At 52.8% G+C, this 127,413-nt stretch overlaps 8 protein-coding genes across 17 annotated transcripts; 3 read left to right on the forward strand and 5 right to left on the reverse strand.

Moving 5' to 3' along the window:
• The first annotated feature begins 11,805 nt into the window (after window positions 1-11,805).
• CA9 (carbonic anhydrase 9) lies at window positions 11,806-21,698 on the forward strand. Of its 2 annotated transcripts, none has more exons than XM_065740033.1 (12): window positions 11,806-12,144; window positions 16,210-16,239; window positions 17,036-17,206; window positions 18,800-18,942; window positions 19,245-19,337; window positions 19,460-19,526; window positions 19,622-19,779; window positions 19,861-20,002; window positions 20,990-21,013; window positions 21,176-21,202; window positions 21,293-21,386; window positions 21,508-21,698. In XM_065740033.1, exons 1-12 carry the CDS (start codon window positions 11,964-11,966, stop codon window positions 21,569-21,571), a joined length of 1,194 nt encoding a protein of 397 aa, XP_065596105.1. In that variant the 5' UTR covers window positions 11,806-11,963; the 3' UTR covers window positions 21,572-21,698. The 2 variants fall into 2 exon arrangements, with proteins under 2 accessions (XP_065596105.1, XP_065596106.1); XM_065740034.1 differs by having other exon boundaries at window positions 11,807-12,144; window positions 21,179-21,202.
• Window positions 21,699-22,078: 380 nt separating this feature from the next.
• LOC136050860 (gamma-secretase subunit Aph-1b-like) lies at window positions 22,079-26,667 on the reverse strand. The gene is made up of 7 exons (XM_065740013.1): window positions 26,529-26,667; window positions 25,487-25,657; window positions 24,092-24,165; window positions 23,860-23,982; window positions 23,562-23,689; window positions 23,095-23,218; window positions 22,079-22,911 (listed from the first exon to the last, which is right to left on the reverse strand). The coding sequence occupies exons 1-7, from the start codon at window positions 26,639-26,641 to the stop codon at window positions 22,874-22,876; spliced, it is 771 nt and encodes a 256-aa protein (XP_065596085.1). The 5' UTR covers window positions 26,642-26,667; the 3' UTR covers window positions 22,079-22,873.
• A 3,655-nt stretch (window positions 26,668-30,322) lies between these two features.
• Window positions 30,323-41,270, reverse strand: TPM2 (tropomyosin 2). 7 transcript variants are annotated; one of them, XM_065740015.1, is made up of 9 exons: window positions 41,079-41,267; window positions 40,305-40,430; window positions 35,966-36,099; window positions 34,843-34,960; window positions 34,459-34,529; window positions 33,729-33,804; window positions 33,540-33,602; window positions 33,247-33,316; window positions 30,323-30,627 (listed from the first exon to the last, which is right to left on the reverse strand). In XM_065740015.1, exons 1-9 carry the CDS (start codon window positions 41,190-41,192, stop codon window positions 30,545-30,547), a joined length of 855 nt encoding a protein of 284 aa, XP_065596087.1. In that variant the 5' UTR covers window positions 41,193-41,267; the 3' UTR covers window positions 30,323-30,544. The 7 variants fall into 7 exon arrangements, with proteins under 7 accessions (XP_065596087.1, XP_065596086.1, XP_065596090.1 ...); XM_065740014.1 differs by lacking the exon at window positions 33,729-33,804 and adding an exon at window positions 34,168-34,243 and having other exon boundaries at window positions 41,079-41,266; XM_065740017.1 differs by lacking the exon at window positions 30,323-30,627 and adding an exon at window positions 32,228-32,961 and having other exon boundaries at window positions 41,079-41,270.
• A 3,049-nt stretch (window positions 41,271-44,319) lies between these two features.
• TLN1 (talin 1) lies at window positions 44,320-75,110 on the reverse strand. 3 transcript variants are annotated; one of them, XM_065740029.1, is made up of 58 exons: window positions 75,048-75,110; window positions 71,721-71,884; window positions 68,889-68,986; window positions 68,637-68,766; window positions 68,398-68,550; window positions 68,127-68,269; window positions 67,834-67,961; window positions 67,515-67,575; window positions 67,190-67,294; window positions 66,492-66,647; window positions 66,213-66,314; window positions 65,957-66,033; window positions 65,615-65,795; window positions 65,353-65,466; window positions 64,971-65,079; window positions 64,016-64,224; window positions 63,813-63,911; window positions 63,575-63,625; window positions 61,955-62,122; window positions 61,504-61,798; window positions 61,143-61,309; window positions 60,898-61,026; window positions 60,638-60,751; window positions 60,172-60,285; window positions 59,954-60,088; window positions 59,735-59,863; window positions 59,538-59,640; window positions 59,252-59,460; window positions 59,046-59,165; window positions 58,709-58,906; window positions 58,345-58,484; window positions 57,917-58,010; window positions 57,679-57,768; window positions 57,358-57,480; window positions 57,111-57,254; window positions 56,842-57,003; window positions 56,603-56,743; window positions 56,317-56,498; window positions 55,846-55,978; window positions 55,385-55,486; window positions 55,087-55,257; window positions 54,786-54,935; window positions 54,363-54,464; window positions 54,097-54,216; window positions 53,832-53,978; window positions 52,768-52,934; window positions 52,329-52,512; window positions 51,948-52,073; window positions 51,566-51,682; window positions 51,301-51,486; window positions 51,085-51,192; window positions 47,757-47,862; window positions 47,508-47,632; window positions 47,284-47,409; window positions 47,091-47,153; window positions 46,697-46,879; window positions 45,904-46,029; window positions 44,320-45,442 (listed from the first exon to the last, which is right to left on the reverse strand). In XM_065740029.1, the coding sequence occupies exons 2-58, from the start codon at window positions 71,848-71,850 to the stop codon at window positions 45,311-45,313; spliced, it is 7,677 nt and encodes a 2,558-aa protein (XP_065596101.1). In that variant the 5' UTR covers window positions 71,851-71,884; window positions 75,048-75,110; the 3' UTR covers window positions 44,320-45,310. The 3 variants fall into 3 exon arrangements, with proteins under 3 accessions (XP_065596101.1, XP_065596100.1, XP_065596103.1); XM_065740028.1 differs by lacking the exon at window positions 75,048-75,110 and adding an exon at window positions 71,954-72,155; XM_065740031.1 differs by lacking the exons at window positions 63,575-63,625; window positions 75,048-75,110 and adding an exon at window positions 71,954-72,155.
• Window positions 75,111-75,665: 555 nt separating this feature from the next.
• Window positions 75,666-79,372, forward strand: CREB3 (cAMP responsive element binding protein 3). Its single transcript, XM_065740032.1, has 9 exons — window positions 75,666-75,871; window positions 75,950-76,223; window positions 76,440-76,552; window positions 76,780-76,872; window positions 77,399-77,505; window positions 78,013-78,081; window positions 78,231-78,315; window positions 78,452-78,533; window positions 78,933-79,372. Exons 1-9 carry the CDS (start codon window positions 75,734-75,736, stop codon window positions 79,304-79,306), a joined length of 1,335 nt encoding a protein of 444 aa, XP_065596104.1. The 5' UTR covers window positions 75,666-75,733; the 3' UTR covers window positions 79,307-79,372.
• A 2,738-nt stretch (window positions 79,373-82,110) lies between these two features.
• On the reverse strand, window positions 82,111-83,266 carry LOC136050863 (avidin-like). The gene is made up of 4 exons (XM_065740021.1): window positions 83,187-83,266; window positions 82,888-83,098; window positions 82,327-82,447; window positions 82,111-82,241 (listed from the first exon to the last, which is right to left on the reverse strand). The coding sequence occupies exons 1-4, from the start codon at window positions 83,259-83,261 to the stop codon at window positions 82,196-82,198; spliced, it is 453 nt and encodes a 150-aa protein (XP_065596093.1). The 5' UTR covers window positions 83,262-83,266; the 3' UTR covers window positions 82,111-82,195.
• A 12,645-nt stretch (window positions 83,267-95,911) lies between these two features.
• On the reverse strand, window positions 95,912-97,163 carry LOC136050864 (avidin-like). Its single transcript, XM_065740023.1, has 4 exons — window positions 96,867-97,163; window positions 96,574-96,778; window positions 96,137-96,257; window positions 95,912-96,049 (listed from the first exon to the last, which is right to left on the reverse strand). The coding sequence occupies exons 1-4, from the start codon at window positions 96,939-96,941 to the stop codon at window positions 96,016-96,018; spliced, it is 435 nt and encodes a 144-aa protein (XP_065596095.1). The 5' UTR covers window positions 96,942-97,163; the 3' UTR covers window positions 95,912-96,015.
• A 1,942-nt stretch (window positions 97,164-99,105) lies between these two features.
• Window positions 99,106-100,160, forward strand: LOC136050684 (avidin-like). Its single transcript, XM_065739720.1, has 4 exons — window positions 99,106-99,210; window positions 99,299-99,503; window positions 99,820-99,940; window positions 100,028-100,160. Exons 1-4 carry the CDS (start codon window positions 99,136-99,138, stop codon window positions 100,059-100,061), a joined length of 435 nt encoding a protein of 144 aa, XP_065595792.1. The 5' UTR covers window positions 99,106-99,135; the 3' UTR covers window positions 100,062-100,160.
• The last annotated feature ends 27,253 nt before the right edge of the window (window positions 100,161-127,413 follow it).

Consider the following 127,413-nt stretch of genomic DNA (forward strand, 5'->3'; position numbering starts at 1 on the left):
GGTCTCCAACTTAATAACCAATGGCCCAGTTTAAGCTGCAGTGCTTCTTGAAAAACAGCAACCTTAATCCATGACCTTGCAGTTTTGCAGGTTTTGTATTTAACACCTAGTGCATTCTGCCCACATTGGCCAAACTCGGTGTGATATGTTTTGTAGATCTTTTTTACTTCCTCTTCCCGTATGTATTTTATATATATAGGAAATACTGATGTTTCTCTTTGTTCTTTCCAAGTTTCAGTGATGAATGACTTCGCTGAATTTTATCTTTTCACTCTGTTCACACAGGTTTACTTCACTGTGTGCAAGAGCAATTAGCACTTGGATGAGTCTCTCCTCTGCCTCTACTGGATTCAGAGCAGTTGAGCAGATCTTCCTTGGCTCCATACCTGTAAAATATATTCTGTTTTGTAGAGATCGCTGCCCACAAAGACTGTTGATTTCATTGGATGTGACTAGGGGAGGAGCATGTGCTGTTTGCAGATGGCTTTCCTTCGGCACTTGGAGTCTGTTTTGGATTGCAGTGTGCTTCCCAAAGTTTTGGCTTTGCCTAGTCCCATGCCTGCCAACCTGGTAGGAGCTGGAAGGTTTCTACCTCCTTGCAACAGACAGTGTTAGGTTGGATCAAATACAAAGGGTCCCAATTTCTCTGAGTGCTGAATGCATATGTCCATCAGGTGGAGTGGCTGGATATTGCTCCGAGGAATTCTCCATAGGGAAGAGCTGGATAAATGAAGATCTGTGATTGCCCACCTTAATAGCAGTTTATTTGTTGTTGCAAAGAAAATGGGATCTGACGTGCCAGACAAATGACATACTGGAAGACTGACTGGGAGGAGGGAATTATCAGCACCTAATGTAGGCAAACCCACGTTCTCTGCATTCCTGATGTAATTACACCTAATAGAGAAGAGTCTCTGTGTAACATAAAGCTCTGAGTTACCACCAGGAAAGAAGTTATCAGTTCATAGAATCATAGAACATCCTGAGTTGGAAGGGACCCAGGAGGATAACCAAGTCCAACTCCTGGCACCACACAGAACCACCCAAAAATTAAATTATAAGACTGAGAGTTGTGTCCAAATGCTCTGTGAGCTCTGGCAGCTCAGGGCTGTGCCCACTGCCCTGGGCAGCGTGTCCCATGCCCACTGCCCTCTGGGACAGAGTCTTTCCCTAACCCCCTGCCCTCCCCTGGCACAGCTCCATGCCGTGCCCTCGGGCCCTGTGTCTGTCACACAGAGCAGAGCTCAGCGCTGCCCTCCGCTCCCTGTGAGAGCTGCAGCCGCCATCAGGCCTCCGCTCAGCTCCGCTGCTTTGGGCTGTCCAGATGATTAAGCAAAACTTTCAAGATAAAATCCAACTTGTTTAATGGGGACCTGCTGTACACGGTGCCAGAAACACAGGAGAGAATAGAAAATCCTTTGTCCAGCCCTGGGAAGGCTGAGGGGACAGTTTGCGTCCTTGCAGACACTGAGCAAGGACACCCTGTCCTTGAGGCCAGGCCGTACTTGTCAGCTCTGCTACTGCCTGGTGGCTCATGGCAGCTGAGTTTTCTGGCTTCTTAGGCTGTCTATGACTGCTTCTTGGGCCACCGGCAGAGCCCTCTGGAGCAAACAGGTGCTAAAGACTTGTCGCTCTCGAGCATTTGTGGGTTGGTTTGCTTGTTCACAGAAGCTGTATTTATGGGGGACTTCTGTTCCTGCTGTCTTTCTCTATGCAGCACCATCCAGGCCTTGGTAGTGCTGCAGCCCATGTAAGGTGATGTGGATGACCAGTTTGCTGCCTTAGTGGCTATGGGCTTTCTGTTGATCCTATGAGAACTGTGCAGAGCATTTGCCTTAGCTCTGCTCCCCTGAACAGCTGTGTTCCTCTCATCCATACACCTCTCTTCCCATTGAGCACATTGCTATAACACCTGCACAGATCTGTAGTCCCATTTCGAAGCTTTTCGGTTTGCCTGGCAGATCAGGATGGATGGATGCTGATGTCATGCAGGGCTATGCAGTTTCTCTTTATGCCCCTTGATGCTCCTGCCCAGGGCAGTGGCATTGGTACACTTACCATGGTGTACTGCAGCACGGTCTGAGCATCAACCCACACCTTGCGTGAGCTGCTGTCATCTTTGTCCACACAGAGATTCAGTGACAAATTCCCGGGGGATCCTGGGGCCTTCTGTTATCTTTCAAAGCAAGGGATGCCTGGTCTGGAGCATGCTGGCAGCAGAACTCATGTTAAAAAAAGTCATGAGAGGTTCTACAAGGTTTCAGGTAAGAAAGTTGTGGGAGAATAGAGTACAAGGTGCTGTATTGGGTCAGGTCACCAGGTCCTATCTGAACATCCAAAGAGTTCTCATAGTGCATTCTGCTGGCAGCATCAACTTCCTCAGACATCACTTGTTCAAGAAGTAGTATGAATGGAGATGTAGGCAAGACCACAAAGACCAGCCTGGTTAGTAGTGATGGTTTGGTAAACAAATGGGTTATAGGAGTGTTTGTTAGGGAGTTCTCTGACTCTGCAGGAGAGAGTGACATGCTGGCTGGTCTCTAGCACAGTAGTGATGTGTAGGTAGGTGTCCCCATACTTAGCTATGAAGAGACCTTCATGTTGGGGCTTTCAGTCCCAAATCAAACTCTGGGACAACCTAAGACCTTGTGTTCAGGGCACACTTCCTAGAGCTTATGGTCAGTGCTGCTGAACACCATACATTCAGCCTTGTGCTTGCTGACAACCAGAAGGCATGGATTAGGGTAGTGAAGGAACCTAGTGCATGGCATAACGAGGCTCTGCCAAGAAACCTGGGAAACAAAATGTTTTTGCCAGACCCTCATGGTAGGGCAGTGCTTGCCTTGTATGACAAGGAGCAAATCTTAAGCTCATGAAAAGCAAAAGGAGAGCAGGAAGGGGCAGAACCAGCTTGGGAAAAACAGAAATGCATAGATGCTTTGGTTAACTGAGACATCCACACTGCTTAAGGAGGAGCTCTGCTCCTGGAAGTCATCAACACCATCAGCATTCTGTGACATGAGTAGGAGTGGGACAAGGAGTAACAGCTCACATGCTTTCCTTCTGCCCTGAACTTCATGTCCTGCATCCCAAGCCAAGCACTGAGCTGTGCTCAAGTTGCTTACCCACATTCTGCTCTGGCTCCTCCACCCTTCTCTTTCAGGAAGATGCTCCTCAGAGGTTGTGCAAGGGTAGCTGCAGCACATACTGTGCAGTCTGTGCTACTAGCAGCATGTTTCTATGAAGCTTTTCCCCCTGTTCTTTGCCATTTCAGCTCCTGCTGTGCTGCTGATCACGTCCACCCCAACAGACTGCTGGCATGGTTATCTGTGGGTTTTATCGCCCAACAATGCATGCAATGTTATTGAGCTAGAAAGAAAACAAAGCCTAATCCATTTTAAATTAAAACAGTGCCCCAGTGTCGTGCAACAGATACAAACATGGTCTGGCCACACAGACATGCATGCATGTCAAGGGGTTCGAGGGGTTCACCCTGGAGGTACAAGAAACCCTGCTCTGCTCCCAGCAGACGTCAACCTTCAGGCTGGGGGCTGGTTTGTGCAGGACACTCTGGTCCAAACCCTAAGAGAGCTACACTGCTTTGAGTGAGAGGTGAACTACTGCCATGTGCCAATAATTACCAGCGGATAGAAAACAGAGAAGATGGAAATGTCTGGGATACTTCTGTTGTGGAATGTTTCTGCTGTAGAGCTTTAGCCAAGTCTTTATGAAGTTTTCAATGGTTTGAAGAGTTGGGGAGCAAGGGGACAGCATCTTCAGAGCAGGCTACTTTTGGCTCAAGTTATCTTTCTTTTAGTTAAACTACTTGTGCTATAAAAATTTTGTTTCCATTGAGGGCCCTCCGAGCAGCACTGGCCCTTCAGCAACATCCTAGAGCCACACATCAGGCCATTCTGATCCCAGAAGCTGCTGCCTTCTAAAGCTCCTGCCTAGTCCTTCTCCTGGGCAATGTTTCCAGCTGATGTGTGTGTGGATGCTGACTGCAGGTATCAAACAGGGCAGAGCCACGGTGCCTTCACTGGGGAGGATTTGATAAGCAGGCTTGCTTCCTCTTCTCTCTCAAGTCTGGGAAATGAGAAAAGCTGCATCCCATTACAAAAAGGGGTACACTTTGCTCCAGCCAGCCCACTGTGCTGGGCAGAGCTGCTCAGCTTGTTTGATCTCCAAATATTTTCTCTTTGCAGTATTGTCCAGCCATCATTGGCTAAGGGCTTCAGCCAGCAACAGCCATGTTGCAGCAAGTCTTGCCAGGGTACCTTTGCCTGCACATCCCTCCTGATATCAACGCCTGTCTGCTTTTCCACTGCTTGTCATGGCATGAAGGAGAGCCTGACACTCCTCAATCTGCCAAAGATCAAGGATAGTTGATGTGACTTGAGACCTAATAGGTTTTTGTAAACCTGATTCAGGCAAGTAAGCTGGGCGACAATGAATAAGAGTTGGTTAATTTGAATCACCTTGTCTCTCTGCATCTGAGCCTGCAGCAGAACATGTGGTGTCTGTCCAAAGGCTGCGTGTCTGCAGCTGGCACTATTCTCAGGGTAGGCAATGGGCGGCCGGCTGGTACCAAGCAGCCTGAGGCATGCACTGGGCTGTGCTCAAGCTGCCTCAGGGCAGCCTGTTCAGCACATGGCACAGCCTCATGACTTCTGTGCTGCTTGCTGGATGTGCTCCTGGTCTCTTCCTGTGTCACAACACTGCACTCATCATTTGTGAGTTTAACTTCCTTTTACCCAGCCCGTTTTGCCAGCTTATCTCTGGAAGTGATGATTAAGAACAGAGATGAAGCAGAGCTGGACCTCCCCTGCCCCTGCAGCATCTTGCTACGTGATAGAGAATCTTCCTATTTGCTGCCTGTGGGTTTCCACCTAAGCAGCACTGAGAATGGTTCAGTCAGACTTTGGATGATGGGAGGGCTGAGCATGTACTTCTCCATGGGAAAGACAATTCTGGGCTGACTGCTGGGAGCTGCTGCTGGCTGTTCTGCAGAGACCCGTATGGGCTGGGGGCAGGCTCTTTTCTGAAAGTTAATACACAGGACCTCTGGTTCTCAAAAACTGGCAAAGTGAAAGTGAACCAAAAGAACTGAGTGACCTGGACTTCTTTGAAAGCATGGCCCAGGAAAGCAACACATGTGGCATGCTGAAGGCTGAGGGAATGAGGGAGTATTTCTTGAAAATCCATGTGCTAAAAAGTGTTTTTGGATCCTCAGAGCAGAATGGTACGAATTCCTGACAGGATGATGTGTGAGGAGGAGCTGATGGTTTTCCAGCTGAGAATCCTGCACTGGTGATTGGGTCAGGGCAGAGACATTTCTTTTGTGTGCAATTCTGGTGATGCTGAGGCTAACATAAAGATCTGCTTCTGGTATACACATTTAGAAGTAACTTTGGTGGAAAATTGGAGAGTGCACAGGAAAAAATTACTGATTGCTCTAAGGCAGAGAAAGTGCCCTCTAGAGAGAAATTTAAAGGGCTTTAGGTGATGAAATTTTTAAGGTGGCTGCTAGGACATTCCTGGCTAGGATATGGGAAAATACACTGGGGTTGAACTTACAGCAAGGTGGATGGAACCAATAGCTTGGTTAAAGAAAAATGGATCCAAAGCATGACATTCCAACACTGAGAGAGACTGCGCATGAGAGGAGATTCCTATGGGAAACCTTACGCCTCTTTGAGTTTTTGGAGCTCTGTCATTTGGAGTTTCCTCATCCCACAAGCAACTTAGTCACACAGGCTGCTGGGCATTGTAGCAGGATCTGCGTGCAGTGATGCACAACCAGGCAGAATACTTCAGAGACTATTGATCCTTGCAGCTGCGAGTCCACAGCCACAAACTTCTCCATTTGTTCTGCCACAGGGGCATCCTGCATTTCATCCCAGATGCTTTCAATTTTGTTTAAGCTGGTTTAGGTAAAAAAGTCTCTGTTGAGTGAATTCAGAGTTGGTGTTTTTAACTTACAATCCCACAAATTTCCCTTCCTTTAGATGTTTGGCTTCTGGATACATGGTCCTAAGGAGGGTTAAGTTAGTGTGTCTCCCTTTTTGGAGGAGTTCTTTAGGAGGAGTAGTTCATCATGCAGGACAAAGTACCCTGATCACCACCAATACCACTCATCTCCAAATAAGTGAATCATGTTTGGTTTGCTTTGCCAATCTGGGAAATGTTCAGAAGGAAGCATTTCACAACTTTCTGTAAATTAGAGGCAAGATTCAACTCAACTGTGCTCATTTCTTATTAATTGAGACATAGTTTCTTTTTCCCTAATGCCAGTTGACGCTGAGGCAGCAGAAGTGAGTGTAATGTCACAGTTTCCTGTGACTATACACACTACAGAAGCTGCTGGTGGCTTTTGACAACATACCTACTTGCACCAGGCACTGTTTGCTCAACTTAAACACCGAAGACACCAGCCAGAGCTGATTGACATAGTTTCTTAGATGGGACGTAATGGGAAAATACTGCATAATAGTTGGTTACTGAAAATTACCTTCTATCAGGTGATAAAATGATTCAAGATTCTTAATTTCAAGGACAGCAGTTAAAGACAGGAAATCTAAAGACAACACCTGGATTGAAGCACAAGAGGACTCAGCATTATAAAGACTGGCATGGAAATTTTGTGTTCACTTTGGTACAGGAGATGTCTGAAACTTGTATCCCAAATAATGTGTAAAGTTTTTAGAGAGTGACTCCATCCCTCAGTGGTTGTGTAACTACAGTGAATGGTACTGACAATGAACAAAGAATTTGCTAGCAGCAGTAAAAGCTGAGAAAGGAGGTTGTGGCTTGGTGGTGAGTACATGTGTGGAAAACTTGAGAACTGTTCCCAGTCAAGACCCTACAGAGGAAACTCTAATACTCTACAGAAGGGTCTTCAGTAGTTTTAGGAGTCTGATGGAACAACAGAGGGGAGATGGCTAACATGTAAAGATTAAAAAATAAACTTCAGCTGCGATTCCAGAAATGAATGATGTTTCCCTCCACATTGCTGGATGCAGGAACAGAAGCAGAGTCTTTGTTGAGTCCAATAAAAAGCAAGTTTAAGAACAAACCACCCACTCAAAATAAAGCAAAGTAAAAAACAATGCTACTGAAATTCCCCAAAGGTTGGTTTTTGGACCCACCTTCATGAAAATTATCATTAGGGCTGTTTATGAAGTGCAAGAATGAAGCCGGGAAATTCTGCCATTGCAGCTGAAAATATGGCAATCACAGAAGGGCTGGGAAAGCTGAAGGAGCAAAAAACCTCATAATTCTGAGTGCTGATGAGCTGCTAATAAGAACTCAGAGTACACAAGAAGGACAAACATGCAAAGCATTTGATCATGTGTTTACTATGAGCAGTTTCACATGTAACTGGAAAAGTATTATCCTTATAAAGAAAAAGTATAATTTAAGGGGTCTATGTTCAGGGCAGGTTGATTAAAACTTGAGGTGCAGAGGGTTAATGTGGTCAGAAAAAGCAGAGACATTTATTTTCTGATAGCTAAGCTGGTGTGGACTTCTGTTTAACCTTTCAAAACATGGTTTGTGGAAGGATTGAATTGCCATCTATAAATAAATGAGCGAATAAATGCTACCGAAAGGGCAGCCCTACTTAGAAATAAATAAATACATTTTAATGGAAAAATCAAAGAAACACACTGAAGCTACATAACAGACTCAGAGAAGAACAGAGGAGGAGGCAGACTCCTGCTCCCCACATACAGCTCAGTCAAGTCAGAGCTGCTTTTCCACAAGTAGGATTGGACTTGGTGCACAGGCAAGTTATGTCAGCCCTATTTTGCACAAAGCTATAGGTAAAATCTTGTTCTACTTGCTGTAATTAAAGTGATTGACCTATTCACTGCTTGAAAGAGATACTGCAGCTTCAGTGCTCTTGGAAGTGCTTGCCAGCTGTAAGTCTCCACATTTTTGTCCTGCTGGGACCACGCAATGGCTGCTGTTTGACAACAAGTTCTGGGATGCTTGCCTGCCTGGAACACACTGACAGAGTGTCCAAGTCTCATATCTTGCCCAAAGCCATACTTCATAGTTCCCAGAAGTTTGGCTATTTTGAAGCTCAGATTTGGGAGTGAATCTTTTAAAATCAAAAACAAATTTGGTTTGTCCTTACTTCAGAATTTTTAGGCTTGTCCAGCAGTTAGCAATAGACATGTAACTATTTTGTAGAGAAATGTAGTCAAAGTTAGATAACCAATCCCCACTGGAGCTGCTGGAATTCGTAGTTCCAAAGCTGCTACACGGCAGGTGTAGTCCTGGTTCAGGAACTGCGAGGGAAACCAGTTTCACTGGTACCTGCTTCCTACCATCCGATGACAGAGGAGCAGACTGCTCCAGGGGCTGGCCAGACCAGGTCCATAGCCCTATAACAAGGGTGTGCTGGGATTTGTCTGAAATTAAGAAGCGTTGTCTTAGAAAATTAGAGGATGTCAGCAAGCTAATTATCACTCTCATCTCAAAGCGTTCTTCACCATTTTACCCCTAGGCACTGCAGGTTACTTGCTGGAGATAAGCCATACACTGCAGCAGTAGAGGGCTTGGGTGGTAATGTAGGTCCTTGGAGCATCTCTTCAGGTAGCTTTGTTTTAACAGCGTACACAATAAGAGGATCACCAAGTCATTACCATTATGACGGTGGTTCTGAATGTTCCCATTTCCGGCGACCTCGTTTCTCAAATGCCAGTAATGGAATAAATACTGTGTATGGGATTCACCCAGACAGGTAGGTTTCATGCAGAAGTCATCCATCGAGCCCATCAGTCACGAATGGGCACAACAGCACTGATGAACTGATGCCTACTGCTGTTATATTAAAAGTTAGCCTGCACAGGAGCTCAGAAATTCACTTGTATGTCCTGTGGGAAAGGATTACTGCTCCAATTTTAATAAGGAACAGAATCACAGAGTTCTCCCAGGCATCCAAGTCTTTCCTTAGCTGAGCTAATTTTCTTAGGAATTACATCTTTCCTTTAGGATAAATCCTTTTACAGACATTTAGAGGCCATCCGTCCCCAGAGGACTATGGCCAAACCAAGACCAGACAGCATTTCCTAAGGCATGTTCACTGGAGCACAGCCTGTCTTGTGCTGATGAGGATGAGACAAGCTCCCTGTGGAGCTGGAGTTTTGTGCCTTAAACTGGAGGCATGCCAAACTGAGCAGAAGTTTGGTGCTGTGCGTCTCAAGAGGCCCCATCTCAACAAAGGGCACATGTTGGTGTAAGCCTTCCAAAGGAGGACACCGCTGTGTTCTTCCACCTTGCCTGCCAGGCTTGCGGGATGAGGCCATAATCAACAACCCACTGCACTCCCCGAGGACACATCCACATAATGTATCCTGTCCACGAAGTCACCTTTTGTCCTCCAGTTTCTGTGACTGACAGTTATCTTCATCTCTACAAAAAGCTGACAAGGCACAGGAGGTGAAAAGGAGATGTGTGCAATTACAGCCTCTGTGATAGGATACACACAGCCTCGAAGAGTAATGAAGACAGAGGACAGTGAAACCTAAGGCAGGGCAGCAAGGTGGACGGCCTCACAGTGACTCCAGCTGTGCAGAGTGGAAACAACAAATGCAAGGCGACCTACCTGATGAGTGAACAGAAGAAGTATGCCCAGGTGTAAGCTGAGAACTGTACGGGGCTTGGCCAGAAAAGGGATAGATTGAGCCTGTCCTTCCTAGATAACCAGACTTTCTCTTCTTCCTTTCCGTTCATAAAAAGGACTGATAACAGGGTCTCCTACAGGAATGTGAGAAGGAAAGGGTGTCTTGAGTTGCATTTTACGGTTTCTTTCCCCCCTCCCCCTACAGTCTTGTTTCCTTGAGCCTTGACAAATATATGTCTTCCTATCTGATGGTTCGGCTTATCTGGTGTTGGGAGGAACAAGGTGAATCAGGATAAAACCTGCATTGTTGGGAGTGCACTGATCCCACCTTCAGGTCATCTCTAGAGACCCCAGGTAAGGCACCTGGTACAGGGGAGAGCAGGAACCCAGCAATGTCAGATTGCAAGGGATCAACGCAGAGACTTGTGTAATAGCTCTCCATTTTTTGGGAAATCTTTCTTATGCTTAGCATAAAATCCAGACTGCACAAGAGCTCCCTCACTCTGCGGCGGGTCTTGAGCCCTGTCATGATGACAGACCAATAGGTCTGCATGCACTGGCTAGGGCTATGAGCATGTTCATATAGGAAGGTGTGGGCTAGGTAATAGCTGGGTGTGAGGCTATGGGGACAAGGCACAGAGCTGGGATGCTGGTAGTAAGGAGCCCAGCAACTTGTCTGGTGTTCTTGTACAGGCACAAATTATACTTTTGGCTGAAGGAGTTCCCCCATTCCCTTCTGCTGTGTATGAAGATACTTTGTTGGTTTGTCTCAAACTTCTTGCCAGACAATGCAGGTTGACTGTGCTGTAAATCCACTACCTAAGGGGTAAATGCTTCACTGGTCCTGTATAACCTGGGATGCCAAGACCACAGACTTGACCTCATTTTGCTTTTGCTCTTTCCTTGTGCAGAACTCCTGCTCCCAGCCAACCCCTGCACAAGCTGTTTCTGCTTCTGTACCTTTTGTGATGGGAGAAACAAAACCATGGGCAATAACTGAGGGGAGGATTCACCAAAGGTTTATACAACAGCAGAATGTGCTTTTTTGTTGCTTTTTTTTTTTTTTTTCTGTTGTTCTGTTCTTTGTTTCCTTCTTGATAATACCTAATGTTTGCTTCACTTTCTTGGCAAGCAGTCAGCTGCCATCTCCGTGACTTGGATCTCTTCTGCAAGCTGTAATATCTGATTTAAATCCACCCTTGCTTACACTGCCTGTGCGTTTCTTTCAACAGTCCTACAACACGGATTGCAACGTGCTACGGATCTGCCCAAGCACCGCCCATCACAGCCCCTTGAACTCTTCTGGACCACTTCAGCCTTTTCCTGACCCAAATTACCATCATAGCTAATTCCATCCTTTCACTGCCCACATATTTTTTTCAGTGAAAACGCTGAAAGCACGAGCCCTGACACAGCACACAGGCAGCCACCACCAGCACATAGGGGGACACCCAGTGCTGGTGGGGTCCCTCAAACCCCTGCTGATGGGGGACACCCTGAGATGAAGCTGGCTCTCACCCCATCATCAAGGGGTCTCAGCCTGGAGACAAGGATGTTCCTCACTGAGGAGGTCCCTCACTGGAGATACCAGTCACTGGAGGTGTCCATCACTGGAGATACCAGTCACTGGAGGTGTCCATCACTGGAGATGTCCATCACTGGAGGTATCAATTGCTGGATGTGTCTATCTCTGGACGTGTCCATCACTAGGGGCAGGGTTCTTTCAGCTCAGCTCTGTGAGAGGACACCCAAAGCTGAGGAAGTCCCTTATGTGGTTGCTGAGGGGGTCCCTCAGTCCAGCACTGATGATATCCCTAATTTCTTCACTGACAACTACCCTATTGTTGGGGCAAAACCTGAGCAAGTCTCTCACCCCATCACTGAGGAAATCCCTTAGCTGACCATGTCCCAGCCCCTCATTGAGGGGGTCCCTCAGTCCAGCACTGAGGGAAACCCATAGCTGAACTGTCCCTCACGCCATCACTGAGGGGCTCTCTCCCCCCATAGCTACAGCCGTCCCTCAGTCCCCCACGAGGGGCCCCTCACGCCCTCACCAGAGGCGCCAGAGGGGCGTACGGGGTCTCCCCCCCTCCGCGCAGGGGCCGGGCCGCGCGCCCCACTCAGGTGCCCGCGGGGCCTGGGGGCGGAGGCAGCCCCCCCCACGTCAGTCCCGGGCAGCGTCACGGGTTCGAGTCCCGGTGCGGGGGGCGGCGGAGACGTCGGCGGCGCGGCTCACCTGTCCGGGCCGGGCGGCGGCAGACTTTGCCTCCAGCCTCTATAAAAGGTAACGGCGGCGTTGAGTCAGGGCTGCCTCCTCCCCCCTCCTACTCCCATGTATGTGCGGCAGTCCCGACCGGCAGGCAGCCTCGGGCCGTCCCGCACGCCGCACATGCTAGAGATGAACCGCACCGCGCTGGGGGTCTGCGTCCTGCTGCTGGCCGGGCTGGGCCGAGCCGCCGCCGGGCAGGAGCTCGACCACGACGACGAGAACGCTCAGCACTCGCAGGACAGAGGTGAGCGGGAGCGACCGGGCTGCCTGCACCGCTCTGGCTGTGGGGTCCGCGGGGCACCGCGACGCACGGGACCCCCGATGGCGGCTTTGGGGTCGCCGAGGCGCTGCAGTGCACCGGGTGCCCCGGCGCCGGCTTCGGGTTAATCGCGATGCACGGTGCTCAGGTGCACAGTTTTGGGGCTGCGGTTCCCGCGCCCCCCGCCCCCCCTTTCCGGGACGGAGCCCCTCGCAGCCCCGCACGCCGCTGCCTTTGTCCCCGCTCCCGCCAACTCCTCGACCCCCGCGGGGTCTGTGTCCCCGCCCCGCTCCCACGGACAGCTCGCACTGCGCCGGGGCTCGGGGCTCTCGGCCGCGAGGCCAGGTGTGGGGCCGCCCCACGGTGGGCGGTGGGATGGGGGGAGCGTGGGAAGCGCGGGGCTGGGGGCTGTTGTGTGCTTCCTCCCGCCCTATGCAAGGGACTTTCGAGTTTTGGGGTCACTTTTGGGGAATAATGCTCAGTCCCTGTGGACTCGGTTCCTTCTCTCACTCCGGCGCAGGGTTTGGGGGTAGTGCTGTGCTTTGTTCGCCTGCGGCTGAGTGCAGAGCAGGGATGTCCCCGACCCAGCTTTGCTTTGCCCATGGGTTTGCCTTTCCGGGCTCACAGCGCATCATTACTTTTGCCTGTGGCAAAGAGTTGCCCCGACCTGAGTTGCAGGTACGGCTGCTGTGCAGCACGGATCGGCACTACGGGATGCTGCAAGCTGCTGCCGTTACTGCAGTGATTCATTCTTCTTACCAAGTCTTTGTTGGGCTGTGCGTGAGGCTTTGGGGATGCACTACTCCTTGCCGCAGAGATGGAGAAACTCCGTGGAGGAGGGTGAGAGGGAGCCGGGTGACACAGTCTCCGTGCAGCAGTGAGCGTGGTATGGGGCTGGGTGCGATGTGGATAGGAAGAGGATGTGTGCGAGGAGCCAGCCCTGAGTAAGGGTCTGGTTAGAGCTCTTGGGTTAGGGCCACATCCCATACACATTCCTGTCTCTTTTCCCATCTCTTGGGTCCTGCACGGGGCCGGGCTGGTAGCACCCAGCACATGCTGCAGTCTTCTGTGAGGCTTTCTCTGAGGTTTCTCAGCATGGGAGCCTGAGGAGCCTTGAGTGCCTCTAAAAGTGCAGCCTCTCTGTTTTCTCCCTCTTATTCCGACCCATCCTGCTTTGTGTCTCCCTTTGCTCATCCCCTGATGTTCTCTTCCTCCAATTGAGATTCTTCCTCTGTTGCAATTCCCCAGGATTTCCCCATTTTTATCCCGTCCTTTCCTCTCTAGTGCCCTGTAGATGTTTTCCCATTCCTCTGGCACTCTTCAGGGCTGTTTGGGTTCACAAGCAGCAGGAACATACCAGGGGCCATTCCTGCCCTCTGCCTCCCTCCATAAACTCTCGCTGCTCCATGGGATGCTGCCTGCCTCGTGAGGCCCCTCTGTTCCCCAGCAGCACAAAGAACAATCCCTGCGGCGACCTGAGCTCCGGTGCGGATTATAGGCTGATCCCCATGGCTCGCGGTTGGCCGAAGTTTATAAACACAAAAGGGCTTTAGTGTGGCCAGGATCAGTGCCCCATGGGCAACAGGCACAGCGATGGCTGGGGTTGAGGTTGTGTGGCTGTGGGTCTGGCTGGACAAAAAGGGGCTGTGCCTGTAGGATCAGGCTGGGGGCTGCTGCCTTCCTGTCCTTGGGGTGTAGAGGATCTTTGTAGGGTTTGGCAGGGGTTGTTGGCCATTCTTTGGACCTAGTGCCAGCCCTGTGCTTGAAGAACTGGCTGCGGGCAGCATGAGTGTACCTTGGTCAGGTTATTACTTGCAGGGGGCAAGGTACCTGGATGTGTGGTAGGCTGGGACTGGCTGCTGTGCTGCTCACTACTTTGAGACATGGTGTATCTATATGTCCTGATTCCTCCTGGTATGCTTCACGTTGCTCTGCTCTGTGCAGACCCTCTGCTTTCTCTGGTATTTGCTCTTGCTCTGTACAAACAGCTTTGGGTCTGTAGTCCCTGCAGCCATGGGGATGTTTCTGGGAGCAGCCTGCAGCTTGCTGCTTTTCTTCACTACTAGCAGCAGCTGCACTGCTCTCAGGCTGCAGGACATGCAGAACAGTGCACTGCTAATGGCAGCGCCTGCCCCGACTCAGCAGGGAGGTGTTGTTGGATGGTGTTGGACATCCGGAAGAAAGCGAGCTGGCGGCAGCACTGGGATCCCAAGATGGAAAGGAAAGGAGGAGAGGGAGCAAATACGGGGGGGAGGGGGATGGGGAGAAAGCATGTGAAGCACCACCTGCTCATGAGAGGGGTGGGTTTGGAGCAAGTTGAGACCAAAGGGACTCCACGTGGCCAAGCACAGTGCCTTTGTGCTGTCTGCAGTGGCAGTCAGCTCCTGCTGCTGTCCCTCTGTGCCTCACAGTTTTTTCCTGGTGTGTCTCCTTGTTCACACTTCCCAGCATCTTCATAGAAGCCCAATTGCAGCACATTTTCCCCTACATGCACATTTTTGGGATTACTTTGCATCCCCCGCCAGGGCTGAGAGCGCCCAGAGGCAGGGCAAGGCGTGCAGGGAGCTGCAGCAGCGGCACCATCACTTCTATTGCGGTGCATGGCAGCAGTTCAGCAGCAATCAGAGGGAGAAGACGTGCTGCAGCAGGGAGCTGGGATGGAGGTCGGGATTGCATTTGGGCTGGGCAGGGCAGGGCAGGGGGTTAATGTGCATGCCGAAGGACTTTGGGATTGTGGATGCCCCCGTGTGGAAGGGACCTGAGTATTGCAGGGGTCAGAGCTGGATCACAATGCCAGGGGATGCCACCCTGCAGCACCGGGGCATACACCAAGGGACCCAGCTCCATGAGGTGGGAGATGTGGCCCCAGTGCTTGGGGGTGCATGCGTGGGAGGTCTATGCTCTCTTCATAGGCTGAGCCCCAGAGGGAACCAGTGGGGTGCTAGGGCAGGCTGTGCCAGCTGAGACTTATGCAGTGTATGCAGGCACCACGTGGCAGCTCCAGGTTGCCAGTGTTACCTGTGCCAGACCATGAGCCCTGTGCTGCAGTGGAGGAGTCAGGCCTGGGAAAGCTGCTGGAGTATCTCCTAGGGTCTCAGCCCTGGAGCGAGTATCATACCCTTATGCCCCTCTTCATCTTTCTCATTGTTGCCTTGCTGTTCCCTTTACATACACCTCTGGGAGTGTCCCACACCTCAGTGAGTGCCACTCCCACCCCCCCCAAACACACCACTTCTAAGCTTCTGAGGTACCACAGAGATTGTACAACAGCTTGGGTTGGAAGCAACCTTAAAGCCCACATGCTGCTGTGGTCTGGTTGCCCTCCACCAGCTCAGGCTGCCCAGGGCCCCTCCAACCTCGCCTTGAGTGCCTCTGGAGATGGGACGCCCACAGCTTGTCTGGACTTTTCTGAGATGCCACCCATGGTGCTGGAGGAGCTTTGAATGCTGTCCCCAAGTGTCCTTCAGACATGGCCACCCGCTGCCTGGGGCTGTGAGGAGGGCAGGATCCTGCTGGTCCTGGGGCCATGCATCAGCAGCCTGGGCCTGGGAAAGTGTGCCTTTTGCTTTCTCACCATGAGATGGAATCTGCTTCTATTAATAGCAAGTGGCTGTCAATGGCTGTTGTCAGAGGGGGCTGTGGGAACCAACATGGTGGCCCTCCTGGCCACCTTGGCAAGCACTCACCCTAATGAGGGATACAGGTATATGGGGCTGGATGGTGCTTACAGGTGCTGATGAGAGCAGAGTGGGAGTAGCATGGCTGTTGCTACTCAGTGATGGGAGCGATATCTGTGGTTTATTTTCCATTATAATTATGATAACCAAGCAACAAGTTCTGGAGTTTTCTCTCTGCATGGAGGAGGCAGTGCCCTTTGGGAGCATCCCCAGCTCTGGGGCAGGAGGAGGATGAGGAGTCAAAGACTGGGAGAGCACTGAGGCAGAGGGTGCATGGCTGCCCCAGGTCCAGGAGTTCTGCATGGCAGAGATGTGTTCGCAGCCAACCATTCCCTTCCATTAATTCTTTTTTTTTTTTTTTCTCCTTCTCAAGGTCCCAGTGGCAGCCATTGGAGCTATGAAGGTAAATACCCTGCAGTTACTCCTGCTTTCCCCACCACCCATCAGACCTTGGGCTCCAGCCAGCCCTGGTTAATGATTACCTGGCTGCTGCATGCACTCAGTGTCTCACCCTTCCCTCCCCTCACCTTGCAGATTCAGTGGTGTCTGAGCCTGGGCACCCCAGTTTGTGAGGAAGCAGTGGAATCTCCTATATCCCAGTGTGGGGGTCCCTGGGGCTGTGCCTCCCCAGGCAGGCACGGGCCCATCCTATGCCATGCTCACTGACAGGCTGTGCAGGGACTTTGATCTGCCTAAGAATCAGCTTGTGTCCTTGCCACATCTCCTGGAGCAGGGTGAGAAGGGGGTCAGCCCAGGCTTGCAGTGGCCTAAGGCAAAAACTGCAGATGGTGGCACCGTGCTTACAGGGGGCTGTGCCCGCCAGCAGTGAGTGTGATGAACTACAGAGCTCCCCTGCCTGCCAAGTTCATTTGTAAATGATATTCTCGCACTCTTCCCAAACACCCCTAAAATAGACTTTCCTGGCAGCTCACCATGCTCAGAGCCCTTTTGTGGCGCAGCTGCAAGCAGTCATGCAGCAGCATAGAATCATAGAATCAGTAACAGTTGGAAAAGACCTCAAAGATCATCAAGTCCAACCACTAACCCATCACCACTATGCCCACAGTGCTGCTCATGAGCTGACTTGGTAGAAACCAACCCTACGTGCATAGTGCACAGCCCATTCCTTCCCCTGCATCCACCGGACCCCCAGGGCCCTGTCCCTGCCTATTCTCACTGCTGCTCTTTCCCTCTGCCAGACATAGGGCAGTGGGCCAAGCACTTCCCAGTGTGTGCAGGCACCATGCAGTCACCCATCAACATCAACACAGAGACAACCATCTTCAGCCCTCAGCTGAGGCCCATCCAACTCTCTGGCTACAGCCTGCCTGCGAGCCAGATGCTCAAGCTGAAGAACAACGGGCACACAGGTAGGTGAGGAGCTTGCTATTCACTGCTTTTGGGTGTTGGCTCTAGGAATTTATTGCAATTCTTGTTTCCTTTAGAAATATGTCCCTAATGCAGGTTTGCAGCCATTGGTTCCTCTCCTACATTTTACTTTTTTCAAAGGAGAAATCTGTTGCTGGTGTAAAACAGCCTCTAAGGTACCCACCTCTCTTTAAGGACACACTTCTTGAAGTCTGTGCTCTGAGATGCTATCTGAGGGTCTCAATACACTTTTGAAAGTCTTATGTGGTTTTAGAAGAGCTTTTTTTCTCTCTATCTGGTATGATGAGACTGACAGTAAAATATTGTGAACAGATTTTGTCACAACTTTCCAGAAACCCCATCACCTCCTCTCTGCAGCAGTGGCTCCTGGCTGCCACCAGCTCCTTCTAGGAGCACCTCCACATGCTGCCCAGGCTGGGATGTGCTGGTAGTGATAGCAGCTGAGGAACTCACAGAGGGTGCAGCAGGACAGCCCCATGCCCTTGTCCCTGGGAGCTGATCCCTGCACGCATCAAACTCAACAGGTCAGACTTGCTGTGCAGGGCATGCCCAGCACTCTATTTTATATCCTCCTGCCCTAGTGTGCCTGCATAACTCAACGGGCTGAGGTCAGTGGTTGCTATTTTAGACACCCTGGCATTTGGTGCTGCTTGGTGTTTGCAGAAGCGCTTGTAGCATTTTCACCCAGAGAAGCCAGGGCTGAGATAGTTTTTCATGTGCTGGTGACCTCTGTGATCATTCTGAAAAGCTAGAGCAGAGTGAAAAGTTGCAAGTCAGCTAGGACAACTCTAGTTACTCCTTCTTATACAATATATACGTTGAAAATGACTCATGAATACTAGGAATGCAACAATTTAGATATACAAAAGAAACATAGGAGTGTATAAATGCGCTGGGAGGGAGCAGTGTTCCACTTCCTGTATTTGAGCTCTGTACCTCTGTGCCCTGTGGCACAGGATAGGACAGATGACTCATCACAAATCTGCGCCCTGGCAATTTGATTGGAACACTTCACCTCTAAGGAGAGGAGGAGAGGGACTGACCTTTTAAAGTAAGCGAAACGTACTCAGTGGGATGGGACAGCCTCTCCCAGGGTCCAGGGATGGTGCTTGTCCCCATAGTTCAGCCCTTAGGTTATCCACACCAGGATATCCACACTGCTCTGCTTGCTGGGTATCTGAGGCTCAACCTTGCCCAAACCACACCTCAAGGTAAAGGAGAAACCAAGTATGTGTGTCCAGTGCCCAAACAGGCACTGCTGTAACTCTGCAGATTTGATGTGACACCAGCCCCAGTGCTGGTCAGGCCCAGAGCTGCTCTGTTTGATGCAGCAATATGCTCCCACTGGTGTACATTGCTCTGCCAATCTTCTTATCCTCTATCCACATCCTCTTTGTGTTATTCCTACACAGCAAATACGTTTATTCATAGCACACTGCCTTACCTTCTACCTCATTTAAGATCCAGAGTGACTTTGTTTGTTGTCACGAACGTCCCCCAGCCCAAGGTGACTCCTTCCCTTCAGCCATTCTGCAGACTCTGCTTTACTGACCACTCTCTCCCTCCCTCTGCAGTGGTCCTGAAGCTGCCTGAGTCCCTGGCCATCGCGGGTGGCTACGCACAGCAGTACCGTGCCGTGCAGCTGCACCTGCACTGGGGCTCACCTTCAAAACCCGGCTCTGAGCACACAGTTGACCGCAAGCGCTTTGCTGGGGAGGTGAGGAGTGTTCTGTCCTGGTGTTGGGCTGGTGGCAGAGGACCGTGAGTTGCACACAGCTGGCTCTGTCTGATTTCATCCATTCTAGTACAGCTGCTGTCCTCCAGGGCTGGGTGTCTGCCCTTGTCCAGGGGAGTTCTTGGTGCTCACTGCTGTGGCAGCTTTTTCCCACTTGACCAGCAGTGTGCCCCTAGCAGGGATGCTTGGCACAGCTGCAGGCCTCCCCAAGAACTTTCTCTGTCCAAGGGAGTGCGCACCATCTAGGGGTGCGTGTCCTGCATCAAGGCTGTGTTTCCTTTCAGCTCCACGTGGTCCACTACAACACCAAGTACGAGAACTTTGAGGCAGCCTTGACCCAACCAGATGGGCTAGCAGTGCTGGGGGCCTTCCTGGAGGTAAGCAGCCCTTGAGCAAGGAGGGGTAGGAAGAACAACATGGTTTGGGGGATGGAGAAGGGGATGGCAGGACATGGGGCCCTTTGCTGGCGGCTATTTTTCTCATCATTGCTATGTTGCAGGTCGGGCCAAGGGAGAACCCATACTACCAGCAGATACTTGAGCACCTGTACAAAATCCAAGGGGAAGGTAATGCCCTGCAGAGGAAGGCTGTAGCAGTTGGCTCTGTGCACAGGGGAAGCTTGCACAGCAGCAGTACATCACTGCCCCATTTCTCCTCCCAGATGATGAAGTCTTTGTGCCCGGTTTCAACATTGCTGGCCTGCTGCCTGACAACCTGCACCTTTACTTCCACTACAATGGGTCCCTGACCACCCCGCCCTGCCTTGAGTCTGTCAAGTGGACAGTCTTCAACCAGACTGTGATGCTGTCCAAGGAACAGGTCTGTTAGCAGTGTGTGTGCTGGGGCTTGGCTCCTCAGCGCATCTCGCATCCCACCCTGCTCACACTGCTCTCCTCCCAGATGTCCGTACTGGTGAGCAGCCTGCAGACAGACAACAACCAGCCTCTCATGAACAACTTTCGGCAGGACCAGAGCCTGCACAGGAGATGGGTGCTGGCAAGCTTTGAGCCCAGCTCCTCCCGGGAGAGGCAGGTGCCTGCAGGTAAGGAGTGTGTGAACATCCTGGGGATGAGAAGTAAGGCCTTGGAGTTCTGCTTCCCTTGAAGAAAGGTTTGTCCATGGGTTGGCCCTGCTCCTGTCCTCAGTTTGTCCTCAGAGCATTTCCTAGCAGTGGTGATTTCCAGCTATGACTAGAAATTCCTGTTTGCCCTCAGGTGTGACTATCACTGCATCACTAAATTCATGCCCTTTCTCAGTTCTCTGAGCTCACTCAGGGTTTTATTTTTTGCTGGCCAACATCCTGTTCCCTCTCCCTTTGGGTGGTGTTTCCGATGCCCTGTGTCACACTGAGTAACAGCACCAGTGCCTGTGGCAGTGCTGGGGCTTCCCCTAGCCATGCGCTCCCATTGCCGCAGTGCCCAGGCAGCACCACGGGAATGCTTCACTGACATCCAGGAGATAAAATCTACTGCATTTTCTTTGTCTAGAATCTCACTTATCAAAGAAAGATATCAGGTTAGGCTGGCATGCTCTATCTTTGGTAAACCTGTTGGCTGCTTTATTGTGTTCACCATTTACCTCCAAGCCTTTTACCACTTTCTGCAGAAGCTGCTCCCTGGCATTGTGGAGGTGGAGGTGTAAACACTGCTTTTTTAATTCTCTGCTACTTGCTGTTTCTATCAAAGCCCTGAGCTCACACAAAGCCCTTGTCCCCAAGTGGCAGTGGGAGTGCTGCTGTCATGGCAATGGTTTCCCTGAACCATGGGACATTGCCACTGATAGTGCCACCCAGCACCACACAGAAGTGATAATGCAGCTGGGTGCAAGCAGCACCAGTGCACCAGGTAAATATTTACCTGGCACTGCCCTGGTGCAGCATTTAGTGCACAGACATGCACTAGCCATCTCCGTGCAGGCAGTGATGTGAGCAGCCTGGCTTTGGGGCCAACTTTTTGACACTTCTAGCAGAACCCTTAGTGGAGTTCCGCTCCCCTCTGGCCACCCTCTGACCGTGATGTGTCTTTTTCAGGTGATAGCAGCTCAGCAACAGCAGGTAGGAGAGATGCTGGGAATGGGAAGGGGGCTGGGGATACCTGGTGGGGATGCAGGCTCTGGCAGACTTGTGCTGAGCCAGGGGGCAGGAAGCCAAGGGGGATACTTTGGACGTAGCCTGCGACCCGTGCAGCATGTTCTCATATTAGTTCTTGTTTCCCAGCAGGACACACCAGCTCATTTCATGCAGGTAAGCATGCTGGCTGCTGGCCGTGTCTGCTGCCACCAGCCCAACCTCATTTCCCCTACAACTAACCTTTTATTTTTCCTGGTCTCACAGGGGATGTGCTGGCTGTGCTTTTCGGGGTGCTTTTTGCCATCACAATGCTGGCTTTCTTGCTCTATGTCTACAAGAACCGCAGCCAGAATGCAAGGTGAGTGATGGACAGCAGTCCTTCCCCACTCACAGCTGAAGGGGATAGCAGCACCCATTGCAAGGCAGCTGTTAACAGAGACCCCTCCTGCTCTAACTCCTCCTCTTCCCTCCTGCTCTAGGCTGGACTCACCCACCAAATCCAAGGTCATCTATACAGCAGCCACAGCTGAGAACACTGCCTGAGCCGCTCCCACTGAGCTGGGGGGACCTCTTGCAGCTGAATGGACTGTTCATCTGGGACAGCACCTAGTCTAAGGGGATATTTTTGTTACAAAAAGGATAAAACCATTAAAAAAACAAAACTATAAAAGCTTTCCACGTTGCCAGCCACCTCTTGCAGAGGAAGCATCAGCCTCCATCCATGCATAAGGCAGAGCTCCAGAGCAAGCAGTTCAGGGCTCCTTGCACAGCCCAGCCCTGCCCTACATCGCTCTGGGACTTCTTCCTCCTCTTATTTGTGCAAAGTGTTGGAAAAACATTGCAGTGCAGTGGAGAAATGCAGAGGTGATGGTGGCAGACCCACCGCTCCCGGCCAACCCCCGCCCTGCTCCCCTCTGCAGATGGAGCCAAGAGCAACGAGCTGAGCATGGAGCAGGAGGGAGCCTGTGAGCAGCCTCCGCCCCAGTGCATCGGTCAGAGCTCCATACAAGGGAAGGAGGAAGGATGCTTGCATGACCAGCACACAACTCCGCTAACCTCTGGTGCTTGTTTTATTGGTACAAAAGCCCACTGTGGACAAAACCGCCTCTCAGCCCTGAGCCCATTGGCAGTCCTCCCTGTCCTGTAGCACATTAACAGGAAGGTATCTGCCTTAAAATCCCCTTTTAACTCAGGGAGAGGGCGGTGATCCCCAGAACAGCCCCAAGCCCCCCTCCCCAGGCGGTGCCAGCACCAGCTGCAGGCTCACCTCTCACCCCGAGCCCTTGGCTGCATGTCCACCAACAATGGTAGATGCCATTTGACCCTGTTCCTCCACATCAGCCAACTCCCACCCGCCCACCCCAGGACCCTCACTGCAGTTCAGTGCTGGTGCTGCTTCTCCCAGTGCAGTGAGTCAAGATGGAGAAAGTAGCACCACAGCATTCAGTCCTGGCCCAGACAGTGCCTCACGAAGCCGCTTCCCAGGGGAGGAGGACACATGGTGTCCCCTGTAGGCACAGGGGACCACAGGGCATCTTCTGCACCAGGGGAGAAGTGAGGGGGCTTCTTGGGCTCAGGCCTCCAGCAGTCCAAGGAAATGCCCTTCCCAGGTGATAGCTCAGGACCAGCAGACCTGAGTCCCCCAGACTGAGCTGTCCCCAGAGGGGCAGAGGAGCAAGCCAGTCACAGCACTGCCTCTGCAGCCGGATGGAAGCATCTGTCCCTGCTGGGGCTGGCCAAGGTCCCCTGTTCCAGGAGAAAATATATTGCAGAAAAGGTGACAGCCGACCTTGCCACTGACAAGGGAGGGCAGGGGCGGCAGGGGATGGGAGCGTCTGCAGGGCCTCAGGATGCTGGCTGGGGGCTGGCTCCACTCTGTGTGCCTGCAGGAAGCAACCAAGGGGTCAGTTTTCACCCAGTTCACTTCCCCAGAGAGGCAGCAACCCAATGACTTCCCCAAACCCTGGAGTCTCAAAGCAAAGGCCATCACCTTGCTTCAGCCTCCAAGACACCCTGCCCCACCTTGGGATACGGTAACCAAAGAAAACTCAGTTCCAGTGACTTACAGAGCAGGAAGCGGCGCAGGTTCTGGGCAGAGCCCCCGGACAGCATGTAAGCCCAGACAGCAGCAATGGCCATCAGCAGGTAGGAGGGCACCAGGCTGCCTACATAAAATGGGTTGCAAAACGTCTGCAGAGAGAGGAGGAGTGGAAGGGGTAAGCAGGATCTCTCACAGCCCAGCTTTCACATTCACAGTATCTCCCTCTTGGCACCCCCAGTGTTCTGGGGAGGGTCTGGGATAGGACAAGGACATGGCAGCATCACTACTCACGGCCCCAGGGGCAGGAAACCAGCTCCAGCTGGTTCGGTTAGTGATGGGCACAGCCTATGAGGAACTCCTCATAGGGAGTTCTGGTCCCCAGAAACCGGCAACTTCGCTGGTGCGTGCAGCTGCTCCTCCACAGGCACAGGGACCAGCGCACCCCACAGCCACCCCTAGTGGCAGCACTGAGCTCTGCTTCCATCTACTCACCGACCCTGAAACTGCCAGGTGCATGACAATGACGGCTGCAATCTCCCACCAGCGCCGGTTCTCACAGCCATGGAAAAAGAGGATGCCCCAGAAGGTGTGAAGGAAGATCAGAACCATGGTCATGAAGGCTGCCGGGAGAACAGTGAGGAGTCAACGGGGATTTGGTAGTGCTGCAAGGTCAGGGCTGGACTGGGTCACAGGGAACTGAGACACTGCAGATGGGGGCTGCAAGTGGCTACAATGGCTATAGGTGTGCCACCTCTGTGATGCAGGCTCAGGGCACAATCCTGTCCCTCACCTGAGGTCAGAAAATAGAGCTGCGAGTCCCCATGGATGCCCACAGTTCCAGGTCCCAGAGCATCTGCCAGGAGGTTGATCATGGAGAAAGCGCCACTCATGAGACCAAAGCCCACACCAGCCACTGCCAGGACAGAGAGAGGCTGTGACACCCCAAGACCACAATCCCCCCCACCCCAAGCACCTCCCAGATCCCAGGAGACCCAACCTCTTCTAACACGTGCAGCACTCACCATATGCCATTTGCTGGATGGAGATGGGAGAGCAGCCGTCCTCGCTGAGGGCCACCAGCCCCTCAATGGCCTTCCTGCAAGGGACAGTGTGATAGGGTACTACACAGCATCCTGGTTGGACAGAAGGCTGGAGGGCTGTTCTGCACTAGCCCATGCATCTGATGACCATGCAAAAAGGGTGCGACTGTGTTGCCAGCAGACACCTGACCTTGTGCTAAATGACCCTGAGGTTGATTAAGGAATCAAGAGGCACTATGCACATCAATGAGAACCATTTAGAACTTTGCTGACAGCTTCTGGAGTGCTGACCGAGGGCAGCGTGTGGCTGCCAAACTGGCCACTACTGCAACAAGCACCGCACAACCTCCTTGAATCTCTTTCCAGACAGCAAAACAAGCACAAGCCAATGCTCAGACATGGGCTGATGGGATGCTGCAGGCAACAGCACTCCTGCTTGCAGAGCACAGTGCAGGCATCAGAGAGCTGAGACCTCAGCAGCTGTATTTTTTAATAAGATGGTAAAAAAAATGCAAGGAGGTGGAGAGAAAAATTTTGAAAGCTAGGGAAAAAAAATCAGTTTGGGGTGAAAAACTCAGAAAGCTCAGCATCCTGAGTCTTACTGCACAGACAGGAGAGCAGAGATACTGGCACTGCCGTGGCTCTGCAGGGCGAAGCACGGATCTCTGCTACCCTCTGCCTGCCTGCCGCAGTGCTGCCACGGGGAGCAGCATGTGCCCTCCTCCTCCTCCCTGCTGCTGCAGACACCGCAGGGCTGGGCCCAGACTTTGCCCTGTGCAGGCAGCAATGTGCCACCCGCAGCAGCCTGGGCTGGGGGAAGGCAATCCTGCACTCACAACACAGCTTCTGGGGCAGACTGGGATGCTGCAGAGCCCTAGAATCTGCTCTAGGCTCTTCTCATTGATGCAAAGCTATTCCTGGGAAAGGCATGAAGCTTGCAACAAGGGCTGGTCCCTCACCCTTCTGCCTCCTCCACACAGCAAAGTGGGAATCTTCTTGTCTCCAGCATCCCGCAGGCATTTGTCTGAGCTGCAGGAGCACCACCCACTCCAATCACAAGAAGGGCGGGCAAAGAGGATGCTACAGGAGCTTTAAATCACAGCCAACCCACACAAAGATCAGGAAAACACTACCACACACTCAGCCTCCAGGTCTGCAGACCTGAAGCTGCTCCTGTTCACCATGCAGACATCCTCCACCTTAACCCACCTCTGCGCAGTGATCTTGGCCATAAGAGCTTTTGCCTCATAAAACCCACTGACTGAGACCCTGAGCAGCAGGGTGATGTGGCACAGGGACACAGAGTGGCTTCACCCAATGGCACGCTCACCAACACTATGTGCTTCCAGCCCAGAGCCAGGCAGGAGCTGCCCTTACCTGAGGAGCTTGTAGTAGAGGAAGCGGAACGCCTCCTGCAGCAACACAGAGAACATCACCCCAAAGATCAGGAGCCCCTTCTGCAGCGGCTCATCATGTGGGTCACTGGCCTTCACAGCAATGAACCAGATGAGGGAGGAGAGCAGCAGTGAGACCAGCCAGAAGAATGCCCTGGGAGGTAGGAGAAAGCAGCAGCTGAGCTGTGTAAGCACCAGCACCAAGCCATGGCATGAGGGACCCAGTCCCTGCTGCGTGAGGGCTAGCACCAGTCTTACAGTGCTGCTGGCTCCAGTGCTCTGACTGAGCCTATGCCACTGCTGCTACCTTGTCCCTGCCATGCCACAGCTACAGTGGTACTGGTGCAGTGGTTGTGCAGATGCTGGCACCAGTATGAGCAGTGGTGCTGGTGGTACTGTCATGCTCATGAGGTACCAGCACCCAGAATGATGCTCAGGCACCAGAACTAGTACTAGTACCATGCCAGTCCCCTGAACACAGTTACCACAGCCATACTGGAGTCCCAGCACCAGTACTGGTATCAGATTAGTTCCCCACCATCCCCACACTGATAACTGCCATGATGCCCCTGCACTGGTACCAGTGTCATAATGGTGCCCCACTGTTACTAGAGCCATACCAGCACCCTATGTCCCCCAGTGGTACCCAGTCCCACACCAACACCCTACGTCTCCCACTGGTACCAGAGCCACATCAGCACCCTAAACACCCCAAGGGTACCGGTGCCATACTGGTGCCTGAGGTCCCTGCAATGGTACCAGTCCCATGCTGTCATCCCAACACCAGAACCGATACCACATCAGTGCCTCGATGTCCCCCACTGGTACAGGTCCTATAAATGTCACTGTACTGGTACCAGCCGCACACCGGTGCCCGATGTCCCCCCCCGGTACCACTCCCGTCCCGCTGCCATGATGCTCCCGTACCGGTACCAGTGCCATAGCGCAGCCGCGCTGTCCCCGCACTGCTACCAGCCCTGTACCGGTGCCCCAAAGTTCCCCACGGGCCCCAGCCCCACACTGACCCCGCGATGAGGATGATGATGCGGAGGGGGTCGCGGGCGATGGTGAAGAGGAAGAGGCTGAAGGCGGGCCCGAAGGCGATGAAGGTACAACCGAAAAACACGGCGAGCGTCATGGCGGCGGGGAGCCTGGGACGGGGGGGGGGGGTGGGGCTGCGGTGGGACGGGACGAAACGGGGCCGCACGGGGCCCGGAGGCGGCTGCTCCCAGCCCGCGCCCTTCCGGGGCCGCCTGACGTCACACGTCACTGCGACTGGGCCGGAAGAGGAGCGCTGGGCGGGGACGGCGCAGGACAGAGGGGGGCGGGGCGCCTGGGTGGGCGGGGACAGATGGGGGCGTGGTTTGTTGAGTGGGCGTGGCACTGGGGAAGGCGGGAGCGTAGCTAGGGGCGGGGCCCGAGCGGAGGCCGGGCCTGAGTCGGGGCGGAGCTTGATGTGTGGGCGGGGCATACCGGGGGCGGGGCTTTCCCGGAAGAGGGGCTATCGTCATGGTGCTTGGTCGTGCTAATGGCAGGGAGCTGCAGCTTGGTCAGGGCAGAGCCACACAGCTTCACGGAGAGCGGGCAGAGCAGCACTGCGCTGCGGGGCTCGACACGGACCGACTGTGAGTGCTGGAGGCCCAGAAGGCTAGCAGCAACCTGAGAGCAAGGTGCCCGTCCCCCTCTGCTCTGCTCTCCTTTCATGAGGCCCCATCTGCAGTACTGTGTCCAGGTTTAGGGTGCATAGTCCAAGAGGGATGCGGAGCTCTGGGAGTGGATCCAGAGGAAGATCATCACAGAATCGTTGAGTTGAGGAAGGAACCCTTAATGATCACCGGGTGAAGCTCCCCTACAATGAGCAGGGACGCCCACAGCTCCATCAGGTACTCAGAGCCCCTCTACCCTGACCTTGAGTGTCTCCATGGAGGGAGCATCCACCACCTCTCTGGGCAGCTTGTGCCCGTGCCTCAGCACCCTGACTGTAAAAAATCTTCCTTACATCCAATCTAAACTTCCCCTCTTTTAGTTTGAAACTATTTCTCCTTGCACTATCACAGCAGACGCAGCTGAGGAGTCTGTCCCCATCTGTCTTGCAGCCCCCTGTAGATACAGACAGGCCGCTCTCAGGTGTCCCGGAGCCTTCTCTCCTCCATGCTGCACAGCCCCAGCTCTCTCAGCCTGTCCTCGTAGGGAGCTGTTCCATCCCTCGCATCATTTCTGTGGCCCTCCTCTGGACGCGCTCCCACAGGCCCACGTCTCTCCTGTGCTGAGCACTCCAGCTCTGGACGCGGTGCTCCAGGTGAGGTCTCACAGCGCGGAGCAGAGGGGCAGGATCCCCTCCCTCTCCCTGCTGGCCGCGCTGCTTTGGATGCAGCCCAGGATCCGGCTGGCTGGCTGGGCCGCGAGGGCACACTGCTGGCTCACGCCCAGCTGCCATCCACCACTACCCCCAGGTCCTTTCCAGCAGGGCCGTGCTCTGTCCCTACATCCCCGGCTCCTACTGGCACTGGGGGTTGCTACGGCCTAGGTGACCTTGCACTCAGACTTGTTGACCCTGGAGGTTCACCTGGGTGTACTGCTCAGCCTGCCTAGGTCTCTCTGGGTGGCATCCCATCCCTCAAGCATGTTGACCACACCACACAGCTGGGAGTCATCTGCAAACTGCTGAAAGTGCACTCCATCCCACTGTCCATGCCATTGATAATGATTTTAAGGAGTGTCAGTCCCAGTACTGACTCCTGCAGGACACCACCTGTCACTGTTCTCCAAGCAGACTGACCACCACTCTCTGGACATGATCTCACAGCAATTCCTTATTCAGCAAGTAGTCTACCTGTCATATCTGCATCTTTCCAATTTGAATGTTATGAAAGTCTGTAAAGCAGTTGGAGTGCCTCTCCTATGAAGAAAGGCTGAGGGAGCTGTGCTTGTTCAGCCTGGAAAAAAGAAGGCTCTGTGGAGACATTATTGAAGCCTTCCAGCGTTTTTAAACAGGAGAGTGACCCAACTTTTTACATGGACAGACAGTGATAGGATGAAAGGGAATGATTTTAAATTAAAAGAGGAGAGATTTCGATTGGACACTGGGGACATTTTTCACTGAGAGGGTGGTGAAGACTGGCGCTGCTGCCCAGAGAGCTGTGGTGCCTCATCCCTGGAGGTGCTCAAGGCCAGGTTGGATGGAGCCTTGGGCAGCCTGAGCTGGTGGGGGGCAGCCAACCCATGGCTGGTGGTATGGCAGGGACATGGCTCCCAGCTGACACTTGTCCAGCACCAGCCTCCTGGTGCTCCCCTTTCCTGCAGATAAAAAGGGAAGCAGAGAGTGAGGGGAAGGCAGAAGTGGGGATCAGCTGGTGGTCATGGGCAGAGCATCACTCTGGGAGTAGCCACCAGGGCCTCACAGAAATGGTGAGTTCAGAGGTGAAGAAGAAGGATCTGGCATAGGGTTGTAAATGGTTAAATGGTCCAACCCAGTCCAGGAGGCTAGAATGGGGAAAATCGCTGGATATGAAAGGGCTCTTTGTCCCAGCAGGCAGAGATGCCCAGAGACTGAATGCTGGGGACGCACCCTGATAGGAAGACTGGGCAGAATTGTTTGCAGGACAGGGTGCTGCACACAGGGAAAGACCATGGACAAGAGGTGGTTTTGATTTGTTCTTTCTGAGCAAGCCAAATCCATTTCAGGAGGGTGCTTTTACCAAACTCAACACAGTGACATACTATGGGGAAGCAAGGCAGACTCAAAGAGAAACCCCAGCCTTTGCACAGGACGGGCTGTGCCAACCAGGAGATCAATGTCCTTCCCTTCCAGCACATCCTGGGGTGCCACAACTCACTTGGCAGCAAGGCAGGGAATGGAGACCCACTGTGCAAAGGAAACCTTCTGCCACATTGCCAAATGCAATTCAGAGTTGCAAATGCAATTTGGGGGCCAGGAGGAAGGCAGGAGGCCAGCAGCACCTGGGCAGGAAAGAGCTGGTATCTCCACCTTTCTTTCCTGAGCCAGGAGGCACAGCAAATAAAGGAAAGTGGGTAGGAAAGCTTTCCGTGTCGCTTGCTGAGTTAATGTCTCAGCCCAGCAAGGGGTCAGTGTGAATTATGCTTCCTGGCCACATAAGGCTATGCTGTCAAAGGGATATCCGCCAAGCAGTGTGGGACAGTTGGGCTCCACGCAAGCTGCAGGGGGGCCCAAAGCAGGGGCAGGACTGGATGATGGCTTTGGGCTTCCCCAGGGAGTCCACCCCCTTTTGGTGACAACGATGAGACACATCCTGCCGTTCATCTCTTTGTGTTGGAGAAATTACAGCAGAGCGGGAGGGAACTTCCTGAACGCTCTGGGAATTGGTTGCCTGCTGTATTAATACTTGCTAGTTTATACAGCTGTCCCTGAGGCAGGCGTTCAGCATCTGCTAGTAGAGAACGTGAGTAGTACAGCTAAATACAGAGCTAGATGAGACACTGGAAGGTAGCAGTGTGTGCACGTGTGTAGTCATGCACTGGTTCATGTGTTCACGTGGCACTGTTTGCATGGGCCACGAAGCAGAATCAATGGAGAAGTCAAGGGTCCTGTGGCTTCCCCAGGTGCCAGACAGATAACATTATCTGGTGGTGGAAGGGGACAGGCTAGTGACATATCTCTGTCACTGTGTCCTTGAAGAGGATGCTCAGTTTGGATGGCTCTTGAGACTGAGGTTTCCTGTGTGTCCTAAGGAACTACTATCACTCCCATCCAAAGTGACTACTGCTCGTGCCACATCATGAGGCCCCTACAGAGGTCCCAATGCCCATTCCCACCCACAAGGACCACACACAACCATCCTTCTTGTTATACTGCTTTAATATTTGGACATGAAGACAGGACAGAGCCATTCAGGCTGTGCACAGACAAGACGCCCCCGAGCCACGGTGTAAGGCTGCAGGGCTTCCCTTCTCAATGGATGTGTGGATTTGGCCAAGATGCAGTTTAGCTGGTGACGTCCTGAGCGTGCCAGTGGGGTGCACGTGTGGGGTAGGGAAGGGGGATAGGGGTTCCCCGGGCAGCTCAGAGATTGTTCAGCTCCAGCAAGGTCTGGTCCAGGACCTGGTGTATCCCCACGTTCTCCTCTTTGGCACTGGCCAGACTCTCTGTAAACACAAGGAGCACCCAGACACGCAGCCAGATGCACACACACACACACAGCACAAGCATACCCAGGCACAGCCAGACCCACACACACCACACCAAGCATAGTCACACGCACACAGACAGACATCTCAGTGCGGCACCGGCAGGGGTGTGCCCAGATCATCTGGGACCCCCAGGGACAGGTGGTCTCTGCTCTTCATCTTCTTCATCCTCCCACATTGCCCTGTTGCCCATGGACAGCCCCTCTGGTTGTGTGGGTACTGCTGGCAGCTACTGCTCCAGCCAGCCATTGTCACGTCCCCATCTCCCCATCCTGCCATCACCACCAGCCACAATGGGCAAGCCCACAAACCATTGGTCACAAAAGAGGAGAGCCAGCGCCTGCTGCATGAGCCACGTGCTCTGTGAAGAAGAGTGAGACAGCAGCCCAGGAAAGTGGGCAGAGAGAACAGCAGAGAAGGAGCAGAGCTAACAGGGCTGCAGGAATGAGCTCACTTCTGGGGCAGCCTCCTTCAGTGCTTGCTTGCAGATGGTATCCTCCTTCTGTGAGAGATGGGGATGGGGCAAAGGTTCTACCCACTCTGCTACAAGGGCATCCCCTGCTTGGCTTGGGGTGACCAGAGGAATGGGAAAGAGCTGTCTGCCTGGGGAAGGGGAGGAATGCAGCAACACGAAGCACTGTGTTCCTCCCCAGAGGGGCCAAGCTGACACCAGGGGACAGCCACCATCTCATGGACATTCCAGGACATGGCAAAAGCTCTCATCCCTCCTCCAGGAAAATCCCATCAGCTCCACAGGGTCTCCCTGTCCCACCAATCAAGGCAGTTACCCAAGGGGGGAGCGGGCAGGGCTCAGCCTCAAGCCAGCCTGGTCAAAATGGGGTGGGAAACAGCTGGGTTTGGGGGCATCCCAGGGGCTGGGGCAGGAGCTGTGGCAGCTCAGTTGTTAAGTTCGGTAAGGATGACCCGCAGCTCGTTAGTGAGAATGCGGTTTTTCTCAGCCTCCTGACGGGAGCGTTCTAGAGAAAAGAGACATCAGCGCAGCAGTGGGAAGAGAGAGAGAAAGAAGAGTTAGAAAAGGGACAGCAGTGCCCACCAGAGTCCTCACTAAGCACATCATGGCCACCCAGTGGGCAGCAGGGAAAGTAGGAGGAGGAGGCAGCCAGTCATAGGGCTGCAGGTCCATTAGGTCTGTGGCAGGGCTGTGGGGTGGGATGGGATGCTCAGGGAAGACTGGAGACCTGCTTAGGGCCAGAAATCATCGTTGAAGGGTATGGACAGCCCCTTCAGCCAGGGAGGGTGATGGAAGACAGATGCTGGGGCTGAAAGGATGTTGTGATGCCTGGGAGTGCAGATGGGGAATGGACAGATCAGGTCTAGACCTATGAATTTAGACTGAAAGTCTCAGGAGGTGGCACAAAATGAGGAAAGCTGTGTCCGAGAGCCAGGGGTGGTAAGGACAAGCACAGGCACACAGGGGCACAGCCACAGCTGTTCTGGCATCCCTGTGGCCACCCCCAGCTGCCGGCACCTGCATGAGACAGCAGGAAATGAGGGATGAGCGTGGAGAACCAGAGCAGCATGAAGAAAACAAAGGAGAAACCAAGGAGAGAAAACACTTTATTGAGACCAACTCAGTAACCCAGAGCGACAGAACAGAAAAGAAAAAGTCATGAAATGCAAAATGCAAACTGAAAAGCAATGTGCAAAGGACAGAGGCAAGGCGGGGAGGGGAGCGTGAGTGGTAGGGGTGTCTGGGGTCAGGACCACCCCCTCCACTCCATATCCCCCCTGGCATGCAGCACCCAGATGGCTGACGTGGAGTCCCTAGTGCTTGTGATGCTGGGGGGGAAATGCAGGGCACAGGGTCCCTGGGTACAGCTCCATCCTCCCACATCCCCGTGGGGTGTGGGGTCATGGGGATGCTCCCCTTCCCCTTAAACACCCCATAGCGCCTATACCTCGTCTTGTAGGAATACAGAATTATAGAATCACAGCATGGCTTGGGTTGGAAGAGACCTTAAAGAAGAGGGTTGGACGAGACCCTGCTGTGGGCAGGGCTGCCACCTGCTAAGAACACCCCAGGCTGACTCCTGTTGACTACTGGCCATGGGCCAGGAAGGACAGAAAGGGGACAGAGTAGGGACACAGCGGGCAGGAGGAGTGGGGAGGGGGCCAGGCAGGCAAAGGGGCCGAGCTGGGGGGGGAGGAAGGCAGGCAGGGGGTGCGGTGCTGGTGCCCAGTGCGGGGTTCAGAGGGAGGTGATGTCATTAAGCGCATTATCCAGCTCCTCGCTGATGGCTTTGTACTTCATCTTCTGTGCATAAACTTCGTCTGCAGGTGGGGGGAGTGTGGGGAAGGCAGTGGAGCAGAGAGGGAACGAGTGGCAGAAAGAGAGAGAGTGGCGGTGAGCAGGAGGCAAGGGTGGCAGTAGCGTGCAGGTACAGCATCGGGCACAGACGATGTAGATGAGGCCATATTTCCCAACTGGGACCCAAGGACCCCCACAGCATCCCAGCCTCCCCCCTCCCATCAAACGTGTCCCCCACACCCCAGGATACGGACCCCCATCCCTGTTTGCCCATGAAAGAGGGACATAGGGCAGCAAGGACCTTTTACCTTCTAAGTCATCGATGGTTTTCTCCAACTTTGCCACAGACCGCTCAGCAAACTCTGCCCTGGTCTCAGCCTGCAGAAGCACAGAGAGGACGGTGAGTGTGATGGGAATACCCCTAAATCCACACCCCAAACATGCTCTGTACTCCAAAACCACCCCATTTGCTGCACCTGGGCTGGTAAGCATCTCAATTTGCCTCCAAGGCAGAGGGGTGAGATGTTATTTTGCTGCTGCCAGTGCATGTCCTGGGAGCAGAGCATCATGCACCCATACAGACCCTATTCAAGAGCCTTACCTCCTTCAGTTTCTCCCCTAAAAGCTTGATTTCCTCCTCATACTTGTCCTCCTTGGTGGAATACTGCAGGGACAGAGAGGAGCACTGTTAGCCTCAGAGGACATCTCCAGTTCTTCATCCCAATGAGGGACCCTGCTCCCCTCAACCCAGAGTGCTCTGCCCAGCCCCAGCAGCCCCACCAGGTCCTACCTTGTCAGCCTGGGCCTCCAGAGACTTCAAGTTGTTGGTAACAATTTTCAGCTCCTCCTCTAGGTCACCACATTTACTACATCCCAAGCAGGAGCCACCAGGCAGGGGAGGGGATGGTGAAGGGGAGAAGGGGGGAGCGGAAAGAGCACAGGGAAGGAGGAAAGAAGGAGAGAACAAGTTGAGAGGAGAAAACTCAGAGTGGAGGAGCAGCAGAGCCACTGGGCACACATCCCTTCCACGCATGTCACAGCTGCACTCCTGCATCCCTCTGAGGAGGAGGAGAGCAGGCACGGAGGAGCATGCTCTGCCCACAGAGGTACAGGCGAGGTGAGGGCTGTGGCAGCAGTGCAGAGAGGAGAGAGGTGGCTGGTGTGGCTCAAGAGACAGCGACAGAGAGAGGGGGTCTGCTGCACCTTGCCCCACACCCCTGCTCCAGTACCTCTTCCTCTGAGGCAATGAGGGATTTGAGGCTCTGGTCCATGGTCCGCAGCTCCTCCTCCAGCTGTCTCACTCGGCTGGGGTGGAAAAGGGGCACCCACGGGGGGGGCCAGCAGAGAGCAGGTCAAGGATGTGCCGGCAGCCAGCATCCCTCCTCCCTCCTCCCAGTGGCTGGAATGGAGCTCCCCATCCCCACGTGGACACATGGACATGGACGTGTCCACAGCTCCCATGGGCATAAGCTTAGGGCAGGGGTGGTGTGGGAGCCTCGCGCGCCTGGAGTCTTGCTCACCTCTCTGCCACCTCTGCCCTCTCCTCCGAGCGCTCCAGCTCTCCCTCAAGGACCACCAGCTTACGGGCCACCTGTTGGGGACATCCAGAGGAACATGTCAGGTTCCTAGGATACTAGGAAAAGTGTTTTCTCAGAGTGGTCAGGCACTGGCACAGGCTGCCTAGGGAGATGGTGGAGTCACCATCCCTGGAGGTCCTCAAGAACAGTGGAGATGTGGTACTAAGGGACACGGTGGGGATGAGCTGATGGTTGGACTACATGATCTTAGTGATCTTCTCCAGCTTCAGTGATTCTACGAGTCTATGTCAGACACAGACTGGCAAATAGGGCTGCACTGCCCTTAGTGACACCAGGGATTCAGGAGACATGTGTGGTGGCACACACCTCCTCATATTTGCGGTCGGCTTCCTCCGCTATGTGCTTGGCCTCCTTCAGCTGCATTTCCTGCAGTTCCATTTTCTCCTCATCCTTCATGGCCCGGTTTTCAATGACCTTCATGCCTCTGAGGAAAACCAGAAACAAGAACATTAGGAAGAATTTATTCATGGAAAGGGTGGACAAGGATTGGGCTGCTCAGGGAGGTGGAGGAATCCCCAACTCTAGAGGTGTTGAAGAGATGTGAGGATGTGGCACTAAGGGACACGGCTTAATAATGGATCTCAGTAGGCTGGGTTGGTGATTGGGCTTGGTGATCCTGAAGGTCTTTTCCAGTCAAGATGATTCTGTGATTCTATGAGGTTATGGCTGTAGATCGAGGTGACAGCTGCATCTCCTGCCTGCCTGCTGTGCTTTGATATGCCCATTCTCTTGCTTCAGAGATACAGTAGATTGCCCAGGGACTTAGGCATCCTATGCAGCAGGCTCACACCAGAAGTACCCAGGGATGCACAACTGAAGCAGCAGAGATACCCCACAGCAACCCAGGAAATGTGCCTCTCAGCCAGGCAGGTCAAACTGATCTTTGCCAATGGAGGCAAATGGCCAGCTGCAAATTGTTCACTGCCAGCTGCCTGGAAGGCAGTGACAGGTTTGCCCTTGCCTGCACGGATCCTGCCCAGAAAATATGTGTGCTGCAAGCAGGTACTTCACCAGAGGGTGAGCAATGCCCTGTGCATGCTCTGCAGCCCTCTTTAGAATGCTGCTGCTTCATTCCCAAAGGCCAACCTCAGTTCCTGGGCTACTGCTCAACTCTCAAGTGGAGGAGATAGCTCTGGGGCACAAAGTCAGCTCTGAGCACCCTTTGGCTCCAAGCATAGCTTAATAATCTGTATGGGCATCAGATCAAATTGTTCAGGATTTTATGGGTACCCTGGAAATTTCAAAGCGTGGCAAGAATGCCTATGGCAAAAGGAGCTGTGTTCTGCTCCCTCCCAACAGAAAAAAACAATACAAACCCCCGGGGGTCAACTCAAGGGGTTCCCAAGCCCTGCTGCAAAGCCAAGGGACTGTCTGCTATCATGGGCAACCCAAAGGCACTCCCTGCTGTCCCCCAGCCCCCCCATCACACCTCTCGCTCTCATCCGCTGCCTTCTCAGCCTCTTCCAGCTTCTGCAGGGCGGTGGCCAGGCGCTCCTGGGCCCTGTCCAGCTCCTCCTCCACCAGCTGGATGCGGCGGTTCAGAGAAGCCACCTCAGCCTCAGCCTGGGAAGCAGAAACCTCTCAGTCACCACATGGCACACAGACATGTATATAGCACTGTCAGGAGTTATTTCAGCTGGGACATCCCTTTGCACCACGCAGCAATCACTTCCGACCTGCACTGACACTCTGGAGCACACGCCTCATCACCCCTCCGTAATAACATGGGGTTCCTCCATCCCTAGCATTGTACTTGACACCATCTGCTCCTTAACATGTGTGCACAGCCCTGAGATTGAACCCTCGCACCTCCAGCCCAGGAGATGGAAGAGGTGTGCTCAATAGGTCTGCACAGCTGCGCCTTCCCCACGCCAGCACTGGGGGGTTTTCAGAACAGTGATTAAAGGAGGAGGAATGCCCTGCGCTGATCCTCTCCCGAAAAGGAGACGGGAGCCACTTGTGGATTTCCTGTTTACGGAGGCGGTGGAGCAAACCGTCCCCATAGCGTCGAGCCCCCACTTGGGGCCACCCGGAGCCCCCCTGCACCGCTCAGCATTGCCGACTCACGCAGCCCGTCCGCGGGGCGATAGGGCGAGCTGCCCTCCGACGCGTGGCTCCCGGCCAACGTCGCACCGCCGGGGCCGGCGGGAGTGGGGCCCTCTGCGTTCCCATGCTCCCCGTGCGCCGATGGGGCGGGCAGCCAGAGCCGGCCGGGAGCGGTGGCCCTGGCCCCCCGCCAGCCCCCGGCCGACTGGCCCCGTTCTCTTTCCATTCGCTAAGGGCCTTCCCGCTCCATCACCGCCGAGAAAAACGCTGCCTCAGCAGCTCCCGGCCCCGCGGAGGGGAGAAAAAGCCCAAAACGCCTAGGAGTAGGGTGAGGTGGGAGCCTCTTGCCTCACCGGCAGGATATTAGGCAGATCGCGCGGGGAAACCCGAAACAGAGGTCCCGCCCGATGCTCAGCCTCACCCCGGCGTGAGCTTTTTCCCAGGGAATGACCCCCCGAAGTGGGTCAGCGCTGCCCGGGAACATGAGCTGCAGAGCGGGGAACCCGATCTGCGGCTGCAGGAAGGGGCTGCTTCCTCTGTCCGCGACAACGGCGCGGGTACCGCGCCCAGCTCTGCCGGCCCCGATAACGGGAGGATGCGGGAGCCGGGGAAGGGCAGCGGAAAGAGAGACAAAAAAAACCCCAACAAAATAAAACCGCCTAACAACAACAGCACAAAGCCAAACAGGGAACGACCCGCAGCCTGGAAATGCCACAGAGCGGAAATATTGGAAATATTGGCCTGCGGCACCGCACGGCGATGGCTCGTCCCCACGTTGGGGCACAGAGCGCTCTGCGGCCGCTCCGGCCCCGAAGCGGGCAGCAGCCGCTCGGGCGTGGGGAGCTCGGCCGTGATGTGGGGCCATTTCCAAGCCAAGCACCGCCGCGGAGCATCCCCGCCAGGCCCCGGCAGCAGGGACCTCCCCGCAGCCTCCGCCCCGCACCGGCACCCGCGGGGAAAGGGTGGGGGGGGAGGGTCTCCCGCAACCACCGGGACGCGCGTCCCCGCAGCACGCCCGTGCTCCCCGCTCCCCAGTGCGCGGCTCCGAGCGGCGCCGCCGCCCCGGTTTGGGGGTCGCGGGGTGCCCCCAGGAGCCTTACCCGCTCCCGGGCCTGCCGCTCGGCATCGGCCTCCCGCTGCAGGTGCTCGGCGCGTTCCTCCGCCTCGTCGGCCACCTGCTGCAGGCTCTGGATCTTCTTCTTGACGGCGTCGATGGAGCTGATGCCGGCCATGGCCGTGCGGCCGGCGGGGAGCGCAGCGAGGCCGCTCCGCTGAGCCCTTTGTGGGATCCGCCTGGCTCGGGCAGGAAGCGCTCAGGCGGCGGCCGCTCCCGCCCTGCCTCCATCCCTTCCTGCTCCTGCTCCTCCTCCTCCTCCTCCTCCTCCTCCTGCCTTACACCGACCCGCGCTCTCTGGGCTGAACGCACATCGTCCCCCGATAAAGCGCACGGCTGCGCCCGGGAGGGCACGCTGTGACCCCCAGCACTAGGGACCCTAAAGCAGGGCACAGAGTGCCCCCCAGGAGAGCTGCATGCCCTACCCCAACAATAGGCAGAAGGGAAGGAGCTCGGGGAGTTTATTGTCCTGGGGGAAAAAGGGGCTGGGGAGTCTGTGAGCCACTCCGCGTAGAGTGTATCCAGGGATGCCCCCCAAAACCCCCACACATCTCCTGCAGAGATGGGGGACACAGATTTTTGTCCCATGGGACTGCTCTTGGGCAACCCCTGGATACAGCCCCTGGCCACACAAAGACATCCAGGGCTGATGTCCCAGCATACAGGCAAGTCCAGCTCTGCATCCCCACCACAGCACATGCTTGGGTGGAATGCTTGCAAGGCATGATGGCATTCAATCCTCTCTTAAGGATCTCTGACAGCTGCCGGGCAGCCCCAGCCACGCTCCACGCCTGCCTCCAGGGATGACACTTCCCAGGATCCGGGGCTTCCCCGGAGGGGCAGGATCTGGCCATGTCCCCGCGGCACTGAGTCCCAAACCAGGTGGCAGCAGGGTGGAAGCACGTGGCTTTGGGCTTGGCCCTGGTCCCAGCCTCATGCTTGGGCACAGAGCAGCTCATGGGGTGCAGGGCAGAAGGGGAGTCTCCAGAGTAAAGAAGCAGGCTGTGGGGCAAGCACCCCGGTCCCATATCAGCCAGAGCAGGGTGCCTCCTGCTCTGGCCCCACCCAGGGATGCAGTCACTTCCCAGCAGCGCCCGTTCCCTCCCACCGGCTCGTGGAATCGCCAAATAAGAGCAAAGTCTCGGGTTGGGAGAGCGCTGGGGCGGGAACTTGGGTGAAGCCTGTGGGATTGTGGCCTGGGATCGTGGCCTGGGAAAGGCAGAGTATGCGTGTCCCCGTGCCCGCAGTTGGATGGGACAGGCCTGTGGCCAGGGACAGTGCAGGGCTGGAAGGGGACATACCCTGCTCAGGCAACCACACTGTCCCCACAGGACGTCCCTTTTGGGGACGAGGAGGGAATGGGGCCACAGTGACCTCGCTCAGCGCCGGCAGCACACTGAGATTCAGTGGGTTTGGGAGCACTCTGTGCCCACACCCCGTGGCTGGGGCATCCTGCACCAGCTCACCCCATCCCACATGGACCTGCTCAGGGCAGCACGGAACTGCACGCAGCACAGTTGCCCTTTGGACAAGATAAACAATCCCTCCTAGAGAATTCCCAGTGCTTTGACAACTTGGTGTTTAACTTCGGGCAGCCCTCAGGGTCAGCAATCAGTGCCAGTACCTTTTTCAGGACAAACTCCTAAAACCTCCCTGCAAGACACAGCCTGGCACTGGGGCCATTGGCACCCAACGAGGCTCACTGCCCGCTGTGCCCACGTCTGCCATCTGGTAGCCCCTGTTCCCCTGTAGGCTGGGGGTCCCACTGGAGGACACTGGGCCACACCGAGGACTTTGGTGCCGTTGTCTGTCCTCATCTGCTCTCCCCTGTCCTTGGAGGCCACCTTGGAGTTTTGACGCACCTCCCCCATTTAGCTCCATAAACCCACCAGGATTGAATTTTTGTTCTCAATCCTAAAAAACCTGGCTGTGTCCCTGCTGGCCACGCTCCAGACAGCTCTCCTTTAGCTTCTCCTCCAGTTTCCAGGGTTGGTTTTCATCAGAGAAGGACTGGCTATCAAAAGGAGCATTTATTTATAGGGTGTCAAATACCCCGTGTGGCACTGCAGGTCGTTATACCCAGTTCCTGAGCAAGCTTGAGCCTCGCACAGCTGTTCCGCCCTTCATCTCAGCCAGGCGCAAGCCAATTTCAACACCTTCCTAACATCTCCCCACTGGGATCCATTTCCCAGGAGTAGCATCAGTCATGGCCCTAAATAAAACTCTTCCCAGCCTTTCCTTTCTCAGGGTACAGGGTGGCACGTCAGACTCCTAAAGGACCATCCCCACACTCCCTAAGCATCCTTCCCAACCAATGCTCAGCACAGGAAAGAGCTTTTCCTATTTCTCAGTTTCTTTTCCCATTTTTCTAACTCTATTTAGCATCTAAGTTTTTCCTACATGTGCATGTTGGCGCAATGGGGACACTCATCCCCATGGGCTATGGGGCACTGGGCTGAGTGATGTCCCAGTACTCTGGCACCCACACGGCACCCACAGCCAGAATGGGTCTGACACCCTTCCCACGAATGCTGACCATATAAGGTTCCCCTCTTCCTTCACCCCCCCAGATTTCAGCGCCTGCACAGGGGAGGGGTTGCCTACGTACGTCCGTGGCTTTCTTCTCCGCCTGCTCCAGCTTCTCTTGGGCCTCCTTGACAGATTCAGAGTATTTCTCCACCTCATCTTCTGTGCCCTTCAGCTTCTTCTGCAGACCCTGCTGTTCCTCCTCCAGCTGGGGAAGGGATAGAGCACGGCTGTCATGGTTGGTCACCCTGGAGCACCCCCCCAGCAAGAGGTCACCATCGTCATGCTGTGGTGAGCACAGTCAATTCTGGGGACCCAGGACCTCGGGGAACCCTGTGTCTTCAGGGCTGGGGACAAGAGAAGTCCTGACATGGAGACACAGCTGTGGGGCACCGGGAAGGTCCCTATTTGTGTGGCTGTGGTGGGAGTGTGTTGTCCCCTAGGGTGTCCCATGCAGAGGGGTAGGGAGGTAGCAATAGGGAGTCCCAGCAAGACAAAGAGAGTCTGGGGACGCTGAGGTGAGGAACAACAGGCACAGGCCCCCATGTTTGGACAGCCTTACATTGGAGATCCCTCAGGCTGGACACCCCCAGACTGGGGATCTCGGAGGTTAGAGATAGAGGACCCTGAAATGTGGGTCTTCAAGGTCAGAAACCCAGTGGGACAAGGTCCCCAAGTTGGACATTCATCAAAACAAGGGCCCCAGGGCTGGACATCCCTAGACTATGGGTCTTCAAGGGACCCCTATATTGGGGGTCTCCGAGATTGAACACCCAGAGAAGCAAAGTCTTTGGGGCCAGATCTCTTTAGGTCTGGAGTTCCCAGCACTTTTTCTGGGGAAGTCTATGGGACTCACCTGCTTGCAGCGATCCTCCGCCTGCTTCTTGTCAGCCTCCGCCTGCTCAGCACGGTCGATGGCGTTCTCCTTGTCCAGTTTGAGCATCTGCATCTTCTTCTTGATGGCCTCCATGGTGGCGGCTGGGCGAGGGGCTGCGGCGGTGGGGCGAGGGGTGGCGGCGGCGGTGGGGAGCGGAGCACCGGGGGCAGCGGCAGCACCGGCACTGCGCCCACCGCCCCGCCGCGCCGCCTAAGAGCCGGGGAGGGGCCGTGCCGGGAGGGAGGGGGCCGCCCCGGGACCTCCCCCGCCGCCCGCCAGCACCTTTTAGGGACAGGCTTCGCCGCCGTCCGCAGCACCGAGCGGGACGGGGAGGGAGGCGGGGGGGTGTCGGCACCCTGCGGGCAGCCCCGGCACCTGGCACCGAGGGGGCACCGGGAGAGGGGCGCAGCGGAGGCGATGTGCTGGGAACACGCGGGGCTCTGTAGTGGGGGTGCCGTGGTGGGACGGTGCTGGGGACGCCGGTGACACCGCTCTGCGAACGCCGCGAGGGGACTGGTTGAGGGGACGCTGTGATGAGGGCAGTTCCGCAGCGACAATCCGGTGATGTTGGGGACACGCCGCATCTGTCCCTGTGCCACCTGGGGACGTGCCGATGGCAGTGAACCACTTTTGTCTGCAAAGCTGTCCCTGCACGAGGGGACACCCTGAGACTTGTCACTGTGCCCTGGGGAAGGGGGATCCTGTGGGCTGGCACTGCTCTTGAGAGCACCCACGGGGGTCCTGGGGGTGCTGCAACGGCACTCGGACACCTGCAGACTGTGATCCCCCACAGCTTTCTGGGGCAGAGGGACGCTTCATGTGCTCTGAAAGGAGCGGGAGATGCCCAGGACCATTGTGATCCTTCAGTGCCCCAGGGTCTCCTGTGCTGATTGTGTCTCCAGCAGGACAATGCTCTCCCGGCACTGCAGCCCTCCATACCGCCCCAAGCCATGGGTGCTCCCCCAGATTGGCACAGCTGGAGACTGGGGTCATAGCTCTAAGCCAAATGTGGCACCCCATTCCCAGGCCAGCAGTGGGCACAGGGATGCTCTGTGGGGATGGCCACAGTGAGCCTCCCCTCTGCCATGCAGGCTCCTCCTGGCACAGCCTCCCCAGGACCCTCTTCTGCATCGCCTTGATATCCTCTGCACAAAGCCTGATAGCAAAATGCAACAGAAAAATCCTCTGGGACTGGAGGGAACCAAGTGCTGACCGTCCCATCCCACTGTTGTGTCACAGCCCCAGTGCTGCCCCATGCTACCAACACCCCAGTGCCATCATCCCCAGCTGGAGAGCACCTCCAATGGAACAGTGTTTCAGGGTGACTCAGGGCATTCAGGCTGCCTTGCTCCTTCTTTCTGCTTGAAATAAATTGTATTCCACAGGCCAAAAAAAAAAAAGTAAACCCTTCTGATCCTGGCTCCTCCAAAAATACCCCATGCTTGAATAGCACTCATAAATGCTTCTGGTGCATTCCCAGCTGCAGGGTGGGCTGGGGGCCAGGGGGGTCAGAGGGGATGGGGTGGGATGGGATGGATGAGGTGAGGGTCTGTGTGAGCTCCCAGACCATTGCTCTGCAGCAACATCCAGCAATGGGTCACACGCACGACTTTTAGGCACAGGGGTGCAGTGAAAGTGGTCAGAACTGAGAACTGGAGAAAATGGCATTATAGGAGCAAGATGTGAATGGATGGCTCTGGGGGAGAAGCTTCAGCCCAGAGCAGCCTGATGGACTCAGGAGTGATGTGTGTGATGTGAACAGCCATGGGGGCTTCACACAAGTCCCCCAAGGGATGTGGTTCTCCCTCACTGCACTCTTCCCCCCCATGGCCATATTTCACTGGGGCACCTGGTGCCAGCCAGGTGCTCCTGTCCATGGCTCTGTCCTCACAGCCATACTGTAGGACAAAGGGTGCTGGGGTGGGCCTCCGTCTCCAGAGTCCTGCTGTTGAAAGGACTTCCTTAGCTGCCATCCATGCCCTGTCCCCGGTGCTCCCCAGTGAGCCAGGCTGCCAGTCTCCTGCCCACCCCGAATGTGGGGCCGTGTGGGGCAGTTGGCACCTTGTGATTGACGTATACCGAGCACCACTTGTGCCTGCTGGAACCTGTGTGCAAAAATAGCCCCTCCGATCTCAGCTGAAAGATTTACGGGGTCAGGGCTCCAGCCATGCTGAATGCTGCCCTGCGTCCCTCCCACATGTATTTACAGCTGGCACCTGTGTCCCACTCTTTGTCTGCGAGGTGTGGCTGGGGGTCTCCACTGCTGCAGCCCCCTGCCCTGGGCGGTAGAGCTGGGCTGTGCCCATGTCCGGTACCTGGTGCTGGGGCAGGCAGCTCAGATTGTCAGGGGACAGCTGGCAGAGCTGAGATTCTTGCGGGAGGCACAAATCTACCCTGGAACTGGGCCATGGCACAGCGTCCCAGGGGGGACAGTGGCTCTTCTGCACCCCAACACCCCGTGATGTTGCAGGACACTGCTGCTCTGAAGGAGACGGAGACCCCAAACAGCCCCATGGCCACCCTGAGGGACACAGCTGAGAACTGCAGAGATGTGACATGCCATGCAGTGCAGCTCAGCCCCCTGGCTGCTTGCTGGTGCTGCAGCATGGGTACTCAGGGTGCAGAGGTGTCCTTACTGCATCCCACCACATCCCTTGTGTTTCCAAGTCCAGCTGAGTGACGGGAAGGGGTGGCAGCAGGTGGGGAAGGGGCCGCACTGAGGCAGCCGGGGGGGACTATTTCAGGGCTTGAGCTCAGCTGAGGCAGCCAGAGGGGCTCCAGCCACATTCCCGGCTGCTGCCCCACCAGGGGGTTGATGCATAGGGGGTGCCCCACCTGCACTCCCTCCCACATGCCCTGCCCAGGGATATTTTTGGTTGCCTGCAGGATTGGGGCCAGGAGCTGCAGAGCCTCAGGGGCAGGTGCTATGCTAGAGCTCGGCCGGCCCCCAAATCCCCCTGCAATTAATCCCCCACCCCCCCGCCACAGGCAGCACCTGCGAGGCTGCCAATGGGGGTCTGGGCTGCCGGGTGCCGCTCTGGACATGCCTCAAATAGTTTCCATGCTGTATAACCACCCGCACTGCCTTCCCCCTGCAAGGAGGGCTGGCAGCCCCATGCTGCCCAGTGGGGTCTGCAGCACCCCCTCCCAAAAACCCTGCTTCTCGGGGCCACCTGAAGTTGGGGGTCCCTGCAGCTCCCCATGAACACATGCTCCAAGCAAGCAGGAAAACCACTTTTATTGATGAAAGCTTCTTTCTGAGGAGCCATCCGCATCCCCCCACCCTGGAGCTTTGGGGGGAGGTGGTTTCCTTCCGTGTGTAATATGGGATGCTCAAAGTATCAAAATAGTGAGAGAAGCCTCAGCGAGTGCAAAGGGAAGGGGGAGGGAGGTCCTGGAGCCAGGGAGGGGTGGGGAGCTGTGGGCTCCGGGCCCCTGGGCAGGCACTGGGCTCTGGGGGTTAGTCGGGGCAACGTGAGCGAGGGGATAAATCAACTTGGGAAGCTGCAGGCTCAATACTACAGAAATTTTAAAGTTATAAAAAATACTGAAGATCTCAGAAAACAATGCAGGCACTTGGGAAGGAGGAGGAAGGCAGAGCTGGCTGGGAGAGAACGAGGTGGGAACAGCAGCTCCGGAGCAAAGCCAGGGCACCGGCCTGAGTAGAGGCACTGAGGAGGGCACGCGGTGCCTCCCAGGATGCTGCTGCTGCGGAGTGCAGGGGCATTCAGCCAGCAGTAAGGCATAGAGGTGAAAGGAGGCTCTGTGCGAGGCACAAGGGAAGGTGCAGAGATGATCCCCAAAAAAGGGCAAGGCACAGGCCTCACCCACTCCCACCTGGAGGAGGGAGAAGAAAGAAGCAAGAGAGAGGACAAGAAGGCACGAGGAAAAGTCCTGAAAGGCGTGCAGGGCCGGGGCCCGGGCAGCAGGGAGCCCTCGGGCCCCAGGGGTACCCTGAGCTGCCCCAAGACAGGCTCCCAGCCCGGTGCGCTGCGTGGGGAGGTGGGCTGGGTGGCGAAGCAGCGGTGCAGGTGCGGCACCTGCACGGTGTCTGGGTTAGTCCTGGTGCACCGGTGTGGGCAGGGCGCTGGTCTCGCCGAGGTAGCCCAGCGCTGTTGGAGGTGGGGTGTCTTAAATAGGAGCCGGCGGCAGCAGTCTGTGCAGTGAGTGGCGGGAGGGCACTGCCTGGGGGCAGCGCAGAGGCGTGGGGCTCAGTTCTGCTCCTCATCCCGCAGCTCGGAGGGCAGGAACTTGTACTGCTGCTGCCGGATCATGGCCAGCTTCTTGCGAGCCTCCTCCAGCTCCCGCTCCTTCCGCAGCATCTCCTCCTGGGCGGCGATGATCTGCAGAGAGAGCAGCGAGATGCTTTGTCCACCCATGGGAGGGGGTGGACAAAGCATGGATGGGATGGCAGGGATGGGAGCACACCTCGCTCTGCATCCTCCCATCGCAGCCACAATCGCAGCGGAGCAACCCCGTGGTCACACCACGGTGCTCGGGAGATACAGCCCACAGCATCCTGCAAGCAGGTCCCACATCCAGCAGATGAAGCTAGGACCTGTGCCATGCCACATGGGGCTGTGCCTGTCCCTTAAACAGTGCTTTGCCTTTCATACACCCCCTGGCCACTGGAATGGTGCAGGTATCACACCAAAAGCACCAGCACACATTCACTGGCTGTGCCCACTGCTACAAGCAGTAGGAAGAGTCCTGCTGGGTGATGTCCCATGTTGGTGGATGGCAGAACATGGCTGTGGAGGTAGCAAGAGCCACCCTGTCTGACCAAGGCAGCCCCACTCCTCACCTGTGCAATTCCTCCCACCATCTTCTCCTTCACCACCACCGTCTCGTCGTGGTCCTGGAAGGCGGCTGCCTTCTGTGCCGCCTTCACCAGATTGTCTGATGCTCTCTTCACGGCGTTGCCGGCAGCCTGGAGTGGGGAAAAAAGGCAGGGCAGTGTGCTCAGACCATGGTACAACAGCTTCCTTGGTGGGGAGAACCCCTGTCCCAGATGGACTGGTGGGCAGAAGAGGCAGCTGGGAGAAGGGGAGCTGCCAGCAGAGCTCCCTGCACATGGCTCACTGCCACCACGACTGCTCATGACCATTTCAGGCACTGCTGATCCTGACTGAGCGCCCATGGGCTCCCTTGCTATGCTCCCACATGAACAGCGGGGCAGGGACAGTCCTGTCCCAGCCTTTGGCCCAAGGTGACACCCCTGAGGTCCCACTGGGATCCCTCCTGCAGCACGTGGGCATTCACCTCTGCCCCTTGGCCACAGAGATGGCCCCATCAAAACATGTCCTCAAACTTTAATGCCAGGGATCTGGTGCATACATTTCAGACATTCCCAAGCCAGGCCATCAGCCCTGAATGCCCCTAAGCTCTGCAACCCCAGCCTGGTGGATGGGAGCCCAGGATTACATGTGCATACAGCTGAGGTCCAAGCTATGTGGAGCCAGCATTCCAATGAACCAAAAACAGTGCCACAGCCCCATCTCATGATCCTAGATGCCTCCCTGCTCCCACCCACCCCTCAAGCACTCAGGGAAGTGTTCAGAAATCTGGAGGAGGCAGACAGGGCTCAAGGGACTCACCTGGAGCCTCTTCATAGCCTCTGAGTCATGGTCAGCCTTCACCTTGCAGGCCACCAGCAGCTGTGCTGTGGAGGCAGCCACCTGCTTGGCCGACGAGATCAGCTTCTCCTCACTGGCGTGGCCCTGCACTGCTGCATTGGCAGCTTCGCACAGGTTGTTGGTGGCAGCAGCCACCATGCGTGCCTGCAGCAAGAGAAGGCATCAGAGGGATGCAGGAGAAAGTCTCAAGGAGGACATGGCTCATGGGATGGGGACAACTGGCTTCCATACCACATCCCAGGTGGTGCGAGAGAGAATAAGCAGTGAAGCTGCTTCTTTTGAAGAGCTAAAACACAAGGGCATCTTGCCCAACACAAGGAAACGCCCCCTGCCCCTACGTGTCCTTGATACTCACAGCTGAAATGAGTCCCTGGGACCACTGTCCATCATCCACTGCATTGGCCTGGATGGCTCCCACCTGTAAAGCAGAAGGTGAGTGAGGACAGGAGCCGTTGCCAGCCCTTGGAGAAGGAAGAGAACCCATCCCTGCTCCTCCCATGAAAGCTCTGCATCTTGATAACTTCAACTCTCTTCCCTCTCATCCTTACCTTTCCTTGGGCTACCAATTCTCGCTGGGCTGCTGAGGCTGCTTTCACCAAGGCACTTGTGGCTGCTGCAATAGATTTGGCAGCTTCCAGGATCTGCTCCTCAAAGTCCAGGCTCTCATCTGCTTGCTGTAGGCAAAAATAGGCACATTAATCCTATACAGATGAGCAAGGAAGGTGGCAGGGGGCTGGGGGAGGTGAGGGGTGGGCTCAGCACCCCGTGCTACCTTGGGCTTGGCCCTTGGTTTCAGCTGCTCCAGCTTCTTGGCTGCAGCCTCAATGGCAGCTGCTGCACCCAGCAGTTCATTCTCAGCAATGACCGTGGGATCTTCTGGGTCAACCCACTCCGTCCCTTCAGAGATGGTTAAGAGAAGTTAAACTCATGCACAACCTGACTTCCTGTTGACCCTACCTCCTCCCATCAGCTGCTGAACCACAGGTGTCAGCCCAGAGGTGGATGCAGCTGTGGCACTCACCCTTCATGGCCTCGGCTGCCTGGATGAGCTCAGTGACAGAGCTGGCCACTCGTTTGGAGTACCCGGCCAACTGCTGCTTCAGCTCATGGGTTGGCTTCTGCAGGATCTGCAAGAGAGCAGGAGTGAGCAAGTTAGGGAAACTGAAGCAGGGGATGGTCCCTACCTGGCAGCTCCCTGCCCCTACAATTTGGCTGCCTGGAGAAGGTACGATTTGGGGCTCAGACACCCATATTTCAGGGTGCTGCGAGTGCCATCACAAAACAAGGAGACCTCATGGATCTATTCGAGGTGCTCCCCCAGAGAGGCAGTGGGGGGAGCCCCCAGCTTGTGTATCTGTCACTGTTTGCCATCCCATCTGAACGCTGTTGAGTCTTCTCCTGCACAGGGACAGGATGCTCCTCCCCTCAGCCATGATGAATCCACAGCTTCTGGGACAGCTCACAGCACCGAGGTTCTCAGCTTAACCCCCTCCAGCACTCAGTGGCTGTCCCTCTGGATCCTCTCCCCACCCCAAAGCACCCCAAGCTCCACAACCCTTTCCTCCCTTGCTATCCTCCCCTTGGAAACTCATCAGCAAACACAAGCTGGGCAGGGGAGAACACAGAGCAAGGTCCCAACCCCTGCAGGACACACATCCCCTTTCCAGGAGCCACCCTGCAGAGGGTGCTCTGGGGGACAGGCATGCACACGCCACAACACACCTGAGGCCACACGTCAGCTCGAGCAGAAGTGAGTACAGGCAAGGACCGTGGGGTCCCGCTCCAAACCACGCAGGTGAAGCATCACCCCAGCACCAGGCTGGGCAGGCGGACATGCCGCCAGCAAGGCTCATGCGGAGGTTAGACACTGTCAGGCACACCAAGTGTCACCTTACTCACCGGCTGACACGGGAGGATGGAGAGGAGAGAGAAGAAGGCAGTGAATGCCCCAGCAGAGACACGCGGGCAATAGGGATGTGCTCAGGAAAGGGTGAAGGAGGTGAGATGGAGAAGTGGGAAGGAAGGTTCAGAGGCTTCCTGAAAGCTGCCATCACCACTTCATATTTCAGCCCCAGCTCATTTTCTGCTGGCTGGACCCAAAGGCTGCAGGGTTGGAGGGACCACCCATGCCCAGAGCAGCACCTTACTTCTGCCTGCTCTTAACTGACTGACTGCAGTTTTCAGACTGAATTTCTCTGCTTTTGGTGGCAGAGACCTATTGTTACCAAATACCACATCCCTGAGGAGGTTCGAATTCCTTCCCTTCCCCAGTGAAATATGCTGCTTGCTTATGCTTCTGCTGGGAGCCACATTTTCCATCCCAAGTCAAATAATTCTCTTTCTTGAACTATAACCACTCCTGTTCACACTCTGTGAGGCGTTGGCTCCCAAAGGGACCAACCCAGCACACATACAGCAAGTCTTGCTGTATCCTGTTGGTATCAGGCAGTATCCTGTCCATAACCTCCCCTCCCACACCCCTCTAATATGGGGAGGGACCAGCACTGCACTCTGCCCCGTCAGCACCTCCACATGCCTTCTGCTCATTGCCTTCCAGGAACTTACCGCCCACCAACCAACATGACCCTGCACGCACAGACTGGAGTGCTGCCAAAGCTGGGAGTACTCCTGACTTAACTCTGGACTTGCATGAGGCCATCCCAGCAAAGTCATGGCAGCTCCTGAACTGACAGCACATAGCCATGACCAGTTTGCCCTCAGGAGCATATCTGGACAAAATGACATATTATTAAGACTGCTGTCTGCTCTGCTGGCATGTTTAGAATTGCTAAATGGCCTCCTTCTAGAGGACACAACCTTCCCAAGATGTACCTCTGGTGAGTATTTCACTGGATCTACTGCATATGTGATATTCAGGAGGCGTCACAAGGCAGCTGGAAGGTTACTCCCAAAATACAGCAGAATAGCATGCTTCTGCAAGTAGTTTGACCTTGAGCACTGTCACAGTATGTCATTAGCCCAATCATCTGTTAACGACAGGTCAGCCAGAGAATGTCATCTAGCATGTCAGTCTTGGCTGTGATATCTTATGTGTGGCTACAGCATCTTCCAGAAAGACATTTGATCTAGATACAGAGCATGAAAAACACTGCTCCCCTTGGAACTGTATCCTGGTAGTTACCTCCTTCAGGCATAACCAACCATCCTTTGACTTCCCTGCCTTCAGTTTCCAGACCTTGGCTCCTGCCTGCCTCCTTTTTGTCCTTCCATTGCTGGCAATTCTCTTCCCCAAAGAGCCTGGCTTTCCCTGAGCTCCACCACCTCATATCTGGTGAATCTGAACAGCATGATTTATCAGTCCCTTCTAACCAACCCAGTGAAACCATGCTGCATAACTGATGTGCGGTTGCTACTTTCCTTGATCCTGGCCCAGGGCTATTAGTAGCTCCAAAAGCATGCACCCTGCACATCCCTGCAGCAGGGTCAACTCTGTATCTACGATCTTGCCAAGAATGCAAACCACTGGAAACACCTCACTAAATCCTTTCTTTCCATCTCTTGGTTAATCTAGCTTTTATTTGCTTCATGCGAGCTACACTGGTCTTGTTAAGACAGCTATTTAAAGCAGTCAACTAAAGTACCTGAGAGGACTAAGCTGGAGAAAGATTGGATGAAAAGGGTGCAGCTGCCCTTTGCAGCCAGCACCTCTGCCACTGCATGCACTGCCTGTCTCACACTCCTCTGTGAGCTCTGTTAATGAGCTCTGTTTTTGCACTGGCTGAAGTTTCTCCCTCCCACCACTTCTAATGGAAGCTGCTTCATGATTCTGTTCCTGCGTTGTCAAATTTCCAGCCTCCATCTGTTTATGGCCAGTTAATCTCCATCTGTTGTTAGCCAAATACTTCTCTTGAAAGACTGTTTATGGCTCTGATATCTGCTTCTGTAAGTAATTACAGGCAGCACTCCCATCCCCCTCACCTTTCTGCCTGCCTCAGCTAGGTATAGAGACAAGGAATGACAGAGGAATCCAGCACCAGCTCCTCAACGATCATTTTGAAACTGACTGTCCAGCTCAGGTCAAAGCAATCACGGCAGCACTAATCTGGAGCTCTACAGCAACAAATAGCTGTGCAGTCCCAAGGTAGGGGCAAGTCTCTCTTTTATGAAGGACCCAAAGGACAGGCAGTGTGATCTGTTGTGCCACTGGCTGCTGGACGCCATCTTCCACCCTGCACTAACCTTGGGCACTTCATGTACAGGCAGTAAGGGTGAACATGCTAAAAGACCTCAGTGAGGAGAACTGTAGAGTTCAGGGGTAGCTTGGGATCTGGGGAGCACCCTGATGTCCAAGGGCAGCCTAAGCTAACCGCGGGGCTGGGGACACTCACCACCAGCACGTGCTCCAGCAGCTCCAGGTAGCCATCAGCACACTCCTTGCCAAAGCGTAGCGCCCGCTGCCGCACGTCCGCACTCACCTCCGGGTGGTAGGCAGCCTCCTGGAACCCAGAGACAGCCATTTGCACCCAGACACGAACACTGGGGCTCGTGCCAGGGTCCCCCCAGCTCTGTGCCAGCCCCACGCCCACTGCCCACCCGTGCAGCACCTTGCAGGCATGCAGCATGTCAGCAATGGCACGGCGGCTCAGGTTGGCCGTAGCGATGACATCCTCCTGCCGACACGAGTTGCCAGCAGCCACAGCTTTGGCCGTGGCCATCGTGATGCCTTTTGTCATTCGGATGAAGTCTTCTGGAGTCGAAACCTGGGCAGGAGGCACTGGGGAGGAGAAGACCTGCAAGAAGAAAGGCAGGAGTGAGGCACAGGGCAGTGGGTGTGCAGGATGTCAGCTGTGACACTGTGGTGGTGCTCACCGCCAGTTCTTGGCGGATATGCTCTATTGTGGCCTCCAGCGCTCGCGTCCCCTTCGTGGCCTCATCCTCAACAGCCTTCACTGTCTTCAGCAAGGAAGTGACGTTGGTGACCATCACCTGTGGAAGGGAGAACAGAGCAAGGTAAAGCCCTGCAAAAGCTCTACGATGCTGTCAGTACCCATCCCTCCCTCGTGTGCTCCTTCCTCATACTTTATTTTGATCTCTCACCAGTTCGTGTGTACTGTGCCCCACCTTCCACATGCCTCTCTGCCTCTTTGTCCCAGCTGCTTTGCATTTGACCTCCTGACCCTAGACATGCACAGAAGTCTTCCCAGCTCCTTCTCCAGCCCTCTTTCCCCATCTCCTCCTCTCTGTTGCATACCTTGGCAGAGTTCTTCAGCTGATAGACAGCAGGATCATCCCCGGCTTTGCCAGCAGCTGCTTTGGTGGAACCAATCAGGTCTCCAAGAGCTTTGGCCACATCCTTCACAGCATTGATCAGAACCACCTGGGGAGAGCAAGTCCAGGCTTGGCTACGTTCACACTCAATCTGGTGTGGTGCATCCCAGTGATAAAAAAAGTGGGCACTCCAGGATACACCATATACACGGAGTTCAACTCAGCTAGTGTGGCTAACAAGGGTCAAAGTCCAGTCAGCTCTCTTCAGGACATGTTGAGTCCAGCCCAGACCATACACCCTCAGCTCTAGTTCCTTCCTGCAAACTATGAGCACCCTCCATTCACCCCAGATGCTCCATCCTACCTGAGTCTCTGGGTCTTCAGATCCCAGGCTGGCAGCACCCAGCTTCACCACCTCAGCCAGGCGGGTGATGGTGGACACAGAGGACTGGGCAGCCTGGGCTAGCTTCTCCTGGCTGGCCGTGGCATTCTGCACCAGCACCTTCGTGTCCTCTACCAGTGCCTTGGCTGTCTTCAAAATGCCCTCCCTGGGGAGAAGAAGAGTGTCAGAGAGAAGGCAGTGCTGCAGAGGTGTGCTTGCATAAGGTGCTAAAGAATGACACACAAGTGTCCCTCCCTCTGCATGCGTGCATGTTCCTTGCTCCCTGCCTTCCATCTATATGCACTAGGTGTGATAACAGAGCCAGTATGAACTTGCAGGTCTCCCTGGGGCTGGCCCACAGCTTACAGGGCAGAGCCTGACCCCTTCACCTCCAGCTGAGCAAAGTATTGTACCCTGGTACCTGTGGTCAGCAAAGGTTTCCGAGTTCTCCCGATTGAGAGTTCCTGCTGTGGCAAACATGATGGTGGTGTCGAGGTCAGCAATGATGCCAGAGACTGCACTGGCTGCAGTGATGCAGGCTTGAGTCCCACGGTTCCCAGCCTGAAGGGCTGCCAGCACATGGGACACCTGTGGGGTACAGGCAGGGTGACTGGAGAGGCAGGCACAGGCAGCTCCCACCATGCATCTCTTTAATCCACAGAGAGGAACTGGGAATTATATGGTATAGGCATCCATTCTTAGCTTCCATTTATTTATATCTCATATCTCTCACTTTTAGGATTACAAGTGCCACTGGACTCTGCAACCCACTGAATTAGTAAGACTTGCACCTTATTACACATTACACCTCATTCCTTCTCAAAGTGCTAAACCCAAATCCCTCACTCTGCCAAGCAGTCTTAAGACAGCAGTTTTCCTGGTGGAAAGTAAGCTTGGAAAGGAAGAATCTACAGGGGGCCCTGAGCATGCTGATATGTGCTGAACAGTACAAATCAGTGTTTGTTTTGCTTCTGTAATCTCACTTACAAGCACTGCAGCTCTACTCTTATCAATCTGATTTTTTAACCCATGTTTTAATCCGTTATTAATCCATGTGCTTTTAAATGGACAAGGTTTTCCATCATGCCAGCAGAAGGTGCAGAGGAGATCCATCACCCAGCATGAGCTGCAAGCTTATTAAGATATGCAGAAAATGCTACACACATCTCTGTAAGGGCTGGTTTACAGAGCCCTGAACTGCCATGAGGGTGGGACCAATACTCCTTGGTACCTCAGCACTTCAGCAGGGAGCACCCAGCTGTTGCACACTTCAATCACAGCACAAGTTTGTATGGTGCCAGGAAGAGAATCCCTCCTCCACCCCAGTTGTGCCAGGGCAAGGATGACCAAGAGCAGGCAGAGCCCAGGATGACCAAGGGAGGACCCAAACTGGTGGCCAGATGGCATGAGGTTCTACTCAGCACTCCTCCCTCTACCTGAATCCCCTCTCCTGCTACCTGCTCTGAGACCCTCAGGGCTGCTCACCTTCTCGGAGACCTTGCGTGCACTCTCTATCAGCTCCTTCTTGGTGTAGACATCACTGGGGCTACACTGCAGGGCTCCAGCCTTGGTCACCAGGGCAGCACAGCCATGGCCCAACTCCTGCACCCGGCGCTTGATGTGGGAACCAATCTGCAGGCAAACATGCACATGAGATAGCCTCAAGGGCATTAGCCTTACATCCAAGATATCCATATATATTGGGAAATGCCAATCATCCCACGCAGCTCCTCCAGGCCACACATCTTACCTCCTCATTTTCAGCAGTAAGTGCAGCTGGCTTGGCCTGTTGTGCCAGCTGCCCATAGTCATTGGTAAGCTGGTTGGCCAGTATGCCCAGCTCATCTGGGTTAGTGGTGGACTTGGTGACCTGACAATGAAAGAAAGGCAGGATTCAGATGGACCCTGAAGTCAGACAGGCAAGCAGCAGTGGCAGGTGGCCTGCCTGGGTCAGACCACAGCACCACTGTGTTTCCTGCCTCAAGCAGGAGAGCAGTGACTGGCTCCTGTACCCACCATCTCCTGCACAGTCACTGCAATAGCCTTGGCTGTCTTCACCATTGTTGTCTGGTAGTCCACAAAGGTCCCCTCTGGCTCGCCCATTGGTCCCTCATCCAGCTACAAGAAAAAATAGGAAAGTTTGGCTCCAGCCCCAGTCCTGAGGCCCTTCTTGATTACAGCATGGCAGGAGATTTGTGCTGCCCACAAGGGCCCCATATGCTCCTCCCCTAGACCATCCCCCAGAGTTTCCTCGGGGGAAGATCTGAACAACTTCCAGCATCTCTCCCTGATTCCTTGGCTCCCTAAGTGCAATGTCCTGTTTGCTTCTCCTCAAGCAGGACTCAGTGCTAGCATTCCACAAAGACAAGAAATGACCAAGTGCCACACAGTTTGACTCTGACACCTCCCCTCCCACAGCCCTCTCTGTTTTCCCTTCACCTGGTTGATGGCTTGGGTGATAGAGTCCACCATGCCCCCGACAACACCTGCTGCGCTGGCTGCCTCGTTGAGAGTGGTGGTCAGGTCCTCCACTGCCTCCTTCATCATCTGCACAGCCTCCTCCAGAGCCTCTTGTGTGTGGGCTGCTTGCTGCAAAGAGGAGTCAGTGTGAGGGAAGGAAGTTGTTCCCCTCCAGTGCGGACACCACATGCTTGTTCTGAGTTTTGGTGCCAGGCAAGCATGTATAACACATGACACATATCCAATGCTCACGGTGCCACCACGTTCACCTCCTGCTCACCTTGGGGTTCCCACCGGCCTCCTTGGCTGTATACAGCATCTGCAGGGCTGACTCAGCCAGAGTTTTGGTCTGGTCCAGGAGGTTCATCTGCTGCTGGTGGTTGGGTGTTTTTGAGGCAGCACCGATAGCTGCCAAAATGAGTGGCTCGAAGTACTGAGCCATCTGGGACACCTAGGGAAAAGCAGAGTCAGTGCTGGCAGGTCCCAGCACCTGCAAACCTCAGCCTCTCCCCATGGTGCCAACTCCTTGACACGCATTTCATTCCTGATCACCAGCTCCCCATCCCTGCCCTTGTTACCTTGTGTCCCAGCTGCGAGGCCTCAGCCCGTGCTGCACTGGCCACAGGCTCTATCAGGTTGTTGATCTCCTGCACAGCTGTGATCATCTGGTTATGCAAAGCCTGTTGCAAAGAGAGTGCCTTGAATGAAGATGCAGCAGGGCTGGTCTCACCAGGCTCTGTCGAGATGGAGTTAACCCGCCTGAGGTAAGCAGGACACCAAGATGGTGGCTGCACTGTTAAATCAGATCTGGATGTAGGGGCAGTCTGACCAGACAGCCCTGCTCCACCCCACTGAACCAGACAGGCAGCAGGGACACAGAGCTTGAAACTAGGCTTATCTGCACAGCACTTGGCTGGGTGGATTTAGGACTCCTGCTAAAGATGCAAGGAGGGCTCCAGAAGCCCTTTGTAAAGGCAGAGGAAGACAAGAGGGATTCCAGGGAAAGATGCTGCCCCCCAGGAGCAAGATCCCTACTTACCTCCTGCGAGATACCTTCTCGGGGAGCCAGCTGCTGGCTGATGGCTGCAAGGGAGGCCTGGTCCACCTCCCGCATGCATCTGTTCAGGACCTCAATTGCCTCATCACACTCCCGCTGTCCAGGAGCTTTGTCCCTGCATGACAGACAGATCAGCACCATGCAAGGCTTGCCACCCCTTTACTACAATCCTCCCCTGGTGTGGTGAGGGGCAGGACCCCTTTCACCAAGCAACCTGTTGTTGGAGCCAGGCACTGCTGCCCCAGCACATGCCCCACCAACCCCATTCAGTGCTGCAACAGGGGTAAGAGTAACACCACCTTCTTTGCTTCCCCACAGCGACAGCCAAGGAGAACGAAAGCAAGATGAGTCAAAACATTCTCAGGATGCTTGGAGCACACCCAATACTGGTCAGCGAAAAGGGGCCCTGGACACACACACCAGACTAGCTGAGATGGCCCAGCCCACTCTCACCTCATGTTGGTGATCAGTTTCTTGATGGAGTCTGAGACAGTACGAGAGTGGCCAGCCAGCACCGACCACTGCGGTGGGTCCTTGGGGTTGACAGCCAGGGATCGGGCAGTCTGAATGAGGCCAGCAGAGCTCTCCAGCATGGTCTTGGCAGATATGACAATGGGCTCCATGGCTCTGCGTCCCTGTGCAGGGAGATGGTGGCTATATGACACAGATGGACTGGCATGTGTGGGCAGCAGCTCCCACCATAGCCAGGCCACCCCTCCCAACCCCCATAACACCACACCTCAGGGCTGATCTGGGCAGGAACGGTGGCAAACTCTGGGTTGGAGGCAAAGGCTGTCAGGTTGTCCACAGCCTCTATAAGAGGAGCTGTGGCTGCGCGGCACCGCTCCCGGTTCTCCTCATTGAAGGCACCATCCAGGGCCTGGTGTGGAGGAGAGAGCAAGCAGTTATCTACCCCTGAGCATACTAAAACCCATGTGCTCTCCTACCTCCACCTCACTGCCCCAGCAGGAACCGCACCTTGATGGTCTTCACAAGGTTGGCAGTGCTGTTGGCCACCTCCTTAGCTGACTGGACAAACTGCCGCTTGGCAACAGGGTTGGCGGTGCGGGAGGAGGCCAGGCGGCATGTGTTGCACAGGGCTGAGGTGTGCTTTGCCACAATGGTGGCTGCTGACAGTACCTGTAGAGAACAGCAGTGTGAGGAAGGACCCACAGCATCTCCCCATCCCTCCAGCTCTCCCTTATAGGCAAGAAAATTCCCATCACAGTAGTCCACCTTGTACTCACCTGGGACTGCGTGCAGGCAGGGTCCACCAGGTTTTGGCAGGCCATCTGGATGGCCTGGTTAGCTCTGGCAAACTGAGTGGGGTCTACCAAGCCCTGCTGTCCAGCCTGACTGTTGGGATCAGAAACTCCCACCAGGTAGGCAGCCTGTGAGCATGAGAGATGCAGTGAGGGACTGCACAGGTGCAGAGGCAGGGGAAACCTTCCAGCCCCAGGAGTGATGCATGAGGCTGGGACTGATGCATCTCACCTGGGCTGCTGCTTCTGTGAGCCCACACAGAGCTTTGGATGCGGCACTGATGGACTCTCCGAACTCAGGCAGCTTGCTGTTCTTTGCGTTCTGGGAGATGCCAGCCATGGACTCACCCAGCACCTGCAGGATACACAGCCACCAGCTAGAGACCACCTTCCATTTGCACTGAGTGCTCCAGACTCAAGAGCTCACTGAGTACCACCAGATGAGAACTGAGAGAGGAAGCACCTTTCTGTTTGTCACATTTGCCCTCACATACTTCCCCAAACTTCCCTACCCCTCCCCAAACTCCACCCTTCTGCTCTGCTCCTGGCTCACCTTGGAGTTCTCCATGACGCTGTCCAGGCAATTGAAGTAGGACATGTCATTGACAGCCTGGGTGGGGTTCTCCAACAGCTCCTTCACTGTCTATAACAGACAGAGGTGTCACATAGAGAGAGGTGCACTCCTCACATCCCACCGTATGCTTGCAGCTCCATTCCCCCCACCAGACACCTCAGCACTCAACCAAGCCAAGGCAGAAGGGGACTTGGGTCACTGAGTCACTGTTTCTCACCTCTAGCTCCCTCAGAGCATTGTCACACTCCTTCTGGCCAGGTGCCTGCTGGGTGCACATGGTGATCAGCTGGTTAATGCTGTCAGTCACAGCCCTGCCAGGAAAGGGAGGGATACACATGGATCAGTGTTAGCTTCACCATCCTGAGCCATCAGTATTGCAAACACTTTGGAGGACAGGTCTTAGCGCAGCAATTGGGGAGAGGCTCTGGTTATGATACTCTCCTACCTGCCCAGGGTCTCGCTCTTTTCACAGACTGTGACAGCAGCCAGGTTAGGATTATGTTAGATAAATGGTCTCAGGATAGCCCCATAACAAGCTGAGTCCCACAGAGGCAAACACCTGGCCTAAACTGAGACTTCTGCAGCCCAGCACACCCTTTGGCATTGACCAACCTCCCTCCATGCACTGTGAGCAGTTCTTCCTACCGTGCCGCTGCTGCCAGCTGACTCTTGAGGTTGGGGGCTGTGGGGTCAGCAGAAAGTGCCTTCGCTGCCAGCAGCAGCTTGCTGGAGGACATGGAGATGCTCTTCAGGTTTGACACGACCTGCGCCTGGTCTTCTTTGTTCTGCAAGGAACCAATAAGAATCACCACCAGCAGGTTCGCAAGATCTTTGCCCACCCTCAGTCTCTTCAGTGGTTTCCAAGCTGTGTCAGAGCCCTTTGCTTAATTTGTCCTCCAGCTGGCAGCAGCAAGAACATGGTGAACTTGCTGAATCAATCCAAGCCTCTTCCTACCCCGTTCAAGCCATTTTGCCCAAACCTGGGCTCTCCAAACGGGTGTCTGCTCACCGGAGACAGGCTGGCCATCTCCACTCCTGCCTGCAGGAACTCATTGAAGTCCTGTCCAAATTTGCCAGAGGACTTGGCCAGGTCCTGGGGTGTGCCGCGCGACGCTTGCACCAGCTCGTTGGCAGACTGGTTGAGTCCTGCTGCCGCCCGGTTCAGCTGGCTCTGCGCCTCCTGGAAGGTCTTGTTGCTGGGAGGGAACTGGAGGCAAAGATGGTGTCAGGAGCTGCAGTGAGCTGGTGGCAGCCGGATGGGTGTTCTGCACCCAACAGCAGGGAGAGTATCCAGCTGTGCCCACCTCAATACCTCCCAGTTCCCCTTAGCCCCAGGCTGAGCTCACCGAATCTGAGAGCAGCCTCTTGCTGGCCTCTCCCACCATGCGGATGGCAGCGTCCACGTCCCGCTGCCCAGGAAGGCAGTTCACACAGCGATTCAGAGCCTGTGACACCGCCTTGGCCACCTGCAGAAGATGTGAGCAGAGCCTGTTGAGCAGCCATCCCTGGTGGCCAGCCCCAACCCCACAGCCACTCAGGGTCCTGGACCCACCTGCACCAGGCGCTGCTGGCTGTCAGGGTCCCCAGGCTTGGCCACGGCTTTCCGTGCCTCCTCGATAAGGTTGTTGGCCTTATCCATCACATCACTAGCACACTCCAGCATGGCACCCTGCACCTGTGGGTCCGAGCTGTTGGCTGCCACGCCGCGGGCGGCCTGGCTGAGAGAGCGCAGGGCCTGGGCCACCTCCCGGGCAGCGATACCTGCCATGGGAGGAAGCAGTCAGTTAGTGAGAGCCTGGCCCCGCACCACAGCCTGGCTGGGGACTGAGGGCTGGTACCTGTGTAGTTCTCATTGCCCTGGGCCACCTCACCCAGGAGGTGAGCAATGGCGGAGGTGACAGCCTTGGTGCTGTTCCCCAGGTCTTGCGCACACTTTTCCATCTGCAAACAACACAAAGGGGTTAGGCCCCATGACCCACACAAAGGGGTTTGGCCTCACCCAGGCCTCCATGCCCACTGCCCCACATGTCCTCACCGTCTCTCCCGGCAGCGGCTTCAGCTTGCCATCCCTGGCAGCCGCCTTGGCCTCCTGCAGGTCCCTCTCCAGGCTCTGCACCAGGCCCAGTGCCGAGTCGATCTCCAGGGGCCCACAGGCCTCCTGTGCCTGTAGTGGGTGGAAGGATGGGCAGCGTTATGTGGAGCTCAGCCTGCAGGGATGGCCATCCTACCCACCTGCCCTCCACCATCCCCTCACCTTCTGTGCAGCCGTGCGGAGCTCGGCCAGGGCCGCAGCCAGGTTCTTGGCACACTGGCTGAGCTGCATGGCTGAGGCCTGGTCAGTGATGGTGGGCACAGTGGCCTTGGCCGCAGCAACCATCTTGCCACCGGGCTGTCAAAAGGGAAAGGGAGTTGAGACACAGCATGGCATGCAGCTGTCTTGCTGCCTGCATCCAGCAGCAGCTTTGCTGGTACCTGTAGGAAGTTCTGGCTGGCAGCGATGAGTGCCAGCTGGGCGCTGGGGCTGTCTGGCTGTGACTGGCTTCCTCGCACGCCCTGCACCAGCATGGGGATCTGGTCTGCCACCACCTGTGACCGGAAGAGAGCAGGGTCACTGCAGGGGACATGGACTGCATGGGCACCCTGATGGCTGCGGCTGTTCAGGCTCTGAGGGCAGCAGCTGCCCTCCTCACCACTGGCAGCTCAGCCACATGCAGGTTTGACCACTGGTGACTTTATGAGACAGTGCAGTGGCAGGACAAGGAGCAGTTGTGGATGCCTCATCGCTGGAGATGCTCACGCTGGGTTTGATGAAGCCCTAGGCAGCCTGATCTGGTGGGGGTTGGAACTGGGGGCTTTAAGGTCTCTTTCTCACAGCAGCTCTTCTCACCATTTTGCCTAAGCCCTGCAGAAACCCAGCCTTTGTCCCCACGGCCCTCACCTTGCAGCTCTGCACCAGCTGCTGTTGTGCAGCAGGGTTCTTGTTGGAGGCAGCAGCGTGCTGTGCGGCGGCGATGGTCTGGGTGGCGGAGGCGGCTGCCTGCTTGGCCGCGTGCTGCCAGGGGAGAGCACAAGTCAGCCATGGGGAGCCCAACACACAGCACACGAGACCTCTGCCACTGGCTGAGGTCCAGCTCCCTACTACACTTCTGCTCAAACTCCGCCCCTCTTTCCCCACCGTAGCACAAATCACAGCCTCACCTCCAGCTTGTGCACCAGTTTCTTCTTGATGGCGTTCTGAGCCGCAGCATTGGTGGCCATGCGCAGCCCCTCTGCTGCCTCCCGCAGCCGCTGCTGCTGCTCTTCGCTGTCAGGGTGGGCAGCAGCCCCCTGGACAAAGCAGAGATCCATTATACCTGGCATGACCCCCCAGTTCCTCTGTCATCCTGCCAGAGGTCGCTGTGTTATGCCCCTCGCTCCAGTGGCTCGTCCCGCCTGCCACCAACCTTTGCAGCCTCCACCATCTTGGCGGTGGCATCAGCCAGGATTTTGGCTGCACTCAGCAGCTTGCGTGAGTTCTCCAGGTCTGTCTCTCCCTCTGCATCAGCTTTGATGGCGTTGACGAGATCGGAAGTGGCCTGGGCCAGAATACGAGCCTGTCGCACCATTTCCCCTAGGAAGGAAGGAAGGGTGGCTGTCAGCAAGTCCCAACAGCTACCCTGACTTGCTGCTTTGCTGCACCAGCCTATCTTTGGTGCAAACTCTAAGCACGAGCACCCCAGCAAGGCACAACTCCAGGGTCTGCTTTATCTCACCGTGACCCCTCAAGCTCACCATCTCCAGTTGCCACCAGCCACTCGCTCTCACCTGCATCGCCCATGGAGCTGAATATGTTCTCAGTGACGTTGAGGATGGTGTCGGTGGCCTGGTCGTAGCGCCCGATGGGCTGCCCGCCCGTGGCGTGCTGCTTGATGTGCTGCAGCAGGTCGTTGAGGGCTTGGGTGACGGCGGTGGCTGCCGCCCCCACCTGCTTCAGCAGCTGGTCATCGCTGGTGGCTGCCTTGGAGGCCTCCACACAGCCCTCTGCCGACTTGGCCACCAGCTTGCCAGCCTCGATCAGCTGCTCCTGGCACACCGGGGAGCTGATGGTGGGAGCCACCACCTGCAGGGCAGGAAAAAAGCTGGGCAGCGCTGCCACCCTGCAGCTCCTGCACTCCAACCGGCATCCCATGACCCAGATGACTGCTGTCCCTGACCCCCAAAGAACTTGGGTCAGAGGAAACAGATTTCTAGCACCAGGGTGAGGGTTGGTGCTTACCTTGGTGCAGGCCACCAGCTGGGAGGTGGACAGGGCACACTGTGTGGCGGCTGCAATCACCTGCGTCTGCAGGGCTGAGTCTTCTGTTTTCTGAGCCACGTTCTTGGCCTTCAGCACCAGCGCAGCAGCGGCACTGGCCACAGCCTTGGCCAGCTGCATCAGCATGTCCTGGGGGGACGGAGAGGGTCAGCCCTGGAGCCACCACAGAGCCAGACATGGCCGCCTGCACGGCTCTCGTGAAATATTCAGCAGGGAAACATGAGATCAGGGGGCCTTTCCTCCACCCCTGCCTTGCGCCGAACTCCTGGTGTGTGGCTGGCAACACCTCCAGCCCATTCCTATAGCTGGGTGCTGCAGCATCTCCCAGCACCAGGATACTGCCACAGCCAAAATCACCGCCTGGAGCAGCTTAGCAGCACCACCCATGATGATGTTGTCACAGGGACAACCCACGCAGCATCTCTGATCATCCCAGTCAGAACCTGCAGTGAGGCCCCATGCTGCCAGGAGGCCCTGCAGCACACAGCAGGATCTTCCTGGCAGGACGCCCAGCTCACCGCAGCCATCAGGGTTCGCCCTCATGCCATGCTGCTGGCTGCCACCAGAAGTGCCTGGGGCACGGAGCCTGGGCAAGGTGCACTGCGCACAGCACCCTCCCATTGCAGGCAGCAGCTGAGCTGCTGCCAGGCCTCTGTCTTCCGAGGGCATTCTTGCAAGCGCATAAACAAGGCAAACACACCACCACCAGGCTCTCGAGTTAGCCCTAAAGCCACACCCTGCTACAGCAAAGCCTCTGGCCACCAAGCAACATCATTGCGTCCCCACACCTACTGCAAGCCAAAGCCACTCCTGCTTGTCCATCATCCTGTCAGACATGGCAGCAGTCTGGAGAGCACATGCACCAAGCTCAGGAGCCCACAGTTCCCAAAAGCACAGCAGCTGCCTGAGGCAAAGAAGCAGCCACCCTGTATGAAGAACCCAGAGGAAGGAAGCAAATACACTCGGGTCTGGTTGTGGGGGTGCAGGCTACACATCATCCCAAGATTTCTAAAACTGCCCTGTGCTAGTTGCATGCAGGATTGCCTGGTCTGCAATGGGGGCCCCCAGGAAGGAGCTGCCCCCGAGCTCCTCCTGTACATACTGTCTCTGTCTCGCTGCATCCCCTCGCTAGCTGCTCTGCTCTACTCTGCTCTACTCTCCTCGGTGTTCTCTCCAGGCTTTGCTGATCATACTGAGGCCATGTGGCTGCAGTGAGCAGAAACCTCTCCCTTCTGGAGTGCATTTTGGTCCACACTAGGTCTGGTTTCCTCTGCTGCCTCCGCTGTGCTGGGAGCAGCAGTTCCAGGAAACCAGCACGGCAAGTGCTCAGCTCAGCAAAAACAACAACCACTGGGCTTCAGCTGTCCCAGTTCCCTGCTCTGGGCAGCTGGGCATTGCAGGCACAAGGTGGCAGCCAGGGCACTGACCCGAGTGCATGGACTTCTGAGAACTGATCACGAGAAAAGCAGATTTTCCACCAGAGCCCATCTCCAAGGAGTTCAGCTGATTGTCCCCAGAGGAATAGCCCTGTCATCCAAGAGGGGTGGATACCACCAAGCCATGCCTACAGCCCCTTTTTACCGTCTTTGGGTCTGAGGAGGACGGGATCCAAGCATGTCGGCTTTCGGGCATCTACATGGGAATCCACAAGATAAGAGGCATTACATGACAGCGGCTCTAAGGGCAGGGATAGGAATTGGCCTGCCTGCTCCCCAGGCATAGTCACTGTACACTGGCCAAGCTTCAGCACGGGCTCCTGGGGCTCCTGAGCAGGGCAGAAGGTTTTTCCAAGTCCCCATGCATAACCAGAGCTGCTCACCTGGAACCGAGGGTCAGTGTCGCTTTCCCCAATCTGCTGCAGCAGCTCTCCGCTTGTCTGGCCCACAAGGCCAGCAGCCTGCAGGAGATTCTGGCGGGGCTGCAAGAAAAGAGGCAAAAACATCAGGTTTCGGGCAGGCCCTGCACCAAGCGGTTCCCATGGCTCCACCCTAGGGCCCCCCAGTCCTTCCTGCTCCCTCGCACCTCAGCGCTGGCAGGCTGTGCTGTCTTCAGCAAGTCCGAGACGGCGCTGGCCAAGTTCTTGGCTGCCTGCAGGAGCTGCCGCCCATTCCCTCCCTCGTCCTCCATCAGAGCAGCCAGCAGCTTCACGCCCTTGGACATCTCGGTCAGGTTGGAAGATATGGTGGTGACAGCGCAGCCCACAGCTGTGTAGTCAGTGTCTGCTGGATCTCCTGCACAGAAAAGACAGGGATGTGGGGGTGCTTGGAGAAACATCAGAAGCACTCGACCCTGTGCCTGGACTAGATGTGCCTGAAATGAGTGCGATCCATGAGAAGCTCCCTGGCTTCTGCGTCAGCACAGGAGAGCTAGAGCACACTTGTGTCTGCAACTACAGCTGAGAGAAGACAAACGTACTCCTGGCTTAGAGGACAGGTGAACTCAGAAGGGGAAGGATGAGGAGCAGTGATGCTGGGGGATCTACAGGCACTGTGGGATCTCTCCAGGCACAGCAGAAGCACTCTGGACTCAGCACTGGCTAAGCCAGCCTGCCTCCCTCCAGGAGGGCAGGAACCTCAACCTTCATAAAATAACAGAATGGGTTGGGTTGGAAGTGACCTTAAAGCCCACTCAATTCTATTCTCCTGCCATGTGGTTCAGAGCATTCACATCCATGTGGTTGTCCCACAACAGCTCAGGCTGCCCAGGGCCTCATCCAACCTGGCCTTGAGTGCCTCCAGGGATGCACCACAGCTCTCTGGGCAGTAGTGCCAGTGCCTTACCACCCTCTAAGTGAAGAATTTCCCTGACATCCAATGTAAATCTCCTCTCTTTCAGTTTAAAGCCATTCCTCCTTGTCATATCACTGTCCTCCCATATTTCCCTCCCATAAATACACTCCCTTTAAGTACTGGAAGGCCAAAGGCTGGACATGAGAGACCAAAGCCTTCTGTTGAGAGATGCTCCGCTGATGCCCTACCTGCAGTGAGGTTGACCACTGAAGCTGTGCCAGCAGTGATAGCATCCACCTGGGAGTGGATCTCATGCTTGGACTCATCCATCTTGTTTTTGCGCCAGGCTTTGGAAGCCTGAAATGGGGAGAAGAGGGTCAGTAAGTGTAGGTGGTGGGAGCTGCAGTAGATGTAAGAGCAAGGAGACAATGATAAATGAAGAGCTGCCACCACCGACAACTCCCCAGCATGTCCTAAAGCTGCAAACACAGAAGAAGCCCCAAGACCAAGTGTCCCACATTCATTCTGCAGGCAGCAGATCCTTCTGTGAGCTGCTGACACTTCTCCTTGCCTCACTCACCCCACCAGCAAATTTCTAGCCCCAGGCACCCCTTCCCCCCAGACACTCACAGCATCCTGCCCAAGGGGTGGCAAGGTCTCAAAGTCATCCAGCGTGGCCTGCGCTGCGTTCACAGCTTGCATGCTGGAGTTGATGGTGCCTGTCAGCGCCTGTTGTGCTGAAGTCTACAAGGCAAGAACAGAGTGAAGGGGCTGCTTGGGACAGTGCTCTAGGCAGGTGCTGATTGCAGAGCCCCTGCTCCCCACAGCAGAATGCTATGCCATGCCAGAAGGATGTCAGCATGAGCCCCCTGTGCATCCTAGAAGCACCTACCAGAGGAGGCATGTGCCCTCGGTGCATCTGGCCACTGGTGATTTGGAGCTGGGCCTGAGGCATTGTTCCCACCTGGAAGTTCTCTGGCCCCCCAGCACCCGTGCGCATGATGGCCGGCAGCGCAACTGAGCCCAGCTCTGCCTTGCCCACACAGTTAAACTGCTGCTGCACGACAGTTGACCTGGAACAAAGAGAAATAGCAGCAGCGAGAACCTTCTCCCTGGACCAGCATTCTGGCTGCTCCACACAGTGCTGCCCTGAAAGCTGAAGGATGCCCAGGGGATGCCAGGGGGTGAGTCGTGGTACACCACTTGGCAGCAGCCTTGCTCCTGACAGACTTACTTCTTTGGAGACACCGAGTCTTCCAGCATGGTGGACTCCTCATCTCCCTCCAGACCGAAGTGGTCTTTGCTCTTTTTCTGTTGAGGCCAAGAGAAAATGCATTGGTCACTGCACACCTTACAGCCTACCTGCTGCTGCCCAGGCTGGAAAACTGCCAAGCCCATGGGATGTCCCCATTTGTCCCCAGCAGCACCATGAGCCCAAGGAGCACTGTGCATCTCTCCCAGAAGAGCAGGCTGCCTTTCCCTGCACTTGCCTTTTTCAGGATGATGTCAATGTAGCCAGCAATAAGCTGGGCGATCTGCTCCCCCTCTGTTGTCTGCACCGAGTAGTAGCCATCCTGGTAATCTCCAAAATCCTACAAGGGCACAACACAGGGTTGCACCAGGGTAGGATGCTGGCGCACATCCTGAGCCCCTCTGGTATGCACTAAGCACCATGGCCAGTGCTGTGCCAGCCACTGCCTGCCGGATCTTAGGGCCAGGAGAGGCAGGGAGAAGGACATGGAGGGGTGAGAGCTGGAGCACACTCCTACCAAGGTGAAGCTCTTGGGGGAGGCTGCCCAGCGCTTGATGTTGGTCAGGCTCCACTCCTGAATCACTTCCTTGGTTTTCTCATCCACACGCATCACGCACTCCTTGGTGATCCCCAGCAGACGTGGCACCAGCTTGTTCTTCCCCTTCATCTTCTCCTGCAGGACATGATAAAGGGGTTGGGGGCTGATCCAAGAGCAGTGTGGCCAGCAAGCATCGCTAGGGCCACAATTCCAGGTGTGGCAATCACAACGCAGGGCTCAAGAAGGACATGGGGAAAGGATGAACCAAATGGGAGGGCAGCACAGATGAAAAGCCACAAAGGCCTTAAATTGGCCCTAGGTTGCACCAAAGGAGATTCTTCTCAAAAACAGTGGTGAGGCACAGGCTGCTCATGGAGGTGGTGGAGTCACCGTCCCTGGGGGTGTCCATGAATCATGGAGATGTAGCACTGAAGGATATGGTTAGTGGGCACAGTGGGGATGAGTAAATGGTTGGACTAGATGATCTTAGTGATCTTCTCCAACCTCAGTGATTCTACGATTCGAAGAAGGGCAGACTGATAGCAGCGATACAGGGCAATAGAGCAATGTGAACTGAGAGTTATGTGCAGGGTTGAGATGGGAAAGATGGAGAGATACTGAAAAGTAAAACTCAGCCAAACAGTAGGAGAGGCAGGGCTGGAGAGCTTCTGCTCTACCTTGACTAGGAAGAAGGAGACTCCATAGGTCTTGAGGGAGCGGGCCAGCTTCACGTAGCGAACTTTGGCCTCGATTTCGCTCATGTTCCCACAGTTCTTGTGGGCCTATAATCACCAGAGAACATCAGGTCAGGAACCATGTTGCTGCCACCACCTCCAGAGCCTCTCCCCCTGCCCTACCAGAATTCTGTTTCCCACCCTCTGACGCCCTGGAACCCTGCTCCTCTTCCTCATCTGCAAGGCTGTGATGTGCTGGGACAAAAGCTGCCAAATCCTTTAGCAAGGAGCAGTGACAAGCCTGATCTCAGCAGGGCCTTGCACTTACCATAAAGATTTTGCGTTCCCCTTTCTGCTTTATATACTCCTTGGGCAGGAAGTCCTTCAGCCTGCCAAGAGACAGCAAAATCAGCTCCCGCAGCACAGCCCAAAGCCAGCATCTGTGTTCTCCTATGAAGACGCCCAGCACAGAGCCTTGGACAAAACCCTACTGGTGCAGTGTTTTTGGGAACAGGAAGGATGTGGGAGAGGTCACTGCAACTAATGACAACTCCAGGACCCAAAACCTTGGAGCCACCCTCTGGGATGATGATGCCCTGGGGGACAGAACTCGGCACATGCGCAAGAGGACACCCTGGGACACTCACTCAAGAAAGCCAGGCTTGTGCTTCTGCTCGTTGTGCGACCCAAACTGGATCTGGCACTGGTAGCCAGCAAACTCGCATGCTTTGTCAAATGAGACGGGGTGGGAACCGTTAAGGATGTCATCACGTGCCTAAATGAGAAGAGAAGACACTGGGGTCCGCCCTGCTCCCTTCCACATCTGGTGGGATCTACGCCGGCAATGAGGAGCTAATGCCGGCACCGGGCATCCAAAATGCCCTCATGGCTGCTCCTGAGCAAACACCTGATGGGTTGTCACAGGGCAGCAGTGTTGTACCTGCACATAGAGCAGGTTGAGCTGCACGGGATCTCGTGAGTCCACATTCTGATCAGAGTAGAAGAACTTTCGCCGCAGCAGTAGCGTCTCATTGTCATCAATGCCTTGTTCACGCAGGGTCCGGCCGTGGTCCAGCCAGTTCACTGCAGGTGATGGCAGAGTGTGAGCAGGGACAGACAGACAGGGACAGACATACAGGCAGGTGGCCCTGCTGCCAATCCCACCACCCCAGCATGGGATGGCTCCGTCCCCACAGCTTGCCACCACGTACACTCGTCATCAGTGTGCAACTTCTGCTTGAGTTTCTCCATCTTCTTCTCATCCCGCAGCAGAGTCTTGTCCTTCTTGAGGGTGCCGGTGACCTCCTCCTTCTTCTCCTCCATGATCTCCCGAACCAGTGAGTACTCGTCATAGTTGGTGATGCCTGCAGAAGCACAAAGCACTGAGCCGATGCTGCTCCCCTGACACCCTACATACCTCTCTTCCCCACCTTGCCACCCCTCCTCTCACCAATTCGGGCGCATATTGTCATCAGCATGTCTGTGACAGTTTTGGAGTCATCAACCATAACCGTTTTCACAGTGCCATCCAGCATGCGGATCTTCAGGGGCCGCTGCTTCTTCTTGTACTCCATAGTATCCTGCAGGTACAATCAGCACAACTGCAGCAGCCAGCAGCACCAGGCATATCACACCATATCCCCCTGACTCCCACCTCCCCAGCAGGACCTCTGGGCACACACAGTGCTGGCTGGATGCCTACCCCATTGCGAAGCATGTAGTAGTCCAGTGCCTTCCCAGCCTCCAGCCAGATCCCCTTCTTTGGGTCTTCATCCGAGAGGAACAGCCCGAAATCATTAGCTGGAAAACACAGAAAGATTCTGCCTGAGTTGGATGGGGCCACTGGGACGTGTATGTGACAGCAGCACCCCTTCATGCTGCTGGAATTGATTGCAGCACTCATGAGACCAAGGAAAGCCTGAGTGGGCAAAAAGCTGGCAAACAAACTGCAAGGTGGGTGTTTTACATCTGTTTGCCTGCAGAAAAACTCATCTGAGGCATGCCCACACAGTGCTAACTGGGAAGTGGCAGTCACAGTTGATGGATGAGCTTGGAGCAGTAGCTGACAGCTCTCTAAAACGTCTGATGCAAAACATAACAGCCAAAACATGATTATAAATTCTGAGCGTTGCCAGGAAGGGTGCAGGGAATGAGGCAGCATTTGCAAACACACCAAGAGAGCAGCAAAAGTGATAAACCAGGAGGGGCAGCTGCTCACTGCAAGGAACTGAAGAAGGATGTGATAGAGGTTTACAAGGTGAACTTGCGCAGAACTTTGTTGTTCTCCAATCCTGCCTGCTTGGGTGGGTCTGCTGCTGCCCAGGGACAGTCCTAGCACTGCTGCTGCGAGAAGTGCTGCCCTGGGAAAAGCCCTTCTGCTCCCTGCCAGCAGCCTCTGGTTGTGTAAGCAGGCAGGGAGGGGGACATTCCTGAACTGCCCCACGCCTGCCCAGCTCATGCTGGGGAACCAGTGAGGCTGCCCTCTGTTAGCTTTTGGAAAAGCAAGCTTTTTCTAAAGCCAATTCTAAGAGGCTCACTCTGAAATACTGAGAACCACGCAGCTCACTCAGAACCCTGCACAGGACAGGAGAGGCACTTCCTGGGGCAGGGCAAGAGCAGAGCCTGAGCTCAGCACAGTGTGCAGTATTCACAGTATTCAGCCACAAAACCCAAGCAAAAGGCAGGGAACTGGGCAACACCTGTCCCAGCACTCGAGACTCCTCCATGGGGCAGGAAATCAGGCTCAGGGGGCTTTGCTGGGAAAGAAGGGCAGGGTGTGATCAGATGGAGCTGTAACAGCGTCCTGGAAGAAGAGCAGGACAGCTCTGAAAGGGACCCACAAATGTCACTGGGCAAGGGCAACAAAGAGAATCACAAGAAAATGGTGAGCTCTGATGGAGGGATGAGGTAAAAGCATGCAAGTTGGAGAACTGCCTTCGGTGTTCCCAGGATTGCAACCCGAGTGCGGGGACCCACAGAACCCTTTGCAGCAGGGTTGAGCTCGAGCTGCTGCTGGCAGAGCAGAGGGCAGTGGGCAGTGCTGGGGCCGAGCAGCTCCCTTTAAGGCTCTCTGTTTGTGCTTTATGAGCAGCCTGGCACGGACCCAGGGGCAGGAAATGCAATGGCTGCGGATCCTGCGTAAACACCCGTCCCCCTCCGAAACCGAAAGCCACGGTTGTGCAGAGCGAGAAGGCATTTCCTCTGCTGCGCCAGGAATCTGCTGCTCCCAGATGTCGCTGCCTTCCCCCCCCCCCCCCTCCACACTCCTCCTCCTGCCCCTGGAGCTGGGGGTGCCATCCTCGGGAACCACTAGGACATGGTTCAGTGTCCCGAGGTGCTTTGTCACCCGCTTAATTTTGAGTCTGACGGCAGCAGGGAGATATTAGAGCTGACAAAGCTCAGCACTGCAGCAGCACGTCACGGCCCCAAGGAAGGCTGCCGGGGAGGGCTATATGTTCCCCAAGAAAGGAAAAGTTAACTTATATGGTGCAGGAACACCCGCTGCTGGAGCCCACTGAGCCTTGGCCAGCTTTGTGCAGGCATGTAGGAGAGAGGAGATGAGAGGCAGGGAAAGGGCTCGCAGAGATGGACACACATTTCACTTCCAATGCATTTTTCCTACCCCCCCTCCAAATCCCCATAATTCTTCCTGGGCTCTGGGGAGGAATTTTTCTAAGGCTAGCCTAGAGCAGATGAAGGTCAGCACTTGTTGGGCTGCAGGGACTGCCTGTTCTCATGTATTACTTATTTTCAAGCAAGTGACCTTACCAAGTGACTGACCATGGGCTCAGGTGAAGTCTGCTCCTCTTGGAGATATATTTTTGTGCAGTTCTGGGCACCTGAGAACTGCCTTCACATCTGGGAGCCTGTCCACATTGCTAGAACCAAAGCTTGCTAGAAACAGCTCTATCAGAGCAACCCCCTACAGTTGCTGCAGAGAGGGACCACTGCCCTTCCATGCTATGGAAGGTCTACCACAGGAAATTTGCTTAGCAAGGGGTTGGACCACATGATCTCCAGAGGTCCCTTCCAACCCCTACAATTTTGTGATTCTGTCTACAGACTTCCAAATCAGCCGCAGTGCACCGATACTTTCCAGCAAGGTAATACCACTGAACGCCAGCTGAATGCTCCAGCAAAGCTTCCCAAGTTCAGAATCAAACTTCTTCACCCAGGATATGCAAGATGCCTTGAACTGAGCTCTCCCCTTGCCATGAAGCACCAGCAAGCACCCTGTGGGTGGAGAAACCCAGACCCTGGGGGAACAACGCAGGAAAGGGAAGCTGTGAAGTGTTATTATATATATTTTAGAGGGACAAATAGCAGAGCAGCAGCAGGCCACGGAGTAAGATGGGCTTCTCCAAAGCTGCAAGAGCATGCTGAAGTTACGGATGCTTAAAGGCTGCCCACCCCAGGAAGGGGAGAAGCAATGAGGGCAATTCCAGGGCTGCCAGAAGAGGAAAAACAGGTGCAGATGGGGAAGCAGGAACATGCTTGCAGAGTGCAGGAGACAAGCCCCAGACCACAAACTTACGCTGTCCCATCTGTGCCTCAGGCACACGCTCCCGGATCATGCGGCAGGCGTCATACACCATGGTGGAGGGCTCAAACTGCATGGTCTTCACCACATTGCCAATGCTGATCTTCAGCGAGAGGGCAACCATGGTGGCGGCCGGACTATCCCCACTCCTGCGTCACCTGCTGAGGACACGGACACGTCAGATCCCATCGCCAGGTGCTGGGACCCGATGCTGGGTGGGTGCTCACCCCACTGCAGGTGCCTGGAGGTGGTGGAGGAGCAGAGCTCAGAGCTTAGAGCTCAGATCCCAACCCAGGAGCAAGCGATGGTGGTGGAGAGTAAGAGTATGGATAGAAAGGCTTCAGATGAAGGTCCCAGCCTGGCCTCCTGAAGGAGAACCCTGTGCCCCCATCGTCCCTGGGCGAGTTGCACTCAGGCACAGCCACCACCCGCAGCACAGAGGAAATGCACGTCGCCAGTGTGCTGAGATAAGGCAGCACTGTGCGACGGAAGGGGCTTTAATTAAAGCTGTGGCAAAGAAACCACAGGAGGAAAACCTCATGTGGTGCGGGCTCCGACCCCACTATCGGGGCCCAGCAGGGAGCCCGGTGGGGACCCCAGGAAGCGCGCACGGCACAGCTCGACCAGATAGGGACTGGGGCAGCACCCAGCTCGCTGCAGCCCGCTCCGGGGGGGCTCTGGGGCTTCCTCCCCGCCGGATCCCGGCGGCCACACAGCTCTGCTCGGGAGGAGCGCGGTGCCGCCTCCACCAGCGCGTGGAGCCGCTCCAGCTGCGCATTCCTGAGCCGTTCGGCAATGCAGCGCAGGAGCCCCGTCGGAGGCCCTCGGCCCCCGCCGACGAGGAATGCAACGCGAGCGAGACGACCCCGCACGCAGCCGCCCCGCAGCCCCACGGCCGGGAGCTGTAAGGGGCCGTCGGGGATTTGAGGGGACGGACGGGCAGGGCGCGGCTGCGGCCAGCGGGACGGGGATCGTCCTCTTCCCTAAATCTAAAAATACTCCGGAGCGGAGCACTGCGTCCTTTCCATCCCTTCCCCCAGCCGCTGCCTGCAGGGCAGGGTCAGGGAGCAGGGAGGAAGAGGAGAGCAGAGGCGGGCGAAAACTGTTCCGAAACGGGACAACACTGCAAAGAGAACACGGGACGCTGCATCCGGGCCGGCCCCACTCGTGGATTTCTGCAAAATCGGTGCTGCAGAATGTGCTGGAGGGGAAAATGCAGAGGGACAGGGGCAGCTCCGGCTCTGCAGGGACAACAGCAGCCACACGCGGCCACCACCCCACGTCTGGTTGAGAGCAATGCCCCCAAATAAATAACGCTGTGCCCCAAATAACACTGTGCAAGGCACTTAAGCCACGCAGAAGCCGGAGGCTCGTTGCTCTCTCCACGTTCTAAGGAAATGCTTTGTGCTCTGTTTCCCACCAGTGCGTAAAGCAGAAGTGGTCTCTGCTATTTAGAGAAGCCCCACAACGATGTGGCAGCAAGGCACGGTGTGAGGGTTACAGCCTGCCTAGATGCCTTCTTCCCACAGACCCATGGCATGAGGAAGACCTGGGTAGATTTCCGCACTGGGGGTACACATGGGGACAGAACACAGGTCAGGCTCAGGGGATGGGAGCATGCGCATTTGGGCATCAAAGGACAGCGAGAGCCCTTCTGCGCACTCTGCGGAGGCACCGGGGCAGCAGGAAGCAGATGTGGGGCTCTGTGCCGACGACAGCAGTGCTATGTTCCCAAGGCACGGCTGCACAGACTGCACGGACACAAGGGCTGCACCATGACGGTGCCACCGTGGGCACGGACCAATGTGCAAGAAGAGGACTGCCAGCCCCAGGCTGCTCAAGGAGGAGGAGAAAAAAAAAGTAAAACGATGTGATGAACGCACACCAATTTTCAGCACTGGCCTCCCTCCAGGGAGAGCAAACAAGTCAGCAGTGCCTGCTGGTAGGCGAGGCAGATAAGCCAGCACAGCAGCGGTGCTGTGGCTGCGGGCACTTCTGCATTTCTCTTCCCTTCCCCACGACGCCTCCACTGCCATCCCCAGAGCACAGAACGATTTTCCACCCCATGACGTCGCCGCTGTATTTATATCTCCCGGCTTCAGAGCAGCACTGCTGAGAGCACGGGCATGGAGAAAGTTTTATATTTATAAAAAAGAAGAAAAAAAAGAAAAAAAAGGAAGCGGAGCCCAGTCGGGTTCTGCTGCACGGACTGTGCCTGCAGGCAGCCTTCGCTGCACACCAGTGGCACGAGTCCAGCAGCCACAGAGCTTTCCCGAAGGAACCCAATTCACTGCTCTCAGTCCGGGGGAAGGGGCAGCAGCACCGCAGGAAGTTCCCGCAGCCCTTCCGCTCCTGCGGGGAGCACCCCGCACCGCGGCACGGCAGAGCACTGGAAGGACTGGGACTGCTTTGTTCTGGGTTTTTTTTTTTTTTTTTGCTGTTGTTTTGTTTTTCCCTTTAATCTCAGCGCGGTGAGCTCTCACGCCCCGACGCTTTCCCCCTCCTTCCACCGAGCGCAGAAGTTAATGTTTTAACCCAGAGGCGCAGCGCCGGCTTCGCAGCACCGCGGCTCCCGGACGGGCAGCTCCGCGGCGCGGTGACTCAGCCCCACGCAGCGCGGCTGATTCACGCCGCTTCCTCCTCTCCGGCGGCCGCGGCCGGTTCGTGACCGATGGAGGCCAGCGAGCTGACAGCGGCACCGGTGACTCTGCCCCCGCTTAACGGCACCGGGAGAGCCCCTTGCAGCACGGAGCCGCGCCCCGCTTTTCCCACCCGCATCCTAAAGCGACGGCGTGGATAGGAGATGCTCCAACTCTCCCACGCCCCCACTCGCGCTGACGTGCAGCCCCGCAGTGCTGCGGCACCCACGCCCGACGGCCCGCACGGGGTGTCCCGCGGCACCGCTTCCAAATATGGGGTTGCGAGCGACGCAGCCCCGGGACCGGGCGGGGACACGGAGCTCCGCGGCCGGGCGGGGGCTCCGCTCCGGGGGGACCGACAGCGGAGCACCCCACGCAGGACCGCGGCCGCTCCGCGGGTGCGGGAAACAGGATGCGGCCGCGCTCCTCCCGCACGGAGCGCCCGAAGGGCGGCGGCCGCGCCGGGGTGGGGCGTGTTTCGCCCCACACCGCTCCTACGCACGCGGGGGCTCCATACGGCGCTTCCCACCCCACGCCCCGCGGCAGCAGCCCCCACCCCGCGGCCGTGTACCGCCGCGGCGCCGCCGCGCTCCCGCTCCGAACGGTCTCCTCTCCCTCCCCGTTCCCAGCTCCGCGTCACCCCACGGCGGCGGGGCCACGTCGCCCGCTCCCGGTGCCGTACCTGACCGCGGCCGAGAAGCGCGCCGGAGCCCGCCGAGGCTGTGCGGCAGCGCGGCGGCACCGCCCGCTTCCCGCCCCGCCGCCCCCCGCCGCGCATGCGCCTGGCGCGGCGCGACGCCGCCGCCGGGCGGAGCGGAGCAGATCGGCGCGGCCCGGCCCGGCCCTCGGGCTGCGCTGCGCCGCGCTCGGTCCCCGCCCACCCTTGCCCGTGCCCCGGGGCCGCACCGCACAGATCCTCCGCCGCCACCACGCCCGCGCGCGCGCGCCCGCCGCCCACGTGCCGTGGGCCAATGGTAGCCCGCGCTGCAGGCGTCATTGGGGGGGCGGGGCCTCGCGCAGGGGCTGTCGGGCGGCGGTGACGTCACCGTGGGGCGGTGGGCGCGGCGGTGCGGACGCGGCCGTGGGCCTTGGGGTGGGGAGTGAGGACCGGAGCTCCTCGGAGTAGCTGCTCCTCGCACCGAGTGCGTTTGTGGCCCGCTCGCTCGCTCGCTCGCTCGCTCGCTCTTCTCGCGTTCTCCGTCCGCGGAGGCCCGTCGCGTCCTCCGTTCTCCCGTCCCCTGCTTGCCTTGCGCGGCGCCCGCCGCCGCCCAGGCCCAGCTTCCACTCCTTCCTCCTCCCCCGCGCCCTTACCCCTACCCTTAACCTTTCGTGGCGCCTTCCCTCTGGGCTGGGCGCTTCCCGTCTCCGATGGCGGGCCCCGAGCCTCTGGCCGCGCTGCCGGACGGGGACCTTCTCGACTTCCTGCTCAACGATGACGCTCCGGCTGCGGGGAGCCCCGCGAGGGACGGCCTGCTGCTGGGGGACTGGGCGCTGCCGGAGCTCGAGGTGAGTTGTGGAGGAGCCGGTGCCGGCTGCTGCTGGCGGAAGGCTGGCTCCTGCTTAGCTGGAGGTTTTTCTCCTCAGCTCCTGGACAAGGAGATGGACGGCTTCCTCAGTTCCCTGCTGAGCCCCTCTGGGGATGAGCCGTGCCCGCTGCAGGGCTGTTTGCCCGCTGACAGTGACAGCAGCACTTCTGAGGATCAGAACCTGTTCCATAGCTCTGGCAGCGACGTTGACAGCAGCCCTCAGAGCTCAGACATCGTGCAGTTTGATCACAACTATTCCCTTCATCAGGATTGGCCAGCACTAGAAAGCGTGAGATCTGAGATGGCAGAAGGAGATGCTTCCATAGACCTCGGTAAGTGATGTGTGGGATCCTGCTATCCTAGCTGAAGGCGTTGCTGTGCCTGCTGTAGAGATTTGACACAGAGGCATGAAGTGATGTTGGAGAAAGATGAGCATGGTGGGTTTCCACTGCCATTAAAGTGTGATTTCACGCTGCTCAAATCTGACTGGTGAGCTTTTTGTGCAGCTTTATGAAGGCCCAGACCTTGACTCTGCTTTTATTTCCCAGAGTCTTGGATGTATTTGGAAGGCACAAATGAGACACTGGAACAGAGCTGCAGTTTTCCTATTGCTGTTGCTGTGGATGACGGAATCCAGCTTACACCTGGAGCCCCCATGCAGGTACCGAGCCTTGGGATGTGTGTGCTGCTGAGCACTGGGTTTGTTTTTGCTTACATTTCCATCTGTCTATGCATGGCCATGCTGGGAATGTTTTTAGGGAAAGAGTGGTGCTGCTGTGGGAGAGCTGATCCCAGTTCTGAAAGCTTTCTGCACACTTTCTCTGCCTAGGAACAGACTCTGTTTACTTTGTATTCTCAACAGATGTATTTTTTGTGTGTTTTTTTCAGTCTAACTTCCCAGAGCTTGTTCTGACTGAAGAGGAGAGGCAGCTTCTGGAGAAGGATGGCATTTCCTTACCAACCTGTCTGCCACTCACCAAAGTGAGTCCTTGCTGCAGCCTGTCACTCCCAAGCAAACTTGGATTCCTCAGACACTTCAGGGTTGAAAATATGGGACGATGCCTGGGTGGTGGGGCAACATGCTGTCCTGCTCCTCCCTTCCAGGCCAGGTGGTCCCCTGTGCACAGCACAAGGTTTGCTGATCAAGCAGGTGGGAAGAGCAACAAGATCTGTCTGTTCTTGATCTCTCACTTGCCACTGCTTGCAGGAGGCAGTTACACCACCAGTCCTTACAGCCTTTTTCTTCCTGCATGCTTGGTGCCTCCTGAGTTACGTGCTTACCATCTCCCTTCAGTGTGACCCACTTCTCTGGTACAGCATGAAACTGCCAGTCTTATCAGCAGGCCAGAGTTTGCTGTGCAACCTGTGCAGTCTGTCAATGGTCTGAGAAGGACAGAGGACAAAAGTACATTGCTTTCTGCTTCTCTAAGCAGGACAGAGTGCTGCACAGGATTTGTAAGGCCTATCCAGCCCAAGGCTGCCTGCTAATGAGAAATGGTTCTTGCAGGCTGAAGAGCGACTTCTGAAGAAAGTGCGTCGGAAGATCCGGAACAAGCAGTCAGCCCAGGATAGTCGTCGCAGGAAGAAGATCTATGTTGATGGCCTGGAAAACAGGTACGGACACAGCAGCTGTGCTGTGCTGCTGCTGGGGCCTTGTCACTGCATAAGCAGACCCTGGAGGGGGCTCAGAAGCTCCAGACAGTCTGCCTGCTCTTGCATTTGAAGAAGGCCCAGAGCCTGCTGTGTTTGAGCCAGATGCTGGCTTGCTGGGTCCAGCATGTTCTCCGTGTCAGGCTGGTTTGCAGCACAAACTGGTATCCCTGAACACTGGTGCTGCTGTGCTGCCAGGAGCAAGCATCTGTACATATTAGTATGGTATTTCTCTGAGGGACTCAGCAAAGACTTCATCTACCTCCCCACACCTCACAAAGGGCAGGGGGAGGAAGAGGTCTCCGTGCTTTGCCCTGCTTGATGCCAGACTCCCAAAGTGCTATAATCTGTCCCAGCCACTCAGAGGCGGTGTTCGATCCCATGAAGAGGGATACCAGTGGAGTCCCTGCTGTTGTCTAACAGATTAAAACCTCCTGTTTTTCTCTTTTGCTGTTCATCTGTCCTGGGCAGGGTTGCAGCTTGCACAGCCCAAAACCATGAGCTGCAGGAGAAGGTGCAGCTGCTGCAGAAGCAGAACATGTAAGTTCTTGTTTTTTGATGTGGCAGGAGATGTGGTGGGGAAGGCTGCTCCTCTGCAGGGATTTTATTCTGTCACTGGCTGTGAATGAGGGGCGCACAGTTTGTGCCTCAGGCTGCTCCATTTACCTGCCCTATTTGCTGTCCTGCAGGTCTCTGCTTGAGCAGCTGCGGAAGCTGCAGGCCATAGTGAGAGAGTCCACCACCAAAACTACCACAGCGAGCACCTGCATCATGGTGAGTGTCTACAGACCCAGCGTTTGTGATGGAAGGGTCTCTGTTGTTTCCATGAGTTTGGCAGACAAGCATTTATTGCAGCTAATAGTGCCTGTTCGTGTCTTTTGCTGAGGGCTTTGCTGTTCTTTGTTTCTAGGTCCTTGTCCTTTCCTTCTGCCTCATTCTCTCACCCAGTCTCTACTCATTTGGCAGTGGAGGGCCACAGCCGGAGTTCAGAGGTGAGTTTCCCGAGCATGATTCCAGGGAAAATGCTGTGTGCCAGAACAGAGCACTTCCCACAGAGACAGCCTGAGCTTCGGGGCACTTCCAACCCAAAAGCCCCTTGCCTGAGATGAGCACTGATTTGCCTTCTCTTTCTTAGCTCCAGATTCTTTCTCCCTGTCACGCAGGGCTAGGGGCAATAGAACTGCAGAGTTCCACTGCTGCTTGAAATACAGGCTGTTTTAATGGCTGGCAGCTGTGGAGTGTTCTTTCCATGCCTCACTGGGAGGAGGCAGTGCCAGCTGAACAGTTTGCACTTATCTCACAGGTTCTGTAGTGGCCTGCAGGACTGTGAGAGGTCGATGCATCGTGCTGTCAGAGTGGGAATGTTGAAGCCAGCTCTCCCTCTTTTGCAGTACTGTCACGGCAGATTCGTGAGTTCCCAAACAAGGTCTGGCAGGCAGCACCTGCTGTGCAAGAGGAAGTTGTACTGGAGAGGCTCAGCCCAGAGCCTGAAGACACCTCGCTTGTGGGCAGCCTCAATCAGTCACGGGAAGAGGGGCAGAGTCCACCCAAGCCTGATCCGAGATCTGCATTCAACAGTAACTCATCCTCTGACCCTCCTGTGGCAGCGGGCTCTGAGCTGGGCCCTCCTCAGTCACAGGATCAGCACTCCCGAAGAGGTACCTTGCACTCGGAGGTGCTGGCACCATGGAAAGATGAGAGTCAGGAGTGGGTGGAGCGCACCACCAGTGTTGTTATCCAGCAGCACCGCACTGATGAGATGTGACCATCTCCTCCTTGCATCCTCATATAGGGTGAGGCTGGGCACCCTGCTGGGGGGGGGAGTCAGCCAGAACTGCATTAATGGATAATCTGTAAAAGCAAATGCTTTTATATTGTTTCCTGATTGTTGGATACTCTGAGGATTTAACAGAGAGGAATCATTTTAGAGATGATCTATGCCTACACTCTACTCTGTATATCTGTAAAGGAATCTATCCAAGATGTGGTAGGAAGCTTGGGGAGCTTTGTTCCCTGCAGCTTTGGGCAAGCCTTTGTACTCAGTGGGGAAGGGCTCTGGTCTGGAGGTTGAAAGCCACTGGCCCTGAAGTGTGAGTACCTGAAGGCTGCTGCTGATTAATGCCATTGCCTCGCTTCTTCCCTGCCCAGATGGAGGTGAACAGGATGGGTATTGCGCTTCTTACTGTGTCTGGTGGATACAAGCACCTGTTCCTTGTCCCTTCTCTAGTCCTGCAGTGATTTCTGATTTCTCAGTGTGATGCTGATCTTCAGTGCCCTGACAGGGAGTGGTTCTGCCCTTGCAGCAGATCCTGCACTTCCCCTGTTCATGCTCACTCTTGAGCCATGGGTACAGCTTTTGGTGTAGCTAGAGGAGCTTATGGGGAGTACTTTCTAAGCTGTGCATGCCAGTTTTTGTCACAGAGACCTGAGCCCCACTCCCAAAGGTCTGGGAGCTGGGCTTCTGCCCTTTGGGGAGATGAAGAAGCCTTCTGCCAGACTACCAACAGCAGCAGAGGGCTGAGTGAAGCAGAGCCTCTTATTCTGAAGGTTTTCCTTTCTGCAAGCCAAGTTCAGAGCTATGCTGTGAGCTTGAGCTTTGCTGCACTGACCAGTGAGGCTTTCAACTGGCTCTGGTCACTCTGTGAGGCTGAGCAGAAGCACTTTGCACTAGGACCTTGTGTCCTTCCTGGATTACAGTTTGAGTGGTACCTGTTGAGCGTATCTCCTTGTCCTTCTATATCTAAGCAGATGACATTTCCTTGTTAATGATGGGAAAATAAAACATGCCCTCTGTGCAACTGTGCACTTTGTGGTCTTTTCAATCTGGGACTGCAATGACTAGTGGAGGATGGGGGCTGTGCAAGGGCTTGGGAGCATTGTGGAAGTACCCTGAGGACAGGAGTCCTCTCCCTGCCCAGCAAACACCAGGGGCTTGCAAATGCCCTCGGAATAGTTTAGGACAAATTAATGTTGCCTGCACAATGGCAGCAGTCACAGCACTGTGCCACACAGAAATGCTGTTACCACAGCGGAACTGAGCAGCTTCCCTTGTAGGAAGTACGAGTAACCGCTGTCTGCCCCCAACTCTGCTTTCATAAGGAGGAACTGCACAACTGAAGGAAGCCTGCAAGGCTGGAGTGGTGCAATAGCCCCATTGCTGGGGAGTATGGGGAGGAACATCCTGCTGGGAAAGCGGTGGTTGCTGGATTAGGGCTGTATACTGGAGTCAGGCAGGATCATGAGATAAATGGAGGCATCAGTGGCTGTGGAGTTCAAGCTGCTGAGTTCTGAACAGTGTTTGGGGTGCAGGAACCCAGAGAGTCAAGCAGGACATGCTTGTGGTATGAAAAGGTCTTGGTGCAGGTGGACAAGAAGTCAAAGTGTATGTCAGAATTGTTTGTGGAGGAGAAAAAGTGAAGAATGGATGCTCAACCTGGGTCGTGTCTGTGAACTGACAATAGCACGCTTCTAACAGGATGAGGCAGCTCATCCTGTTAGCTCAGAGTCCCTCAGTCTGGCCTTAGGAAGGCAGCTATGCTCACCCCAGGAGCCACTGCACCTCCTCCCCTAGGAGCCCTGCTCAGTGTTGAGGTGTAGGAGCCTCAGCCTTTTATTTTTAATGTGTTTTATTTTTAATGAATCAAAGCCAGAGTCTGTAATGGCACTGATGGCACCTGTAGTCCCTGTTGCTGGCCCAGCACTACCCCCAATCAATTTGAGTAATCCAAAATCAAAGTGGGTGGTGCTGCCAGCAGTGCTAGGAGCGAACATTGGAGCTGGTGATGGGCCAGGAGCATGAGGCTCTTCTTAAAAAGCACCTCTGGCATGGGGTGTCAGCCACACCAGCCAGCAGAACCCTACTGTGCAGGAAGAGGTTGTAATTGAAGTGGAGAGGTGCGGGCATTTTGGAGTCCACAGCTGGGTAGAACAGTGGGGGTCTTTAGGACTGGCTGCTCTGCACTCTTAGCCCCTTCTGCCCTGGTGCTGCTGTTTTTTCTATTTGATTTCTGTGCTCTCACTTCTGTGCCACAGCAAGCAGCTCTAAGCCAGCAGGAGGAAGGAAATGCAACCTGGGCCTCCTGCTGTGGGATGAAAGGTAATGATGATAAAAATGCCAGAAAAGATCCCTTTGGTAACAGAGGTTTATGCTTTGTTCCTGTAAAGCAGAGGAGCGGGAGGAGTGTGCTATTTCTGCAAGCTCCTGACAGAAATAGCACTATTTCTGCAAGCTCCTGTCCCTGACAGCTGCTTTCCTTGCACGCTGAGGGGACCAGAGCCCACCCTGAGAGCACTGTGTGCCAGTGCACATGCAGCCCCTGCACTTCAATTCTACTTTTACTTCCTATGCTTCCTTCCCAACCCGCCTCCCATGTGTGTCCAGACTCGGAGACACTGAGTGCCAAAAGCAGTGCCTGTAGTGGCACAGGGGATGTGATGATGTGGCTGTCATTGCTGGCACTGCCACGCCACGGGGTGTGGGACAGGCAGAGGGGAGAGACAGGAGGAGGAGAGGAACTGGGATGCCACGGGAGCCAGAAGCGCAGCCCAAGGAGACGTGGAGAGAGCCAGTGTGTCTGAGGCAAAGCTTTATTGGGGGGATAAGCAGTGTCAGCAGTCCGGCACTGGTGCTGGCATGGGACTCACACGGCTGCCCTCACTCCTTCAGTGTGCGCAGGCGAGTGAAGACATTGTTGCCGACCCTGTGGGGAGAGAAGAGATGTAAGGTGGGAAGTGCTCGGCCAATGGGTCACTGCCCATGTCTGACTGCCTGTGCCCTGGGCTCACATGGTGGCTTTCCAGTCATCGCCAATGTCACCAACTCTCGACCGCAGCAGCCACATGGTCTTCAGGACCTCCTTCCCGTTCTTGTCCACGAAGCACTGGCCCGTGAAGACAGTGGTGGACTCTGTGGGAAAGGAGCAGACGATGGGAGAGGGGTTGTGAGCCCCATGCAGGACATGGCAGTGCTGTCCCTGCCCTCTGAGACAGCTCCAGCACCTACCCCGTGCCCGGAGACCAGGAGGTGGCAGCAGCCCAGCAGCTCTGGGAGCAGGGATAGGGCTGCTAGAGACGCAGCAGGGGATGGGGCAACATAAGGGGAATGGGAAGGAGGGGATCATTGGGGCAACATCAGGAGTGGGCAGGAAATTATAAGGGACACCACAAGAGAAGGTAAGAGATCATCAGGGGCACCATAGGAAAGCGCAGGAGAACACTGGGGATATCGTGAGGAGGGGCAGGAGAATACTGGATACATCATGGGGAAGGACTGTAAAGCAAAGGGGATGTCACAGGGAATGGCAGCAGAGGAGCAGGGACATTGCAGAGAGGCTGGGAGAGAAGTACCTGAAAACTTCCAATTGACAGTGAATCCAAAGGTGGGCTGGCTGTTCCTGTTGATGTTGTTCTGGGTCCCTTGCAGTGGTGACACTCTGATCTCATTTGATGTGGATGTCACAGCTGTGAGGTAGGAGCCACTGAACTCTCCCTTGCTATTCACAGCCCCAATGGTCATGTTGGAGCCCAGGTCATTGATCCATTTCCCAGTCAGTGAGCACTGTGGTGAAGCAGAGGGACTGAGTGCCAGGCAGGAGGCAAGGGTGGGCACCTAGGGGCACCCACTCCCAGCTCCATCCCATCCTTACCTTTTTGGCAGAGAGGCCGGGAGCCAGCAGAGCCAGGCTGAGCAGCAGCAGCACGGAGGAGGTTGCGTGCACCATCTCTGCAGCAGTGTGTGCTCCTTGCAGGACTCTCCCTGCCTGCATGCTCCTGGCCTTTTTATTGCTCCCTGCACTGACTCTGCCCAGGTGTTATGCAATCTGGGTGAGCCCACATTTACAGTTCCTAGCTGCTAACAGATTCCTGAAATAATCTGCAGAGACAGTCCCTCCTTGCTTATGTCTCATGTTTGTGCAGAACTCTGCAAGGAAGCTGGCAGCTGGATACTCAGCTGGGGAAAACCCCTTTTTCAGAGGTCACTCTTCTGCTGCCCATTGACCACAGCACGGCCATACGCATGATGCCTGACATTCTTAATATGGCAACAGCCAGGTTCCATCCCATTCCTCTTCACCTGGCTCCACTGAGCACACTACTTTGTGACCAGACTGCAGGGGTTCGCAGGCACATAGTACATGTTTCCCACCCGGTCCTATGTGCAGCCAGGTTCAGGGTGCCTGCTGCAGACCCCATGGCTCACACCTGCCCTGGGACCCCCTCAGCATTGCAGAAGGCAGCAAAGGGCACAAAGCCCACTCACATCCTGCCTGCACCTGGGCTCCTTTTGCTCAGGGCTGGCGTGCAGGTTCACTGTTGTTTTAACCAATTGGCCTTAGTTGGAGGAAGCAATCTTGTTTATTGAAAAATAAACATTCCCTGAATATCTTGGATGTCATATTTTATTGCCGATGAACATCACAATTGTCCTGGAGTTCTACAGTCACTTTCCTTGTGTATTTTCATACTTCCCCTTCTGTAACATTTGTTGCTGACCAGGAGGCTGATGAAACTTGCTTTGCACTGCATTTTCTCCTATGTTCCTTAGCAACGTTCAAGGAGTCTGTTAAAACAAATGTGTTCTATTTCTCTGGTCACCACCCTATGGCCTGATGGTGACCCGCAAGCCAGAAGGCACTTCTTTTTTCTTCTAAGGGAGAAATGTAAATTAGCTTCAGTGGTCAGTTTCTCTTTCCATTTAGCCTCACTTCTGAGCTCCGATTACAAAACGTATTGCTGCTCATAATGATGAGTGCTGTACTGCACAACCAACCCAGTGCCACCCCCATATCAACTTACTGCCACCATTCTGCAGACCCACCAGCACTGCACTTCCATGAGGGACCACATCCTATGCTTCATTTCCTGATGGATTTTCCAGCCTTTTGCTGCTCACTCCCCACTCTGTGTCAGCAGCCATGCCTGGCTGGCCCTTCCTGGCTACTCGTCTGTAGGAAGTTCCTGCCCCTGAGTTTACTTTGCCTTTTTCTGGGAATTGGCTGCACATCAAGGTACATTTTCCCACCAGGCTGCTGAGTTCACTTTGGCTGCTCAGGTACAGCTCATTTACACACAGACAGGCTTAATCCAGCAGAATAGAATCAACAACATTGCCATTACCACTGACCTTTAGAGTCAGAGAATAGGCCAGGTTGGAAGAGACCCACCAAGAATCACGGAGCCCAGCAGTGTATCTTGTAGGGATCAGCACCGAGGTGGATTTGTTGGCAAGTCTCAGATAAGGGTGCCAAGCAAGACAGCAGCCAGGAGGAGCTCTGTGGCTGAGTCAGCCCTGGGAATCATTTTTACACAAACAGTGGAGAAAATGACTTCTATCTGGAACCTAAAGTAACCAAAACCACCTCAGTCTACAGACGTGTCCATACGGACCTTTCCAAAAGCTGACTCTTTAAGACACAATTTTAACTGGTGTGCTTGAAAATTAAGAAGAAAATAGTAGAATCGTCCAGCAACACAGTAACACCAAATTTCCCAGCCTTTGAAAGAAAGCCTGTAGGCAACTCATTGTATAAACTTAATGAACGATGCCGGTAGGTCACAGCAATGAAAGCAGCCTTTAAGGAAGCATGACGGCTTTCACAGATGTTTTTGTTCTTTGCCTGTTTGGATCAGGATGTGGTTATTGTGGTTATGGCCAACAAGGGTGAACGGCTCGTTCCTTGGCGAGGAGCAGGCACTTCTGTCCTGGCACCCATTCTCCAGTCCTACAAGAGGAGACAATGGGCTCAGGTGGTAGGGTTGCAGGCAGCAGTGTGACATGGGCATGGTGTCCTCAGGGTGGCCAGCACTGTGCCACCACCCACACACTCTAGAGCCACACCTGAACTAGAGCCACAGAACTTGTGGATGTAGGCTTGGGAAACTGCGTTGCACTGTGCTACTCATGTGGGTGCTAGGCCCTGGGTGGGATGTCCCATTGTGGTGCTCACATGGAGACAACAAGGGGTTGACAGGTGAAGGCTGGAGGGTACCTCCGTGAAACCAGTTAAGCACAGCCATCACCTGGGACATAGGCTTAGAGGAACTGCTGCAATTAATCAAGGAGCCCAGCCCTGACTCCAGGAACTGCAGATGGATCAGTCATAGGGCCAGCCCTGGAAGCCTCCCGTATAGCCTGGTGTCATTTCATTGAATCACAGAATGGTTTAGGTTGGAGGGGACCTGAAAGCCCACACAGCCCCAACCCTGCCATGGCTGTTCCCCACCAGCTCAGGCTGCCCAGGGCCCCATCCAACCCGGCCTTGAGTATCTCCAGGGATGGGGCACCCACAACTGCCCTGGAAAGTCTCTGCCAGGCTCTCACTGCTCTCACAGTTTTCTCCTGACACTTAACCTAAACCTTCCCTCTTTTAGTCTAAAGCTGTTCCCCCTTGTCCTGTCACAATCGGACTGTGTAAAAGTCAGTTCATCCTCTGCCTGTAAGTTCCTTTCAGGTACTGGAAGGCTTCAATAAGGTGTCCTCCAGACTGACATGCCCAACTCACTCAGCCTTTCTTCATAGGAGAGGTGCTCCAGCCCTCTGAGCATCATTGTGGCCCACCTCTGGAACAGCCCCAGCATCTCTGCATCCCACTCATGCTGGAGGCCCAGACCTTCACATGGTATTGCAGGTGGCTCTCATAAGGGTTGAGCAGGGGGGGACTGGCTCGTGTTAAGTCTTTCAAGTCCTCAAGCAAGTGAAAGGACAGAAGTTTATCTAGAGTAGTCAGTATGGATTCACTAAGGAAAAATCATGTTTAACCAAACCGGTAGCTTTCTGTTGTAAAATCTGTCTGCGTAGATGTGGGGCGAGCAGCACCTTGATTTCAGCAAGGCCTTTCACACTGTGCCCATAACATCCCTGTGGATAAATGTAGGAGGTGTGGGACAGGTGAGTGGACAGCGAGCCTCGATCTGGAGAATTGCATCAGTGCCTGGGACATCCTGCATGCAAAATTTGTGCATCTGTTGGAGCAGGTCCAGGAAAGCGCCATAAAGATGCTCAGAGCACCCCCACACACCTCTACGAGAGGGACTTCTGAGCTCCGTCCGCGGGAGAGCCCTGCGGAGCTCGTGGCGGTGTTTTGATCCGCTAGCACCAGCTGCTGGAGGCTGCTGGGAACACAAAGACTCGGCGCTGCGCAGCCCGTGCACAACACGGCTGCAAAGGCGGTGTGCGTCTGCTGTGTACCAGGCACTATGTGCAGCTACTTCTACGCTGCACTTCTGAATCCCTTTCAGAACGTCGCTTTTGGGAATCCTATATGGCAGGGCCAGGCTGAGCAGGAGGCAGCACTGGAGGTGCTCCACGGCAGAGCTGTGCTCTGCCTGCAGCTCCAGGTCCGCTCAGACCTGTTAGTAGTGGTGGGGGATGCACGGGGTCCCTGGGGTCCTGCCAAGTGAAATCAGCATCCTGTGTTCCGTTTTCTTCTCTGAAAGGGCTTGTGAACCATTGCACGCAGGAGTAAACAGGAAGAGTCAGAGATCTGTGGATGATCGCAGGGCTGTGATCTCTCTGCAACCATCACCGAGATGTGGTGGGACAGCTTGCATGACTGGAATGCTCTCATGGATGGCTGTGTACTTTTTAGGACACACAGACAAGCAGTGTGAGGTGGTGGAGTTGCTCTTTATGTGAGAGAACAGCTGGAACATACACAGCTCTGCCAAGGGATGCATGATGAATGAATGGAAAGTTTATGGGTGAGAGCTAAGGGGGAGGCTCTGATGAATGACACTGCTGTGGGTGTTTACCACAGGCTGCCTGACCAGAGGAGGAAGCTGAAGAGGCCTTCCAGAGATAACTGCACGTAGCCTCATGATTACAGGCTCTGGTTCTCATGAGAGATCTCAAACACTCTGATATTTGCTGGAAAAGCAGCTCTACCAGGCACACACAGCCCAGAAGGTGTCTACAGTCCATGGAAGATAACTCTGGCAAAGATCATGGAGGAGCCAGTGAGGAGAGGTGTTCCTTGCTCTTACGAATATGGAAGGACTGGTTGGGGGATGTGAAGGTGGCGGGAAGCCTTCAGTGCAGTGACCATGTGATAGGGAAGCTCAGTATCTTGCATGAGATAAATCAGGCAGTTTGTCAGCTTGCAATCAGGACCTCAGGGGAGCTGACTTTGACCTCTTCAGGGACGTGCTTGGAGGCATCCCTTGGGTTAGAGCACTGGAAAGCAAGAGGGACCAAGAGAACTGGTTGTCACTGAAGTCCACTTCTTCCAAATTCAAGATTGACGCATCCCTGAGCGTAAGAAATCAGGCAAAGGAGGTATAAGACCTGCAGGGATGAGCAAGAAGGTCATGGAAACACACTATTGGAAGAACAAAACCTCTGGAATGTGGAAAAGGGCTCTAGCCACTTCGAAAGAAAAAGAATGTGGCCAGCAGGTTGAGAGAAGTGATCCTTCCACTCTGTTCTGCCCTGGTGAGCCCACACCTGGAGTCCGGTGTCAAATTTTGGGCTCCCCAGTTCAAGAAAGACAGGAACTGCTGCAAAGAGACCAGCAGAGGGCCTCAAAGATGATGCTTGGAGCATCTCCATCCAGTATGGGGAACGGCTGGGAGACCTAGGGCTGTTTAGTCTGGAGAAGTCTGAGGGAGATCTTATCAGGGCTTATAAATATCTAAAGTGTGGGAAACAAGTGGATAGGGCTGGGCTTTTTCAGCATTGTCCAGTGACAGAACAAGGCTCAGTGGTCACAAACTGGAACACAGGAAGCTCCATCAGAACATGAGCAAGAACTTCTTTACTTGGAGGGACACACTGCACAGAGAGGATGTGGAGTGTCATTCTGTGGAGATATTCAAAATCTGGTAGTACAGATTCCTGTGTAACCTGTTGGGAGCAAACAGGACGAGCTGGAATCCATTGTGCTACCTGAAAACCATGACACACTTGCAATCACCAAAACCTGGTGGGACAATTTGCCTGACTGGAGTGTGGCTGTTGGCAACTAGAGGTGATTCAGAACAAACAAGTGAAGAAGGAAGAGAGTTAATACCTCAAGGAAGGACTAGAGTGTGAAGAGCGGTCCCTGCAGAATGGCCCTGAGCAGGCTGAAAGCTTCAGGGTTAGGCTTAAGACTGAAGCAGCAACGGGAGCTTTGTGGGAGATGTCTACTACAGGATGACTGATCAAGTGAAGCCTGTCGGTGCACCATTCTTCCTCCAGCTACAAGCTGTCATGATGGGAGGCTCTTATAGTGCTGGGGGACTTCTACCACCATGACATCTGCTTTAGAAGTAGTATGGCAAGCTGTAGGTCATTCAGGAGCACCCAGAATGCACCGATGACAACATCCTGAGCCAGGTAACAAACAGCCCCACCAGCGGGATGCAGTGCTGGACTGGTTGCTCACCAGTGATAGTGAACTGATTGGTGACGTTGGTGTTGGAGGCTGCTAGGGCCGTTGTGAACGTGCAGCGGTGGAGTTCACATTCCTGAGAGATATCGGACGCAGAAAGAGTAAAATCAGGAAGTTTAAATTTAGGAAAGCCAAGTTCCAGATCTTCAGGGAGTCAGTCAACAGAACCCCCTGGGAAACTGTCCTCAAGAACTGAGAAATGGAGGGGAGACGGCAGACCTCTAAGGAAGCATTGCTTATGGGACAAGAGCACCTCCATCGCCAGGTGTAGGAAGTCAGAGACTGGGTGAGAGGAAAGGAAGGTGAGAGACTGGCATGGCAGAACCAGGACCTGCTGGTCACACTGGACAGCAGGAAGAAAAGTCACAGGCACAGGGAGCATTGAGGAGTTGTGAAGAGGCTTCACTGTATAATAAAGTATTGGAAATTGAGAAGAAATACGCTGTGTTCACTGAGGGTCCTGTCGTATTGTGGGAAGGCAGTGGAGATGGAAGGTTGCTGTGTGGAGTCCTACACGAGGAGATGGGACTTGATGTTGAGTGAGAACAGCCAACGCTTTGAACTGTGTGGTGCTATGTCAGCGGTTTGCGGGACAGTTTGACCCGGTACCGTGACAATTGAGGCAGGGGATCCACGGGCCCACACCCCGGGGAAGGGGGAGGGGGAAAAAAGGGAAAAACGAGAAGGGAGATGGGCCTAGGAACAAAACAGAGGCAACGATCTGAGGAGGAAAGCTAATTTACTAAATAAGATATCAGAAAGGAAAATAACACAATATAATATAATTGGAATTGAGGCAAATGAATCAAATAAAATGAGCAAGAGAGAGAGTGTCCGATAAACCGAAAGCCTTACGCTAACGCTGAAGGCGGATGGCTGCAACAAACACCCACTGCCGAGCTCGGTCCCGAAGGGAAGGGAGAGTCCCGTGACTGCAGACAGTTTTTATCTTTCCCTCTGAGCGTAAACACGTAAGAACGTAAAGCATCGCAAAGTCCTCTGTGGAATGCAGTTCTTCTCTTCTGAGACAGGCATACCTGGAACTATTGATGATCCACGGAGCTGGAACATTAACTCTTTAACTCCAAATGCACTACATGATGTTATGATGTGGAATACCAGTACCAAAAATCATAAAACCATGACATTCCACCCCTTATTCAACATCATTACATCATGCTTAATATATATATACATAAAGAAACAATGATTAACAAGCATTAAATACAAACACATACAACATACATATATACATATATGCATAATAATAGAATTACTGAGGGCGCTCTCTCCACATCAAATTCCCTTGTGGTACACACTGAACATCCCCATTCTTCTGCATCACCCACCAGGTAGACCCAGGTCCCTGAGCAAAAACAGTTCCACGGGGAGGTTTGCCCTCTCCAGAAGCTGGGAGAACCCAAACCGCTTTTCCCAACATGTTCTTCACATGTACTACAGGGACCTTATCTCCTTCTACAGTAGGTAGAGAGCTGGATTGGGCAGGACCATCGCGATTGATGGATCCTCTAGTGTTGACCAACCAGGTGGCTTCTGACAAATTCTTCTCCCAGTGCTTAAATGTTCCACCACCCATTGCTTTCAACATTGTTTTTAACAACCTATTGTATCTTTCAATTTTACCAGAAGCTGGTGCATGATAGGGGATATGATAAATCCACTCGATGCCATGATCTTTGGCCCAAGTATTTACAAGAGAATTTTTGAAATGAGTTCCATTATCTGACTCAATTCTCTCTGGAGTGCCATGTCGCCATAGGACTTGTTTCTCAAGCCCTAAGATGGTGTTCCGGGCGGTAGCATGGGGTACTGCATATGTTTCAAGCCACCCAGTAGTTGCCTCTACCATGGTGAGCACGTAACGCTTACCACTGCGAGATTGTGGCAAGGTGATATAATCAACCTGCCACGCCTCCCCATATTTATACTTTTGCCATCGCCCTTCCTCCCAAAGAGGTTTCATCCTCTTGGCCTGTTTAATTGTGGCGCATGTGTCACAGTTATGGATAACCTGTGCAATAACATCCATAGTTAAGTCCACCCCTCGGTCTCTAGCCCACTTATATGTTGCATCTCTTCCTTGATGGCCCGAGGTCTCATGGGCCCACCGAGCTAGAAATAATTCACTTTTGTGTTGCCAGTCCAAGTCTACTTGAGCCACCTTAACTTTGGCAGCTCGATCTACCTGATGGTTATTTTGCTGCTCTTCAGTTGCCAGGCTCTTAGGAACATGAACATCTACATGGCGCACCTTTACAACCATATTCTTTATTCAGGCAGCAATGTTTTTCCACAGTTCAGCAGCCCAAATAGGTTTACCTCTCCGTTGCCAACCATTTTGTTCCCACTGCTGTAACCACCCCCATAAAGCATTTGCCACCATCCATGAGTCAGTGTAAAGATAAAGCACTGGCCACCTCTCTCGTTCAGCCACATCTAAGGCCAGCTGGACAGCCTTTACCTCTGCAAATTGACTTGATTCTCCTTCTCCTTCAGTGGCCTCTGCAACTCATCGTGTGGGGCTCCACACAGCAGCTTTCCATCTGCGGTGCTTACCCACAATGCGACAGGATCCATCTGTGAACAGGGCGTATCTCTTTTCATTGTCTGGTAGTTCATTATATGGTGGGGCTTCTTTAGCACGTGACACCTCCTCAGCTGGCATTGTTCCAAACGTTTTACCTTCAGGCCAGTCCATGATCACCTCCAGGATTCCTGGACGGTTGAGGTTCCCCATCCGAGCTCGCTGTGTAATCAGTGCAGTCCACTTACTCCAAGTGGCATCAGTAGCATGATGGGTAGAGGGAGCTGTTCCTTTAAACATCCAATTCAGCACTGGCAGTCGAGGTGCCAGGAGGAGCTGCGTTTCAGTACCGATTACTTTGGGAGCAGCTCGAACCCCCTCGTACGCGGCTAAGATCTCCTTCTCAGTTGGAGTGTAGCGCTCCTCAGACCCCCTGTACGCCCGACTCCAGAATCCAAGGGGTCGGCCTCAGGTCTCTCCAGGAGCTCTTTGCCACAAACTCCAAGTGGGACCTTGATAGCAAAGCCAGCTTGTAGGAGAATTTGGATAATCTGCTCTCCTTTCTCAAAGACTTCCTCTGCTGTATTGCCCCATACAACAATGTCATCAATGTATTGCAGATGCTCAGGAGCACCACCCTGCTCCAATGCAGTTTGGATCAACCCATGGCAAATGGTTGGACTGTGTTTCCACCCCTGGGGCAAACGGTTCCAGGTGTACTGAACGCCTCTCCAGGTGAAGGCAAACTGTGGCCTGCATTCTGTGGCCAGAGGAATTGAAAAGAAGGCATTAGCAATGTCAGTGGTGGCATACCACTTGGCTGCTTTTGACTCCAGTTCATACTGGAGTTGTAACATGTCCGGTACAGCAGCACTCAGTGGGGGTGTGACTTCATTCAGGCCACGGTAATCTACCGTCAGCCTCCATTTTCCACTGGCTTTACGCACCGGCCATATGGGGCTGTTAAACGGTGAGTGAGTTTTGCTGATCACTCCCTGGCTCTCTAGCTGACGAATCAAATTATGAATGGGGAGCAAGGAATCCCTGTTGGTGCGGTACTGCCGTCTGTGGACTGTTTTTGTAGCAATTGGTACCTGTTGCTCCTCCACTTGGAGCAACCCCACAACAGACGGATCTTCTGACAGGCCAGGTAAAACAGATAGCTGCTTAATGTTGTCTGTGTCCACAGCAGCTATTCCAAAAGCCCATCGGTACCTCTTGGGATCCTTAAAGTGCCCCCTTCTGAGATAGTCTATACCGAGTATGCATGGAGCCCCCTGTCCGGTCACTATAGGATGCTTCTGCCAGTCTTTACCAGTGAGGCTTATTTCTGCCTCCAACACAGACAATTCCTGAGAGCCCCCAGTCACTCCAGAGATATGGATCAGTTCTGTCCCTTTATAACTCGAAGGCATTAGAGTACACTGTGCACCAGTATCCACCAGTGCCTCATATTTTTGTGGTTCTGATGTGCCAGGCCACCGAATCCACACAGTCCAATACACTCTATTATCCCTCTCCCTCCTCTGGCTGAGGGCAGGGCCCCTCTATTGGTTACCTGTAGTGACAGGAACAACTTCACTGGTTGTTGGTCTGTGTTGTAATTCTCTCACCCGTGCTCGCAGTGCAGGGGTGGGTTTTTGATGCCATTCCTTCATATCTTCTCCATTTTCACGTAAGTAACTCCACAGAGCTGCGCGTGACATGAAGCTAGTGCTGTCATTTGCTCAAGCAGGACGGCGTTTGCTTCTGAAAGCTGCAATCTTATCAACCCTATCAATCAGTCAGGATACTTTCTCTAACACGTCTTCCATCTGTACTTCTAACCTTGATATGGCTGAAATGGAAGCGTGTGATCGCGGAAATTTTTGTTCAAAGTTTTGAAGTGTAAGAATCAGTTCAAAAACTGGGAGTTTTCTGTATTGGTCCTCATATCTGTTGAATGTTGTCACTAGTGTACCAGTGTACCTTTCTGGTGCTGTTTTTGAAAGCTTCTGGCATATTTCGGGTGTACTCCTTACTTTCTCTGGATCATGGTCCCGATCTTCAGGATCAAACGTGGGATCATACAGCATTTCCGCCACAGCTGTTTCTCTCAAATACTGGATGCCTTCCTCAATAGTTTTCCATCTTTTCACTTTAGGTGTCAGGTCACTCTTGTAGGGATATCTTTCCCTCACAGCTACTAACATTCGTTGCCAGAGGCTGGCGATTCCATCCATATACCTGCTGATCCCTCTGTCGACAGCTGGATCATGGGCAATGTTTCCTAGTTGTCGAGCTTCGTTACTGTCGAGGGGCATGCTGTTGGCCCCGTTGTCCCAACACCGAAGCAACCAAGTGACAATACTTTCATCCGGACGTCGAATAAACTCCTTTCTTGAGCCTTGGATCTCAGACATTTTCATGGGTCGACGAAACGTGGTAACTTTGACTCTCTCATCATCCTCATCATCACTATGTCCATGCCTCTCACTTTTCTTTGTTGCCTTTCTTGGTGGTGGTGGTGTTGAGGACCCCCCCTCGCCTGGATCTTCCTCTTCTTTTGTCACCTCTTCTTTGCGTTCTAGGTGTGAGGACACACGTTTCCATTTCTGGCCTTCCACTGGGGCAACCGACTTTGATACCGGTGATTTCTCTGGCTGGTTAGATGTGCCTGGGAGGTTTTCCTCTTTGGTATGAGCCTCAGTTTGGACACTCTCTCTCTCCAGAACAGTATATATGCCTCGGTAAGCATAAGCCAAGCCCCAGATAAGCTGTTTCACCTCAGATCTTTCTGAGCCACAACACCCATTACTCAGATACAGGCCTAGCTCCTCAGGATCCTGCAAGTGCTCAGGAGTAAAATCCCATGGCACCGGGGACCCCCATGCTTCTAATTTCTTTCCTAAAACTCTCCACTTTCCCTGCCATTCAACATTCTCTGTTTCTGGGAAAAGCTTCCTCCATGCGATGTAAAATCCTATTACAGAGAGTATGTTCAGGAGGACTAATATCCCAATTGTTAACATAGTCCCTAAGCTGTAATCTTGAAAATTCATAAGGAACTGAGAGGAGAACCTGGACACCCATTCAAATATTGTTTGGTTTGTTAACATGGTATCATTTGTTACATTATCCGGGGTGCCCAGGTATCTGGTAGATGCCACCATCACTGCTTTTAGTTTGTCATATAGGGACCAGGCTCCATAGATCAGACTGGCAAGCTTAACCAAGTTCCAGTACGTTTTGAGCATAAAAAGGGAAAAAGCAATGAAATACAATCCCTGTAAGGGCAGTTTTAACAGAAACAGTAAAAACATTTTTTTCTTTTACTCAAACAAGCCGTCAGCACCCGAAAAGTTTACAAATATCCCAGAAGAACTGGCAGTACGCCTCGACTTCAAGGTCGTGTTTTACCGTACAGGACCTGCAGTACAGATAAGCTTCCTAACAAAAGACAGAGATTCACTCTAAAAGTATGAATCAAATGAATACATGATGTTATGATGTGGAATACCAGTACCAAAAATCATAAAACCATGACATGCTAATTGCTCTATAATACGGCTTGTCTTCATTGCTAGGTTGCTGTTTGCCTTATCAATGGTTTTACAGCAATTTTACTCTTCCGGTGCTTAATCTCTGGAAGTGGTTGTTCTCAAATGTGCAGGCAGCCAAAAAGTGATGACATAAAAAGGTGTGACTGTGAACGGAGGGATATCTCCTTCTGATAGCAGAGATCTCCTAGGAACCCAGTAAAGAGGCACACGCATTTTGTTGAGCTGAAACACCCATTGCGGTGCCAGAATTGGCTGTGGTCTCCAAAACAGCCCCGACTCTCCAGCTCAGTTCGGTCTCTTCATGCACAGAAGGGTTGTGCTGCTGGTGTGGCCAACACCCCATGCCAGCAGTGCCAGGTTCAGTGCTTTTTTAGAAGAGCCCCACGCTCCTGGCCCAACACCAGCTCTGGTGTCTGCTCCCAGCACCGCTCACTTGGTTTTCGGATCACTCAAAGGGATTTGGGGTAGCGCTGATCCAGCACCAGGGACTGCAGGTGGCACTGGAGGCACATAGCGGAGGAGCAGGAGGAGCGTGCTACTTCTGCAAGCTCCTGGCAGAGCTGTCCCTGACAGCTGCTTTCCTTGCACACTGAGGGGACCAGAGCCCACCCTGAGAGCACTGTGCCGGTGCACATGCAGACCTTGCTCTTGCTGGACAATATGTCTTCTCTTCCCCTGTTTCTTTCTATGCTTCCTTCCCAACCCGCTTCCCATGTGTGTCCAGACTCAGAGGCACTGCGTGCCATCAGCTGCACCTGTAGTGGCACAGGGGATGTGATGATGTGGCTGTCATTGCTGGCACTGCCACGCCACGGGGTGTGGGACAGGCAGAGGGGAGAGACAGGAGGAGGAGAGGAACTGGGATGCCACGGGAGCCAGAAGCGCAGCCCAAGGAGACGTGGAGAGAGCCAGAGTGTGTCTGAGGCAGAGCTTTATTGGGAGGATAAGCAGTGTCAGCAGTCCGGCACTGGTGCTGGCATGGGACTCACACGGCCGCCCTCACTCCTTCATCTTCACTTCACTTCAGGCGAGTGAAGACGTTGTTGCCGACCCTGTGGGGAGAGAGAGGAGATGTAAGGTGGGAAGTGCACAGCCAATGGGTCACTGCCCATGTCTGACTGCCTGTGCCCTGGGCTCACCTGGTGGCTTTCCAGTCATCGCCAGTGTCACCAACATTTGACCGCAGCAGCCACATGGTCTTCAGGACCTCCTTCCCTTTCTTGTCCATGAAGCACTGGCCCGTGAAGACAGTGGTGGACTCTGTGGGAAGGGGGCATATTTGGAGAGTTGGGTCATGAGTTCTGCACAGGGCAGGGCAGGGATGGGGCTGCTGGGGACACAGCAGGGGCTGGGGCAGCACCATGGGCATGGGAGGCAGGGGGGCATCGAAGACACTGCAGGAATGGGCAGGAAATCAAAAGGGACATCACACAATCTCTCACAGACTGAGAGATCATCAGGGACAGCATAGGAAAGCGCAGGAGACATTGTGGGGAAGGGCAGGAAAGCAAAGGGGATGTCACAGGGAAGGGCAGCAGAGGAGCAGGGACATGCAGGGAGGCTGGGAGAGAAGCACCTATAAACGTCCATTGCACTGTGAAGCCAAAGGTGGGCTGCTGGACTGTGTTATTTTGGATCCCAAGCAGCGGTGACCTCGTGATGTTAGATGTTGTGTCTGCTACTGCCGTGAGGTAGGTGCCGCCAAACTCGCCTTTGTCGTTCACAGCCCCAATGGTCATGTTGGAGCCCAGGTCGTTGGTCCAGTTCCCAGTCAGTGAGCACTGTGGTGAAGCAGAGGTACTGAGTGCCGGGCAGGTGGCAAGGGTGGGCACCTAGGGGCACCCACTCCCAGCTCCATCCCATCCTTACCTTTTTGGCAGAGAGGCCAGGAGCCAGCAGAGCCAGGCTGAGCAGCAGCAGCACGGAGGAGGTTGCGTGCACCATCTCTGCAGCAGGTGGACAGCCGGGTGTGCTCCTCACAGGACTCTCCCCTCCCGCACGCTCCTGACCTTTTTATTGCTCCATGTGATGGCTTTTCCTTCCAGGCGTTATGCAATCTGGGTGGGTCCACATTCACAGTTCCCAGTTGCAGGCGCACACCCAAAACTATGCAGGAAGGTCTTTCAGGAAGCTTTCCTGTGGGCACCAGAGCTCTCCATTCCTAGGTGTAGGAGGTCAGAAAGGAAGGGGACAGAAATGAGTCCCATTATCTGATTCAGTTCTTTCTGGGGTGCCGTGTTGCCACTAGACTTGCTTAGTCTGGACTGGCAACATAAGGCTGAGCTATTTCTAGCTCGGAGGGCCCCCGGCACTTCCGAGTGGCCTCTTGCACCCCATGATGGTGTACTGCAGCTGCAGCCATCTACTTGCTCCTTGCACCTCTGAGCCCCAAGCTTCCCCATTATACTCGTGAGCCATACCTGTGGCATTCTGCCACGCACCATCTGCACTTCCCCTGACAAGGAGACTAAGGTCATTAAATCCATCTCATTCCACCATGCCCATGAAAATTTTTCTAATATGCAACAAGAAGCATTTCCTGCCATGCAACCCAGCAGTACCAACTCCTGCTCACCCCAACCTCACCACGCATGCCTTGGTTGACATGCCTGAGGGATGGGATGCCATCCGGAGTGACCTAATTAAGATGAGCAGTGCAGCCAGGTGAACCTCCTGAGGTTCAGCAAGTCCAAGTGCAAGGATTTGCAAGGTATGTAAGGTAATGTAAGACATTTGATAGGGCAGGACCATCTCAGCTGGCAGATGGGTCTGTGAGTGTTGACTATCCAGGTGGGTTTTGCTAAACCTGTATCCTAATTTTGAACGTCCCAGCACCCATTGCTCTCTGTAGTCTATAACAGTGCATCGTAGTACAAAAAAAGAGAGGGATCTCCTCAAGAGTCCAGCAGAGGGATACAAAGATGATAAAGGGCGTGGAACACCTCCCTTATGAGGACAGGCTGAGAAACCTGGGTCTGTTCAGCCTTGAATTAAGAAGACTCAGAGGGGATCTAATCTACATCAATGAATATCTAAGGAGTGGGAGGCAAAGGGAAGAGGCTGGACTCTTCTGAGCAGTGTGTGGCGATAGGACAAGGGGAAATGGCCACAAACGGAAGCATAGGAAGTTCCACACAAATGTGTGTGGGAGCTTCTTCCCAGTGCAGTGACAGAGCACTGGCAGAGCTGCACAGAGAGGTGGTGGAGTCTCCTTTTCTGGAGACATCCAAGACCCGTCTAGACACCTACCTGTGCAACCTGGGCTAGGGAGCTGCTTTGGCAGGGGGTTGGACTTGATGATCTCTGGAGGTCCCTTCCAACCCCAGCAATTCTGTGACTGTGTTGTGGATGCCATGCTTTCTGGCCCAGGTGTTTATGTTGTTTTTCCAGAAATGAGTCACATTATCTGATTCAGTTCTTTCTGGGGAGCCACACTGCCACTAGACTTGCTTTCCTAGACCCAGTTCTAGAGGTGGCATGGTGCTCAGGATATGTTTCCAGCCATCCAGTCGTTGCTTCCACCATTGTGAGCAAGCGGAGCTTGCCATGGCACGTCTGTGGAAATGGGATAAAATCCACCTGCCAGGCCTTCCCACATGGAGATTTCCACCATTGTCCTCCGTACCAGTGAGCCTTTATCCGCTTGCCTTTCATAATTGCAGCACACGATTCACAATCACGGATAACCTGAGCGATAGCATCTGTGGTTAAGTCCACCCCTCGATCCCAAGCCCATCTGAACGTTGCATCCCTTCCTTGGTGGCCTGAAGTACCGGGGGCCCTCCGAGCTAGAAATAGCTCAGCCTTATGTTGCCAGTCCAGACCAAGAAAGTCTAGTGGCAACACGGCACCCCAGAAAGAACTGAATCAGATAATGGGACTCATTTCTGTCCCCTTCCTTTCTGACCTCCTACACCTAGGAATGGAGAGCTCTGGTGCCCACAGGAAAGCTTCCTGAAAGACCTTCCTGCATAGTTTTGGGTGTGCGCCTGCAACTGGGAACTGTGAATGTGGACCCACCCAGATTGCATAACGCCTGGGAGGAAAAGCCATCACATGGAGCAATAAAAAGGTCAGGAGCGTGCGGGAGGGGAAGAGTCCTGTGAGGAGCACACCCGGCTGTCCACCTGCTGCAGAGATGGTGCACGCAACCTCCTCCGTGCTGCTGCTGCTCAGCCTGGCTCTGCTGGCTCCCGGCCTCTCTGCCAAAAAGGTAAGGATGGGATGGAGCTGGGAGTGGGTGCCCCTAGGTGCCCACCCTTGCCTCCTGCCCGGCACTCAGTACCTCTGCTTCACCACAGTGCTCACTGACTGGGAACTGGACCAACGACCTGGGCTCCAACATGACCATTGGGGCTGTGAACGACAAAGGCGAGTTTGGCGGCACCTACCTCACGGCAGTAGCAGACACAACATCTAACATCACGAGGTCACCGCTGCTTGGGATCCAAAATAACACAGTCCAGCAGCCCACCTTTGGCTTCACAGTGCAATGGACGTTTATAGGTGCTTCTCTCCCAGCCTCCCTGCATGTCCCTGCTCCTCTGCTGCCCTTCCCTGTGACATCCCCTTTGCTTTCCTGCCCTTCCCCACAATGTCTCCTGCGCTTTCCTATGCTGTCCCTGATGATCTCTCAGTCTGTGAGAGATTGTGTGATGTCCCTTTTGATTTCCTGCCCATTCCTGCAGTGTCTTCGATGCCCCCCTGCCTCCCATGCCCATGGTGCTGCCCCAGCCCATGCTGTGTCCCCAGCAGCCCCATCCCTGCCCTGCCCTGTGCAGAACTCATGACCCAACTCTCCAAATATGCCCCCTTCCCACAGAGTCCACCACTGTCTTCACGGGCCAGTGCTTCATGGACAAGAAAGGGAAGGAGGTCCTGAAGACCATGTGGCTGCTGCGGTCAAATGTTGGTGACACTGGCGATGACTGGAAAGCCACCAGGTGAGCCCAGGGCACAGGCAGTCAGACATGGGCAGTGACCCATTGGCTGTGCACTTCCCACCTTACATCTCCTCTCTCTCCCCACAGGGTCGGCAACAACGTCTTCACTCGCCTGAAGTGAAGATGAAGGAATGAGGGCGGCCGTGTGAGTCCCATGCCAGCACCAGTGCCAGACTGCTGACACTGCTTATCCTCCCAATAAAGCTCTCCCTCAGACACACTCTGGCTCTCTCCACGTCTCCTTGGGCTGCGCTTCTGGCTCCCGTGGCATCCCAGTTCCTCTCCTCCTCCTGTCTCTCCCCTCTGCCTGTCCCACACCCCGTGGCGTGGCAGTGCCAGCAATGACAGCCACATCATCACATCCCCTGTGCCACTACAGGTGCAGCTGATGGCACGCAGTGCCTCTGAGTCTGGACACACATGGGAAGCGGGTTGGGAAGGAAGCATAGAAAGAAAAAGGGGAAGAGAAGACGTATTGTCCAGTGAGAGCAAGGTCTGCATGTGCACTGGCACAGTGCTCTCAGGGTGGGCTCTGGTCCCCTCAGTGTGCAAGGAAAGCAGCTGTCAAGGACAGCTCTGCCAGGAGCTTGCAGAAGTAGCACGCTCCTCCTGCTCCTCCGCTATGTGCCTCCAGTGCCACCTGCAGTCCCTGGTGCTGGCCCAGCGCTACCCCAAATCCCTTTGAGTGATCCGAAAACCAAGTGAGCGGTGCTGGGAGCAGACACCAGAGCTGGTGTTGGGCCAGGAGCGTGGGGCTCTTCTAAAAAAGCACTGAACCTGGCACTGCTGGCATGGGGTGTTGGCCACACCAGCAGCACAACCCTTCTGTGCACGAAGAGACCGAACTGAGCTGGAGAGTCGGGGCTGTTTTGGAGACCACAGCCGATTCTGGCACCGCAATGGGTGTTTCAGCTCAACAAAATGCGTGTGCCTCTTTACTGGGTTCCTAGGAGATCTCTGCTATCAGAAGGAGATATCCCTCCGTTCACAGTCACGCCTTTTTATGTCATCACTTTTTGGCTGCCTGCACATTTGAGAACAACCACTTCCAGAGATTAAGCACCGGAAGAGTAAAATTGCTGTAAAACCATTGATAAGGCAAACAGCAACCTAGCAATGAAGACAAGCCGTATTATAGAGCAATTAGCACCACACAGTTCAAAGCGTTGGCTGTTCTCACTCAACATCAAGTCCCATCTCCTCGTGTAGGACTCCACACAGCAACCTTCCATCTCCACTGCCTTCCCACAATACGACAGGACCCTCAGTGAACACAGCGTATTTCTTCTCAATTTCCAATACTTTATTATACAGTGAAGCCTCTTCACAACTCCTCAATGCTCCCTGTGCCTGTGACTTTTCTTCCTGCTGTCCAGTGTGACCAGCAGGTCCTGGTTCTGCCATGCCAGTCTCTCACCTTCCTTTCCTCTCACCCAGTCTCTGACTTCCTACACCTGGCGATGGAGGTGCTCTTGTCCCATAAGCAATGCTTCCTTAGAGGTCTGCCGTCTCCCCTCCATTTCTCAGTTCTTGAGGACAGTTTCCCAGGGGGTTCTGTTGACTGACTCCCTGAAGATCTGGAACTTGGCTTTCCTAAATTTAAACTTCCTGATTTTACTCTTTCTGCGTCCGATATCTCTCAGGAATGTGAACTCCACCGCTGCACGTTCACAACGGCCCTAGCAGCCTCCAACACCAACGTCACCAATCAGTTCACTATCACTGGTGAGCAACCAGTCCAGCACTGCATCCCGCTGGTGGGGCTGTTTGTTACCTGGCTCAGGATGTTGTCATCGGTGCATTCTGGGTGCTCCTGAATGACCTACAGCTTGCCATACTACTTCTAAAGCAGATGTCATGGTGGTAGAAGTCCCCCAGCACTATAAGAGCCTCCCATCATGACAGCTTGTAGCTGGAGGAAGAATGGTGCACCGACAGGCTTCACTTGATCAGTCATCCTGTAGTAGACATCTCCCACAAAGCTCCCGTTGCTGCTTCAGTCTTAAGCCTAACCCTGAAGCTTTCAGCCTGCTCAGGGCCATTCTGCAGGGACCGCTCTTCACACTCTAGTCCTTCCTTGAGGTATTAACTCTCTTCCTTCTTCACTTGTTTGTTCTGAATCACCTCTAGTTGCCAACAGCCACACTCCAGTCAGGCAAATTGTCCCACCAGGTTTTGGTGATTGCAAGTGTGTCATGGTTTTCAGGTAGCACAATGGATTCCAGCTCGTCCTGTTTGCTCCCAACAGGTTACACAGGAATCTGTACTACCAGATTTTGAATATCTCCACAGAATGACACTCCACATCCTCTCTGTGCAGTGTGTCCCTCCAAGTAAAGAAGTTCTTGCTCATGTTCTGATGGAGCTTCCTGTGTTCCAGTTTGTGACCACTGAGCCTTGTTCTGTCACTGGACAATGCTGAAAAAGCCCAGCCCTATCCACTTGTTTCCCACACTTTAGATATTTATAAGCCCTGATAAGATCTCCCTCAGACTTCTCCAGACTAAACAGCCCTAGGTCTCCCAGCCGTTCCCCATACTGGATGGAGATGCTCCAAGCATCATCTTTGAGGCCCTCTGCTGGTCTCTTTGCAGCAGTTCCTGTCTTTCTTGAACGGGGGAGCCCAAAATTTGACACCAGATTCCAGGTGTGGGCTCACCAGGGCAGAAGAGAGTGGAAGGATCACTTCTCTCAACCTGCTGGCCACATTCTTTTTCTTTCTAAGTGGCTAGAGCTCTTTTCCACATTCCAGAGGTTTTGTTCTTCCAATAGTGTGTTTCCATGACCTTCTTGCTCATCCCTGCAGGTCTTACACCACCTTTGCCTGATTTCTTACGCTCAGGGATGCACCAATCTTGAATTTGGAAGAAGTGGACTTCAGTGACAACCAGTTCTCTTGGTCCCCCTTGCTTTCCAGTTCTCTAACCCAAGGGATGCCTCCAAGCATGTCCCTGAAGTGGTCAAAGTCAGCTCTCCTGAAATCCTGAGTTGCAATCCTACTTACTGCCTTGTTTCTTCCACATAACCTTTCCTTGATCACAAGGTCGCTGCATCCAAGATTTTCCCTAACCTTCATGTTCCCCACCAGTCTCTGTAAGAACAAGTTCCATCAGCACACCTCTCCTTGTTGGCTCCTCCAGCTGTGTCAGGAAGTTTTCTTAAATACAGGAAATATGAAGTTTAATGGTAATGGCAACAGAGTAGCTTCTGTCCGGATGAATTTCGCCAGTCTGTTGTGCCTGACCAGCCAAAGTGACCTCAGCAGCCTGGAGGGAAAGCATGCTTTGATGTGCAGACAATTCATAAAAACTGCTAAATAAACACATTAGCTGGAATTTACTTCAAAACAGCAATTGAAAGGGCCAGTCAGTCAGGGGAGTGGTGGAACTGAGCTTGCACTGGTGTGTCTGGCAGCAGCAATGCACTGCTATTAAATGCTTTTGGCATTAAAATATGGTGTCCAAGATAATTGGGGATGAGTAGCTTTTTCATACGCAAGATTGTTTTTCTCCAGCAAATGCCAATTAGTTAAAACAACAGCAAACCTGCACACCAGCCCTGAGCAAAAGGAGCCCAAGTGCAGGCGGGATGTGGCAGGGACTTGTGCCTCTCAGCCACACCAAGGGTTTTGCCTGCTTTTTTCAGTAAACATTACTGCCCACATCTTTTCATCTTGAGTTTTTTTTCATAAGCCAAATACCTATTCACTGCACCAAAAATTTACATCCTGGACAGCATCTGATTTTGTTGTTGTTGTTGAATATATTTACATATAATGTAATACTTTTATTGTTGTTGTTGGAGTAGTGTGTTGGGAATATATTTTGTCACCTTCCCTGCTCAGTGACATGCCTCTCACCAACTGCAGCATGAAACTGATGAGGGCAGGAGACTGGCAGAGGGATGTCATGAAAGAAGGCAGACAGAGTCTGCTTGAGGGATGTGAACTAGATTGGGAGAAAAGGTGAGGAAGGGTGGCCATGAGTGGCAGAATGATATTTCTGGACAAACAGATCCAAGTAAACAAAGAAGAGATAGCATGGGGTCAGCAAACCTACCACTGCTATTATTTTCACCAGTGGATACCTGAAAATCCTTGTGCTAAGCTTCGAAAGCCTTCCTGAAATGGTAAGAAATCAGTAGCTAAGGCTGGTGGCACAAAGCTGAGTGCTCCAACGGCCCTGAGCCATGCTGGTGTTGCTGTGCCAGGCCATGCCAGACTTTCTTTACAGCTCACTTCCCTCTGTTAAAACTGCAGGGAACTGATGTTACAGAAAAAACAGCAGGGCTGGCTAGCCAAGCTCTGAAATACAGTTGCTGCAGTTCCTGCAACCTGTGTGCTTTAATGGCACATTCATGTAACCCCTTGTCCTTGGTAATTCAGGGGTCACATTGCAGATGAAGCTTAAGGCAACCTGGGAAGAGAACCTAAGTATGTGACTTCGGAAGCTGGGAGTCACATAGGGAATGGGGGAGCAGGGACCTTTACTTTCAAGGTCTTGCCTGAAACGTGCCAAGTGTCCTAAACCCTATTTCCAGCAGAATGTTCACTAAGTAAGGTCTCCGCTGAAGCTGAGAAATATGACAAAGTAACTTGACATGCCAGTGAGTTATGTAAAGCAGGTATTCCCTTTAAAACAGTGCTGGGTGAATGGAGATCGCTCCACCAAACATGCACTCTGAAGAGTGTCCCTTTGGGACAGCAAATAAGGCTGTGCACAGTAAGGTGAAGAAACTGCATTTCACTAGCTTGCCTTTAAGAGTGCCAGTAGTCTTCCCCACTGCTTCTGACCCTCAGCTTCATTACTGAAAAAGACAGGCTACTAAGAGGAGTTTGCCACTTATTTAGTAAATGCAATGAAGATATAACCAGTATATGCCACATGTATTTAAGAGACCACTTCTCCCCAAAGAAACAATAAACCTCGCTATCCTGTGAACTGATAGTGGATATTTCCCACAGCCAAGGAGATTCCCCAGAAGCTTCTTCTCTTCAAAATCGAAGAAAATTTTCACCTACAGTTTCATTTACTGCAGCTCAATGTCCTCATGGTCAAACCCAAGAAGAAAATGGTTGTTTTTTATTGTATGATCAAAAAGGGACACCACTCACCAAACAAGATTACAATTTAAATATCAGAAAGAAGACTAATGGTCAGGAAGTCTACAGAGGGTTATAGCCAGAAATGATGGATTTACTAGTTGCAAGAGGCTGCATCTACTATGATGTCAATTTTAGTGACAGATACAAAACATTTCCACTGGAACCTTATATCCAAAATGGTGCAAAGCCTCATGGAAGATGCATGGTGTGTGCAACCTGAGGGGAAAGCACATACATTTCAACAGACTGACTGTAGAAAGTGACAGGTAATTGATCTGTGTAGAAGCAGGAAGACAACTGCTCCAGACAAGGTCTTAAAATGTCTGGAAGAAAACAGGCACACCACCATGACTGACTGACTCCTAGCTGTGCCTTCAGCCAGCTCCCTGCTTCACCTCCTACCTGCAGGTAAAGATAATGAAGGGGTCCCTCCCATTTTCTTATCAAGTTCAGTCTTCAGTTTGACAGCAAAGCTGATGCAGCTCCACCAAGGACACACGTGCTCTACAGCCGAGACTGTAGGTGAGCAGAGAGCTCTCTCTGAATGAAGACTGCAGAAGTGAAGGTAAGTGCTGCTTACTTTCCTTGACCTGGAATCATGCTCATCTGGTCTGATTCCTTACTGACCCGCCATTGCTACTGGCAGAGAGAATGCACAGTAATTTCTGTACCAGAAGAAAAAAAAAAGAAAGAAAAGAGGTCTTAATACACTTAATAGACAGCATAAGTTCCCTAGCAGGAGACAGTCAATACTTCCAAAAAATAAGAACACATTTAATAAACACAATAAACACTCAACATCCATTGGCTAAAATTATAGCTCCTTTTTGATATCTTGAGAATCCAATAGATTGCCTAGTAGTTTTTTTCTTCTCTGCTTTTGGTTTGAATTTTCAGGGAAAATAAATAAGATAGAAACACAGCTTCTCTGTCTTTAAATGTCCTGGGTATTTTGTACCTCTGGCACCAGCATAGATCTGGAATCTTTGGCTGGAAAGCCAACACAGTTGCTGCAGGATGTGGCTACTCAATCATTACCTCAGTAATCAGAACTCAAGCTGCCAGCCCAGGAGACCAACCTGGCCGTGACAGTTCAGAACAACGTAAGAATTGTTAGCTTAATTTGTCTGAAAAGAGGTTCAATTTTTCAAGTGAAATGGAAGATTTCAAGAGAATCAGAAAATTAAAATACTGTGTTCCAGATGCCATTTTCAGAAATGAAGCCAAAGTCTCAGCAATTTACAGAACATCTCTTCTGATGCTGCTGTGCTTTGGCAGGTGCTTATTTTAAGGAAAAGTCATGCTGATGCCAAGTGGGCAAATGCATTTTTACTTCACTTGCATTTTCATGCTAAGAACGGCAACTGCAAGAGTAGTATGCAATCCAATACTGTCAGTTTACTATCATACACCAGCCAGTTCAGGAAGGTTTCTATGCAGTAGTGGAATCCAACGTACAATCCCACTGTATTTTGCTCAGTACATTTCATCTTAATAAAAAGAGTAAGGATTTTGCAAGAGTTTTGTCTACAGCCCACAGTGCACTTCTTAATCAAGAAGAGAGAATGTAAGACGTCTTCTTCAAATAGTTACAGGCTACCACATTCCTATTTCAGAGGATGCTATTTAATGCTATTCCTCCATATCTTCCTTACTGAGCACACATCCCTCCATTTCTTTTGTTTAGTACCTGCAACAAGAATTACATGCTGTGAACTTTTCCTAACCAAAAAACCAAACAAAACAACCACCACCAGGAGAAAAATCAACACAAATCATCACAACAATGCAATAACATCATTAAAGACCATCATTAAAGACCACTCACACCTACCAGGTGTGAGTGCTGCAGAAATACTGAGTTTGAGGCACCAACATATTACACACCTCAGCCATGCTGGAAACTAGTTTTATCTGAAAACAGCGAGCTCTTGAGAAGCTCTTTTTGTGAGCACAGAAGGACTGTGACCAGACAGAGATCAAATTTATGTTCAAGAAATGCTTACATGTGGGGACATAGTTTAGTAGGGAAAAACTGGTGGTAGATGGATGGTTGGACTGGGTCATCTCAGAGCTTTTCTGCAACCTTGGTGATTTTATGAAAGAGAAAATAAATAGATAGGAATCTGGAATCAAAACCATCCTATTATCATGTGTTGTGCCACAATATCAAAATATGCAGTGATATGTTTTGCAACAATGCGAAACACTGGCCTCATCTCATCCTATGACCTGGCACTGTTCAGTCAGGGCCTGTAGGCCATCCTGCCCATCTGTCTGCAACAGAGACCTGCAATGTACCTTTCCTTAGGTTGGTATTAGAGTGCAGCAATTCCTGCAAAACAGTTGTAGGGCTGAAGCAGAATCGAGACAGTTTGCATGACTCAGTCATGCTTATTCAAACAGACTGAAAAGGGGGAAGGAAATAACTGCCCACATTGAGAGCATCGCATCACTGCAATTGACAGGAAGGTCAGGGTAATTGCAGAGACTGAGGTTGGCAGGACCTCTGGAGGTCCAAGCCTCACTTTGAGCAGTGACAACTACAGACAGCTGCCCAGGAGACATCTGAGTATCATCTAGGTGGGAGACTGTGCCTTTGCTTGACAAAAATACACTCAACAAGTAGGGAACGCAACAAGTGGACATCAGCTTGAATAGACAGTTTCCTTCCCCAGTGTAAAATCTAGAAGCTAAAGAACCAAACACTACAAAATGAGAAAATGTTTTCACCAAATTTGTCTACACTGTTACCCCTGACAGACAACTGATCGATAATGTATCAGCAGGTTTGGATGTTCATGGGCTTAGAAAGGATCCAGACTACACTCAAACATGGTTTTCCTTATGCATTCACCAGCTGCATGTATTTCTTAATTCTGGCTTTCGAGTCAGACTTGGAAAGCTAGCTTCTACTTCTGCTCTATGGATGGGGAAAACACTGCCAGACTCCTTCATCCTTCTACACCAAAGGTTATTTTGTACTTCAAAGCACAGGAAGAAGAGAAATGGGATAAGATGTACTGCCATACAATGAAGCAGCAGCATGGGACAGAGCTCAGTTACCCAAGCAAACTAGTACAGCAAACTACAGACAAAATGCAAACTTCTTGTTTCTCACAAGAAACAGTCCCTACTTGCAAGGAACCAACGAGGAGCTACTAAGCAGACAACACTGAAAACGCTACACCAGGCTTAGTCTGTCACATGTCTGAGGCTATTGCCAGCATTTCCAGGCACATGGAAGAATCTCACAGCACCCACTGCAGCTGACCCTCACGTGCATCACCTTTCTCTATGAACACCATTACTTTGAGGTCAGCTGAAACCCTGAAAAACAGAAAGAAAACCTCTTTGAATGCATCTTCAGAGTACATTTTGAAATCACATGCAAAGTGACATTTTCCAAATCTTTGGTTGCTGAAGAGGGAAAGGAAACCTACTTAAACTTACTATCACTGATGCACCATCGTACCCTCTACTATCATGTTTTGCTGGGAATAGAAAGTGTGTCAGAAAATGTTAAGGAAGTGTCTTTTTTTTTTTTTTCTGATTGTGCAGGTTGGTTTTTTTTTGTGTGTTATTTTTGTTTTGGTGTGCCAGTAGATTTACCAGACTTTCTCACTGCCCCACCAGGAAAAACAAGGGCCAGCCTTACCATACCTTCTTCTCCTTGATGGAGCAGGGCATGCAACAAGCCCACTTCGTACAGGCAGTTTTCCTCCCCACCATGAAAGTTACAATTAAAGAACCAAACAACCCCTGAAACAAAACCAAAAATACATCCAAAACGTGTCAAGTCCCACCACAAGAAATGCGTTTTTCTCAGCGCTCAGAAGTCTGCAGCCCTTCACGGGAAGGCTCCATCTGTCCACAACTCACTGGCTTTGTTCCTGGTGCTTTACCAGCTGCAACAAGAGACCAAGATACACCAACACCAAGCTGCCAGCGGTCCGGCGCTCCAGCAGTCTCGGCTATATCCTCAGCGCTAGTGCTGACCTGCCGGTGACCTGCTGTCAGGAGGATCTGCACACGGATTGCACGTGGAGCTGGGGCATAGCACAGAGAGCCCAAGGCATCGTAGCTGAGCGGCTCCGCGCCCATCACAAGGGAGGGAGCAGCATCCCATTTCATCCCATCCCATTTCATCCCATCCCATTTCATCCCATCCCATTTCATCCCATCCCATTTCATCCCATCCCATTTCATCCCATCCCATTTCATCCCATCCCATTTCATCCCATCCCATTTCATCCCATCCCATTTCATCCCATCCCATTTCATCCCATCCCATTTCATCCCATCCCATTTCATCCCATCCCATTTCATCCCATCCCATTTCATCCCATCCCATCCCGTCCCGTCCTCCAGCGCTGCCTCCGGAGCTCCCCTCAGGCGCAGCGCACCCATTGTGCCGCCGCCTCCAGCGCTCGCTCGCTATCTGAGCGCAATCAACGCAATCAACCGCAGGGCTCCTCGCGCTGCCGGGCTGCTCGGCCCCCCAGTACGGCGACGACAACGCTGACGATAACGCCGCCACCACACCTCCGCCGCGGTGAGTCAGCCGCCCCGCTTCCGGGTCCAGCGCCGACGCCCCGCCCCGGCCTTTGCATATGTGGAGAGGCGCGGCCCCGGGACGCGAGCATCCGGGCTCCGGCCCCGCCCTCCGGGACGTACCATTCCGGCTGCGGAGCGTCGAGGAACCCGAAGAGAGGGGGGGCGGGGTCGGAAGGAGCCCCGCGGCCGCTTCCGGCGCGTCGCCACGGCTGCCGCTGTCAACTTCCGGTGGTTGGCGCGACGCTCGGAGCCGAGCGGGGCGGCGGGCAGCGGCAGGTAAGGGGCTGTCCCCTGTGCGCTTCGTAGCGGGGCGGCGTGGCGCGGCGGGGACGTGCACCTGGCAGCCTGCTCCGGGGCTGTGTCACCCTCGCGGTTCCTCGTGTTCCAGTGTGTGCCCTTCACCCCAGTGCTGTCACCGCCCGAGCCCCGTCCTCTTGGCACTCGCACTTCAGGTATTCAGGAGCAGTGTTGCGGTCCCGTTGCCCTTAAAGGATACGCTCCGGGTCCCTCGTCGTCTTCCTGACACCTGCGCTTTCGGTGGTGTTTCTGTGTGTTGCCAACCTCTTCCAGCTCGACACATGACAGCGTGATCTGAGACAGCCAGCACAGCGTTACTGGGAGGGTCACACCCAACCCGTCTGGTGGCCTTCAATGACAGGCTGACAGCATCAGTGGGCAAATGCAACTGATGTTGTCTACTCGGACTTGTGCAAGGCCGTTGAAGTGGCCTCTCAACACATCTTCATCTCTAAAGATATGAAGGGTCGTCTACTTAGGGGATAAAGAATTGGTTGGATGGCCATAGCAAGAGGGCTGTGACCTGTGGCTCGGTGTCCAGGTGGAGACTGGTCACAAGTGGTGTCCCCCAGGGGGTCATCTGGTGATTGATGCTCTTCAACATCTTTGTCAGCAGCTGAGACAGTGGGATTGAGTGCACCCTCAGCGAGTTTGTTGATGGCACCAAGCTGAGTGGTGCAGTTGACAAAATAGAAGATTCATCCAGAGGAACCTGGACAGGGTCAAAAAGTGGACCCTAATGGGATACCCTTACAAAGATGATCTGGAGCCTAAGGTGGAAAGATGGAACACCGTGGAGAAAGGCATCCAATTTTTGAGAGAAACAGCCGTAGTAGAGATGCTGTATGATCCCAATTTCGTCCCTAACAATCCACACCAGGACCGTGATCCTGATAGAGTAAGGTGCACACCTGATGTATATCGCAAGCTCTCAAAAACAGCACCAGAGAGGTACGCAAGTACACTGGTAGCAATGTTCCATAGATTCGAGGGTCAAGACAGAAGACTCCCAGTTTATGAATTGACTATTACACTCCAAAACTTTGAACAGCAGTTTCCACCATCACGTGCTTCCATTGCAGCTATAGTAGCAGAAGAAGTAGGTGAGATTAAGGAGACACAGAAAACTATACTGGAGGAACTGTCATTACTGATGAATAGGGATGAACCTGTGTCAGTATTGGAAACACCTGATGAAGACGAGCATGACCCAAAGAATCTGATGAAGCAATTGATCAAACTGTTGAAAGTCTCGGCCACCAAAGGCAACCGCCTGTCTGCACGAGCAAATGACGGCAGTAACATCATGTCACGTGTGGCCATGTGGAGCTTCTTACGAGAAAACGGAGAGGACATGTTGTGGTTTTGTGGTTTTGATGCCGGTATTCCACATCAGAGCATCATGCAGCAGTTAAGGAGTTAATGCTGTGGGAGCAGCAGAGGGGAGGGGCGGAGCTCCGCACCGGATGGAGGCGGCGCTCGGTCTGGGCGCGTTGCTCTGGGCTGCCATGGAGGTTCAGCACGTGTGCTTCCCCTGCAGGTCCTCCTTAGCGTAAGCTCATAGCTTTTGGTTTGGAAATTGTTATCTCTCTTTCAATTGTTCAATTTTATTAGATTTAGTAAAGTTACCGTTCCTTCTCAGATCGTGCCGTTGTTTTCTTGTAGACCCATCTCTTCCCGCCGTTTCCCCCTCCCCCTCCCGGAGCGCGGCTCTGCTCGGGCGGCCGCACGGCCACTGACGCAGTTTCTTTTTTCTCTCCCCTCTCCCTTCTCGGTTTCCTTTGGGTCACTGTCACGGACAACACCGTGACAATTATTGGTGGAGAATGCGGGCAGTGCAGTATTGGCACTCCATTGTAAATCTGGTGCAGAGTGGATTAAGATTTTTCATGTACCTTATAGCATGCTGGCGTCTTTTTAAGCTCCTCGCGTTCAGCACCGGAGTAATGTGGATATACAGCTACTTTAGTGTGCTGAGGGGGTTACATGCCTCCTACCTAAACACCCTGGCTAACGTGACAGATTATGCGGCATTTGGAATGGTTTCCAGTTACTCTTTTCAGGTCTTTACCTATATTCAGGATGTCAGCCTGGCAGTTGTGGCAGCTGTGTTATCTGTTTTCCTGAATGCACTCTTGGCAATAGTAATTTACATCATGTGGAGGAAGCTTTCCTCAAAACCAGAGAGTGTTGAATGGCAGGGAAGGTGGAAAAAATTAGGAAAGAAATTAGAAGCATGGGGACCCCCGGTGTTATGCAATTTTGATCTTGAGCACCTGTGGGATCCTGAGAAATTCAGTGAGTGTTTAGGTAAGGAGTCATGTGACTCAGGACGATCTGAGAAGGAATGTATTGTTTGGGGTCTGGCTTGTGCTTATCGAGCCATAATTGATATTCTGGAGAGAAATGGTTTCCAAACAAAGGTCCAAAGCAAAAATGAAAACCTCGAAGTTAGACCTGACCAATCACAGGAAGCACCGGTATCAGTGTTGGTTGCCCCTGTGGAAGGCCAGAAATGGACACGGCCGTCCTCGCGCCTAGAACGGAAAGAAGAAGCAGAGAAAAAAAAGGAAGATCCAGGCGAGGGGCCCTCCTCAGCACCACCACCACCACCACCACCTAAAAAGGCCACTAAGAAAAGTGAGAGACATGGAGAAGACAGCGATGATGATGGAGTCACTGTTACCACTACTCGTCGGCCCCTAAAGATGACTGAAATCCAAGGTTCAAGAAAGGAGTTTGTACGGAGCTCGGGTGAATCTATTGTCACCTGGTTGCTGCGGTGTTGGGACAGCGGTGCCAGCAGCGTGTCCCTAGATGGCAGCGAAGCCCGCCAACTGGCAAGCATTGCCCGAGACCCAGCTATCGACAGAGGAATTGGCAGATGTCTGAATGGAGTCGCTACCCTCTGGGAATGAGTACTAGTGGCTGTAAAGGATAGATACCCTTACAAAGATGATCTGGAGCCTAAGGTGGAAAGATGGAACACCGTGGAGAAAGGCATCCAATTTTTGAGAGAAACAGCCGTAGTAGAGATGCTGTATGATCCCAATTTCGTCCCTAACAATCCACACCAGGACCGTGATCCTGATAGAGTAAGGTGCACACCTGATGTATATCGCAAGCTCTCAAAAACAGCACCAGAGAGGTACGCAAGTACACTGGTAGCAATGTTCCATAGATTCGAGGGTCAAGACAGAAGACTCCCAGTTTATGAATTGACTATTACACTCCAGAACTTTGAACAGCAGTTTCCACCATCACGTGCTTCCATTGCAGCTATAGTAGCAGAAGAAGTAGGTGAGATTAAGGAGACACAGAAAACTATACTGGAGGAACTGTCATTACTGATGAATAGGGATGAACCTGTGTCAGTATTGGAAACACCTGATGAAGACGAGCATGACCCAAAGAATCTGATGAAGCAATTGATCAAACTGTTGAAAGTCTCGGCCACCAAAGGCAACTGCCTGTCTGCACGAGCAAATGACGGCAGTAACATCATGTCACGTGTGGCCATGTGGAGCTTCTTACGAGAAAACGGAGAGGACATGAGGAAGTGGCATAAAAAACCCACTCCTGCACTGCGAGCACGGGTGAGAGAACTACAGCAGAGATCAGCCACCAATGAAATTGCTCCCGTCACGGCAGGTAACCAATAGAGGGGCCCTGCCCTCAGCCAGGGGAGGGAAAGGGATAATAGAGTGTATTGGACTGTGTGGATTCGGTGGCCTGGCACATTAGAGCCACAAAGATATAAGGCACTGGTGGACACTGGTGCACAGTGCACTCTGATGCCCTCGAGTTATAAAGGGACAGAATTGATTCATATTTCTGGAGTGACTGGGGGTTCTCAGGAACTGTCTGTGTTGGAGGCAGAAATAAGCCTCACCGGTAAAACCTGGCAGAAGCATCCCATAGTGACTGGACAGGGGGCTCCATGCATACTCGGTATTGACTATCTCAGAAGGGGACATTTCAAGGATTCCAAGGGGTACCAATGGGCTTTTGGAATAGCTGCTGTAGATGCAGACAACATTCAGCGGCTGTCTGTTTTACCTGGCCTGTCAGAAGATCCGTCTGTTGTGGGGGTACTGAAAGTGAAAGAGCAGCAGGTACCTATCGCTACAAAAACAGTGCACAGACGGCAGTACCTCACCGACAGGGATTCCTTGCTCCCCATTCATAACTTGATCCATCAGCTAGAGAGCCAGGGAGTGATCAGCAAGACTCACTCACCTTTTAACAGCCCCATATGGCCGGTGCGTAAAGCCAGTGGAGAATGGAGGCTGACGGTAGATTACCGTGGCCTGAATGAAGTCACACCCCCACTGAGTGCTGCTGTGCCAGATATGTTGGAGCTGCAGTATGAACTGGAGTCAAAAGCAGCCAAGTGGTATGCCACTATTGACATTGCCAATGCATTCTTTTCTATTCCTTTGGCCACAGAGTGCAGACCACAGTTTGCTTTCACCTGGAGGGGCGTTCAGTACACCTGGAACAGTTTGCCCCAGGGGTGGAAACACAGCCCAACCATCTGCCATGGGCTGATTCAAACCACACTGGAACAGGGTGGGGCACCTGAGCACCTCCAGTATATTGATGACATTGTTGTGTGGGGTGATACAGCAGAGGAAGTTTTTAAAAAAGGAGAGCGAATAATCCAAATTCTTCTGGGTGCTGGTTTTGCTATTAAACGGAACAAAGTGAAGGGACCTGCCCAAGAAATTCAATTCCTAGGAGTAAAATGGCAAGATGGACGTCGTCACATTCCAGGAGATGTGATTGACAAAATCACCAGTATGTCACCACCCACTAGCAAGAAAGAGACACAGTCTTTTCTGGGTGTAGTAGGTTTTTGGAGGATGCACATCCCAAACTACAGCCTCATAGTAAGCCCCCTCTATCAAGTGACTCGGAAAAAGAATAATTTTGCATGGGGTCCTGAACAGCAGCAGGCCTTTGAGCAAATCAAGCAGGAGATAGCCCGTGCTGTGGCCCTGGGGCCAGTTCGGTTGGGACAGGATGTGAAAAACATCCTCTACACTGCTGCTGGAGAGGAAGGTCCCACTTGGAGTCTGTGGCAAAGAGTCTCTGGGGAGACCCGAGGCCGACCCCTTGGATTTTGGAGCAGAGCATACAGGGGTTCAGAGGAGTGCTACACTCCAACTGAGAAGGAGATTTTGGCCGCATACGAGGGGGTTTGGGCTGCCTCTGAAGTAATTGGTACTGAGACACAGCTCCTCCTGGCACCTCGACTGCCAGTGCTGAATTGGATGTTCAAAGGAAAGGTTCCCCCCACCCATCATGCTACCGATGCCACCTGGAGTAAGTGGATTGCACTGATTACACAGCGAGCTCGGATGGGGAACCTCAACCGTCCAGGAATCCTGGAGGTGATCATGGACTGGCCTGAAGGCAAGAAATTTGGAACATCCCCATCAGAGGAGATACCACGTGCTAAAGAGGCCCCACCATATAACGAACTACTAGAGAATGAAAAGACGTATGCCCTCTTCACTGATGGATCGTGTCGTATTGTTGGGAAGCATCGCAGATGGAAGGCTGCTGTGTGGAGCCCCACACGACGAGTTGCAGAGGCCACCGAAGGAGAAGGAGAGTCAAGCCAATTTGCGGAGGTAAAGGCTGTCCAGCTGGCCTTAGATGTGGCTGAACGGGAGAGGTGGCCCATGCTATATCTTTATACTGACTCTTGGATGGTGGCAAATGCTTTATGGGGGTGGTTGCAGCAGTGGGAACAGGACAACTGGCAACGGAAGGGTAAACCTATTTGGGCTGCTGAACTGTGGAAAGACATTGCTGCCCGAACAAAAAGGTTGGGTGTAAAGGTGCGCCATGTAGATGCTCATGTGCCCAAGAATCGAGCTACTGAAGAGCAGAAAAATAACCATCAGGTAGATCGAGCTGCCAGAATTGAGGTGTCTCAGATCGATTTGGACTGGCAGAACAAAGGAGAGCTATTTTTAGCTCGGTGGGCCCATGAGACCTCAGGCCATCAAGGAAGGGATGCGACCTATAAGTGGGCTAGAGACCGAGGGGTGGACTTAACTATGGATGCCGTTGCACAGGTTATCCATGACTGTGACACATGTGCCATAATTAAACAGGCCAAGAGGATGAAACCCCTCTGGCAGGAAGGGCGATGGGAAAAGTATAAATATGGGGAGGCGTGGCAGGTTGATTATATCACCTTGCCACGAACTCGCGATGGTAAGCGTTACGTGCTCACCATGGTGGAGGCGACCACTGGGTGGCTTGAGACATACGCAGTACCCCATGCTACCGCCCGAAACACCATCTAGGGCTCGAGAGACAAGTCCTATGGCGACATGGCACTCCAGAGAGAATTGAGTCCGATAATGGGACTCATTTCAAAAATTCTCTTGTGGATATCTGGGCCAAAGAACACGGCATTGAATGGATCTACCATATCCCCTACCATGCACCAGCTGCTGGTAAGATTGAGCGCTACAACGGGTTGTTAAAAACCACGTTGAGAGCAATGGGTGGTGGGACATTCAAGCACTGGGAGAAGCATCTGGCAGAAGCCACCTGGCTGGTCAACACCAGGGGATCAGTCAACCGAGAGGGTCCTACACAGTCCGGCTCCCTACAGACCATAGAGGGAGATAAGGTCCCTGTGGTACATGTGAGGAGCATGTTGGGAAAAGCGGTGTGGGTCCTTCCAGCCTCTGGAAAGGGCAAACCCCTCCGTGGAACCGTTTTTGCGCAGGGACCTGGGTGCACCTGGTGGGTAATGGATAAAAATGGGGACGTCCAGTGTGTCCCACAAGGGAATTTGATGCTGGGGGAATGCAGTCTGTAATTATGTGTGTATGTATGTATATATATATATATATATATATATATATATATGTTTCTATGTAACTCATGTTATTACTGTTTGGTTATGTATAGATGTGTGTTAAGCATGATGTGATGATGTGGAATAAGGGGTGAAATGTTGTGGTTTTGATGCCGGTATTCCACATCAGAGCATCATGCAGCAGTGAAGGAGTTAATGCTGGGGGAGCAGCAGAGGGGAGGGGCGGAGCTCCGCACCGGATGCAGGCGGCGCTCGGTCTGGGCGCGTTGCTCTGGGCTGCCGTGGAGGTTTAGCACGTGTGCTTCCCCTGCAGGTCCTCCTTAGCGTGAGCTCATAGCTTTTGGTTTGGAAATTGTTATCTCTCTTTCAATTGTTCAATTTTATTAGATTTAGTAAAGTTACCGTTCCTTCTCAAATCGTGCCGTTGTTTTCTTGTAGACCCATCCCTTCCCGCTGTTTCCCCCTCCCCCTCCCGGAGCGCGGCTCTGCTCGGGCGGCCGCGCGGCCACTGACGCAGTTTCTTTTTCTCTCCCCTCTCCCTTCTAGGTTTTCCCTAGGGTCACTGTCACGGACAACACCGTGACATATACTCACCTGTCTTTGACTCCCATGGTTGATGGCTTCTTTTTGCTGTCTCTGGTCTTTGGGGACAGCTGACAAAATGTTAGCGTCTGGGTTCACAAGTCCCAGAGTTTTAAAATACCATTTTTCCTTCTTTGTCTATGAGATGCAAACTAGATTCTGTCCGAACAACGACTTGTTTTAAGGCATTAGTAATATTCCAATTGATTTAACAGCAAGGGATTTCTCTAGAATATTCCACTGAGAAGAGAATTATACTAGCAAGGTAGAATAAAAATGGAAGCCAAAACAAAGGCAGAATTTATCCAAGCTGCAAAATGAAAAGATTTTTTGAAAGTACGTGATACAGATTCCAAAATATAAACTGACATAGGCAGTGGGAAACCTGCCCACTCTGTTTGAAAATTCAAAACATATTCCAGATTCATTTCATTAACATAGGAATACAAGCATTAGAGAAAACAGTGTCAACTTTCTGGCTGTTGAACTTCTGATAATCCTTTCACAGGATAACAACCTTAATCTACCTTCTTCTTTTATAGAGACAAATGGTAAGCTGATGTAGATGGGTTTATCACCATTGATATGAGTGGGGCAAGGAAAATTTACATGCTTTTAAACAGACCTTGTGATGAGCAGCGTTTTACTTAGAATAAATTATAGTCCTGTTAATTTTTTCCCCTTTTTGTCCCTTAAAAGGGGAAGGTATTGACTTTCAAATAAAAAAATGAAAGAACACAGAAAACACAACACTATTTTTATCTTAGTCACTAGAAAAATATCAGCTCTAAACTAACTCTCATTGAATTGTGTATGATAAATGTCCTCTGAGTGAGTGTTCGTGTGGGTAGCATTAAATCACAAACAAGTGTTCTGCCGTCAGTCTTTTGAGAATTGAGGAGCCTGACCTTCCTTCCAGCTTGCCTCATTTCAGCTTCCTTCATCCTTTGTGAGAGAAAGGCCACAGCCTGTGAATTTCCGTGGCTTCTGGCATATGCAGAACTTAGTTACTTTCAGCCACTGCTTAACACACATCTCTGTGTTTTTTACATTTGTATTGCTATGCAGATAGTGTAGCTCGCTAGGTCTTGCAAACAGCCTTCGTAAATATGAATATCTATATGTCTAATATCTCTTTTAAAGTCGAAAGAGTGAAACCTCAGCAACTGTGAATATTGATTTCTGCTTGGGATGTTTCAAGTATCCTCTTTCTCTCACTCTTTAATTTCTGTCAGTACTTATGAAGTCATAGTGTCTAAGGAATATTTTGCAGAAAATCAAACTACGTTAAAATTTAAAAACCTTCATCCTCATGCTGTCTGAAATTCTGAACATGACAGTAAATTCTGTGCAGATCTCAAGAAGTCCTCCCACCAACCTAGGGAAGAACTGACAAATGTAACAGTGGTCACATTATGTGCTTGGGGCTCTAACCACAAGTGAGTGTGTGAGAAAGGCTAAGAACACAGAAGCATGCATCACACCCCTCCCTAACCCACATGTTCTTCCAGCATTCAACTACTTTCAGCTGTTTCCTGGAGTTGATGTTGTTTGGCACATAGAAGTATGTGTGCAACCTTCCCTGCATCCACGTACAATTTTTGCCTCCGCTACACTCTTTGACAAGGTGTTGCATAGATGTCATCCTGCTGTGGAACACCTCATTTTCTTTAATCCTAAGCTGACTTTCATTAACTTTTCTTGACAACTCTAGTTTTGTATTGGAAAACTCAATGACTAGTCAGCTACTGTCCATCCTCTCTGAGCTATGTAGGATTTCATAAACTTGTCTCATGTCTTTCTAAGCTAACTCTTCTCCAGACTGGCAAGTCCCAGCCTACTCAGTTTTTCCTGGAACAGAAACTATCCCAGACCATGGGTCAGCCCTACTGCCCTTCTGTGAACTCTTCCAAGTTCTACTTGATCTTTTCTGAGGTGGGAGAAGACTGTACACATTAAGAAAGATACAGGGAAACTATGTAATGTAAAAAGTGTAAGCAGATTATAGGATTGCTTTTTTTTTCATTTGTCCTGTCATCTTTCTGTATGGTTTGTATCCTCTTTACCACAAAGCTTTGTCTCTCCTGAGCCTGTTTGGGGCCCTCAAAAGAAGCAGAGGGTTGAGATGCACATAATTCAAAGCCATGTTCTTGCTTCTGATTGTGACTGTGCAGTGTAGTTTTGGAAAGTCATTTCATTTTTTATTTTTCTGTTTAGGTCAACCTCTGGGCTGTGCCAAGGATGACAAGTTTCTTTTGACTGTAGGGGAAATCATACTGTGCTGGCAGTCTTTGGTTCCTAGCAGGGGTTTGAAGATGAAAGGCTTTGAGACCCTGCTGGGGCTTTGGGGCAGCAGAAGGATTTAGAGGGGGATTCAGGTCCTTGGAGCAACATGCTGTCAAAACACTCTGCATATACTTTGACATTCTCTCATCATTTTGCAAAGCTGTTCTGGCATTGCCCTTACAGTCCCAAACTGTCTGGGGAGCTTTAAGCTCTGTCCCTCCTGTTGCTGGCATGAAGATTTCGTCCTACTTCTGGTTAGTTCAGCTTGAATTTTACTTCTGTTCACTCAAATAATTCACAGAATTGAGAACATACTGATAGAGAAAAAATAGTTAGGAATAGAGTTTAATAAGAAGATGGGATGAGACTGTTGTGATCAGGCACAGGGCTCAGTCAGACAAGTATGCCAACCAGCCGTGTGCTGGTGGCTACACAGTTAACCAAGGACCACTGGCCTTGCAAAATGCCACTCCCCAAGAGTGGGAATATACCTGAAACACTACCAGTGAAAATTCTCGTATGCAGGTCTGCCCACCTGTGGTGTTCTCTAGTGAGGAGGGTGGGATTTTCCATGGTATCAAAGCATTTTCCACAAAAGCTGGACAGCAAGCTGCCCTTTGTGTGTTTATTGTATATATTGCATGAGCTTATGGATCTGTGTATGCATTGAGCTGGAATTAACAGTGATTAATGGGAGGATTTCTCCATCCTTTACTTTAAGTGATCTTTACTTAATACAGGATACATTAAAGCTCTGCAGGCAAATATAAGGGGTTGCTGATATGTGATCAAACATGGCTGTATTACTGAAGCTAATGAATTCTTATCAAGTGAGTTGGGGGTTGGGTCATGTGTGTGCTTTTAGTTCATTCCATCATGAAACAGACTGAGTAAGTTGAGGAAGTTAAGACTAACTGCTTTCATAGACAATCACCTTGCCACTGAGCTAAATCAGACACAAACACAGAAGTTAGCTTATCCCAGATGTGAATAGCACCTTGCTGAACTTAATGTAGATTTGTTGCCTTAATTCAAGTGCCCTTATCATTAGGTGGTGGTATGAGGAGCTTCAATTTACCCTGTATTCAAGGTGCAGAGACTCGAGCTTTTCTGTAACAAAAGGTCTGAAGGTCTTGTAACCCGTAGGATACACATTTATTTGTTTATCTTTTCAACAGAGTGATGATATAACCAAGATCTCCAGGACAGCCAAAATAATGGAGTGGATGGTGAATGGGAACATATTTGATGACATTTTACAAGGTACAGCCCTACTGCGAGATGCTGTTTGCTCTCAAAACAGGATTCCTGCAGATGAATGGCCATAACTGTAGCAAGAATCACAACGTCCTCTGGGAAAGCTGTCTGCTAGTAAAAGAAGGAGGCAAAAGATGCCAAGGCAGTTGTTAGCAGTGGAAGATTGGAGCACAGTGCCTTTGTGTGAAAACTGGTTTGCTGTCTTACGGTGTGCTGATGTCTCCAATGCTGAATGTTAGGCAGATAGAGCTAAAATGAGCAGGACTAGCAACCTGCTGACTCACACAAGGCAAACAGGACAGCAAGCTGCAGTCATTCAAAAGACACACGTGTCAGCCCTTCTCTGTGCAGGCGGGGCCAGCAGGTCTGGTAAGCATTATCTTTCCTCAGTCAGTAGTTCCCTCCTGGATGCAGGTCCTAGTGACAAAGCAGCCAGTGCAGAGCAAGCCTCTCCTAATCACAGAATCAGAGGAGTTGGAAGGAACTTCTGGAGATGACTGAGTACAACTCCCCTACTAAAGCAGGTTCTTCACAATAGGTTACAGTAGGAAAGTGTCCAGGTGTGTTTTGAGCATCTCCAGAGAAGGAGACTCCCCAGCCTTTCTGAGCAGCTTGTGCCAGTGCTGTCACCCTCGCAGGGAAGGTGTTCCAACCGAACATCCTGTGTTCCAGCTTCTACCTGTTGCCCCTTGTCCTGTCACTGGATACCACCAAAAAAGCCTGACCCCATCCACTTGACTTTCAGCTGTTCCTCTTAAGGCAGGTGCTTCAGAGCCTCAATCATTTTTGTGGCCATTTCTGCCCTCCTGCTGGACTACAGGTCCCAGCCACAGGGACATATGTAGAACTGATGCTGTTTTGCAAGGGTTGTCTTCTTTGCTCAGCTCCCTCTTGAAAGTCTGCATCTACCTCTGAGAATGACTTGAGGCCACTCCTTGCTCTCCCTGCTTTCTCAGTCGTTCTTTGGCTCTTTTCAGACCACCAGCATTTTGTGTGAGGACTTGGTGCTTGGTAAAGCAGGACTTCAGTGTTGTTTTGGAGACTTATAGACTGAGACAGTTTTGATACTAACAATTGCATTGTATTGAGGCAGTGAGAATGACATATTCTTTTAAAGCTTATCTGGTACTCCACCATGGTTATGTGCTTCAGACTTTTTCCATGAGACATACTCCATGATTTTTGGTTTTAGATTTTAAATATTTTGAGGATCCCTCCGATGAATACAGGGACAAGGGAACTCTCCTCCCACTCTGGAAGTTCCAGTATGACAAAACCAAGAGCCTTACAGTTACTGCCATCTCCTGGTAAGTCTCCTTAATGCAAACTTGCTCTCAGTTTTGCAGCCCAGTGGAGTTAATTGTCATACCACATTACAAGGTGGTGCTGGTTTCTGAGGAAACACTTTTTTTGAGTAATTTCAGTCATCTTCTTTGACAGCATTAAGCTTGACACATTCAGCCTGAGGTGAAGACACAGCAGGTGTGGGACAATGCTAGGGCAAAGTGAGTGCAGTGAACAGAGCAAATAAGTGTCCTTTCTTGGGAAAGCTGAGATAGATGGGACATATCTTGGGATAATATGCTGTAAGAATCAATCCTGAAAAGCCCAAGGAAGGAAAAGAGGCGGTGCCTTTTTGACAAGTATTAACTTGTGTTAATATGTAAAGCAGCAGAAAGGGAAATGCAAACATTGCATGTGCTGGTTCCGTTATCACCATGTGCTGTGAGATGCTGAAGCACTCACACCTGGCCTTTATTCAGGACAGTGGCACATGTTTCAGGCACTCCTGAGACAGCAGTGGGATTTGTCTGTAGGGTTCTTACACACTTCAGTTTAGCAGCCATTTGACCCACTATCCGCAAACTATCAGTCATACTTTCAAATCACCTCATGGTCTCTACCATGAAAAAAACTGCTCATCAACCTGAATGAATCCTTTACTTTTCAGTGTACTTGATCCTCCACAGAACTGGCAATGGCTTGCTCATGCAGTTGTGTGAGACTTACACAGCTCTTGTCCTTTGCTCTCTTACCTCCTCTTGTTGATGGAGCAGTGTGATACATCTCTGTCTTGCCAATGAGGATCTATAGAGAGAGACAGAGAAGGACTGCTATCTTGCTTCCTTTAGAGACACTGCAGTATTTATACTTTAATAGAATACTAGGAGGATGTTGTGTGAGAACTACAAAATAATACTAAAATGAAATGTGAAATTGGGAAAAAAGGCATCTTTTATATGTCATTTGTGTTGCTGTTATTCCTGCCTCCAGGAAATTATAACAGAAGGGTGGCCCAAAACCTGGAAGAATGATCCCAAAATGCTTTACATAATGAGCTTTTCTAATAAACTTCTGTTCTCACATTGCTATCAGTGATGGTGCTTCTAGTGGACAGAACAGGAGCAAGAGCACTAGGATGCCTAGGTGATGATCAAGTGAAAAAAGGAGAAATATTTCTATTTTATCAATTCAGAATAGTAGGGGAAACACTTATTAGGTTAAGTTTCACATCCATTCATTTTGTGAGTTTATGGACAGCAACAATACTGAACTATGTCTTATGTAAACCCTACAATGACTGTTCACACACAGCAGAAGTTGTAACAGTAGATGTTTTTCACATCAGTGGACTTTGGAAGGTATAACAGCTATTTAGTCAGTATGCTTTCACAAAACCGATCACTAATTGAATCAGAAGAGAATTTCCTTTCCTGAGCTGTGGTAACGAATTTTTGAACTGACACCTGTTTCTTAAATCATCCATCATTATTTAGTGACAGTGAAAGCATTATTCTTTGGTGTCTTTATTCTGGCTTCTGGAAGATGGAAGCCAACATGTTCCTGCCTTTTTCCTTTCCTCAAAGACCTCATCTTTAAAAGTAAATGTTACATAATCACTAAGTACATAAGCCAAGAACTGCTGGAAATTGGCATCATATGTGGGTGTATGCCCTTTTTATCCCTTTCATCTACTGCTGTGCTCATCAGATGTTATATTTATTTTATGCATGTTGAGTTCAGAAGAATTACTTGTACCTGAACTTTACTACTGCATATATTGAAAGGGGTCTAGCCCTCACTCTGTACCTGGTCCTGTGAGAATGGACTATGATATTAAAATATGAAACACTGCATTTCTGTAGAATTATGTAGTTAATTATAAATGCTTACTTATATGAATTTTCTCATTACAGGAATCCAAAGTACAAGGAACTATTTGCAGTGGGGTATGGCTCTTGTAACTAAGAAATACAAAGCTGACATTGGCAGATTTAAAATATTAAACTGGTGCACTGAGCTTAATTCATATCACAGCGTGGGGCACAGACTACATCCTGTAGCAAGGGCTCACTTAATTTCATATATGTAAACTGAGATTTAATTCAAGATAGGGATTATATCTCTACATTCCATTATGTGAGCATTCAGAAATGCATAGTTACAGTCAGTGTTAGCTGGGAGTTTTGGCTTATGATGGTGCTGACCCTCCCTTTGGTCAAGGACTTGCTTCTAGAAGCATTTCATTTTCTTTTAAAATGGTTAATTATTTTCTCTTGAACTTTGCTCCATCTGAGCCCAGGAAACATTCTTGTTAGTTTGTTGAGAGACCTGAGTTAGCCTGACAACTTCCTTAATCCAGCAGGAATTCTGAAAAACAGATTAGGATCAGTCTTTGCAAAACAGCATGGCAAGAAGTGCTCAGGATATTCCTCACCTTGTCCAGCAGACTGAAATCTTACTGTGCTCACAGCTCCTATGCTCAGAATGCAGGAGTTAGGCAAGGCTTTCCCACTGCTCTGCCACCCAGCTGCAGAAGTGGAGATGAATCCTGGCTAGAAGAAATAGTCCTGCTGTCACATAGGGACTGGGCTGGAGCCACAGATGGAACTCAGATCTTTGGGTCTGTGGTGAGCATAATTACATCGCCCCTCTTTTGTGCAGCATGCATTTGGCAGTGCTGCCAGGATACAAGCAACACGTTTGTCCTATTGCCCAGAGTATATTTTTTGAAACAAAAGATCCCTTGTTTTTTGTGGGTCCATTTCACCCCATCATGGTGAGTTCTTTACAAATTGGGCCCTAGCTCCTCTCCTGCTTTTGTATCCTATTACTGGAGGTTTCCTCAGTTTGGATGAGGTTTCTGATGCTAATAGCATTTCATTGGCATGTGACAGTCCTCTCTGAACAAGGAAATACTGTCACTGCAATCTGCAATTTGCTCTTCTAGGATGTAGTAGCACAGGAAAAAGGACCAGAAATGATGCCCATAAATCTGCAACAGAAAGCATCTCTCCATTTTTATTTACAGCTCTGCTTTAGGCCCTGACAGTGAACCAGGTTTTAATATATCTAGTATGTGCTCTGCTAATTCCATATCATATGAGATTACATGTTATGATGTACTTAACAGAATGCCAAGGGAATATGCAGATATATTCTTGTCAGCTCAGTTACCTCATCAGTTCCCAGATAATCACCAGTTACTTCACCAGGGATGGCAGCTTTGACAAGACATTTATCCTCTCCATAGGTCTGGGTACGTCAGTAATAAAGAAGGCAATTTAGCAGGAGGACTGGGATCCTCACTTTGAAAGAATCTTACTGCATTTAGGTAACATCTGTGTTCATTAATTAATTTTAACTACATATAATGCTACAGTGCTTTACCTTGAAATCTACTTAGATTGAAATGTAGATAAAAAATGAAGTTTTCTCTAAGGTCTCAGAGAATTATGGTATCAAAGTATCAAAAACTTAGGAAGCCCAGCTCCCTGAAGTTCTCAGATACATTAGGAAGTCACAGAAAAATCACAGAAAATGGGACTGAAAAATGTTTCAGAAAGTTATTAGTCCATTTAAGTACAAGGTAGGACTTTAATAAATTATAACAATTTTAACTAATAATTAGTCCTTGTTAGATGTGAGGTTAACAGAATGATTAACACCAAATGGTATTATAGCCAAGATATTTTATAGATGGTATAGTTAAACAGATTACTGTGATGGCAAAGAGACAATTGAAATAAAGAGAAAATGCTCTCCTGTGTCCTAGGCTTGCAATAGAATCCTCCAAAAGAGCCATCTCCAACCAGAGATCCTTCCCCAGTGGTAGTCAGCCCTTAAATGGGGTCTGGGAGAGGTGGAGCCAGACTCCACCCCTTCTGATCACACAGGTGCATTGCCTTCACCTGTGCTCCTGCAGCTGACCTGGTGCTCGCCTCAGGTGATCAGTCAGCGGTTCAGGCTGTGATTCAGCAGTTCCCATACAGTCCTCAAACTCACTGAGGATTAAGCTTAGTCCCACTTAGCGTGCAGTGTAATTGCTGGCAAGGCTGAAAGCAATCCATGTGACAAGGACAGAAGCATATGTAGGAGAAGCAGAATTCCACAAGACTGAAAGCTCAACTTGACAATTCAGGCTGTGGGTTTGAGGGCAGGCTGTGCAAGAAGTTGTACTAGGTGTTCATTTTTCTCTCTGCTGTGGCACAAAGGCGGTGATGCAGCTTGTGGAAGATAGCCTGGACTGGATTTACATAACTAGCAGCTATTAAACTTGGTAGATTCTGATGAATGGCCAAAGAGCTTTAAGTAAAAGCACTAAGAGGATTGAAAGGTGCTAAGGAATTCAGATCTCTGAAACAGAAGCCTCACTAAATAATATGCCAAATTGGTACTGCAAAGGAGTATTATAATGCAGAAAGCATGTACATAAGCAAAGAGAAAAAGTATGTGAGTCCTCTTTGTGAATCACTGAAGAACATTTTTATGGACACTCAGTACACCCACAATCAAAAAGAACTCTGGAGAATATGGGTCTGCTCTTTGTAATTCATGAGTGTAGTGTGCTGTGAGACATCTTCATAGCTGCAAGGAGCTCTTCCACGACTACACTGTATTGATTAAAAGAAGCTGTAGAGGAAAAAAAAAAAGGAGGGGGGGAGGGGAGGGTAAAAAACAAAGCACAGCATTTATATGCTTCTGAAGCAAACACAACAAAAGAAATTAGTCCAGGCAGCATTTGGCCAAGCAGAGCTTGCCATCATTTCAGTGCCTCTTGAGCAACCAGCCCAGCACTCCACCATAACCAGACAGCAGTGTGCTGTTAACCCCATCTGGGTGCACTGCCAGCTCAAGTGGTGGCAAAGAACATGCAGCTTTGCTTTCCATTTCAATAAAGGTATTTTAGAACAGCTTTCAAGAATGCCAAAAAATTAGCAATTTTTTTGGGTCTATTCATGATTCCATTTTCAGTCAACATAAGTATGTGACCTGCAAATTTCCAAATGGAATCAGGTAACTGCAATCAGATGTTCAACTCAAAAATCCATTCATGCCTCTCTATTGGACTTTTATAAGCCCTAACTTACCAAAAAGAATTCCTCTCACTTCACAATCACAACTTATTCATGTCATCACTTTTTGGCATTACATGAAGTACAGGAGGAAGATTTCATCAAAAATCTCCAACACCTTGAGACCTCACTAAGAATCACAGCCACTGCTGTCAAATCAGACCAAGGCATTAGTTCTGTAAAACAT

This window comes from Cyrtonyx montezumae, unplaced genomic scaffold (assembly GCF_038088225.1).
Source record: "Cyrtonyx montezumae isolate F1298 unplaced genomic scaffold, pur_monq_1.0 scaffold_25, whole genome shotgun sequence".
NCBI classification, from domain to species: Eukaryota; Metazoa; Chordata; class Aves; order Galliformes; family Odontophoridae; genus Cyrtonyx; species Cyrtonyx montezumae.

Coding starts and splice junctions, on each gene's coding strand:
- LOC136050860 (XM_065740013.1), bottom strand. CDS start 26,641: ATGACGCTCGCCGTGTTTTTCGGTTGTACCTTCATCGCCTTCGGGCCC. Junction 23,690..23,859: donor GCTCTATTTTCTGACCTCAG/GTGAGGGACAGG, acceptor TTCTCCCGGCAG/CCTTCATGACCATGGTTCTG. Junction 23,219..23,561: donor ACCTGGCAGTTTCAGGGTCG/GTGAGTAGATGG, acceptor CTCTCTCTGCAG/ACGTTTTGCAACCCATTTTA.
- CA9 (XM_065740033.1), top strand. CDS start 11,964: ATGTATGTGCGGCAGTCCCGACCGGCAGGCAGCCTCGGGCCGTCCCGC. Junction 12,145..16,209: donor TCAGCACTCGCAGGACAGAG/GTGAGCGGGAGC, acceptor CTCCTTCTCAAG/GTCCCAGTGGCAGCCATTGG. Junction 19,780..19,860: donor TGATGCTGTCCAAGGAACAG/GTCTGTTAGCAG, acceptor CTCTCCTCCCAG/ATGTCCGTACTGGTGAGCAG.
- CREB3 (XM_065740032.1), top strand. CDS start 75,734: ATGGCGGGCCCCGAGCCTCTGGCCGCGCTGCCGGACGGGGACCTTCTC. Junction 76,553..76,779: donor CACCTGGAGCCCCCATGCAG/GTACCGAGCCTT, acceptor TGTTTTTTTCAG/TCTAACTTCCCAGAGCTTGT. Junction 77,506..78,012: donor GTTGATGGCCTGGAAAACAG/GTACGGACACAG, acceptor TGTCCTGGGCAG/GGTTGCAGCTTGCACAGCCC.
- LOC136050864 (XM_065740023.1), bottom strand. CDS start 96,941: ATGGTGCACGCAACCTCCTCCGTGCTGCTGCTGCTCAGCCTGGCTCTG. Junction 96,258..96,573: donor AGTGCAATGGACGTTTATAG/GTGCTTCTCTCC, acceptor CCCTTCCCACAG/AGTCCACCACTGTCTTCACG. Junction 96,050..96,136: donor GATGACTGGAAAGCCACCAG/GTGAGCCCAGGG, acceptor CTCTCCCCACAG/GGTCGGCAACAACGTCTTCA.
- TPM2 (XM_065740015.1), bottom strand. CDS start 41,192: ATGGAGGCCATCAAGAAGAAGATGCAGATGCTCAAACTGGACAAGGAG. Junction 40,431..41,078: donor CGGAGGATCGCTGCAAGCAG/GTGAGTCCCATA, acceptor TCCCTTCCCCAG/CTGGAGGAGGAACAGCAGGG. Junction 33,317..33,539: donor TAGGGGAGAAACTGAAGGAG/GTAAGGCTCTTG, acceptor GTGCTTCTGCAG/GCTGAGACCAGGGCAGAGTT.
- LOC136050684 (XM_065739720.1), top strand. CDS start 99,136: ATGGTGCACGCAACCTCCTCCGTGCTGCTGCTGCTCAGCCTGGCTCTG. Junction 99,504..99,819: donor AGTGCAATGGACGTTTATAG/GTGCTTCTCTCC, acceptor CCCTTCCCACAG/AGTCCACCACTGTCTTCACG. Junction 99,941..100,027: donor GATGACTGGAAAGCCACCAG/GTGAGCCCAGGG, acceptor CTCTCCCCACAG/GGTCGGCAACAACGTCTTCA.
- LOC136050863 (XM_065740021.1), bottom strand. CDS start 83,261: ATGGTGCACGCAACCTCCTCCGTGCTGCTGCTGCTCAGCCTGGCTCTG. Junction 83,099..83,186: donor CCGGCCTCTCTGCCAAAAAG/GTAAGGATGGGA, acceptor GCTTCACCACAG/TGCTCACTGACTGGGAAATG. Junction 82,242..82,326: donor GATGACTGGAAAGCCACCAT/GTGAGCCCAGGG, acceptor CTCTCCCCACAG/GGTCGGCAACAATGTCTTCA.
- TLN1 (XM_065740029.1), bottom strand. CDS start 71,850: ATGGTTGCCCTCTCGCTGAAGATCAGCATTGGCAATGTGGTGAAGACC. Junction 61,310..61,503: donor CAGCTCCATGGGCGATGCAG/GTGAGAGCGAGT, acceptor CTTCCTTCCTAG/GGGAAATGGTGCGACAGGCT. Junction 58,907..59,045: donor AGAGGCTGCTCTCAGATTCG/GTGAGCTCAGCC, acceptor CTTTGCCTCCAG/TTCCCTCCCAGCAACAAGAC.